At 39.6% G+C, this 127,068-nt stretch overlaps 3 protein-coding genes across 3 annotated transcripts; all 3 read left to right on the top strand.

Annotated features, from left to right (window-relative positions):
• Window positions 1–10,001: 10,001 nt before the first annotated feature.
• On the top strand, window positions 10,002–61,973 carry LOC121526401 (uncharacterized protein C14orf132). The gene is made up of 2 exons (XM_041812977.1): window positions 10,002–10,293; window positions 58,024–61,973. The coding sequence occupies exons 1-2, from the start codon at window positions 10,267–10,269 to the stop codon at window positions 58,258–58,260; spliced, it is 264 nt and encodes an 87-aa protein (XP_041668911.1). The 5' UTR covers window positions 10,002–10,266; the 3' UTR covers window positions 58,261–61,973.
• A 21,943-nt stretch (window positions 61,974–83,916) lies between these two features.
• On the top strand, window positions 83,917–94,845 carry LOC121526562 (B2 bradykinin receptor-like). Its single transcript, XM_041813210.1, has 3 exons — window positions 83,917–84,130; window positions 90,913–91,087; window positions 93,798–94,845. Exons 1-3 carry the CDS (start codon window positions 83,917–83,919, stop codon window positions 94,843–94,845), a joined length of 1,437 nt encoding a protein of 478 aa, XP_041669144.1.
• Window positions 94,846–106,583: 11,738 nt separating this feature from the next.
• On the top strand, window positions 106,584–107,662 carry bdkrb1 (bradykinin receptor B1). Its single transcript, XM_041813211.1, has one exon. The coding sequence runs from the start codon at window positions 106,595–106,597 to the stop codon at window positions 107,660–107,662; it is 1,068 nt and encodes a 355-aa protein (XP_041669145.1). The 5' UTR covers window positions 106,584–106,594.
• The last annotated feature ends 19,406 nt before the right edge of the window (window positions 107,663–127,068 follow it).

The raw sequence follows: 127,068 nt of genomic DNA on the forward strand, positions 1-127,068 counted from the left end.
TGTAAAGCGTGCTGAGGGAACGCCAGGGGAGGTGCAGAGGGAGAAAATAAAAAACAGAAAAAAGTGATCTACTTAGCTGACTTAAGTGACAAAATGGGAGATTTTTTTAGTTACTGTGGAAGCCAATTTCTGCCACTTAAAAAAGAAAATCTGAAATTAAGGCAATTCTCAAAAAAAAAAAAAAAAAAAAAAATCAAACAAAAGAATCCCTAGTCATAACTATGAGATAAAAAGTCAAAGTCATAAGATGAAAAAGCCTTAATATGAGCTAAAATTTTATTTCACAGTTTTGCCTTTGATCTCATAATTATAACTTAGGATTCTTTTTTTCAGAATTGCCTAACTTTCACATTTTTCCTTTTTTAAGTGGCTGAAATGGACTTCCATAAGTCACTGCTTGAGTAAGCAGAAAAAAGGGGAAATGCGATTATGACTATTTAAAGTATGGATTTTTGTGCATGACTTCTGACGATGATGCTCCATGCTACGGTGCGTAATTTACAATGAGGTGCTTGCTAAGGACAGCGTGAGGCCATATTAACTGCAGGTCATATTTTGACAAAGCGCCCAAGTTTGGTGACCAAGTCATGGAAGATTTTCTTGAAGCAACAGAACAGTGGTCACAGAGAGAAGCAAACAAAACACTAAGCTCTGTAAATACCACAGCAACAGAAGCCTCATATTAAGTGGTGTGACGCATTGCAAAGACAGGAAAACCCCACAACATTACTTCACCCTGCTGCTAAAGACATGTATTCAATAATGATGGGAGAATCTGCTGCTTAGCTGGATGTGATCCTACAGTTGGACAACACCAACAAGGACTGTGCCTCAGATATGGCCTCTGATGTGAAGCAACATGTACTGGGAATTGTTCATGAAAGCCCTTTTCTTCTCCGTTCAGCCCCAAAGCTGCATCAACTGCAGCAACAACTGCATTGTTCCCAGTCAATCAGAGGTGGGTATAGTAATAAGGTAATAATGATGTAAAGGCCATGGGTTTGTCGCCGGAAGCAGTAAAGAAAATAATTTATGCACGACTTTCAGAGAGAAATAAAAAGCTGTGTGCATAGTGTGCAGTAATATGTGGTGTGTGTCTGACCAACTTCGTTATTTTTTTTTCTAAATAAATGATTAAGCTGAAGTTAAACTGCTGAAATAGGACGTAACATGTATGATAAAGCCAGTTACTTTTTTGGGCTATATATGTTAACATCTCAAAGAAATATGCAAAAGAATATGTCTAAATATGCAAGAAAATGCAGAAAAACATTTTAAAATTGCTTAAGGATGAGATAAAGGTGATTATCTATAGGCCTGTGTACAACTCTCAGTTTTGTTTGGGCCTAAAATTGGGGCTAAGGTAGGCTGCCTGAGAGCATCATCGGGCAGAAAGGAGGACTGACACAACCTCGGTCATGCTCTGGATATCCTCGTGTATTACTAGGGGCATGGAAAAGTCATCTGTTGAAAATATAACAATGTTCACAGATTAAGGATAAGTAAGGGCTGGATGTGGTGAGTAAGCATGGCCTAGGATGACAGTAGTAGGGTTGCCACGAGCCCGTGATTGTGCTGTAGATGTCCCAAGGGGCCGAACACTGCTGCCGGTCTCCAGGCGTACTATAAGAGGTAAAAAGAACCAGACAAAAGAGATGCTAGCTAGCTTAGTGAGATCCTCAATGCCCATATTCCCTCTCTTTTCAGCTGTCCTATCAATTAAAGGCAAAAATGCCCCCCCCAAAAAAAAAATCATAAAAAAGGGATGCCATCGAGCTTGACCCTGGCTGACCTCCCTCCTCTTCAGCCCCAGGTTGTGGCACATCGGGCCCTGTGATGAATCCTTATTGCCCTCCATGTAAACAAAATGTTGTATATTATACCTTTGTCAAACTTTTCTAGTTGTTTTCTATTTGTATCTTTTTACATAGTCCTTAAAAAAAATTAATGTTCACACTCAAATCAAACAGGGGGAAGTATGAACAGCTGACCTTGTTTCTGAAGATGTAACTAACAAAACACTGTGCCTACTGTAAAGATATTTGACTTTTGTGGACAAATAAACGGCCTACAGCACCAAATACCACACAGATATGTTAAAAGAAGTTAAAATCCTATCACAAATTCTTCACACTCTAGCTCCGGGTCAAATTCATTAAGAACATTACCCATGAATACTGCAGAAATATCTCTTGGCCTGTGGTCACATGCAGTATATATATGTACAAGCGTATGATGTAAACACACTCCTCTATTTCACCTGTGGGCGTTGAAATGTTCTGCTATGGACTGGGCTATTTTTTTTATCTAGAGCAATGGTGCTCACTGTACATCTGGTGCCAAAGTGCTTTATCATATCTGACTGCTCAATAACAGCCACAGTCAGAGACACAAAGCCAGAGAGGCCATTGCAATTTTGGACTGTGATATGGTTGAAATGCATTAATTTAGCCGGAGCAGATGTGGCGCGCAGATGCACAGAAGAGCTTATCACAATGGCTTCTTTGTCCGAATTGTCGGCTGATGAAAAGCAAAGTGACTCGGCCAAGTGGAAACTAAAAAAATAAGCCACCTTGATGATATATGACTCTGCTCACACAAAGCAGAAGAAACAACTTCTCAGTTTCAAAAGCGAGGCAGAAACTTGCCTGAATGTTTGAACTTGCAGGCGACTCATGAGAAAAGTATGTAAAGCAATGCTGCATCCCTGTGGGGTAGCTATGGTCAAACACATGATGAATTTCAATATATTCCTCGAAGCATTAATTATGAATCACCTGCCTTGTTGGCTATGCATCAGTTGAGGAGGCAAACTAAGACGTAGTGCATGCTGGGTGCATGAAGCCGAGAAAAGCGCTTATACAGCACATGAAAAGTGTGAGGGTGGCATGTTGTGTTTGAGTGGGAGGAGGAGCGAATTTACTCCATCCTCTTTGAAAAATAATAAACCAGAGAGTGTGTGGGAGGAATGTAGAGGGGTGTTCTCATTATGTATTGTTTCCCTTGTGGTTTAGGCACAAAATCCCCCCTATTTGATGCCTGATAAATTGCTTTTTGATTGATTAGGCATCGGCTTTCAACAGCAGTAATGGTATTCATAGGTTCTGACATACACCTGTCACAGCTGGAATTACAACAAAAGTCCACAAAGATGAAGAATATTTAGGAATAATCAAAAAGCATGACCAATCCCCACATACAGGTACACATAAATGCATAAATCCACATACACACAGTCAGGGCAGTGTAGGCCTGGGTGACAGAGCACATCACTCACACCACAGGCATTCATAAATGTTGAGCAGGCCAGCCCAGTAGGTGGTATGACATTATTCCAACTCATTACCATCAACCTGGAGTATTTTAACATGACATGACACAACTCCATGCTTGTTAATAATCTATTTTTATGGAGGTAATCCTGCTGTGGAACTGGGTCGGTGGATGTCCAGTGGTGCTTCCATAACAACATGACAGACACTAGACAGTGAGAGGACTGCAGAGGAACACATCACGCTAAAACTAAATGTTATCATAGCTGGGGACTTCATAGGCATTCAGTTTTGCATTGAAGGAACAACAAGGTAAAATATTCACACAGATGAAACCAACCTTCTGTGCTGAAAGTTAAATTTCCATAAATTCCAGATTCATCAATACTAAGTTAAACTTGCAAAGGTTTCCTGAGCCCTCATTCTCTCACTCTGGTTTAATACACACAACCACAATCATGGGGAAGACTGCTGACTTGATTGTTGTCCAGATGACAATCATTGAAACCCTTCACAAGGAGGGTAAGCCACAAAGGGTCACTGCTGAAAGGACATGCTGTTCTCAGAGGCTGAATCAAAGCATATTCATGGACTGGTGGGGGTATAAAAAGGAGCACAAGCAACAGGGATAAGCTCAGCCTTCAGAGGATTGTCAAACAAAATCCACAGAATCCAAGGTGCTTGAAGTTCACTCTGCTGAGAAACTTTATGGAGATACTGATTTTCTTTTCCAGCAGGACTTGGCACCAGTCCACAGTGAAGCCAAACTACCAGAAACTGGTTTACTATGGCGGTATTACTGAGTTTGACTGGCCAGCCAACTGGCCTGACCTAAACCCCAAAGATAACCTCTGGGGAAAGGTCAAGGTCAGGAAGATGAGACACCAAATTCAAAACGCTGAAGGCTGCTAGCCATTCCATCAACGCTATCCATGCCTCAGAATCTTGTACAGAAGTTTTCCTAGCAAGCCAACTTTCCAGGGTCTTAAGCCCGCACCATTAAATCCAATATTAAACATCTTTTCATCCCTTTTTAACAAATTTTTCGATTATTTCTGCCGCTGTCCACTTACAATAACTTCCATTTTGCTTTCCTAGAATGCTTTATGATGGGCTGTGACAACCAATCTGTGTCACTGCAGACAGGAACTGCTTTCAGACATTACACAAATAAAGCTAACACAAAGAAGTGCAAGAACTTTTTCTTAAAGATGTGAATAATTTGAAGACTTTTTGTACCAGAATGTTGATTTTTAGACTTTGTGGTCTCCAAGAGATGGGCGAATAGGTCATTATTGTTCACTATGTGTCACACACATAAATTTCATATAATTTCCATTAATTTTTTTCATTTGTCTTTAAAGTCTAATAACTTAAAAAAAAATAAAGTTACATTACTGCAGCATACTTAAGCTTAAAGCCCAGGTTGTCCTGAAAAAAATATATGTTTAGAGCTTGACTGAGCACCACAGGATTGCTGTTTTACAAGCTTTTTAGGACAAAAAGTCCAGGTGAGACAAAACAGTTTTAAAATAGCTTGGGGCTCGCAGGGTTAGAATACATACCTATGTTTTTTGTGGTTCTCGGGTGATGTAAACATGCATCGGTTTGAAGGCTTTGGAGAATTAAGCCCAGTGCTGCAGCTCCACATAGTGGTCAATGGTAGCTGCCAAACTGTACTCAGCATTCTACTATCAAGGCAATGATGTGACCACAAGCTATGATCAAGTAAGACCTGTGCCCTCAGATAATTCATGGCGTTATTTCATGGATTAATCTTTTCACAAAATGATTCAATGCTTCTAAATTTTGGACTGCCTGAACAGTGCCCCTTAAGCATAAAAAGCATGTAGCATTAAAGAGTACAAAGAAATATGGAGGTCTTTAAAGTGACACAATCTCTGTAAAGCTGCAGAGTTAAGCATTATATTGTTTGCATAAAAAACAAACTTTAACTTGATGCTAAGGTTTCAGCAGAGGTAGGTTTTTATCAAACAGTTTTTCCTTAACTGTCAAAGTGCAAAGCATAAAATGAATTTAGTTTGGAGGAGTGAACGTCTCAGATGCAGCTGTAATAAATCTTATTTCCAAACATGCTCAGTCACACAGCCAGATCTGTTTTTCCATTAAAGAGGATCATATACTCTACTTTCATGAATTTTATCACTCAAAATTAATTTTGCACCACTTGCTATTTCCGCTGCAGATACAGATGATAAAACACGACACACACTCCTCTAATTGGTGTGACATACAGGCACGTCCGAAAACTCCTGTTTCAGCCTTGTTGCAGCAGGTGAGATCACTCTTACTGGCTATAAAAATTCTCTTTTTAACAGTTTAAACTTAATGAAAACCTTTCCAAAGGCCTATGTTTATAAAGGCCTTAATAAACCTAATAATGAAGATAAGAAACAATAATTCAGTAAAATTGAAAACAGCAAGCTTAAAGGGTTTACTAATCCTTAATATGTGCTTAAAGCCAAGTATTGATTGTTAAGATGTAGCCTCTAGTTTTGAGTCATTGGACCACTCCTCAAGAGAGCTGGAGAGATTTTGGTCCATTTTTCAAATGTCAAGTTAGGGTCTAACTCCTGTTCTATTATTGCCAATGCTTATCATCAATTGTATAACAACTGTGGATCCCGAAAGGCCTGTTGAATACAAAGGCATGCTTAAATGCTATGTGAATGACCTATGTGTTGATGAGTTGGACTTATCTAATAAAACAAGGTGAAAAATCAAAACATGTACAGAGAAAATTGGAGTTGATAGGGAGAGATGAATACCATCTTCATTTAGGTGGAAAGGAAGCTTAAAGCTCCAAGGAGTTTTCAACTAGAACGTCAATGACAAGACTATTTCTCAAGAGTTCCTCTATAAAGCCGTTGACCCCGCTGAGGTGGCTAAGGTATCTGATCATGATGCCTCCTGGTCGCCTCCCTTTGCAGGTCTTCAGGACACGTTCGACAGGGAAGAAAACCCTTGGGCAGACCCTGTCTTTTTTTATATGATGCAACAAGCTTTGCATACCTGGGTTGGGGGATTTGCTGCCATTCTTCTTTGCAAATCCTCTCAAGCTCAGTCAGGTTGGTCTGGAACTGTCAGTGGACAGCCGTTTTCAGGTCTCCAGAAATGTTTGATAGGGTTCAAGTCAGTGCTCTGGCTGGGCCACTCTAGGACATTCACAGAGTTGTCCCTAAGCCACTCCTGTGCTGTCTTGGCTGTGTGCTTAGGGTCATTGTCATGTTGGAAGGTGAACCTTCAGCCCAGTCCGAGGTCCTTATCGCTGTGGAGCCGGTTTTCATTCAGCTTCCCCTCAACCCTGGGCTGTCTCCCATTCCCCGCTGCGGAAAAGCACCCCCACAGCATAGTGCTGTCACTGACATGCTTCACTGTTTGGGCAGGTGATGGGTGACGCCTGGTTTCCTCCAGACATAACATTTCATCGGACCAGATATCTTGTTTTCTTGGAGTCCTTCAGGTGCTTTTTTGCAAAATCAAAGCGTGCTTCCATGAGTCCTCTAACAAGGAGAAGCATCCAGCCACTCTGCCATGTGCAAAAACTTCTCCCATGTGACTCCAATTAAGGTGTGGAAACATCTCAGCAATGATCAAGAGAAATAGGAGATACCCAAGATAAATTCTAAGTGTTGTTGCAAAGGGTCTGAATACTTATGATGAAGAAAAAAATGTACAAAATTGTAGCATCAGGCTGCAACATAACAAAATTAAAAAAATTTAAAAAATAAAAAAAAGTGAAGGAGGTCTGAATGCACCGGGAACACTCAGAATCTCCCAGGGGGAATTGGTGGGGGCGGGGGTGCCTATAGTCTGACTTGCTGAGACTCCAGTCACTCTGACTTGGTCCTGGATAAGCAGAAGAAGATGGATGGATGTATTTGTAGCCATAGAAACCTAATATATGACATTATTTTGTGAAGATCAATGTGATGGACTGATCCCTGAAAATTCAACAAGTCCTTGTCTTTCCCATCTTTTTAGCATCCTAGGGAAAAAGGTTAACATTGCACATAACAGACGCACAAGTGGTTTCAGCTACGACAGGAATCGCAAGTGAAGAGAAATCCCCAAGACAGAGGATGGGACTGGATATTGTGTATGCCTGCTCAGCAGAAAAGCGGACAGGAGGATGGGGTCTTATCTGCTGATCTAGGAGATCTGCTTTATCCCCTCCATGGCAGAGGTTACAGGTAAAGTATCAGGAAACAAGATGGGATGAGGCCGAGGTTGTCAACATGAGCGAGGAAATATCAATGTTTCCCACAGCTCCAAGGACAAACACTAAAGCTGTAATGTTTCTTTAACTGCAAGTCATTTTTCTGAAAGGATAAAGAATATGATTTAAGTATAATCTATTAGATGTGAAAATCTGAGTACAAGTTATCCGACCACAGTGACTGAGCTCTTTGAAACTGATTTGTGTGAAGGCTCCAGTGTTACTCAACCAATGTATTTCAGTATTCATAGTAGAGGCAGGGTCACCATTAAATGAATCACTCCTCACACTGTAAGCAGAGCTTGTTAATTGGCTTTTTGAAGAGACTCTCCAGTGAATTATAGCACAATCTTTCATTTCGCAGGCATAGTTAATTCAAAAATGTGTCATTAATTTGGGTCACCAGTTTTCAATGAACGCTTGTAAGGGCTGTATGAAGAGTCAAGTGTCCATGCTCACATGTGTTCATGCATAGATTATAAATTATTTCTTGACTCGCATGTAGGCATGAAAACATGACACCAATTTGTGAAGATTAAAAAATGCCACTGGTCTGCTGTAAACACTTCCTTGATGAGATCTTTTGCAACCTACAGTGCTGAAAAAACACATGCAAAAGCATCTCAATCAGATTTAAGTCCAGACTTGACAAGGCAACTCCAAAACTTTCATTTTGTTTATTTAAGCCATTCAGAGGTGGACTTGTAAGTGTGTTTCATACCATCCTCCTGGTGATTAACCCAAGTGTGCATGAGCTTGAGATCACCAACTGATGGCTGGACATTCTCCTTCAGGATTTTCTGATACACAGCAGCATTCAATTACAGCAAGTAGTCCAGGTCCTGAAGCAGCAAAGCAGCCCCGGATCATCACACTGCCACCACCATGTTTGACTGATGATATGATGTTCATTTAATGAAATACTGTGATAGTTACTCCAGATGTGACTTTTAAAAAAGTTCAACTTTTGTCTCATCAGTCCACAGGATATTTTTCCCATAAGTCTTGGGAATGATCAAGATCTGTTTTGGCAAATACAAGACGATCCTTTGTGTTCTTTTTGGTCAGCAGAACTCTTGGTCTTAAAACTTTTTGAGATCTAGTAGACTACTCCACTTTGTCAGACAAGTTCTATTTAAGAGAGGATGAACGATTTGGAAAAATAAATCTAAATGCAATTTTTTTCCCCCAATATTGCGATTGCAATTTGATGTGCAATTATTTCTTAAGTTGCTCTACTCATGTCTTTACAAGAAAAAAAAACAAGCAATAAATCATTCTATATTTAAACCAACAAGATTAAACTAGGGCTGAACAATTTTGAAAAAAAAATCTAATTGTGATGATTTTGACTTGTATTGCAAATTGAATATGAATTGTTGTATTGAAGGCAGTTATCTTCTTTTTATGTAATTCTCATATTTAATAAGAGAAATGTACAAAAATAAAGAAAGTAGGATTTTTTTTGTAGCCTATTCAAAAACATGGCATGCATGGCATGTAATGCACAACATATCTACAGCAAAAAAAAATAATTACAGCACAAATTCAGGTTAAAGAAATATTGCACCTTCTGCTATTGTAAAAAAATTGCATTATGCAATATCGTTATTTAATCTAAATGAACTCAACTCAACTAGGGGTGGATGGGTGGGGTGTCATTAAAATTATTGTAATGTAATCGCTGTGCTTGTTAAGCCAAAAATGCTGGTATTTTTCATCTACTTGTATTTCCTTACGTGGCCGACTTTCCTATATCAACATAGCGGTGACACATGGAAAAAACACAGAAGGAGACGTGCAGTTCAAGTGACTACTGGTATTAGAAGACAAGATATGCTGGTGATTTTCCGACTTCCAATGTGCAGTGGAGGTCCTCGGCTGCATCCAGGTACTCTTGGATTACTTTGTTTATACACATAAGATTGTATGGCATTAACTGTTAAAACGTTTCATTATTTTTAGTTTTATTTTTTACTCCTTTATATATGTGACTGTTACAAAATGGGCAGAACAATGGATGTGGAGGGCCCCATGCCTGGGTTTGCCCTGGACCCCAAAGTTTCTAGGTTCGGCAGTGAAAATATGGATAACAGGTTGTTTTATTTTTATTTTCTTTTTTTTTCAAATGTGAAGGAAAAATATCCCCTTATAAATGTCCTTTGTTTATTGGTAAATTGCATTTCAGGACAAAACTAGACATGAAGAGCAGCTTGAAATTAAAAAAAAAAAATACATGCTATATTTGTGTGTCTCAATAATAAAGGGTTCGTCTAGTGTGAAAATGAATCACATTAATACGAGGAGAGAGAGGCACAAAGGAAGAAGATGGAAAAAGAGCAAAGAAGGAAATGAGGGCAGGGAACAGAGAGAGAGAGAGAGAGAGAGAGAGTTGCACCTCCTTCGTTATATGTGACAGTCCTCCTCCACAGCTTCCTCCTCCTCCTCCTCTTCTCTCACTCTCGTCTCTCGCTAGTACATTTCTTCATCCCTCCGTCTGCTCGGCTTCTTTTCTTTCTCCCTCTGTAGATCTCTTTTCGTCCCCAGCTCGTTTACTTTATTTAGACTCCTCTTCTTCGACATGCTGCTCACGTGAAGCCCGCCAACTTGCCGACCCAGTGGATAGCCCTTCGCGTGCAAAACAAACAAAAGCAGAAACAAAAAAAAGGCAAATGCAACAACCGGGGAATAAGAGGGGAAACTACGCACGTTAGCATCTTTCATTGAGTGCCTTGGCCTGAACGGAGCAACAGTATGGATCTGTCTTTCATGGCTGCGCAGGTGAGACTGTTAAAATACCTTAAACGGGAACTTTTCTTACCTTTTCCTTTAATTTGATGGGCGTGGCTACTCAACAAGTCGTTTCAACAATTACATTTTTAATACACTGTGACACTTTTAATGAAAGGCAATTACTTTCACCTCTATTTAGTTTTGCTGTTTTATTTTATTGTTTTTAAGCCATCACTTACCTGTCAATAAGTTGGCAGTTGGTCTTCCAGGCTTGGACATGCTGTACTTTCACTCAGTATAGTGTCAGAAAGCAGGGCAAAAATAACTTTAAAATGCCCAGTATAATTTTATTCTCCATGACACCATTTCTTCATTTGCACCAGTTTCAATGTCATATTTTTCATTTAGATGACACACCACTTTAATTAGGAAATGTGAATATGTGAATAGATTTGATTTCATTCAGCCATCTATTGCGCATCTGTTTTGGACACATGATTTGTTTTCATTAGGAGCTGATCTGCTTTCCTCTCTCTCCTCTCCCAGTGTCAGGCTGCTCATACTGTTTGTCAGGTGTCACCTACTTTGCCATTTTCTGTGCAACAGCTATTAAATGGTCCAGAGCGTTATCTGTGCTGCCAATGGCTATTCAACTGCAGGCCAGACTTAGCCAAATGCTCCCAAATCTTTTTAAATCAAGGATCTCTAAATAGAAAAAGCATCCAAGCATGGACCTGCCCGGGAATACATTTTTACTCAATATGACCTGATTGAAATAGAGGGGTTAGTTTTAACAATAGCCTCAGTATTATTCAGGCTATTACTGTGCAAAGTGTTGGTGGGGGAATAATCATAACATCATAATCACAAATATGTCACAAATAATGCAACACCATCCAAGTCCTAATTACACTATTGTTACCAATGTAGATTCAGTATTCAGCCGCCTGACCATTACACCCACCAGGACTGTTATTACTTTGTATTCATATGCATGTACTTATATGTGGAGATGGCCTGCCTGTTCTAGTCAAAACAGCATCTTCTCATCTTGGAAGGCTTTCCACAAGATTTTGTGTTTCTGTAGGAATTTGTGCTCGTTTAGTCTATAAAACATTTATGAGGTCAGACATTGATGCTCGATGAGAAGGCCTGGCTCGCAATCTCTGTTCGAGTTCATCTGAAGTGTTCTTAATGGGGTTGAGGTCAGTGCTTTGTGTCATCCACATGATACACATCAAGCCATGTCCTTGCTTTGTGCACTGGGGTGAAGTCATGTTGGAATCAAAAAAGGCCTTCCACAAACTGTTGCCACAAAGTTGGAAGCATTAACCTTGCAAAGCAGATGGATACGCCAGTTTCCTTGTTTTTCACAGGTGAATCCATCTTGCAAAGCTCCCATCTGAACCATTTGGGCCCAGTTAGAAAGTGACAGGACCAATCAGCAACAAGGGGCAGTACTTTCAGGCGCAGCAGAGTCGTGACGTAAGCAAGCAGCAACAAGAGCTGGTGCAGTTATGGAAGAAGAGATTAGCGTGGATGCTGCTAAAGCGCCAGTTTTATCAGAACTTGACAACATTTCTTCGTTTAAAGAAGAACAAAGAACAGCAGTGAGTTGTTTTCTTTTCAAAAACCACAATAGTTGAGTACTTGCATGTCTAAAGTCGCCATGTTTTGCGTTATTCCTCAGTAGCTGCGCGCGCGCGCAGCTCGATAGCAACTATGTCACGTGTTTTGTTGCTCTGATTGGCCCGTAGGGATGTGACAGACGGAAAGTTCACCCAATTGCACTCTGAGGTTTTTTCAAAGCCTCTGCCTTTTCTCAAACGTTTTCTAGATGGATGTGTGAAACAAATCCATCTGGCGTGTCAGGTTTGGAAGCATAGCATTGTCCAAAATGTCTTGTTATGCTGATGCATTAAGATTGGCCTTCACTGGAGAAAAGGGGCCTAAAACAGCCCCATACCATTACCCCTCCTCCACCAAACTTCACAGTTGGCACAATGCATCTGCCAAGCTCAGACTCACCCATCTGACTGCCAAACAGAGGGACATTAACCTTGCAAAGCAGATGGATTCATCCGTTTTTGTGTTTCTCATTGGAATCCATCTAAGTGACAGGACCAATCAGTGTCGAGGGGCAGTACTTTCGGGCACAGCAGAGTCGTGACGTAAGCAAGCAGCAACAAGTGGCCGGAGGACTTACGGTGGAAGAGATTAGCTTGGATGCTGCTAAAGTGCCAGTTTTATCAGAACTTGACAACATTTCTTCGTTAAAAGATCAAAGAACAGCAGTGAGTTTTTTTCTTTTCAAAAACGACAAAAGTCGTGCACTGACATGTCTACAGTCGCCATGGTTCGTGTTATGCAGTTCTGTATGGAGTTTACTCCTTGGTAGCGGCTATGTCACGTGTTTTGTTGCTCTAATTGGCCCGTAAAGATGTGACAGACAGAACATTCATCCAATCACCCTCCGAGTTTTTTTAAAGGCTCTGCCCTTCCCCGACCTCTGTGTATTAGAGGTTTACTAGATGGATGTGTGAAACAAATCCATTGTTGACCACAGTCTGGGATTTTATGTGGTCTTCTGCTTCATGGCAACACTTCCACTTTGTAATAATATCACTTACAGTTAACTGTGGAATATCCAGCAGGGATGAAATTTTACAAACCATCATATTGCAAAGAGAGCATCCATCACAGTTTCACACTTGTAGGCACTGGGCTCTTCAGCACGACCCATTTTATGTCACAAATGTTTGACTGCATGGCTAGGTGCTTGATTCAATGCACCATATGAATATTGATCTTTCTTGAACACCTGATATGATGCCCATACTCCCATTGTACAAAAAGGATTTCAGTTTGAGTTGCTCATATTTTTATTTTGTTGTTTGAAACAGCATTTCCATTATAGAGACCATCATAGTTTTCCTTAAAAAGTCCACTTAAGAAACAACTATTTAAAAGTTGCCTTCTGAGTAGCTTGTTGCATGAATCAGGAAAGCCACTTTTAACAGCTTTTCCCCTCATTATGTGAAATTCATCCATGAAATGAAAACTGTAGTTTGCCTGTAATAAATACATCTTATTAAGAGCAGTTTTTAATGAACAGAGTCGTCAGTTGTTATTGTTTTAATTGAGACTTTATATATTGTAGGTCTAAAAATGTCCTGCTATTTCACCAGCGTAAATGCAGAATAGTAAAGAAAATATGTCAGGCCTCTTTATTTAGCCCTCTCTGTAAAAATGTTTCATTCTTGTTGGTGAAAAACTGAAAACATTTGAGCCACTCCAACTGTTCCCTTTTTTAACTTGGCACTATTGAACACAACAATGCATAATCATTTCTTTCAGTACTCCACATTTTCAGGACTTCTTTGTGCATGACATTATAACCTGACATAAAAGGCTCTGATTCGCTCCCACTTCCCTATGACCCCATTACCACATATATATTCCCTGCTACTCTCCCCCTATTTTCACTGCACCCATATACTCTCTCCTCAACGATGCAGCCTTTTCAGACAGGTAATGGCTAATTTTACTGATGTGAAATTTATTCCAATACTCTGAGTTTGCACTGTAATGGTGACTCTGAATGAAGTCAGGCAAATGTCCCTAGAGTTTCCAAAGATTGACTCCTCAATGGATGATTTTTTGCCCATCCATCTCTGGGTAGCTCTGCTGCCTGTGAATCATTGGACCGTTGCCATCGCTCTGTCTGTAAAACATGACGGATGCTAACACAAGCGTCCTCTTCTGCAGACAGAGAAAGTTTGAGAAGTCAGAGAAGGTGGATTCTGTTTTCTACCTTTTAACGAACCGTTTGGAGGCTGTATTGACAATTGTTTAAGTGTCTGATTTACTTAATAAATCTCATTTCCAGACACCTAAAAAATCTCTCCTGAGATTGGCGGATGCTTTTATGCATCTTTGACGGTTGAGGCTGAAGGCATTATTTTTTGGGTTGTCAATTCATTTGTCAATACATGTGTCTGGGCCGTTCTTATGAATGCATGAGGGATCTTCTTCAAACTTTGGACACATGCCCACTCTGACTCAAGGATGAACTGATTAGGTTTTTGGAATTACAGGTCAAAGGTCAGTGTCATTGGATCTCATATTCATCCCTTGCTTGTGAGTGTGATATGCCAAGACCACATTGATGGATTTTCTGCATACATTGCACAAACGTCCACTTTAATTGATGAGAAACCAAAAAAAATAGCGTAAAAAGGTTGCCAAATTTTAGTGCTTGTGAGTCTCCTTAAAAAGAAAAATCCTGGAAAGGGCAAAACATTACAGCTGTCTGCACATTTAGAATAAAGACAGCGAGACATTTAAGACAGGTGGAATAAGTGGAGCAAAATAGATAAAGGACTCAAGATTTCATCTTTAAACTTAGAGATGATGCACTGACTGCAAAGCATTTTTCCCCTGAAGAAATACTTGATAAAAGCTGTGATGTTTTTGAATTTCTGGTTAATTTGGATGTAACGCCATAGGCTTTAAGGTAATTAGGGAGAAATGCTGTTTAAACTGAATTACTGGCATGGCAAAAACTTTAAAAGATACTAGAAGTTCTTCAGACATACTGTCATGTTTCTAAGTTTTAGGCATATTGGGCTCTAAAAATTAATCACAGGGCCTGATGTGTCACAGCTGCACCACTTGGCAGCCAAAGTCAAGCTGGACTGATTTTTTTTGTCCAGGCTTTTTCCTTCCTTACAATGTGCCCAGAGACCACCGTGGGACATCCACAGCAGGGTCACGGGTTTGTTGCAACCCAACTGCCCACCTGGATGGTATCCTAGGCCAGTGGTTTCCAACCTTTTTTCCTTCAGGCCCCCCTACTTGTATCTAAGAAAACTTGAGCCCCCCAGGACTGACACAAAAAAAAAAAAAATAGTGATACTTTGTGGCCAAATTTAACATAAATTTGTATTATTTTTTGTGTAAATCCAAATAAAGTAGCTCTAAACACAAATTCTTTTAGCCCAAAACTATTGTATGAATTATGTATAAGTGTTATACCCTGATTTCTGTTAATATGTGCAAATCTAATTCTTGTCAACCTCAAGGCAGACAGATCCCCTGAGATTTCTGGCGCCTAGACCCCAGGATGGGAACCAAGGCCCTAGGCCATGCTTACTCATCCCATCCACCGCTTTCTCCACCCTGAAGGTTTGGGCTTTGTCATTTTTTCAATAGACTATTTTCCCATGCCCCTGGTAATATGCAAGGACATCCAGAGCACAGCCAGAGTTGTGTCGATCCTCTTTCCTGCCTGATGGTGGCTTACTCACCACATCTTTACCTTACTTCAGCCTCAATTTTTGTTCCAAACATGCCTCAAAGTTCTGTGCAGTGCTGTACTTTTTGGCAATTAACAACAGAGATGTAGCTCTAGTCATGCATCACAACAATTCTGGCCTCAATCTTTTATTTTATACAGGTGCATCTCAAAAAATTAGAATATCATAAAAAAGTTCATTTTTTCCAGTCTTTTACTTCAGAAAGTTACATTTCCATACATTCTAGATTCATCTCATACAAAGTGAAACATTTCAAGACTTGTTTGTTTTAATCTTGGAGGACCAGAGTGAGAGAAGGACCACCAAGAAACCTTTGCAAATTGGACCTTTCCAACATATTCTCATATTTTGAGATAGTGGAGTTGGGAGTTTGTGAGCTGTAAGCTGTAATCATCAACATTAAAACAAGCAAAGTAATGAAATGTTTCACATGGTGTGAGATGAATCTAGAATAGATGGAAGTTTTGGTGAATGTGGCTTATTTGGAGTGTTATGAGAAAATGTGTGGAGACATTAGAGGGATAAACTTGATTGGATTTAAGTTTTTTGCTGTGCAGGATTTAATTTTTGAGTTACCTCAGCATTCAGGTAAAATAAAGCCTCCCAGACTAGAACATCAAATGTGCTTTATAATTGTAAAGCATTCCAGTTCAGATCGTTCACATAATTGGCCATTTCTTTGCTGCATTTGTCACAGCCTTGTTTGTTAAAATGGATTTGTATGATATCACAGAAACACGCTGAATAACACTCTGCAAAACATAATGTGTGCTTTTGTGTCTAGTGAGCGATTAACATTTGGCAGCGATGCTTCACTGGTTTGAAATGAAAAGGCACAAACTTCATTAGGCTGAGAGTGGTGGCATCCTCAAGCATCGAAAAACACGGATTAATAGGTGGCAGTCACAATGAAGCTTTTGAATACTAATCTGGGGCTAATGAAGCGAGTTGTTCTTTATCTTTTAAGAAAAACAAAATCAAGGATTTTACAAAGAACCTCTTCGCTGCTTAAATATGCAAGTGAGGATTTCGCTTCCTTTTTTTCCAGTCCAAGAATGCAGATTGGTAATCACAGCATGCTCATCTGTGCACCTTGTGCAGGCTGTCACTGTCACTGCTATTAAAATGGAAGATGTTAAGGCATAAAATATGAGCCAATCTGTTTCCAGCTGATGTTTGGGTCAAGTTTGACGTCTTGTAGACGGGCTCCAGAGCCTTCCCGGGCATGTTGCCAGTCCTGGACTTGCTTCAGCTGACAGATTAGCCACACATGGCAGGGAAAGCCCTTAAGGCTTTGTCTATCCAGTACAAAGTGACCCACTGGCCTTGGCCTTTACTAATTTTTGCACCTACACGTACTCACTTCATAGACATTTAAATATGAGGGGGGAAAAAATCAACATTTGAACTCAGTGAGTAAGAAAATAACACAGAGAAGGAATGTAACCCAGACAATTCATCTCTGTACTGCCACTTTTGATGTATTTTTCTGCTTTTGACAGCACATCAGCTTTTTTTTGTTTCTTTTGCATTCATCGCTCAGTCGTTCTACCTGACAGGGTGGTCCATCTCTGTGCATAGTAAAGGGATAGATGCGAGTGAATGGATGAGGATGATGGGAGTATTGGACAGCCTAAACACAAACAAAGCCATCTGTATTTACCCACAGCACCGGGAACCCCAGACAGGCAAATTGGTGCCAAATGATGCAACAAAACAATACGAGAGCCAGAGAGTCAATACAGTCAGATGAGATGATTTTGACTTTGATTATAAGGTCATAAACTGACAAACTTTGACAAAAGTTGCCTATGATTTGAAAGCAACTCCTCCTGATATGAATCCAGATATAAATATAAAAGTTTAAAAGTTCGTAGATTGGATTATTTTCCAATTATACACTTTTAAGAAAGTCTAGCTGCCCCAAGGCTTAAGCCACGACCAACTTTGCTCTCAATTTCATAAAAAATTAAATTACATAATCATATAATCCACTGTGGATTCTTCACACCCAGATAGTCATTTTAAAAATAAATCCCCCCGTCTTTATAAAGGAGGCTTATTTGAAGAGTGTAATAATGGCACACCAGGCTTTTCATCTGTAGGAGTTCATTTCCCCTCTGGTCTTTTGTCTGCTTTTTCAGAAATTGGTTTCATATAAAAGCTGTAGTCTGGAGATAGTGTAGACTTGCAGAGGACCCCAATTTTCAGTCTTTTTTTCACTTTTAAAGACTCTGGAGTGTTGTAAACAGGGACAGAAAGTGAGAATCATCTCAAACCAATTACTAGGAGCTGTATCGACAGGAAAAATCAATGCTCTGAATAAAGGGAAATCAGGTGACTCTGCCTTTGTCAGGCCTTTTTCCCAGAAGAGTTGTTGAAGGATTTAGAGCCTTTTTATATCATACTTTAGATCTGTACTATCTAATTGCTTGGAAACATCAAACAGGAACTGGCACAATAATGTAAGAGATTAAGAGTGCAAGAAATACAATGAATTTAATTTTAAAAACAGGGAGATAGACCACATATGATAAGGAGACAGCATCTGGTTTTATTGTGGAGCTAAATCTAAAGAGCCTTACACAAGCACTCCTTAAAAGGTCAGCACTCCACTTCTTGTCAAATTGTATGAAAGCAGAAGGATAAATGAGCTGACTTCAAGGGTGGTACTGTGATGGATGCCGCCTTTGCAATAAGAAGGTTCAGGAAATTTGATCCCTTCAGGATATTCAACAGTCAACTTAAATATTATTTGAAGCATTTAGGAAGAACAGCAACTCTGCCATGAAGTGAAAGACCACGTAAAATCACAGAGTGGGATCAACGACTGCTAAGCTTCATGGTGCGTAGAAGCCGTAGATGCTCTGCTGGTTCCATAGCTGAAGAGTTCTGAACTTCCACTGGCATTAATGTAAGCACAAGAACAGTTTCATGGAATTGGTTTCCAAGGCCAAGCAGCTGCATGCAAGCCTCACATCACTAAGTCAATGTCAAGCATTGGATGGAGCGGTGTAAAGCACACAGACACTCGACTTTGGGATAGTGTAAACATAATCTGTGGAGTGACGGCAGTCAGACGGGTGAGTCTGGGTTGGTGGATCCAGGGAGATTGGATTAATACTTTTAGCTATAAAGTGTAAGCTCAACTCATGTTAACACACGTGTGTCATTCAGCCAAGGTCAAGCTCAACAGCTTTTCTTTTGCCCTTTGAACCCTGGATTCTCAGTGGTATTTAGGCCCTTGGGACATCTACAGTTCAAACAGGGGCTCTTGGCAACCCATCAACCCACTCAGAAGGTCCACCCCTTTATCAGTCCTAAGGTGTAGACTCTGGTATTTTTTCAGTAGATTATTTTGTCATGCCCCTGGTAATATGCAGGGACATCCAGAGCTCGGCCCTGGGTTGTGTCTATCCTTCTTTCCACTTGATGGCGCCCTAAGTGATACTCGCATTACATGCCTTACATCAGACTCAATTCTTGTCTGAAATGTACCTAAAAGTTCTGCACAATTTTAGTCAAATTTCTGTCCAGGCCATCTATTGTGTTATCACTCTCAAAGTCAGCTAATGTCAGCAGCTTAGCATTGTTTGGGAGCATTCATGCCAGCTGAACTTATTCATGTTTGCTTCATATCCACAAAATAAACAGGGTGTTCATCCTCATTAAAGTTTCTTGAAATATTAAAAGTGTTACAGTAAGGTAATTAGGGAAAGATGCATCTTTTTTTTTAGGACCTGTTGGCCTTTTCTCTATTTTTAGGGCAGTGCAATGTTCAGTACTCAGCCAACAAGTGCATAATTGAGACCTTTATCTCATGGTTCTTCTTTTAAAATGAGCCAACTAAGACATTAAAAAGTCAGAGGAGGACAATGCTTTCAACTCCCTAAGAAATGGTTGAATACTTAATTTTCTGCCTAGCTTTAGCTGATTAAATCTTCAAAGCCCCATTTCAGTAGGAAAATGTCATGGTTGTTACCTGGTTGAGAGAAGCCTTAAAGCCTGCCTGAAATGAAGTACTGATATTCTTAAAGGCAACACTATAATGAGAGGTTTATCTGTGATCATTGCCATTATAAAAGGTGTTCAACAGGAAATGGTATTTTGTCAGATGTCCTATAGCAGTTGTACCCCAATCAAACAATCATAAAGAGTGCAGCAGTTGTCAGCATACAGTGATTGATGAAATTAATGTTTACTGAGCATAAATTCCCAGTGTCTCCATGCTATCTTATCCTCCGTGTTTGCACTACAGGCACAAACATGCTCCAGCTGTTTTGCACCTGAGATGAGTGATTGCATATTGAAAGAAGACCTGGGGAGAATAAAGGGAGACTTAATGGACTGTGACAACCAAGTATGAAGTAATAACATCGTTCCCTGATAGAACTTACTCCCTAACTGCATGACGCTTCCTATATAACTGTCTCTGATATTCAGCAGGTATGAATTATGTAGTCTTACATAAATAATCTATTCCTCACCCACCCTGAGATCACTTCAGAGCAGCTTTATCACCACTTTTGAAATGTTTCTGAATAAAAATGAGCCATGATTTGGGTTGGACCTTTGATGCCTCAGCCTGTTTATGTTGAAATAATAATAACCTCCATGCTGATATTTTCACCTTTAAGCACCAATAAAATTTAAATCTGAATACAGCTCATGAGCACTTCTTCTGATGGAAAGGAAGCATGGATATAAATTATGAGAGCTTAACCGTGGGTGGCTGCTTCGCTTTAGTGAAAGCTGCCAAAATGCTGAATGGCAGCAGCTGATTATACACCATTAAGAAGGAAGCAGATATTAATTATGATTATAGTCAAACTTCACCATGGCCGCTGTAATGTATTGGATTCAGTCTGCTTTTCAGAGTCATTAGCATGCTTAACATAACGCTGTAAAACTTTAAATGTGGTTTATTTTGTGAGACTCCAGCAGAGCATCTCTGATTTGCCAAAAGATGTCGAATAAAATGCTTTTATCCCTGGGTGCAATTTCAATAAATTACACTGTGAGGACAAACTAAAAGCAAAGCTGCTTGTGAATACCTGCCTTTCAGACATAAAATTAAAACGGGGTTAAAGGAGGGAACAGAATTTGTGATGCAACCTCCATAAAACGTTTTTTAGCTATTAAAACCTGGGTAACTTTAATTCCCTTCTTATAATACCATCAGGAATACTTGCTTTTGGTTTCATCTGTTTCACTGGGCCTAGCTCTTTGAGTCTGACCTTGAGTTTGTTCAAAGAAGCCCGTCCTGAAACTAATGGCAAAATGCACAGACATGCCGTCTTCCATTTCGCTGCTGCACAGCCACCTCTTGTTCAATCTGCAGAGAAGCGGAGGTGATATTGTACATGATGCAGCTCCACTCCCTCACAAAAAACCACTGATTTTTCTGCCTTGGGAGAAAAATCTTTACTTACTTAGGAGGATCTATGGTTATAGTGTCAGTCTGAGCCTGCTGCCATGGCTGAAGAACCATCTGCAGTGTGTCATTATCATGGATTTTACGACATTCCTCCCATAAGAGCTTGATTTTATTCTCATTTATGTCTTATGTGCTGGATTATTTAGGCTACAAATGGCCTGGTTTTCAATTTTCTACCAATTTGATTAACTCTAAAGCTAAATGACACTCTTCCTCTGAGCTACAATACGGTATACAGCCTCTGCAGCTGCTGATCTTAGGCTACAATGTATTTACTAAAGCTATTTTTGTCATACATGACAAGCAAAGCGCGGGTTAATGCGCCATGGCTCTTATGGTGTCTCATACAAAGCATAATCTGACTGGGACCTTCTCATTTCGGATGCATGCAACTTTAATGCCCGTGTGATGAATCAGGCACTTAGAATACAGTCAGTTGTATTACTTATGGAAATCATTTGGAATGCCTACTGGTATGCATGAGTGGTAGAGAAGTACACCAGCTCAGATTTTTCTTGAAATGTTGAATTTTTAAAGGCGTTTACGAGGAGTTATGAATCAATTCACAGCTTGGGTTTCAAGCTTTTCTTTGCTGATGATGTGAAGTGTTTGATTTGAACACTAAGATAATTTTTGTTCACCAATTTCAGAGGCTCATACAGTTCTACCCAGAGTTTTAAAGGGTTTTAGACAATCTGCACAAACTGAATTTATGGAAGCCTAAAGGCGACTTTTTAAAAGGGACTATTGGATTAACAAGCTACCTTAAAGGCATAATATGCAGCATTTTATGTGGAGACACAGTATTATCTACATTGTATTAATACTGGATGATAAAAGTTTTAAAAAGGCAATATCCTTATCTCAATATTACAGCCAGCACTGCAATTTTACTCCATTCTTATTTGCAAAACTGTTCAAGCTCTATCAGGTTGCGCAGGGATCAGGTGTGAACAAGCCTTTTCAAGTCCTGCCTTAAATTCTCTATTTGACTGAGGTCTGGGCTTTGACTTGGCCACTCCAGAACATTCACTTTCTTTGGGAGCAGTCACACTAGGCCATCTGTACCGTGCTGCATTCTAATCGTGCTGAAGCCCATTCGACCCCCTCCTCTGTCCCCCCTTTGGCCTGCACTCACACTGCTTAATGCATCCAGGCCTGGGCACGGATACGTCACGAGCTGACGTCATCCCACAAAGCATCCACTGTTGATGAGCTTATACATGTTGATGACTCAGTAAACATAAGTGTTGTTTTTTAGGCTGTAAAATAGCAACAGATTTATATGATACCTGATCTGACATTGGGGTTATTTCACCTGACCTGGGATCAGTAGGCTACGTTAACTATACAGAGCCCAGTGAAGACAGAGAGAAAGCTGTTTATAGCGGAGAGTTATCGCTAACAGCATATAATCTGGAGCCTGATCAGAGTTCCAGGCACTTCTGCTGAATGAAACACGAATTTTTATCTCGTATGAGCCCCTACTGTCATTCCTCTGCGTGTCTGTGTACTATCTGAATCCCCCTGGCATTCCTTTATGCACCATTTCTTTGTGCTATTTCTCTGCGCAAATTTTGGATGCCTTTCAGTGCTGCACCAAACAAGCTCTCATGTCACAGGATAGCCTGTGTCCAGAGCAGGATTAAATGTTCAGTTAAGAGATTTTTTTTACTGCGACGAGAGCATTTTGAACCATCTGACAAGAGCTGGAAGTGAAAACACCACAGGATTGATAAACGATGTTCCATTCAAACGTCAGCCATCAAGATCACGATTTCACTTATTGATAACATGAAATAGAAATAAAGGTAAATTAATTCAGTAGATGATAGTATGGCATTATAGTTTTATAATAAGAGAGGTTAAATCAGTTGTGAGATTAACCCTGGCACAGACTTGTCTGCGTATTTGGCAGACTCTGCTTTACGCACAGAGGATGAAAGGTGTTTGTTATCCTCTGGAGATTGTGTGTTTGTGGTGATGTGCAGTGTTTGGTGTTTGCCAAACATAGCATCTTGTCTGATGGCCAGAGAGCAACATTTTGGTCTCATCAACCAAATAACATCCACTTGACCTTGGAGTTGCCCACATCCTTCACAACAGGGGCTTTCTCTTTGCCACTCTCCCATAAAGCCTTGACTGTTGAAGAACCTGGGTAAGGCTGCAACAATGAATCGATAAAATCAATAAAAATTGATAATTTACAAAGTTGGCTACGAATTTATGTGTCGATTTGTTGTGTCGCGCAATTATGGCATCACTTGGCATGACGCGGAGCTGTTTACATCAAACTCAGACGGCTGATAAACTTTACTTTGGCTTGGTTTAGTACTTCTCTGATTATAATCCGGTGATTAGTGGAAAAATTAAGTAGATATATTCATCATCAACTATGTCTCATGCCGGAGATGAGACGCTAACGATCTAAAAATAGCTTGTTGTCATAAAAACTCTGGCGGAACTTAAGTTTAGTTTCTGTTACGGTATGAGACGGAATAAAAAACAATTGCGCTGGACTGTCAGGTGTTCATGTAATCCATGATATTTGCCTCACTTTGTGTTCTAAATGTTTGCTAAAACAGGAGATAGGAAGGAAAAGCTTTAGTCGCAGTCACATGGCTGTTGGGTGTGTTTGTCTGTGTATGTGTGACAGAGATAGTTTGTGTGTCAGTCTGTGAGTGCGGGTCGGTCTGACAACAGGCATCAACGAACTAACGTTAGCTTGTTGAATACGCGAGCGATAAATGTTTTTAAGTTATCATAATAACAGTAACTCTAAGAGGCTGAGGCTTACCTGTGGCTCCTCTGGGATAAGATAATTGCAAGAGGACATAATAAAAGCAGAATCTCTCTAAAAGTATCTGCCATTCAAATCATATCCTCAGGCTGTTGTCATTAGTATGATCTTAAAGTGTTTATGTATGTTTGTAAAGAGGGAGGCAAAGTAATAACAGAGAAAACATTATTTTAATTTTTAAAAATAATTTATTATATTTTTTGTGTTTATTCTGTGTAATGTTCAAGTTATTTAATTGAACAGAACTCAAAAATGTTTTGTTTTAGTTTTAGAATAAAGACATTTAAACTCTAACATTATTTCGGCAGCTTTGGAATATCCATGTTAAATTTTTAAATAAGGGACCCCACCCCGCCGGGAAACATCCGATTCATTGATTAATCGAGAAAATAATCATCCGATTCATCAATGATTGAAACAGTTTGTTGCAGCCCTAAACCTGGGCAACAGTTGTTGTATGTGGAGTCTCTCCCATCTAGGCTACTGAAGCTTGTATCTCCTTCAGGGCAGTCCTGGGTGTCTTGGTGGCCTCTCTCACTAGTCTCCTTCGTGCACAGTCACTCAGTTTGTGAGGATGGCCTGATCCAGGCAGATTTACACATGCGCCATATTCCTTCCATTTCTTGATGATGGATTTAACTGAACTACGGGGGATGCTCAGTGGAATTGTTTTTCTATCCATCCCCTGACTTATACTTTTGAATAACCTTTTCTCTGCGCATGTCTAAACAAAACATAAAGGATAGAAATTACAACAGCTTGCTTTTAATAACACGTTTTTTTTCCACGTTTACATTTTCATTTGAATTTATGCCCTGTAGGCATTCATACAAAATAAAGGAATACGAATATTGCAACTATAAATGCAATACAGCAGTGTGCTGTGCAAACACAACATGCATTTGGGATGACAGCTTTATTGTAAGCATTACAGTTCACACAAGGTTGATGCTGGGCAGAATTTTATTTCCCCACCACTGTATGACAAAAAAACATTAAACCTTCAGCTGGTGTAAAAGAAAATGATACACTCAGGTTGTAAGTGGCCAAAAATGGCAGCATACATAAACACCCATAAAAATTTATATACATTATTTTTTCCCAAACAACTGCATTAATTTTTGAAATTAAGATCAGACCTAATGGGAAAAAATAAATACTGATTAATTTTTAGGAATTTAACCCTTTCACCGCCAGTTTAAGTGAAAATCCTGATGCAAATTGAATTTCCTTGAAGGGGATTATTGCAACCTTAAATATGTTAACAATGAGCAACAGCTTTGATTTGTGTGCATCTTTATTCAGATTGTAATAAATTATTATACTCAGGATGCAAGTGACAAAAAAGGTGGTCTTACATAAATAGCAATAAATATATTACAAAAAATGTTCACTCTTTTTGCAACAAGTTTTTAAAATCAGGATCAGACCTGATCATAAATGTCAAATATTGATTGATTGGTCTTGGGGAATTTAACCCCTTCAGTACCAATACCTTTCAATATAGGTGCAAAACCTGAAGTTTGTAAAAACGCAAAAATGATTTATTTGTATACTACATGGGATCTGAATTGTTAATGTTAAATATTTATTGATTTTTAGGAATTCCACTCTTTCTATGCTACTTTAAATCCAAAACTTCCAGATTTTTGTAATGTAAAACAAAACAAAACAAAATAAAAAATACTATTTTAAATGCTACATGCAAATTTGACTTCCTTGAAGGGTATTATCACATCCTTTACTATGTTAATAATGAGCAACAACTTTGATTTTTTAAAATTATTACCTCTGCCAAGGAGGTTATGTGATCAGCATGGTTTGTTACTTAGTTTGTTGGTTTGTTAGCAACATAACTCAAAAAGTTATGGATGAATTTTGATGAAATTTTCAGGAAATGTCAGAAATGGCATAAGGAAGACCTGATTAGATTTTGGGAGTGATCCAGATCACTGTCTGGATCCAGGAATTTTTTAAAGAATTCTTTACTATTCGGAGATAGCGCTAATGGCGGAGGTCTGCACTCTCCGAGTGCTTTTCTAGTTTTTTTATGTTATTGTAAGATTTTGATAAATGGTGACAAAAGTGCACACTAGGAAAAAAACATGCAATTTACCCCTGTGCCAGTTATAGGAAAATGGCTGACATTTGCTGACAAACAGTAGAACTTGCAAATTTGGAGTAATGACTCCAGAATGAAAACCTAATGTCATAAAATGCATATTTCCCACTGTGATGGCTGGGTGAGCAAAAATTGTGATTTTAATGGCTTTCAGTGGGACATTTTTGGCCATGAACATGCTGTTTACAAAAAGTGTATGGAGCTTATTATTGACCTTTTACAACAAAGGTGTCAAAACTATGAGACAAACAACGAGCAAAATGCAGCCCACAGTCCATTTTTGATTGGCTCTCAGCAAATTCATGATGTAAAATGAAACGTGGCCCACATTTGAACATGAACATTGTGCTTGACTGTATTGAACTTTGTAGTTTCAGCACATGCTGGTGCTACCATGTTAACTCTGTAAACAACCATTTTGACAAGAATGTATTTATGCTTTCTTTGTAACTAAATTGAGCCACCACTGTAAATAGTGTAATCAATTTCAACCAGAATAATAACAGTATCTTGATTTATAACTCCCTGATGGATAACAGTAGCAAAAAGCAATAGCAGTAACATTTACGGGCGGAGCCAGTGGTAGCCAGGGCTGAACAGGACCCCCCAAAATCTTATTGGCCTCCCCAAAATCCTGAAAATGATTTTCCTTGTCAGCTGTTAACTAGCCATTTATACATACTCAGTCACTTTGCATATCTTAACCTACATTAGATTGGTTTTAAATATCCTCAAGGCAAGGAACATGAAATTGGCCCCACCATCCTTATATATTGCTGTATGTAGAAATTATATGTGTAAAGTTTGGACACCCCTGTGTTACAGGTTCTGAAAGACAAACACATCTTTTAAAGTGGTATTTCTCTGCAAGCAGAGATTCCCACCTGATTAGACTGTTGTATTTTTCCACTGTATTTGCCCATACTTTAAACAAACATGTCTGTATTGAAGCTTCACACTCCGTGAGCAGACTGACATAAAGGCATTGACATTCACATACAGTAAAAGTCATTTTCATTCAAGACTTAGGGCATGAACTGTGAGGGAGCACTGCTCTACTGTATCTGACAACACTTTAACTAGGCCAACATGGAACTTCCGTGACAAATCCATAATGGCCTCCATCCACCTCCTGGTCCCACAGGAGAAATATGTACAGTACCCATTCATAAGTGCAGATGCCAACCTGCAGCCGTATAAAACCAGTGGACTCAGCAACATGCTAAAGTCATTTTACAGCAGTTGGGTTGTCATGCTGATGGCAATTTACACTCTGTAGATACATGAACATTATTTATGACTGCAAGGCATTAGACCTCTTGAATGAACATTTCTTAATTGTTATCCTGCAGCTGTAGCTGAGAGCAATATGTGTCAGGATGTTTATTTATTTATGTGTTCTTTAGTTTGGATTCTCGGAAACTTAATCTCACTGACTGTGTTCGTCCCATTTCCATGAACACAACAGTTCAGGATTGCTTAGAGGGGATTTGTACCATTTGGAAACACATGGCCAAAAGCTGAAGGTCATGAGTATGAGTTTGTACTCTAATTCTGACAAAGTTTCTCTTTAATATCTTATAAAATTGTGAAGTAATGACATTTTACACCTGAACGGTCAAAGACAGATTGTGACCTTTCTACACGGTAGATTTTAAAGGTCTTTTCAACTGGAAACAGTAATATAAGGTGACAGCCATGAAGCTGTGGTGATTGTAAAGATTTGTTGTGCTGATTGTGTCCTGAAAACACATGTGGAGCAGCAGCACTTTGTCTGACCCTACCCTCACACATCAAGAGAGGAAATTCTACTAAATAAATGTCAAACAGATATTAATTTGATAAAATGGTGCACCTCATTGTCAGCAAGCATCAAGAATAGTCTTAGAATCATACTGCACTATTTCTACAGACAAATAGAAGTGAATGTAAGGTCTTGAGCTTTTGCCAGTCAGCTGATGGAAGATTTTCTTTTATGGGCTTGTCTCAAGTTTTCCACAGGTTGCAGCCCTTTGAGAGCAAATTGGTATTATTCCAGATTTTTTTCACATGTGATTGGACAACTGACACCATCAGTCATGTTCACATCAGGCTTTTTCCAATAAACATCTAAAACTTTATCTTACACACTGCTGTTTAACTAAAGACACAAAACCATTACTCCTACCCTTTAGCCTTCCTTCCTTTCTTTTTTCAGATGACCTTATTGGCATAGAAATCAATTGGTTCCATTGAATTTATAATTTCCACTTGCTGTTGGCTGCAGTGGGTGCACAGTCGTTCCTCTTTTGGGACCCAGCTTTGTCTATGGCGTCCTCTCTGGATGGCATGGTTGTATTCACTGAGTCTGTACACGGTCAAACATTTCCTAAGCCGTGGCTGAGCCACATTGCTCAAGAAGTCTGCAGCTGTCTATTCCTTTTTAAGGGACAGATAGCAGTCCAGCTTGCTCTGTTTTTGGTTGATTCTTGCCCATGAGTTAAATAATACATTTTTGTTGTTGAATAATTTGAATTGATATAATCTAGGATTAAATTATGTATAGAGCCATTTTAGAGGTAGTTGCATAAACAATGGCTAGCTTTAGCTTTGTTAGCTTTAGCTAAATAACATAGCTAAATAAACATAGCTAGATAGATAGAGAGATAGTAGTTTATTGTCATTGCATAGTAAAAATGCAACGAAATTACGTTTGGCAGTCTCCTCTGTAGCAGCAAACACAGTGGTCCAAGCGGTGGTTACAAATCAGCAGCCTCGCGTCATCCATCCTGCTGGTGAGGGAGCGGGCATCTGAGAGAAAGATGCTTGGTAGGGCAGGTTTGTGTGGGGCGGCTCTTAGCCTAGCCTGCAGTCGGCTTACATAGCTAGCTATGTAATTAACGTTACAACATAAGCCATTGTAGCTAGGTTAGCTTTAGCAAATGTAGCTAAAGCTAATGTAGCTACATAGATAACATAGCTACATAACTTTGTGAGCTTAGCTTTAGCTATGTTAGCTACGTAGCTAACATCTAGTTTGCCAAAAAAACATCTTGATGATCCCTAAGACTTCTGGAAAAATATTCTGTAGAATGACTACACAAATGTTGAACTTTGAACTCAAACATGGTTGCTGTGTGATGGTCTGATTTGCTGCTTCAGGACCTGGACCACTTGCCCTAATTAAAGGGACCACTAATTCTGGAAAATCCTAAAGAAGAATGTTTTTTGACCTCAAGCTCAAATGCACTTGGGTTATAAAGCAGGAAACTTGTGAGTCCACCTCTGAATAGCTTAAAAATACAAGCAAACTAGGGTTTTGGAGTGGCCCGGTCAAAGTCCAGATTCTGATTGAAATGTGCAGGCATGACCTAAACCAGCCATTCATGCTAGACAACCCTCCAATGTGGCTGAATGAAAACAATTCTGCAAAAAAGGGTGGCCTTAAATTCCTCCAGTGATGTGAAAGACCACCTCAGTTTTCACAAACGTGTTTCTGCAGTTGTTGCTGCCGAGGGTTGACCAACCAGTTATAAGGTTAAGGGGGCAATTACAAGATTAAGGTGTTATGATTCAAGTTTATTTTCCCATGCTGACTAATTGAACTGGTCTTTTGAAATGACAGATTTATCAAGGCTAAATCTGTTCTTATGAGTACTCCTGCGTGAGGCCCATTGCTTTTTGTTAAAAGTTTGATGTTGTGTTATTTCCTCTGTGAGTGAATCCAGCTCACGTAGTTTTAGTTTGAGTCTGGATGCTGTTTTTAGTATGCATAGTATCCTTTGAGCATAAATGTGGCTCCTCCTGTGTGTGAACGTAGAACATTCTCAGAAATCTGCTCAGAATTAGTATGAAAGTGGGACAGAGCTTTTTGGACTCATTCTAAACTCCAACACGAGGGACAATTAATCGTGTTTCTGCCAGAGATTGACAGTTCGAGACTGCCGCAAAAAGGCAATTACACAAGAGAGGAATAAAACAAGGAGGGAGTAATTGTAAGGGTGCTTTTATACGTAAAAATAGAGCAGGAAACAACAATCGATGTAGGGGCAAAGGCTCACAGGAATAGAAATGTTTTATGCTTAATTTATATTTGACAGCAAGTGTTGGTTCTGAGTGCTCGGCACAGCAGCTGAGGGCTGCTGCACACCGAGCACAACAAGAAAGGCTGCTGTTTGGCTGATTAGAAGAGTGATTTTTTATTAATAACATAGCAACAATGCATCTATTCTGGGGATATATTCCACACACGTGGGAGTATGATGGTATAAAGAGCAGTAAATAGAAATATTATGCTCCTATTTTTTTCAAGTTTCCATTCCTGTTGAAGAAAAGGTGTTATACTTCAGCTTTTCAGTGTTCATGTTTTAAACCGTGAGCACACATGACCACTCTAAAACAGATTTCAACACAGAAATATCATCTAAACAAAAATATTAAGTGACTGTATCAACAGTCAACCCCTAATATGGGGACTAGTTAATCAGTATTCCTGGCTACCATTACATCATGAAAACAAAATTCCACTCCAAGCAACTCAAAGAAAATGTTATCGAGAAGTATAAGTCAGGGGATGGATACAAACATGCCCTGAAATTCAGTTAAGTTCATCATCAAGAAATGGAGGGAATATGTCACATGTGTAAATCTGTCTAGTTCAGGCTGTCCTCATAAACTGAGTGACCGTGCAAAAAGGAGACTAGTGAGAGAGGCCATCAAGACACCTATGACTACTCTGAAGGAGTTACAAGCTTCAACAGCAGAGATGGGAGAGACTGCATACAAGAGCTGTTGCCCAGGTTCTTTACCAGCCAAAGCTTTATGGGAGAGTGGCAAAGAGAAAGCTACTGTTGAAGAAAACCCAGATTATATCCAGACTTGAGTTCACCACAAGGCATGTGGGAGACTCCATGGTCAAGAGAGAGAAGGTTATTTGGTCTGATGAGACCAAAATATTGCTTTTTGGCCGTCAGACAAGATGGAAAGACACCACAACTGTAAAACATGTTGGTGGCAGCATCATGCTGTGGGGATGCTTTTTGGCAGCCGGCCTTGAAAGGCTTGCAAAGATAGAGGGTTGAATAAAGCAGAAAAATACAGGAAAATCCTGGAGGACAATCTTAGAGAACTACGGCTTGGGAGGAGATTTATTTTCCAGCAAGGCAGTAACCTGAAGCATATTGAAAGCTAAACAGAAATGGTCCAAAGACAGCAAGGTGAGTGTTCTGGAGCGGCCTCAGTCCAATAGGGAATTTGGGGTTGGACTTGAAAAGGGCTGTCCACCCCTCAAACATGTGCAACCTGACAGTTTGAGCAGTTTTACAAAGAAGAATGGAGTAAACTTGCAGTGTCCAGATGTGCAGGACTGACTGAGACCTATCCACACAGACTCAGTGCTGTGATTGTAGCCAAAGATGCATCTACTAAATACTGAATGAAGGAGGTGAATATTTATGCTGTCACTTTTTTTTACATTACATTTGTAATCTTTGTAATCGTTTTAGTCAGTGGGTCAAACTATATTGACCATGATTGATTCATAAAATCAATAAAAGAGGGTGTCACTTTTCATAGACACTGTGCTTGTTCTGTCTTTACAAGTGAGAGAAAATCCTTCCATATGGCTGTTGTTTCTGAATTACTCCTACTGCCGCTCCCACACATTTCCCAGTAGAGTAAGACGCAGCACTCCAGAGCAAGTCATGAATAAGAGCATCTGCCAATTGCTACAAATATAAATATATCATGATATACTGGGTCATGGAGAGCACTGTAACTCTGGAGTACAGACATTAATTTGACAGAATATTAACAGCAACTCTACATGGGTATAATATTAGAAATAGAAAGCAGGATTTAACATAGATTTATCACTGTTTTCATATTAAATGTAATTTGAGCCATAACATCAAGTTGAGAAAACATAAGGGTTGTGAATAGATTTGATACCAGATATGTTTCAGAAAATGGAGCGTGACATGTGGTGGTATACCTCTGGAGGAGACGTTTTCTCAGCCTATATGAGATGAGGAGAGGTGACGCTTCTGTTCTGAAGTCATTGTAGCCTCAGGGAGCCGCAGGGGGAAAAGATTTGAGACCAGCGATAACAAGGTCAGAGAGGAGGGGAGCTAAAAGAGATGGAGGAGCTATCCAGGACTGAAACGTACCCAGAGGCTTAGTTGTGGATGGAAAGGGAGAACAGCAGCTCTGGTTTGGGTCTTGTAAGGTTTTAAATGAAGAAGATGTATGAGGTGATTTTGAGAAGGTTGAGCTGATATGGAGACTGAAGAAAATCTTTGTTTTAAATTTAACTTTGTGTTTAACCTTGGATTTTTTTACACCTTCAGATGGTGGCTATGTCTCTACAAATACTAAACCAAATGGAGTGCAAATAGCAAGTTTATATGTCTAATTTCTTGTCCAAAATACAACCCAAATTCCAAAAAACTTGGGGCACGGGTAAATAAAAACAATTCAATGATTTACAGGTCTCATAAACACATATTTTATTCATAATAGAACATTAACAACATTTCAGAATTTGAAGCCCATTTTGAATTTGATGGCAGCAACACATCTCATTAAAGTAGGGACAGGGCCTTTCCAGATGTGTAAGCTCTCCGTGCCATTGGCACTAATGCATCCACATCATCAGATATGCAGGATTTTGAACTGTGCGCTGACAACAAGCTTGATGGTCCCTCTCCTCTTTAGTTCACAGGACACGATGTCCATGGTTTCCAAAAGAAGTTCCAATTTTGATTCACCTGCCCACAGAACAGTTTTCCATTTTTCCTCAGTCCATTGTAAATGAGCTTTGGTCCAGAGAAGATGGCAGAATTTCTGGATTGTATTCACATATTGCTTCTTTGCCTGATACAGCTTTAACTTGCATGTTGGATGGCACAGCTACTGTGTTTACAGTGATTTCTTGAAGTTTGAGGCCATCTAGTGATTTCCAGTACAGAATCATGCCTGGTTTTAATACAGTGCCACCAAAGGCCCAAAAATCATGAACATCCAGTATGGACCTTCAGCCTGGTCCCTTGTTTACAAAGATTTCTCCAGATTCTCTGAATCTTTTGATGATATAATATACTGTAGATGGCGAGACATTATTTACATTTCCACAGCACCCCAAGTTTTATGGCAATAATGAGGGTTAAAAGCTTTGTTTTACATTATAATAAGGGTTTTGTTTTGAAATTATATAAGTCTCAAAACTGATCTTGTTAGTTTAAAAGTAAAAACCAACAGATTTGATCAATAGAGAGTAAAATGATAGGTTCTTATCTCTGGAGTTCAAAGTGGAAGACCATGGGAGTGTTTAGCGCAACATGCCATTTTGTCATGCCCATTATCTCTGCTAGTCTTTATGAATGGCAGGATTTTAAGGATGTGGCAGGTCAAAGTGAGAGCTGTAGCTGGTATCAGGGAAAAATCCTCATCTTGTACCAGGTGGTTGTTAAAGTCTTTTCTTCGTTTTCCCTCACTCTTCAGAGATCAAAGTGGATCGAGGTGCTTCTGCCTTTTCTGTATATTAAGAGTGGGAGCAAAGCAGGGCCACCCCTGCTGCTCCTCGCTCTGAACCCAGTCTTGCATGAGTGGAGATTCAATTAAGGGCTTCCACGTCTTTGCTGGAGATTTCTCAGTATTGCACAGAGACAGAGCAGGCATGGATGGAGCCGTAGGGGCGGCTGACGCTAGCACTAGAAACAGAGGGCATTGGTAATGCTTTTTTCTGTCGCTCAGGCAGCTTTTACTTGAAAAACAACCAGTGAGCGGCTCCTCTGATATGCTGCACCTTCCTCTGAGGTTTAATACCATTACATAACCCATCATCTGCTATTGAAGGGGCATGATTATTCTGTTTGTTATATCAAGGCTCTCCACATTCTTGGAAACAGAGGAAAGATTCAGTTTGACCAAGTCTACCCTCATTCATTTCAATGCATCAAAAATCTGATTCAAAGCAGTTGTTATGATATTTACCTTTGGTATGACATTCAGTTGGGAAACCTCCCATATAAAGTGTTTGGGAAGGGCAGGACTTCTTAAAAGTTGAAGGTGATTGGACAGACATTCATTATTGGCTAATCGGAGTGACAAGACAAAATGATGTAGTTCTTAGTTGGACAGTAAGACTCTTGTAGTAACCTGAGCTCGACAGCCAGGTGCTGTCATAATGTATGAACGGTGGCGCTTGTTTGTGGATAAAACTCATGCAGAGGCCGGTCAGGAGAAGAGTAGAAGTGTCTTCGCCAAGAGAAGCTTTCAGTGTGACTTCTGGCTCTTGTTTTAATAAAGAAATGTGGACAAGTTCTGACAAAACTGCTCTCAGACTATGTGTTACGACCTTTTTGTAATCTAGGGGTAACCAGAGGCCGCAACACTATGGCTACAACTGAGCTCACACTACATCGGCAGCAGCCGTTGTGTTTACGGGCCTACAGGACACCTAAACCTCACTTGTAACTATTGTAAACACATACTGAACCAGGTTTTGGCAAGAGGGGAAAGATCTTTTCTCTCATGAAAAGCTTCCAGTACTGTTCTTTGCTCTATTTTGATGAAGAAATGTGGCCTAGTTCTTATAAAAGTGGCACTCTTGATAACCACATCGCAGCTAATCACTACACTGGTGGCAGCCATTGCTATCAACAGTAACTAGGGGGGGAGCACAAGTAAACCCCACCTGTAGCTACCGCCTCATTCTCCTTAAATGACGCTTATTGGTCAGGTCCATTTTCATACCTGGCACAGAGGTTTCAGTAAGTAGCTTTGAAAGACGGATTTATCTGATGATAGACATGGAATTTGGGCAATCCATCTGCTTTGCAAGGTTATAAAGCTAAACATGACACAACAATGACAATGATAACACTTCAGCCTAAAATGACATTGAAATTTGAATATCTTCAAAGATGTACTCTCTGCCATTAGATTGTTACTGCCCCTTTAGCCATGAGACGAATCATAATTCCTACTTGCTGGCTGAAGTTATACCAATTTACATCTGTCTAATAGCAACACAGTAAGCCTGCTCAGGTTTGCCTGAACCAGACTATTACCAGAAGCCCACCTGGTAATAGGATTCCAAATAGTTGAGCTATTAGATCGACTTTGAAACTGCTATGCCACTGTAGAAAACATGGATATTATTTACCATTACAAACTCCTTTATTTATGAACTTAGCCTAACAATGCAGCTTGCAGCTTTAATGTTATTTTTCCTACATTTGCTGCACAGGCCATTGGGTTCACTGCTTCCTTGCAGCTTAACAGGTCCGCCTGCCACACTCTCATCTTATTATTATATAAGTGCATGTCTCTCTGCTTGTTAGCAAAGGCGTTCAAAGTCAAGTGCTCATACATGACTCTAAGCGCTTTTAAGCCCATATTATGGTTCAGTCAGGAACACTCGTCATACATTTTACCATTTTATTGGAAAATGGATATACAGTTTTACTTCTCAGAGGAGGCTCTGCTCAAAAGATTCTCCCTGGGTTAGTCAAGCAGCATTATACTTTGACTTTCCAGGGACTGCATGATTTGAAACCCCCACATGGGTAGATACATTTATGACAAGAATATTGAATACAGTAAAATCAGTTCCAAAGCAATAAATCCATAGTGGCATGAATCTGGATATGAGGATGCAACAAGCTTGTGTTACCAAGGAGGCAGCTGGGGTGGAGAAGGTTAAGCTTTGCCTGCATTAATGCAAGCAGGGATTAGTGAGAAGTACGCCATATTTAAATGCACCACTGATTGGCTGGGAGGCGATAATTGGAATCACGCTGAGTGTATGACTACTGTGTCCTGCATTTACTAATGCATGGCTTCATTTAACAGTACAAATAAAATGGAATAATATCTTTAGTTTCTCAATAGGGTCACTTTAATACATATCCATAAATCAGTTTTAGGCAAGCAAATTTAGCATATTGTTATCACTCAGCCTTATGCAAGTTTCTTTCCAAAAGAGTCAAGGGGAGATACACTGAGATTTTGTTTTAAGTTGCCCTTGAATTCCTGAAAATTTGGGATAAAATTCACATCACGATTCCACCATTCCTCATTCCGACTCAGCACCCAGTCACTCCTCCGCACAGAAGACGCAGACATTGCTCCAAAAAATGTCATGATTAAAAATACAGCTCCCTTTTTCATCCTTATCATCTGATCACGACTGCTTGTTGAAATTGCACTTCAAACTGATAAGTAATTCCATAAATGCAGACTTCAGTGGCTTTACAGCTCTGTGGGGATTTATGATGGTTTGGAGTTTGTATTTGAGAGCAAGACGTGCTGTTCAGATAAAAAAAAAGGGTGCTCAATAACTACAATAGGAGAATTAAAGGAGAATTACAGCTGTGCTACACCTTAAAAATACTTTACCCTGTGTTGTGATACAGCATATTGTTTGCTTACATGGCTGTGTTTTTCTTAGCACAAGTGGGAGCCACTAAACAACCCTCCACTGGGGCCTGTCATAGCTAGCAGCTGCCACTGTCGTTCAACATGAAGGTGCTAACATGTGACTCTGCTGGGTGTGTTATAAGTGAAATTGCTCACAATGTAAAATAGATGAGAGATCTCTGTATGGAGACTCTGAAGTGGTGTGTGCGACATTGCACATGTAGGAAATCTGTGATGCTGTAGCATGACGTGTTCTTTGGTGTAAACTGCATCATGAAAACACATGCTGCACATCATCCTCTTTATGCATATTTAAAATGTATGCTTATGTGAATAATAAATGCACCCATTCAGTCTGTGTTGGTCCCAAAATGAAGGTGTGAAATCTTCATCAATCAAGTTTAAATATGGCAAAATAAAAATGTGTGTTAGTGCAGAAATTGGCATGCCAAAAGAAGAGTTTGTGCAATTAATCAATCTGTGAGCTGAGTAATAATGCAGACTCTCCTTAGAATTGAACTGACACTCTCTTAATTTATGTACATTTCTGTTGTAGACCTGTGTTAGAAAGCTGAAATGATTGTCTCCCACAAGCACCCTGGATAAATACCTCTAAACAAAAGCCACCCAGGTGGGTAAACTCACACAGCAGCTATTAATCTACAATACCAGTTCAAAAAAAAGTTGGGGCGCTGCATAAAATGTCAGAAAAAAACAGAATGCAATGATTTGCAAATCTCATAAACCTATATTATATTCATAGCAAAGCATAAACAAAAATGAGGTGTTTAAACTGAGACATTTTACCTTCCATGAAAAGTACACATCTCAAAAAAGTAGGGACAGGGTCGTGTATACCATTAAGCAGCATCCCTTCATCTTCCAACAGTCTGTGGACATCTGGGAAGTGAGGGGAGCTGCTGGAGTTTTACACAAGGAATGTTGTCCCATTCTTGTCTAATGTAGTATTCTAGCCCCTGGGTCTTCTTGGCCAGAATTTGTACTTTATAATGCACCAAATGAAAGTTCTGGACTGCAGGCAAGACGGTTAAGCACCTACACTTCTCTACTGTGAAGCCATGCTTTTGTGATGGGTGTGGTATGTGGTTTAGAATTATCTTGCTGCAATATACAAGGCCTTCCCTGAAAGAGACGTCTGGATGGGAGCATATGTTACTCTGAAACCTTTATCTACATTTCAGCATTGTTGGTGACTGTCTAGATGTGTAAACTGCCCACGCCACAGGCACTAATCCAACCCTATACCATCAGAGATACTGGCTGTTGAACTGTGCAGTGATAGCAAGCTGGGTGGTCCCTCTCCTCTTAAGCCATGAGGTGGAGATGTGACCTCAGAACAGTTTTCCATTTTGCCTCGGTTAACTTTTAAATGAGCTTTAGCCCAGAGAAGACAGCAGTATTTCGGGATTATGTTCACAAATGGCTGCTTGTTTGCATAATAAAGCTTTGGCTTGCATTTGTGTATGTATAGTAGAGGTAAACTGTGCTAACAGACATTGATTTCAAGAAGTGTTCCTGAGCCCATGCAGTGATTTCCCAACCTTGCAAAGCAGATAGATATGCCCATTTCCTTGTTTTTCACTGGAAAATCCATCCTGTTACGCTCCCATCTGAACCATTTGGGCCCAGTTAGAAAGTGACAGGACCAATCGGCAATGAGAGACAGTACTTTCAGGCAGGGCGAGGTCGTGACGTAAACAAGCAGCAGCAAGAGGCCGGTGCAATTATGGCAGAAGAGCTTAGCGTGGATGCTGCTAAAGTGTACGTTTTATCAGAACTTGACAACAATTCTTGGTAAAAGAAGAACAAAGAACAGCAGTGAGTTGTTTTCTTTTCAAAAACGACAAAATTTGAGTACTTACATGTCTATAGTCGCCATGTTTCACGTTATTCCTCGTAGCTGCACACTCGCAGCTTGATAGCTGCTACATCACGTGTTTTTTTGCTCTTATGGGCCCCTGGAGATGTGACAGACAGAACGTTCATCCAATCACACTCCGAGTTTTTTTCAAAGCCTCTGCCTTTTCTCAAACGTTTCCTATTGAAGCTTTCCCAGATGGATGTGTGAAACACATCCATCTGGTGTGTCAGGTTAGTGATTTCCAGTACAGGATCATGCCTGTTTTTAATGCAGTAACGCCTGAGGAGCTGAAGATTGTATTGACCTTCAGCCTTGTCTCTTTTACACAAAGATTCTCTGAATCTTTTGATAATTTTATGTACTGTAGATGGTGGGACATTAAAAGTCTTTACAATTTTATGTCAAGGGACATTTTCTGAAATTGCTCCACAGTTTTGAAAATCATTGCATTTTGTTTTTAGGAACATTTTACACAGAGCCCCAACTTTTTATATATATGACTAATGAGGGTGAAAACTTGTTAAAATGAGTCTAACTGTTACGCACTATGGCCATTTTTAATAGCTTTTGTCCATCATCAAGTTGAGGAACAATTTGAAACTGAACCGGGTTCAAACAGTTCTAAACTTAAAATATGTAACTTCTTAGAGACAAATACAATGGAAAAGAGAGAAATCAGCCTCAACTGTCTTATTGTAGAGTTGACACCTATAGTACCATGCTTGAAGTCACTAAACTCTTCAGAACAACCTGTTAAGAATCACAAACATTTGCAAATAAAGGCTGCATGGCTAGAAGCTTGATACCTGTTGCTATGGATCTGATTAAAACACTTGAATTCAATAATTATCAGGTGTGGCCAAATACTCTTGTTCATATAGTGTATGTACCCTAAAAATAGTTAATAATCAACAGTAGCTAAATTAAAAATGTGTGCTCAAACCTTTCACAAAGAAACTGAAACAATTTAATTTCAAGGTCTAAATTTTGCTGCACCAGTGATAAAGTATAGGGGAATTTCTCTTGTAGCCTATGGTGTTAAACATCCCAATTATCACCGAGAAAATTAAAAAGATCCCAGCTTTTTATTCTACAACTTTTTGGGAGACATTTCTTTGTAGTCAGCGCATCATCTAGAAGATTAAAGATGAAATCTCCGGTCTTTTTATGCTCCACTTATTCCTCCCCCTCTGTCTTAGATGTCTCTCTGTCTTTATTTCAAATGTGTTGACAGCTGTAATGCGTAGCCTTTTCCAGGATTTTTTTTCATGGAGACTCACAGGAGCACTCAAATTTGGCATCCGTTTTCGTCTATTTTTTATTTCTCGTCACTTAAATTTCTTGTCTCACTTCCTATCTGGCAGCACTGAGAAATCCCACTTTGTTTGTGGATTTTAATGTTTCATAGCTGCCTGGTTTACTTTCATCTCAAATTTCCAGTCATCACGCAACTGCTAATTAGCAGCCTACATGAGTGGAAACAAATCCAGATCACTCGATTCCTCCCTGCATTTGTCGTGTTTTACTGAAATATAAGTGCAGATGACATACATTGAAAAACATCAAGGTCGTGTATAAAAGTAAGAAACATGAAGGTGATGCATTTATCATTCATGACATAAAAAAAGCTCTCTCCTGTGCAGCACAATTTCCAACATACTGACAGACTGACTGGGGTGTCAAGCGAAGATCACTTTTGCTTCACTTGTTCTGCTGAGATCTGAGATTTATTAAAAAATGCTGCCGGGCTCCTGAGACGGGGGAAAATCAATGAAAGCACAGCTGTAAATCTGACCAGCAGGAACCAGGCCTGAAACAAGAGATGTCACCGCTTCTGTGCGGGTGAACAAGCCTCCTTAAAACCTCTGGAAATCTCACCCAAGATTAATGGCAAGACAAGGTCAAGATGCTACAGTATGGCATGGTTCAGATTATACCCATTGTTTTTCACTAAGTGGCTGCTATTCTATAAAAGAAGGGGCTATTTTATTCTGCAGATGACTCCCTTACATGATAGAAGCTTATCCCATGTTATTTATTTCCTTAAACTGTGATGCTAAATATGAGCGAGTAATAGGTTATACATAACACCCCCTCTATAGCTGACGTTTTTGTGACAGCGTTTTTTTTTTTTTATTTTAATGGAGTAAAAGACTACTAATCATACATTTTGTTATGTTTTCTTTAACCCTCTGAGGTCTAAGCACTCGCCAGCTTGTTTTTTCACTGTTTTTATTAATATCTTTGTCATTTTACATTGTAGAAATGCAGCTCAAACACTTTAGTGAATGGAAGAATCTCATCTTTTTTTTCCATCCTCATTTGCCATCCCACATGATTCAGAGCCAGAGTTACAGGGCCAGTAAGTGGGCATGGGCACATGTTGTCACCTGTGTCATTGGATGAATCGTTTCTCCGTCAACCTTTACCTACCAGTTGACACTCTGGAATCCCTAGGGCCCTCCCTGTTACAGATTTTGCAGGAAAGGTTAGGCGAGGAACAGGAGCTAGTAAAGAGAAAATTAGACCTGTTGGTCTCTGATGATGGTGAAGCATTCGAATGTTGCAGAAGCCTTGGAATTAATTCTGAGAAGCACAGATAAAGATGACACAGCTTCATTTTGGTGAAAACGGAATTACAGACATTTATGCTCAAAAAATGATATGACAAAATTTCATCTTAGACATGCTTTCTGAGCTTTGGGAAACCTATTTCAAGCACCAAACAATTTGTCCACATGAGTGAAAGTGTGCTTTCACAAACATTTTCAAAGATCAGATTTCAAAATTCAGCATTTGGGCTAAAATAACTTGTTACACAGTACTCTCGTACAAAAATGGGCATCAGTATACATAAAGCCGAGATTGTCCTGAAAATGTTGATATAAAACACTTAGGTATTGTGTTATTTCTCACCTTGTGAGCTGAGTGCCTCAATCCACCCCCGCTGTTATCTCAAGATAATCAGATAAATAAGCAGAAATCCTGAGAAAACAACCAAATAATGCTTATCACAGGAAAATTTAGTTGGAAATTTTAGGCAGACGCACTGCTCCTCTCCTCTACTCCTCTGCAATTTTGCATGGTTTCCACATCATGGCTGGGGAGCTGTTGTTCCTAAACGCTTCCACTTTCTAATTATATCATTTACAGTTGCCTGTGGAATATCCTGCAGGTATGAAATTTCACCAACCGTCTTATTGCAAAGGTGCCATCTAGCACAACACCACGCTGGATCACAGTTGTTTGCAAATGGAGACTGCATGGCTAGGTGATTTAATACACCTGTGACAACAGGTTCGATTGGAACACCTGGTTATAACAATAAACAGGTGTGGCCAAATACTTTTGTCCATATTGTGTATGTTCACTCAGAGTTTCTGTAGTGCTGCCACAGTAAGATTTTTTAAAATACGTCAAAAGGACCAGTAGTCAATTCCAATGTTTTCAGCCAAATATCTGAGCTTCTTTTCACAGCATCATTGTGAAAAATGAAGTACAGAAGCAACAGCATGACTGGCTATCCATTTTAAAAGAGTCTCAAAACAACCTGTGACTGTTTGTGTGTGTCAGAGGTTTCATGTGAAATTAACTGTGAAGGTCTTCTGCTCTCTGACAAAGACAAGGTGATCAAAACTGGTTTAAAAGACAGAATTTAAGTTTCCAGTGGTCACAGGATGTCAGGATGGTCTTCGTGTATTCTCATGGAGGCTTATTGGACCGTAATTAAGTTTATATGGACACAGATAATCAGAATAAAAGCCTGATAGAATCAAAATACTGTTTGTCATGTAAACATGCTAGTTAGAATTTTCTGATCCTTTTTCAGGTCTCTTAAAAGGAAACAAAAGGGATAGTTTGTGTCGATGGTTATCCAGATCATGTCCATTCAGCTTACACTTGTTTACTCTTAAACGGTGCATATTTAAAGCTCCTCCTGTACACCTGCACCATCCCAGTGTTTATCGACCGCAGGAGAAGTTTACACCGCTGAGCTTTCAGTTTAATTTAGGAGAAAGGCAGCAGAAAGATCGCTTGCAGCACATGATGTTGGTTCATTTTGCAATAAAGACAAAAAAACCCCCCGACATCCAAAGTCACAGATGGGAGAGATGAGGAGAATTAAATCTCCGCTGCACAGCAAGAGGACGAGTGGAGGAGGCATGCAGCAGTGTTTGTTTGTAACACAGGCTGAGTCAGGGGCTCTGACATGTTTCCAAAAAACTCGACTGAAAATAAAAACGTAGGAATAAACACACAGCGGGGCATCAGTTCTTATTAAACTGGATCTAACAGAAAAACATGCTTGACCTACTTAAACCAGAGCACATCACACTGCTACGTCCACTTTGATGAGTTAATCACAGATCAATTTCTTACAAGTATTTTCATTCATTTTAATAGGAAGGAACAGTTTCTTCTGCTGCTGTTTCTGACAGATTAAGCTGCAGAGACATCTCTGTGCATTTGTAGATATTTTCATTGTGATTAAAGACTGGACAAATATTGCACATGTAATATTTCTTTTTAAAGTTCTTTTGTGTTCTGTGTTACATGCCTGTTACTTGGAGACAAGTTTCTATCGGGGTCATCTTCACCACCTCTCCAAAACAGACAGGTGTTATGAAGACAGGTAAACCTTTAAAAGCAATTAAAAGTAAAGATAGTATTTTGAGGGTCAGCTAAGGTGCAAACCAACTATTGCTTAGCTTACCTCATAAGGTGCTTTAAGTTGTGTGCCTATAGCACATTGATACAAGAAGGCAATGTAACTTCAATCATAAATACAACCCCAATTCCAAAAAAGTTGGGGCACTGTAAAATGTAAATAAAAACAGAAAGCAATGATCCACAGACATTGTCTGGATGGGAGCGTCTGTTGCTCTGAAACCTCTTTCTACTTATTAGCATTGATAGTGGCTGTCCGGATGTGTAAGCTGCCCACACCGTAGGAACGAATGCAACCCCATACCATCAGAGATGCAGCCTTTTCAAATTCTGATCCATCTGACCACAGAACAGTTTTCCATTTTGCTTCAGTCAATTTTAAATGAGCTTTGGCCCAGAGAAGCTGGTGATGTTTCTCGATTGTGTACACATATGGCTTCTACTTTGTATGACTGTAACTTACATTTGTAGATGTTACAGTGGACTGTGTTGACAGTGATATCTGTGCCCATGCAGTGATTACCAGCACAGAATTATGCCTGCTTTTAATAAAGTGTCGCCTGAGGGTCTGAAGATCATGTGTATCCAATATTGAATGTCCTCCTTGTCTTTTATCATCAGAGGTTCCTCCAGATTCTCTGAATCTTTTGTGATATTATGTACTGTAGATGGCATGGTTTAAATTCTATGCAGCTTTACATTGAGGAACATCTGCCCAGCTTTACTGTTGAGAGACTCTGCCTCTCTAAAATGCTCACTTTATACCCAGACATGTTACTGACCTCTTGCCAATTAACCTAATTAGTTGAAAAATGCTCCTCCTGTTGTTTTTATTTTCCCAGCGTTTCGTTGCCCTGTCCCTACTTTTTTGAGATGTGTTACAGCCATTGAATTCAAAGTGAGCTACTATGCCTTTTCAACATCTGATATGTGGTTTATGTTCTATTGTGAATAAAATATGAGTTCATTAGATTTGCAAATCATTGCATTTTGCTTTTATTTGAATTCTACACAGCGCCCCAACTTTTTTGGAATCTGGGTTGTACAAACATAAGGATATGTTTTAGCTGATATTTAAAAATCAGTGTATCGTTCGTTCATTTAATAGTTGAATATTTGATTTAATATTTGATTTCCTGTTTATTTGATTTTGTTTCAGAAATGAAAACTAGAACATGAACATTATTTTTATTAATTGCTTTGGTTTTTAAAACAGAAAAGTGAACAATGAGCCATTTTTCATTTATTTGTTATTCAATTATCAATCAAATATTAAATGAACGAATGATACACGGATTTTTAAAGCTTTTCTTGAAGCTGTTAATATAGTAATTTTTTGTTTTTTGCTCAAAAAGCTCTGCTATACGTTGCATATGTACAGCTGTGTCTTAATCTGCTTTCAGCTTAATATAAAGGCATAAATATCATGATATAGGCATATACGTTACTTATGTTACTATGTTTAATAGTATTTAATTCTTTAAGTGAAAAGTACTCCTTTTGTAGCATCTGTAATGCAAATTTTCAACAACTGCTGTCTGCTTGCAGTGCCAAAATAAAGCACATCTAGACATGAGTATTAGTCACTTGAGTGAGACTGTTTATTTTTATAATAGTTCAAATGTTTATTGCGGAACAATTTGGTGATTTGGCTCTGACCTCATCACTCCTTTCAGATTTATTTTACATGCAGGATTTAGGGAATGATGTGACAGTGTCTTATTCTCTGTTCTCAGGAGCTTACAGGTGGATGCTGGGATGGTGGTTGGGTGTGCTGATTCATACAGAGCTGCAGAAGGAGAAACCATAAATCTTGCAGTTTAAACAGACCGCCCATTGGGAGTATGTTTGTCAGGTGATTGGGTAAAGATGCATGTCAAGTGTAAAATCGTCGCAGCTTGAGTTTCTTGCCGCTCCATTTAATTCTGTCGGTAACGGTTCAAAACCTAACATTTAGAAATGTCTTATCTTAATAAAGTGTAGTCACAAATCAAAGAGTAGTCATCTACACCAGGCAAGCATCACCCTCTGAGCCCTGTATGCATCTATTTTTTAAAAAGGAGTTATTTTCTGACTGACAAGCCCACACATGAATTAAATATAATATTTCAGATAGGATATTTTGTTTAGTGTGTCTCTTATGATACTGCTGTGGTATCCCAGCACTGTGGAGAAAAACAGAGGTTGTAGCTCATCATTCCTATCCACAATTAGGCTACATGTGACTAACTTCCTATATGTACAGCTATCACTGACACATGGATGTCTTATTTAGACATCTTCAAAACTTATTTTACAGGCTGGCCAGTGGTTTTAAGCTTATTTTGCCCAAGACACACTTACGATCAAGCCAAAATTTTAAGGCACACCATATTTATATCCATGCAAAATAACCTCTTTAACATGTGTTACAGTATCTGTAGTCAGTGTACAGTTGTAATAATAAGGTTTGGTTGTACAAATTTCCATGTTATCCCAGACTTGCCCCAAGGCACACCAGCTAGCTCCAGGACATCATTTGGGAACCACTGCACTAGACAATCAAAAGCCTGATTTGAGGCCTTATTTGCCACCCCAGTGATCTGAATGTGTATGCTTATTTGTCCAAATAATCATCAAGGGTGTGATGTCAATTCCATTACAAAACAGAGAGGTGTCTGGGATGAATACCCGCAATAGCCAATGCACGTCAAATTGCAAATGCCCAAAAGAAGCAAGAGGGGAGGGGCTTCCTTCTCCCACATCCAGCATTTCAGTCAGTTGTCAACAAACATGGCTGATCTGGACTACTCTGAGATAGCCAAGTGCTAACAACTGGGCTAACTTAGTAGTTGATGGCTGCAATCTGAGCTGCTTTTCAAAACTCATGAACACACAAAGCAAAAGAAGTCTCAATGGAGAACTTTTAAGGTGTAGTGAGAGGACTTAACCATCTTTTCATTCTTCAGAGCATAGAGCTACAGATTTCATCTCAAACCATTTTTTTCTTCATATATAAAGGGGACCCACAGTCCAATAATGCTTTTTACCTTATATTATGATACTCTACAGAGCTCATTCACTGCTTCACTCACACACACCAGCCTCTGCTGCTCTGCCTCCTTCTCCTCCTCCTCATGATAGCTGTATATTTACCAGCGTCAGATCATCTTATATAGGGACTGCAGAGTCTTTGACACTTTTGCAGCATGTTTATTGACTTTTTTTTTTATTTGGCGTTTATTTACAGTCCCAGTCGATCGTTTTAGCACCTTTGGTTTGTTTTCTCGGAATACTTTCACTTTCAAGCAGAAGCTGAGTGGGGATGGGAGAGGGGGTAAACGGACCTTTAGGAGACGTGATCAGACAAGTCAAAATCAATCAATAAATCAAATCAAATTTATTTATAAAGCACATTTAAAACAGCAACAGCTGACCAAAGTGCTTTACAAGACAGGGAGTCAAACAGAAAAGTCAAGATGCACACACGTTAAACTAAAAACAGTGAGGATAATTATTACAATGACGAAAGAAACAAAACAAAAAATAAAAATGAATAAAAAATAAGAAGTTGTTGGAACTATGTTAAATATTAAGACCAGGTTACTGGGCTTCGGACTCAAAAGCCAAACTATAGAGATACGTTTTGAGACGGGACTTAAAACAGTCAACGGAGGGAGCAGACTTGATTGAGGGTGGGAGGCTGTTCCATAGTTTAGGGGCTTTTACTGCAAAAGCTCGGTCACCTCTAAGTTTATGATTGGAACAAGGGACAGCCAGAAGTCAATATGAAGGAAAAGTACAACTATGGAGCCGGTACATAATGGAAATAGATAATGAATAAATCACACTGGCCCAAAAGTGCGTCGACCCACCAGGAAATGCCTGGTATGCCAGAATGCAAGTCCATCCCTGCTTGCAGACTTGTCTGAGCGTCTCCCTTTGTAAACAGTCCAGCATGGCTAGGGGCCGGCTCTCTGCACTGGTGGTGTGCTCGGCCAGCGAGTGGTACGGGGTATTTAAGACTCCACAAACTCCTGGTAACTCAGTTCATGTTGACAGTAAGAGAAAAAAACTTCAGTCTTGTCTGGTATCTCTGTCCTGTATCCATTTCTGCTCGCTTGCGCTGCATCACCACGACTCCACTTCCTAATCTGGCAAACTACGGGATGGGTCGAGGGTCACACAGAACATGCATGCATTGATCATGCGACAAAAAAATTTGTGGCTTTAAAAAAGATATTTGAGTTAATGAGATATTAACGTGTTAACTTTGACAGTCCTAGTTAGACTATGTGTGTGATCTCCAACATTTGGGAAATAAGTTAAAATTTAAAAATCATCTTGTTTGTATCCATCTGTAGCCATTCTGAAGCCCTTTCACTACACATTGAAGTAGAGATGTTGAATTAGTGTGTTGAGACAACACCTGTGGCAGCGGGGTGGTGACTGAGCGTGAAGCAGATGAGAAACATCTGTGTGTGATTACATCTGTATATGGGATCATTGGCTGCTACTGCTTCTGCCTGACAAAGACTTGCATCATCTGACACTTTTAGGAGGGACGTTTTGACATGTGATTTTTTTTTAAAAGCGTGATATGAATGATGAAATTATGATGGCTGAATGTGGTTTCAGTCTAAAGTTCCTGCTGTCATTCATTTTGGCTCACTTTCACTTTGAAGACCTACTAGTTCACTGGAAAGGAGGTAAACAACTTGTAAGCTGTGCTTCTCCAATGATGACGAGTCAAAGCATCTGTAAATATTTATAAATCAGTGTATCAGAGAGTGAAAGCTTGATTTGATGAAAAAAATGAGACTGTTTTGATGTGGAATCAAAAACAGTTAAAGGTATAAAACAGAAAACACTCCTGACAGCACTACATAGGGAGAAAATAGTTCTAAAACTTTAGCACTGAAATATGCATGCAAATAGGGATGTGTGTACTGAAAATAAATTCATTTGAATAATTTAAACAATTCCAAAACATTTTTAAAAAAACATGTTGAAGTCTAGTGAGGAAAAAAAAGCTCAAGGGGTATGGATTTTCTGAGAACTGTAGCAGGAATCAAACACGTAATCCAATATAAATGAGTTGCAGTTGATTTCCCAAAAGTCTCTGCAAGCACTGATATCTTAGCTAGACTCTAGAGAAGTTTGGACATCACTGGCAATGAAACAGATACAGCCAGGCTGTAAGGCATAAAGACTCCTCTGGAGTGCTTTGAAAAGTTTCAGACCAGGCCAGCAGCAAGAACTGAACACTTAACAGGGCCTGTGATAACTATAAAATGATTTTAAAAAGAGCTTGGAGTGGGGAAGGTGCCGTCATGATGCAGTATCGCTGTGTTCAAATTTGGCAAAGTCTGTTAATGTAGAGTTTCTGAAAAAAATCCTTTGCTACCTCTCACTGATCAGCAACCAAACAGACAATGGCTGATGACAGTGGCTTCATAATCTACAGGACACTGTAGGACAGGGCTTACAGAGGCATTCAGATACTTCTATCCTAGTATTCTGACTGATAATGTCACACAATGAGGAAGGAAAGGAGTTGGGTATTTTAGCCAATAATAATGTCAAGTTTGGCATACACAAAAACTCATGTCAAAAATGTGAGAAGCCTTACACATGATAATAATCTGGCAGATTTTCAGTCTTGTTCTGCTAGTGTGTGGAGTGCGATGATATATCAAAGCTAAATTACTTAATGTGGCTAGCTGTAAGCTATGGGCTACATCAATTGTTGAATAAACGGGCTATTGTGGCTAGCTGTTAGCTACCTACTCCATCCATAGATGAGCAAATTATTTAATGTGGCTAGCTATTAGCTATGTGCTACATCAGTGTTGGTTAAACAAGCTATGTATGGCTAGCTGTTAGCAACCTGCTACATCAATTGATTGGTAAACAAGCAATTTGTGGCTAGCTGTTAACTACTTGCTATATCCATTGATGGATACACAAGCTAAAAATGAATAACTGTTAGCTTCCAGCTACATCCATCCACATCAGCGTATTTACTCTGAATCAGAACCAGCTATATTCATTGATGAGTAAACAAGCTTAATGTGGCTACCTGTTAGCTACTTGCTATATCAACTGATGAGTAAACAAGCTAAATGTGGCTAGCTGTTAGTTACCTGCTATATCCACTGATAAGTAATTAACCTTATTGTGGCAAGCAATTAATTGCTGCCTGATAAATCCATTGTTGGGTAAATAAGCTTAATGATGCTAGCTGTTAGCTACCTGCTAAATCCGATGGCAGGTAAACAAGCTAATGTAGCTTTGTGTTAGTTACCTGCTACCTATTATGATGAGTAAACAAACTTAATGTGGCTAGCTGTATGCTATCTACTACATTCATTGATGAGTAAATAAGCTAAATGTACCTGACTCTTAGCTATTTGTTGCTACAAATCAACTAGTTGGTCCTACATTTCTGAGGTCTATCTGACTTTATGCTTATGTTTACTATCTTGGCTATGGCTGTGTTTGTTGTACTTCCTCCTTCTTGCCAGCTTGCTTTCTGATTTGCTGTCGTGATAACCCATACAGTACATTCTCAACTGTCCTCTGCTTCCCCTCCACAACAGGATTTCTGATCCTGAACATATTAAATGTTTGAAATTGGAGCAGCTCAGATAGTCTTCTGAACAAATCAGTGAGAATAAAATCACTCTCAACCTAAAATCTGGAAAGATAATCTGTAGAACCATCAGATAATCAGGCCTTTGCTGACTTTGGTCAGAAAGGAGGAAATGGGCCCATTTGTCTTGCAGTATGTACCTCCCCTATGACAGCTAATGTTTGCTGTTATGAACTAGCTGCCCATGGCCAGTGGTTCAGATATGTTCTATAACTTGAGATCTTTGTTCTTATATATCTCCTATCATTTGGCTTTTAGGTTGCTGTAAAATGATATTGCCTGTGTTTTATTTTATATACAAACCACGAAACAGCAGAATAACACCACACTTTTAAAGATTGCTGTCCTGAGTTTGACACCCAGGGAAAACACAAAAGGACAACAGGGACAAGTGTAAAGCCCAGAATGACACCCATCTGAGCAGTACTTTAGTAAATGTAGCAGAGAAAATCATGACAGTTAGAAAAATCAACAGTGTTGGGTTTTCATCGATTGTCCATGTAATGTCAAACACAGAGTCCATTCTTAACTCAGCAGGGGTCCACCGCTCTGCCTGTTTTTTCTTTTGGCAGTTTGTTCGACAGCACCTTGAGGCTTTTTCACCACAAGGACACATATCGACTCAGATTTAAGACAAGCCTTATATTGTTTTGCTTTCCCTGAGTGCAGAAAACCAACTTGTTCTGTCTAATTTTGTTTCATCAGCCGTGCTCGGGTGCTTCTGTGGTCAGGTTTATATTTTGGTTTTCTAACAATCTGAAGACATCGATTCGGGTTCTGCTTGTTTGTTCCAAAGTCGTTTCATGAAGCTCTTACTGGTGGAGACATCCCACAGGAGGCAATTACAGCCTATTCTATTTCACAATTACTGTGATCATCCGTGTAGATGGCACAGTGCTAGGAACAGCTGGGGCAAATAAATCAAAGCCGTGGGAACAGAGCAGGTGGAATACAGTGAAAGGAAACTTCGCTGTATCGTCTGCTGTAGAGTGGGCTTTTCTGTATGGAGTATTGAACAGGTGTAGACATCAATCAAAACCAACAAGGTGTGAAATTCTCAAGTCAGGAGGTTTATCAGGTTCTGGTTTAAAGAGAGAAATAGATTTTTAGATATCACAATTAAATGAAACTGTATTTACCTTTTTAATCCTGCACACACCACTCATATTTCACATCATAAAATATTAAAACATAGACATGAAAGATACTAAATAGGATAATCCATTGCAAATATTATTGTGTTGAAAGTGTATAGACAAAAATATTCAGCAGCATGAATGTGAAACCAACCAGGACAGTTATGACACTGAATTCAAGTGCATGTATGTTAATACGAGGTCAGCACTATTTCATTTCTTTGAAGAAGGTTTTCCACAAGGTTTTGGAGTGTTTCTTTGGGAATTTGTGCCCATTCATTCTGTGGAGCATTTATTAGGTCAGGCACTGATGTTAGATGAGAAGGCCTGGCTTGTAACCGCCATTCCAGTTTATCCCAAAGGTGCTTGATGGGGTTGAGGTCAGGGCTCTGTGTGGGCCAGTCAAGTTCTTCCACATCAAACCTTGCTTTGTGCACTGGGGCACAGTCATGTACGGATAGGAAAGAGCCTTCACCAAACTGTTGCCACAAAGTTGGAAGCATTGCATTTTCCAAAATGTCTTAGTATGCCGAAGCATTGAGACTGTCCTTCACTGGAGGTAAAGCGCCTAGGCCAAACACTGAAAAACAGCCCATACCATTAACCCTCCTTGCAGTCAGGCAGGTAACGTGCTTTTCACCAGCCTTTCTCAACAGGGATGCCATGGCACCTTGGGGTGCCTTCTGGTATCATCAAGGGTCCCTTGAAAATGCTTATATGTGCCCAAAAAGCATCAGGAATATGGAGATCATTAGCTATTTCTGCACAACTAGTCAAAACTAACTAGGGCACTTTAGACATGTTTATATGTTATACAAATGACACATTATATAGCCTTAAAACAGACTAACGAGACAGACTACTCAAGCTAGTTTGTAGTTAGGATCAGCATCCACAAGAACTGTGTAATTCAACGTTGGACTGTAAAGAGCACACAAAATAAATAAATAAATCCCTAGGGGGACTGGGGGTCTTCCCCCAGAACATTTTCAATGAAGTAGATGCCATTTCCTGTATTCTAGTGCATTTTAACACCATATTAGCACCAGATAATCCAAACGTCTTCTGAAGTTTAGTGTGTTTTCTTCACCCAAGAGGGCAGTTTATTGTGTTTTGCCAATGGGGAGGGTACTTAAACATGCCTTTTTGCCACCCAAGTGGGCAATTTATCATGTTTTAACCAGCCAAGGGGGCAGTTTAGTGTGTTTTTTCCAGCCAAGGGGGCAGTTCAGTGTGTTTTGCCAACCAGGAGGGGACTTTAGCACACGTTTTGGCTCCCAAGAGGGCACTTAAGTGTGTGTTTAGGCTTCAAAGAGGGCACTTTAGCACGCGTTTTGGCTCTCGAGGGCACTTTAACACGCTTTTTGGCTCCCAAGAGGGCAACCCCGCACACTACTGCTCCTGAAATGACATCAATATCATGGTCACAAATTTTTTTCAGTTTGGGCAGATGTTCATGGAGTAAGAAATGCATTACAGTGTGTTTTTAAGGTCTACACGGCAACTGTGCATTTCATTCAATGCATTTAGATTCACAAGAGTTCTTTAGAGATGTATCTTATTGACTCCTTTACTGCTTAAATCCCTAGGCAGTCATAGGGATGACAAAGGTTTATTTTCATATTTCTTTTTGGGGTAACTTTAAAGCACCATGCACCATGGTCTTCTACTTAGTGGCTGAGTTGCTGTTGTTTCTAAATGCCTCCACTTTCTAATAATATCATTTACAGGTGAGTGTGGAATATCCATCAGGGGTGAAATTTCACAAACTGTCTTACTGCAAAGCTGGCATCCATCACAGTACCACGCTTGAAGTCACTGAGCTCTTCAGAACGGCCCATTTAGTATCACAAATATTTGTAAATAGAGACTGCATAGCTAGGTGCTTGATTTTATACACCTGTGCCAACGGATCTGATTGAAACACCTGAATTCAGTAATTAGCAGCTGTGGCCAAACACTTTTGTCCATGTATTGCATGCAGCCAGGAGTACTCAAATGCTGCAAAGGTGAGCTTGGCTAACTGCAAACTTTTTTTTGTGTAACTACATTATAGGGAAGGCTCATCCATATACGTCAACAAGCATATGTGTGCTGTCAGTTATACTCGGGGGGTGACCTTCACTGCCCACATAAGTGCTCTGATGCTTTTGGACGCTTCTTTTCAAGGTCTCTATTTCCTTCCTATCCATTAGAGCTTAACCACATGCTGTTCCTTCCTCATGTTCTTGATCCTCATGGGAGTTGTGGGCTAGAATGAAGGGATAGAGGAGAAGTCCTTTGAAGAAATGTCATGATATACTCCTGACATGTTATTGAAACACATATCTACATGCACATACAAGAACATGATCCCGGTCCAAAACAATAAACCTGGGCAATGAAATATTTAGACCAGGACTTAAACCTGGAATGTTTTTGCACATATTCCCTGAATTCACTCATTTTATCCGGTACACTTCCCCATTTATGCAAATGGATCACTTCTGTGAACAATGACTTACTTATAAATAAAACATAAATATAAAGAATGCAGACAGGGTTGAGAGCTTTAGTTATCATCCGACCGAGCCTCAGATTAGCTGGATGCAGCGGTGAATGCAGGATAGGTTTCTGGGCGATGTGGTGTCAAGGGATTGGTGTGCTTGGTTTAAAAAAAGAGAAAGAGAGAAATAAAATCTGCAGCTCAGTGATGAGAGGTCAAATGAGTTTCTCAGTGCAACAGGTAGCCCTAAACTTAACCCTGAATGAATGATTTTTGCATTTTAACACAGGAGGAGAGAAAAATAAAAGTTTTACTTTGAGCAGGAGTTAGTTTATGAAGTAAGGACGCCCTCATTTGTAACACACCAAGGATTTCAGTGTGCATCTTCTTAGAGAGCTGTTTGTTTCAATGCCTGAATTTTCCTCAACAAAATGACAAAGAAGGCAACTTCTCTAAATGTTAAGTCTAGTGACTTGTGTCAAATGAAATGAGGTATTTTTGACAATTTATTAGACAAATACACTTGGTTAGATTGAAGGCTTTTATTATGATAGCCATATCAGTAGATGAGTTGTTATGGGTACTAGTCAGCATGCCAATATAGGCCTCACATTGGTTTTGTGTGGGCTGCAAATATAGGTCCCATGTGGGTTTGCCATGATGGCCCCACCTGTGATTGCCCATGTGGACTTCAAGTGAGATCACCCTGAGGTTCAGATGGGGCCTATATGGGCATTTTAGATGCGACCCATATATGCCCCATCTCTCATCCCAGGTAGATCCCACGTAAAGTCCTCATGGGTCATCACAGGTGGGGTCACCATAACCTTGCAAAGCAGATGGATTTACCAGACTCCATGTCTGTCATCAGGCAGATCCATCTTGAAAAGCTCCAACCCACAACGATTGTGCTGAACCAGTCGGCATCATTTGAGGAGAACAAGGCGGTAGCTGTGGGAGAGGTTTAGTTGTACTCAAAGCTTTTTGCAATGGCTGCCTTCACTGCTGCGATTAGCTCTAATGTAGCTTTAGTACAGCGTCAGTTTTACCAAAACTGGACTTAGTTTCTGTAAGATATAAAGTGTGAGTGGGCATTCACAATGACTGCTAGTGGAGTAATTAGCTTGGACTTAGCCACAGCGACAGTTTTGTCAGAACTCGGCAACAGTTCTTCATTAAAACAAGGGCAGAGAACAACCCTAAAAGCTTTTCCTGTCAGAAAAGACATTTTCACTCTTCTGCCGGTCTGCTTTGGCATGGGTTTACAATCTTTATGTGGACCAAATGGACCAAATTTCTTCTCAGAACAAGAGAAAAGAGACACACCAAAGCTTTACTTGACAGACAAGATGTTTTTGGCCTTGGCATCAGTTTTTTCACTTAGAAGCTCTGCCACTAACCGTCTAAGGCAGCGGTAGCCTGTTGGATTAGGAATCGTGTGTGTACGGGGGTTCGAATCCAGCCTGTGGCCTTTTGCCGCATGTCTCTCCCCACTCTCTCGTCCCATTTCCAACTCTATCCACCGTCCTCTGTCAAATAAAAGTACTAAAAAAAACAAATCTTAAAAATAAAAAATAAAAAAAATTAGCATGCATACAACCTTATTTTGTCTTACTGCTCTAATTGGCCCATCATGAACAGACAGAACAGTTGTCCAATCACATTCCAAGAATTTTTTCAAAAGTTCAGCCCTTCCCAAACGCTTTCTATGGGAGCTTTCCCAGTTGAATTTGAAATGTATCTATGCAGTGGAGATATGAAACACTTGATCTGGCATGTCAAGTAAGGGCCACCATTGCACGTGCAGACAAACCTAAATAGGACTCATATTTGAAACACACCTGTAACGCATATGGGGCCAACATGGGCATGCTGGATGGGAATGTACTGAGGACTGAATATATATGAAGACTTATCAAAGTATGTTCCTCTGATTTTATGGACAGACTTGTGTTGCATATTGAATCAAGGCTTGTTATTGGAGGATAAGGTGAGTTGTGGCACTCAAACATGAGTTTTAATGATCAATTTTTATTTTGGAATGCCACAATGTAAAACCAATACAGCTAAGAGGGAAATAATTCCATGGTATTAATTTAAAGTCATATGGCCCAAGTGTATAGTATTAAATGCATAGTATGTAAAATTACACCACCAGGGGGCTCTCAACCAAAACAAAAAGTATGAAGAGTACAACCGGCACACGTCATTAAGTGTATTTACTAAAAAGAAGACTGACATTTTGTTTTCATTCATACATTTCTCATAAGGAGGGAGAAATGCATTAAAAAAGGAACTAAATGTTCCTGAAGCGACGCCAGAGTGCATGTGCGTTCACCGTGACCGGGAAGTGCTTTTTGAAGTGCATTTCTCCCTCGTTATGGGAAATTTATGAATGAAAACAAAACGTAGGTTTTCTGTTAAGTAAATATGCCTTATGAGTCCTTAATTCAAAACGAGAAGTATTAAGAAGGAGACCGCAGAGGTGGAGGGTTTTGAGCAGTGTGGTTGTAACTCTGAAATATGGCAAGTTTGGGCGGCCTGTGGCAGCCACCATGACAAGACACGTCCATTACAATTAAAAAAATTAAAAAATTCTTTGTCTTGGAATATTTCAGATACTTTAACACCTCAATTTTAAAACATATTTAAATATGTATATATAAAACATAACACAATGGAATGTGCAAATTTTAAATTAATATATATTTTTCAGTGCAGAAAAGCCTTAGCTTGTATCTTCAAATGCATGTTTACAATTTTCAACCACTATTTTCTTTATTGCTGATGCACGACCTGCCTACTTTAATGCTAAAAATGCTGATCTGAATTTGAAGTACATGCAGTGAAAGCACCAGGAGGAATGAGGACATACATTGACTGTGTGGGGGGCAGGGAGATCAAGGTTTCTGGACTTCATGCATGCCTGTCTGCCTCTATCATGTTCATGTGAACAGCAGGCGTTCCACAGGATGTGTCATGTCATTATTTACCACCAGGGGCCAATGAACGGAGAGCAGCACTGTGCTCTAAACATTTTTTTATGGTGCGAGGGAAGACCTGAAGTGTGTGCGTACATGCATGTGTAAGTCTGTGTGAGAGAGAGAGAGAGATGGAGAGAGAGAGGTGAGCAAATGAGCAAGCGAGAGAGAATTTCATTGTATGCGAGTGTTCAGCCTCCCTGCGAGGTATTTTTAGCATTGTTTTTTTCAGCAGTGTGTTTCCCATACTGAACTTGTTTCTCATGCATTCCTTTATCATCTTCCCCGTTATAGAGTCACACACATGTTAAATACTCTCGCACAAACACACACGAGAGTGTTCAGTTTCTTCTGCTCTAACGGCAAACCTTCACAGGCCTCTCATTGTCCCAAGCAATAAATCATATTCACTTGCCACATCTGAAATATTTATTCCATGATAATCAAGCACTGCCACCTCAACACACTCAGGCAGTGTGTGACAGTGGGACCCGGCATGCCTGTGTGGGAAACCTCGTAACATTTACTAATGATGTCGTGATGAAGTATATCTTTTAATATATGTAGCACTCAGACTTACTAATGTTGAAACAAAGCTGGCGTGCTGATTGTCAGGAAGGGCAAGAATTGTTAGGTTTGATGCTCTGTTCAAGCAAAATAGAATGAATTGTTGTTATTGAGCTTAAATGACAATTCCATTTGGAGAAAACAAACACCTTAAAATGCAAAGTCATGGAAACCATTATCAGACTGCCAGCGGCTCTTTGAGGCTGTACTGAAGCTGAGTGGGGTAGGATGTTAATATTCATAATGATGAAAGAAAGTCAGTGATTTTCCTTCTGCACTTGTATTAAAAACAGTCATTGTCAGCAGCCCTGTGTGTTGACTTTTTATCTGTTTGTTTGGAGAACTGACTGAGAAGAGCTTTCTTTTTGAACTGAGGAAATAGAAAGTAAATTTGCATCTATGGTCAAAGTGACTTGACAATTTTTCCCTCTTCCTATAAAGACTTAAATGGGCTATACATGGGCTGCAAATGCGGGTGCAATACGGGTTTGTCTGCAGGTTCTATGGTGACGTGCCTGGACATTTTATATGAAACCCATGTAGGTTCTACTTCTAGAGATCCCAGGTAAATCCCACTTAAAGTCCACATGGGCAACAGGTGGGGCTAGCATGGGAGTGGCAGGCTTGTTGTAGGGGAGAAGGTTAGTTGAAGCACTCACATTTACATTTCAATGCACAATCCCTTTTTATTTTGTACTGCCACAATATAAAACCAATACTGCTGGGAGTGAAATCATTTGATTATATCAATTTAAAGTCACATGACTAAGCTTTACTGTATTAAATGCTCAGTTTGTAAAATTAGGCCACTAGGGGGCTCTCAACCGACACTATTGATGAGTACAGGCCCCACGGCCCATCTCCACTTTTGACTTCATGTTTTGAATTGAGGAAGCTTCAATAAAAACAGCACCTTATAAGGCATATTTACTGAACAGAAAACCAAAGTTTTGTTTTCATTCATGGCTCCTTGCTTTTGTTGTATTGCATATACAACTCACGGTACAACTAACCTCCCCTCTAACTATCGCAAACTCATGCTGAAGCAAGTCGAAATAAAAAAAAAACGTGGTCTAGTTCTGATAAAATTGTTGCTATGCTATAGCTACATCCAAGCTAAATGCTACACCGTTGCTATTGGCTTCCAGTAAAACTAAACGCCACCCACTCCTGTCGCTTCGCTCTCGTCAAATGATGCTGATTGGTTAAGTCGATTTTCAGATCTGGCAGGACCCTTACAGACTGGAGCTTTGCCTGATGACAGACATGGAGTCTGGCCAATCCATCTTATAAATGTCTTAAAAACTGATGAAAACTTTTATCTTCTGTGGTTTTTCCCTCTCTTAGATCCCGGTAATGACGGGAGCCTTCATGGACTCCTCGCCAAATGACGACTACAGCGGTGAGCACTCACTCTTCAACTCATCAGCCAGCGTCCACGCTGCTGCCTCGGCCGCATCAGTACACGGACAACCAGACGAGTCGCAGTCCATGTCCAGCGATGCCATCTGGCTCTGGATTGCCATAATTGCCACCATTGGAAACATTGTTGTGGTTGGAGTTGTCTACGCCTGCACTTTCTGATGTATGGTTGCTAACTAAGACGGATGCACACCTACACATTCTGGACACAGAAGTGGTGCCAGTTTTTGGAGACAAACTATCTCCGTGTCTCTCTCTCTTTCTCTCTCTCCCTCTCACCTGGCTTTTAGATCAGTTTTGGCCCCTGAGGGTGTGGAAGTAGAGGAACTAGACAATGACACATAGACTTCTATACTTCTTCATCACAGGGAGGGACTGGGACTTGGCTGCAGTCGTTGGCATCAGATGCTACAAATGGAAGCTCGAGAGGAGATTTTTGTTTATAACATCTCTTTAGTTAAAAACAGAAACCTGCGCCTTCAAGCAAGAAATAAATGAACTTTGTTCTTTTTTTTCCCCTCCTAAGTTTGTTTCCATGTTTCTCCTCAGACAACACCCTCACTTGTGATGCAGAGATGAGAACAAGGATTAAATGGGGCTTAAGATTCGGGTTGATCCAGGCCATCTCAAAAACTTCCACCAGATAGTTTCAAAGCAATTTAGGGCAGAGCTGTTTAATTATGCGGCTGAACAGAGATGGTGAATGTTAAAACATTTAGAAAGTACTGGGATTACTTACAAGAGAGGCAGCCCAGAGCTGCACCATGTTGGAGCTCATTTCAGGACTAATCTGTGAATCAAACACAAGTTGGACACTGACCCTGGAGGTAGATACTGTGTTTTTAAACAACTTACCAACAGGAAAGCATTGACTATCATTAAATTCCCTGAAGTATACATATAAAGTCCAACAAAGGCTGTTTCTCTGATGTTTACTTCATCATACATAATGGATGATGACTTTATTATTAGATATGTAGAGGAAAAACTAAGGCAAACAGATAAAATCAGTGGTTTTATTCTTACCTGGAAACTCAAACCGTATTGTCATGATCTGTTTAGTTATGTTTGGATATAATCTACACATGCCAACATTATACAATTAAAGCACAAATTTAAAAGCAGCCTACTTAACTAACTGCACCTTGTTAATGTTTGTAGTTTTTTTTCAAAGAGCAACTAAACCCCAGAGTTTCAGCTGAGGTGCACCCTAGAATAAAGAAAATCAGCCACAACATCCATACAGTCTATCCTGCTTTTGTGGGATTGATTATGAGACATGATGTCATAACTATCTAAGGTAGTCTTAACTGCAGTTTCAGACTGGATGTGTGTAATCCTGCTTGCAGCTGCCATGCGTCTGCATCACAACTACACCCGGCTCCAACAGAAGATAGAATCTGAATATTTTTCAACCAAATATACAAACCCCAGTCCAAAAAGTTGGGATATTATATAGAATATGGATTAAAAACAGAATACAGTGATTTACAAATTCTTCTTATTTTCCATTACGAAACCAAGACAAGATATTTCATGTTTAAAGAGGGGAACTTTATTGTTGTAATGGAAGTTTACACATTATCTGAATGCTTGCAGCATGTTCCAAAAAAGTTGGGACAGAAGCATGAAAAGGCTAGGAAAGTTGTGGGATGTCAAAAACAGAGGAAAAGCCAACATCTCTGATGGTGTGTGGATGTATTGGTGCACATGCTATGGGCCACTAACTTGCACATCTGTGAAGGCAACATTTATACCAAGAGGGATATAAGGAGTTCAGAGCAAGATATGCTTCCATCCAGATTCATCAAGACCATGCCAAGCCACACCAGGTACAACAGCATGGCTTCACAGTAAAAGAGTGGGGTAGATCGGCCTACATGCAGTCCAGACCTATCTCCCATTAAAAATGTGCGGTGCATTATGAAGCATGACAACATAAACCCTGCACAATTTAGCGACATAAGATGTCCAGTACTATGCAGAACTTTTGGGCATGTGTGAGCCAAAAATTGCACGTTGAAGTAAAGTGTGAATGGTGAGTAAGCTCTCCCTAAGGCACTGTCAGGTGGGAAGGAGGATTGACACACCAATGAGCATGGGAAAATAATCTGTTGAGAACAATAACATGCCCAAGCCTTTAGGGTGAAGTAAGGCACGCGTTTCCACAATCTTGGACACAGATTTTTTTTCAGGTTGCTAAACAAGTTGGGACATTTATGTCTGCAGTACACATTATAACCACATGAGAAAGCTCCCCCCCATAACACTCACCCTCTTCAGTATTATAAAACACAAAACAAGGCTCTACCAGCCAATGGATGGCAAAAGAGCTAAAGTCAAAGTCGTGGATGCTTTGGCTAATAAAAGAGAAACTCATAAATCCAGACCAGATGGCTAGAGAGCAGGCAAAGAAAGCCTATGTGACAGTGGTTAAGTGGCCTTTTCCAGGCTCATATAATGGAAAGTGCCAGATCAGGACCAGATTGAGTCCAGAATTAATGTCCAAGCTAGCACCAGTCCTCAGTTTAACCAACCAGCCGAGGATGGTGCAGAAAGTTGACTTGATAAGCAATAACGTTCAGCGAATGAAGTTGGTGGGTCACAATGGCTTTTACTTTTTAAAAAGTGTGTCACTGGTAAAAAGTTTGGGAAAAACTGGAGTAAGAGATGGATATGGAGAGTAAGCATGGACTAGGGTACCGTCCGGGCAGGTTATTGAGTTGCCATGAGCCCCTGGTCGTGCTGTAGATGTCCCAAAACCTTAAAACTTGTATTACCAGGGGTGAAAAAAGGCCTGGACAAAAGAGTTGCAGTCAAACTTGACTTTGGGTGCCAAGCAACACATGTTAGTCTGCATTTCACAAAGCTGACTCTGGCAACACCCACCAGACCTCAAGCCCCAAATTTGGCACATCAGGCCATTTGATGAATCCTTAACACCCTTCATGTCTAAAACGTATGCACATGACTGTACATGAAGTAGGAATGGGAAAAAAATCCACTTTTGATACTTCAACAATTACTGTCTTCAGTGTCTAGATGCTTACAGAGCGTGAGAAAAGGTGATGTAAGATATAAGCTGCTGTCCCAGGTTTTTTGGAACATGTTTGCAGGCATTCAAATTTTACACAACATCCTGGAACTGGAATTGATCAACAACAGTGATAAATACCCGATTCATAAGTTTTCAGCTGAAGTGGCTTTGGAGTTTAGTTTCTCTTTAAAGACGGTATTTCTCACTCTAAGATCCTGATGCTACAGAAATGTAAAGGCAGACATGGCAGACCTCCAGAGAACAAACTAATGTGTATACTAATGTGAGAGCAGAAAGGATGCCTTACTTTAAATGAGATTTTGTTTGAAGCTGTCCCCCTTAATTTGTCTCCGTTTGGTAAATTAACTTCCTGTTACCGTGGAATCTGGAGGCAGTTGTCTCCATGGCAACTAATCCTCCACCTAATTGGGAGCAACGACTTTTACTCTGAGACTCAGCATTAACCTGCAGTCACACGGCTCTTTATTCTGAGCATTTAAATCACAGAAAAACACCACACTGCATTTACACAAGTGTTGCTTCTGGTAGCCTTTGAATGTGGTTTGTGCTTTGCTTACACTGTTTGATTTAGAAAGCAGCAAACATAGGAGAGTTAATAAAAATGTTAATGCCTTTTTGAAGATGAATATAAAGTCAATATGTTTAGTTCTGACTATTTTATATAGTAATACAGAAGAGATAAAAAGGAAGCTTTACTATCAGTAATGACCTGATGGGATTTAAAAGGTATACTATCAATGTACTTTAGGATGAATATATAAAGCTTTTCTGTAAACACTCTACATATTTAAACACTGTGAGCTACAATATGAGCTCACTATCTGCTGTACCCATATAAAAAGCAACTGAGAGATATTTCTCTTCATTGATTTCAATGTTTAAAGTACTTTTCAAGTCTGTTATTTTTTATGTAGAAATACTGTAGACATGTTGTATTCCACATACACACTGCTCCTTTTGTAAAGATGTATACTATTAAAATTTCTGTATGACGCCCAAAGAAGCAAAATGTCTGCCCATGAATGATTCACTGGACACATTCTTGGCTTAACACAAACTTTTGGTTCCTGTACACAGTGTTTGATCGTGCAAGAAGGTGTTTTAGCTCCATCTTTTCTCTGCCTGAATCACCTGGCGTTGCTCCTGGTGAAGCCAGCCCACTGACAGACAACAACACTCGCTGCTGAGCATTCAGGTAAGATTGATGCTGAGCTGAAACAGCGCCATTTGTCACTTTGACACAGGCACAAGTTGTTCTGAAACCATCTGGATTCACTCCTGTGTGGATCCAGGCACTCCTCCTCCTCTCTGTTTTTAACCTTTTCATCTAAAATAGAGCTGAGGCAAGTTTAAAACTTGGGGTTTGTTGTTAAAGCGTTGACTTGTTAAATTTTACAGTGTTGTTTAATAGTCTGCTCTGCTTTTAGACACTAGAGATAAGGAACGACTTCTGGATGTCAATCAGGAGAGACCTCATACTGTAATTTATTTTACAGATCTTAAAGTAAGAGAAAAGTGCAAAGTTTTTGGCGATTAGACTCAATTGTGATGGCTTCATGTATTTAAAGGGGCAGTGAGGCAAACAGCAGGAATAGGAAACCCCCCTATGGAGTCTACTCAGATAACAGCTGACTCTGAGCCAGATCCGGCCTCAACTCACCAAATTCACCTAGCCATCACAACCACTGGTCCAAAGCTGACACATCCGTCTCAAATCTGGTTCAATGACGGCACAGGCTGTGCCAGACTTGTGCTGGATCTGGACCATATGTCTTTGCCATCAGAGACATAGCAAAGGCATCAGGACCAAATCAGGCCCAAAGCTAGCACAATTTGGCCCAGATCCAGCTAAAAGCGAACACATTTTTTCCCAGATCTGGCTCAACGCCGGCACAGGCTGTGCCAGTCGTCAGCTAGATCTGGGCCAGATGTCTTTGCCATCAGAGATATAGCTGAGACATCTGGCCCAGATCTTGTCCAAAGCTGATACAATGTCCCCAGTCCGGCCCAAAGACAGCACAGGCTGGGCCAGTTTTGCACCAGATTTGGGCCAAAAATTAACTTGGTTTCCATTTATCTCAGCCTGTTCTGGTCCAAAACTGTTTCAGAGCCATCATATGACTCCCCACCAGGTTATTCCCATTGTGCCAAAAGACACTGGGGCAGACCTGTTTTCCCAGGTTGGACTAAAAATTGGACTACATCCAGCCCATGTCTGGTCTAGTCACATTTTGCTATGTGGGTAGGCACTGATGGCGGCGTTGATGAGGGGTGCAGGATCAGAAGAAGAGCAGACCTCTGAGAAGCTGGATCAGGCACCAATGGCTGGTGGCTTGGAGGAGGAGACTGAGGTATTCAGGATGAGATGAGCAGAAGACCTGTGAGAATCTGAACTAGATGCTGATGAACTGAAAGGAGGTGGCTGGGGTGGAGGAGGGTTGCAGCGTCCACACTGAAATGACATGCTGACTGTGAAAGTGAAAATGACAGATTTGAAATATGACAGGTACATGATGATTGGTCAAACAAGATTATGGCAGAATTTGATTAGTTGAGTACTTAAGAGAGTGAACTCCCATAATAAACAGAATGGGAAGAGAGAAGGAATGGAAGAAGGGAGAGATATGAAAGAGTCGTCCTGCTCTGACCAAACTGCATATATTACTCTTAATGAATGAAGTGAGGTCAACCTTTAACCTTTAACATCTTACTTTACTTACTGCTGTAATGCTTTAAATGCTTAAAATGTGAAGCTGCTGGGTGAAAAGAGCAAGAGTTAGAGCACTGTATGGATTCATTCTCTGAAGGCCTGACTTAAATTCTACCTTGAAGCTGTGATTCTTGCATGTTTAACCAATGTCACCTTTCACTTTAAAAAGTACAATCCCAATTCCAAAAACATTGGGGCACAAATAAAAACAATGTAAATCTCATGAGCCCATACTTATATTCACAATAAAACAAAAAAAAAAAATAGATGTTAAAAGTGAGACATACCATTTCATGAAAAAAAAAATTGTATGAATTTGATGGCAGCAGTACGTCTCAAAAAAGTAGGGACAGAGCAACAAAAGGCAGGAAAGGAAAGTGGTTAAGTGGAACAGGTCAGTGACATGACTGGGTATAAAAAGAACATTTTAAAGAGGCAGAGTCTCTCAGAAATAAATATCAGCATCCATTCACAAATCTTCAAAAGTCTGAATCCAACATTAGATGAGGATGGGACAATATTCCTCTCCCAAAACTCCAAAAAAACCAGTCTCCTCACTTTCCAGACATTTAAAGACTGTTGTTAGAAGAATAGGGGGTGCTTCACCATGGTAAACATGGCCCTGTCCCTACTTTTTTAAGATGTGTTGCTGCCATCAAATTCAAAATGAGCTAATATTTACATGAAATGGTAAAATGTCTCAGTTTCAGCATCTGATATGTTGTTTATGCTCTATTGTGAATAAAATATGGGTGCTATAAAGAAGAGCTTGTCATGAAGTCTGCATTAAATAATCATCATGCATCTATCAAATTGTCTCTGCTACTAATTAAGGCTGTACTGTGTGTCGAATGAAGAAACTAAATCATAGTAATGAAAGTCCCCTGGGTTTCCATGGCAGCTAAATCATACTGACAATGGAGTCTTTCTCAGAGGAAGGCAGATAAAATGGATAACCCTTGACCTTGCCAATGCTAATCTATGCTAATCCATGCTAATTTAGATTTTCAGGTAATGCTTTGCAAGAAATCGACCGTGTCTAAGACATAATTTAAACAAGCCTGCGTATGATTAGGCTGGGTTTGCCTGTGAATAATAGATAATGTCAGAAATTTTAAGATAAATCAGTGTAAAGGTCTGAAAAGAGGAGTTGAGAGGAGGAGGCGTAGGCTGTCAGATGTTCCCTCCGCTGCCCCGGGGTCTCACAAGATGTAACACTTTAGCCAAACCTGGCCTGACCCGTCCTGGCCAGGAAAGAGTGACAGCCGGGTGATGGGGTGCTGATATGTGCGAGTGAGACACGTCCTTGAAAACTGTGCATTTATACTCATCCCCAGCATTAAGAAAAGCTGTACATTTACAACATTTACACAACAAGGTTCATAAATGGTGTGCTGAGGCAAGTCTAACCAAATTGTGGAAGACAGTACAACCTAAGCACCCTAGTGCAAGCATACAAAAGTCTAAGGACATACCAGGCTATCTAAGGTGGGTTAAGGTGTGAATTGTTGTCCTTCTCTGTGTCAGCAACCTGTCCACATGTACTCCATCTCCAGCTAAACGTCAGCTGTGATTAGCTCAAGCCTCTTGTACCTGTAAGGATACACAATGCCTATAAAAAGTAACCCCCCCGGATATTTTGCCCTTTTATTGATTTTATAAATCAGTCATTGTCAAAGTAATTTGGCTTTTTAAAATTGGGATGGCACTCTAGAGGTCACTTTAGCATTTAGAAGGACAACCTGAAGAGCACTCTATCACGTTTTTTGCATGGAAGGCCACTACAGATGGCCTTCCATGCAACACACTCAAGCTCACTTTATCATTGTGCTCACTGGAATGGCACCCTGGAGGACATTACCACATTTTGTGCACTGGATGGGCAATAATAAAAGTCTGTAGCTGTTTATACTTATTGAGGGCTTTAATTGTGATCGCCCCAAAAGGAAAATAAGGTGTAGTCAATTGCAGCTTGACTCACCTCAGCATTACAGAAGGAAAACCTAAAACTATATGAGCAGTAACATACGGAAGAGTATTAGGGCCACTGAAAAAATAAATTTTGAGACAATTTTTTTTTTCAATTGTGAGAAAAAAGTCAGAATTCTGACTTTTTTCTCACAATTGAAAAAAAAAAATTGTCTCAAATTTTTTTTTTTCAGTGGCCCTAATACTCTTCCGTAGTAACACAATAGTGAACATACAGAAATAAAAAATCAACAACATTGTTTTCATGTTATGCTCAGACATGAATGCTCTTACCCAAGAGTAAAAATTCTGTTACATGTAATTCATAAAATAAAAGACAAACATGCCTTTCCTTTTTTGGGTCATGTGTGTGTTTTTTAAACAAGGATAAGAAAAAAATGTTTAGAATCGTAAATCGAATTTTTTTAGAATGTGCATAATATATGTACGCGTTGCTTCTGATGTGCATAGAAGGGTGAGACAAAATTCACCTCTGAATTATAGGCATTTTTGTGCAGTTTATTCACATTTCCCTTAATCTGTAAAGGCCTGTAAAGGGGTTTTATTATCTTTTAGTTCTTTAAAAGTATTTTGCATGGATACAATTTTTTAAATAGCCATAAATTCTAAAATCTTATGTACCCCCTTGAGTGCCTTCATGTACCCCCAGGGGTACGCATACCCCTATTTGAGAATCACTGCTCTAGAGGGCACCTTATCATGTTTTGTGCACTGGAATGGACACACTGGAGAAGACCTTATCACGTTCTCTTAGAAGGCATGTTTTCATGTTTTTTGCACCACTCGTGCACTGACTGTGTGGGCATTTTATTATATTCTGTGCATAGGGTCAACACCTTGGACTACATTTTATCACATTCTGTGCACTGGAGGAGAACCACATAGGGCACTTTACCATATTTTGTACAATTAATGGATACCCTAGAGGGCACTTGACCCAGTTTTGTCCTCTGTAAGGACCCCTGAAGAGCACTTTATCATGGTTTGTGCCCTAGAGGGGCACCCTGGAGGAGAGTTTTTCACATTTTGTCAGTTGGAAAGCAACTTTAGAGGGCATATTTCACTTCCTGTGCACTGAAAGAGCACTCTAGATGGCACTTTATCACATGCTGGGCACTGCATGGGCATGCTGGGGGGCATTTTATCACATTCTGTGCACATTGTGGGCACCTTGGAGTAGAGTTCATCACACTTTGTGCACTGGAAGGGCACCAAAGAGGGAGATTTACCATGTTTTGTGCACCAAAAGGGTACCCTCGAGTGCACCTTACCACATTGTGTCCATTGGAATTGCACTCTAGAGGGCTCTTTATCACTTTTTATGCCAAGGAGGGGGCCCCCTGGAGTGGACTTGATCACACTGTCTATTTGAAAGCCAAACTATTAGCTTTGTGCATTGGAAGGGTGCTAATGAGGGCACTTTTTCAAATTCTATGCCAAGGATGTGCACCCTGGAGGGCACTTTTTCAAATTTGCTTCACTTGAATGGCACTCGAGAGGACACATTATTATGTTTTGTCCACCGGTGGGCACGCTGGAGGACATGCTATCTAATTTTAACTACCAAAGGGGCATTCAAAAGGGTACTCTATTCATGGATAAACCAATAATTTCTAATTTGAATTTAAGGATGGTAAAAGTTAACCAAAAATGTCCTCCCTAATACAAATCACTACAAGATATATTTTAGATAAAACTAACACAAATACCTCAAAAGTCTGCCCTAACTACTTATCCCTAAGTCGAGCATATTTAGGTCCTGGAATGGTAAAAGAGTCATTAAAGTGCTTTAACTAGAGGTCGGTATATGAAGGCTGATGCTAGAAAAAGCTTAGGTCAAACGTTTAATGGATATCCAAAAGTGAGAGATCTCTTTGTGGCAGACTGAAGCGGGGAGAGGATAATGGAAATGCATGACTTTTCCTCAGGTTGATGTACTCTGCCTCAGAGGATTAGGTTATTATTGGGGTCAATAATGAGCTTTTGATCACACCATTTCCTGCCTGAGGTCACTTTCAGAGAAAACAAGAGCTTGTTCTCTAAAGATCACCAGCACTGCCCCCTCTCAATAACACTCGTTAAACTCTGATTTAAAACAGGCGTTGATGTGGCACGAGGTATCGGAGCATAACATAAACGATGCTGTCTGGGCGTCATCTGTAATCAGCTTTGACGTTAGAATGATGGATGTTTTCTATTGTTGCTGCCTCACTTCACAAACAGGGTGGAGTTATATTCTCTGGTCTGATGGCTTTAACTGATAGCTGTCAACACGCTAACAGAGACTTCACTCTCTGGCACTGTGATTGCCTCTTAATAACACATTAGACGACTAAGAAAAGTTGGTGGTGGGAAAGAAAATGGATTTAAGATGGGCTGCTACCATGGCAACGAGAGGGTGTAATAGATTTAGTACCACCTTTGGCTTCTGGCATCCATTTCTGGAGCTCAATTTTGCTTGCTTTTTACTTTTGTGTCTCTCAACAAAAACACCCACAAACGGAAGCAGCTCATTACAGACCTGTGCCGGATTTAGACATCAAATATCTGCTTATCTGAATCTAATATCCTGTAATGAGGATCTCACGGAGTATCAACAGCTACTCTGACTAATCAGGATAATTAAACAAGATGATTAAGTCATTTTTTATTCCTCTAAAATGTCACACGTCACATTTAAGACACAAGAGTTAAGGAAAATGCTTTTGAAAGATCTCCTGTGTATTCCATTTCTGCATTAAACTCTCTTTTCTACCTCCAATCAGGAGAGATCGTAAACAGAGTGTCAAAAGTGACAGTGAACAGAGAGTCTTTAATGCGATCCCTGGAGCTCCACCACCCCCTGATGCTGCTGCCGCCTCTCTGAAAATGCTTCATTACTGGAGCTCCATGATGGGAGCTCAGCTTCAGCCGTCATCCATGAGGCAGTAGCCCTATTCTTTTGATTTAGTAATGCTGTTGAGCGGATGACTAGTCCCTCACTCGCACTCACAGAGATGCTTTTCCATGAGGCAGGAGGACGGATAAAGTACCCGTCTCTGGTTGTCATCTCTCATAGAAAACATCCTTACAAAGAGATAATTCATGAGGGAGACAGCCTTTGAACATGATGGATGTAGCCCTGCCATCCTAAACTAGACCAAACATAGAGGGCTGATTACTTTTATCCACTAATCTATATTAAAGTATAACCTCAATCCCAAAAATATTTTATTTACAAAGGAACATAAACAATATACCATTTGATAAAAATTATTACATCATTTTAAATTTGATGGCAGCAACACATCTCAAAAAAGTAGGGACAAGGCCATGCTTACGATGTGTAGCATCCCCTCTTCTTTTAACAACGTCTGGGAAGTGAGGAGACAACTTGCTGGAGTTTTGGGAGAGGAATGTTGTCCCATTCTTGTCTGTTTCGGATTCTAGCTGCTCAACAGTCCTGAGTCGTCTTATTTTCTGTTTTATGATGAAGCAAATTTTTTCTATTGGTGAAAGGTCTGGACTGCAGGCAGGCCAGCTCAGCACCTGGACTCCTCTATTGTGAAGCCATGCTGTTGTGATGAATGTGGTTTAGCATTGTCTTGAAATATGCAAGGCCTTCCCTTAAAGTGATGTTGTCTGGATGGCAGCATATGTTGCTCTAAAGCCTCTATTTACTTTTTAGCATTGATAGCACCTTTCCAGATATGTAAGCTGCCCAAGCCATAGGCACTAATGCACCCTCATACCATCAGAGATGCAGGCTTTTGAACAGATAACAAGGTGGATGGTCCCTCTCCTCTTCAGTCTGCACGACACGGCATTCAAGGTTTCCAAAAAGAATTTAAATTTTGATTAATGTGACCACAGAACACTTTTCCATTTTGCCTTAGTCCATTTTAAATGAGCTTTTGCCTAGAGAATATAGCTACGTTTCTGGATAGTGTTACATATACAGCTTTAACTTGCATTTGTGGATTGCACGATAAACTGTGTTGATAGACAATGATTTCTGGAAGTGTTCCTGAGTCTGTGCAGTGATTTCCAGTACAGAATTATGCCTGTTTTTAATGCAGTACCACCTACTTTTCCGACCTTTGTCTTGCCCATCCCAACTTTTGGGACAGAAGGAATGGTGTTATGTAAAAGGGATGATCAAATATGGCTTTGTTTCACTTTTCCTCTCCCTCTCTTTCAAAATCAATAATCCTTATCAGGCAGGATCTGATAATGTGATGTAATGTTTTGTGTGCTTTAATTCAGATAAAGTTGTAAAAATGTATTGTTTGCAGTTTGATCCCAGTGGCAATACATTAGTATCTGTTAGCTTAAGAGAGGAGGTCTACATTTTTTTTAAATAGTGTATAACCATACATGGAATTTAAACATTTGCATTTGATCATACCTACCAGGTTCCTGCTGCTGCTAATCCTCCTCCACACCTGAGCCTCATCTCATCAATCAAGCCTGGGAACTATTTAGCCTCGGTTCATCCTCCCGGTGTCTGCCATCTGCAGGCCTAACACACACACAGTCTGGTTTGGAAGATTTTAAGCTTTAAGCTATGAATAAAAGATCCTTTTTTTGAAACAATTCCTCCCCCATCTTTTTTTATTATTTGTGCATGCATTGTGGCTCCGTATTCACAAGTAGACCAATCTCAGGACGTAGATCTGAGCGAGAAGTGGTTGGTTTTGGAGGCTTCATGCAAATTACTCTGGGCCATCCAGCTGGAAAGGTTCTGTTTCATGTCAGTGTTTACAGTCCAACTTTAAAATCTCCAATAAATTCACACTTTTGATTTCAGCAGATCATCACATCATGAATCTGACGTACCGCTTCAATTCCAAAAAAGTTGGGGCGCTGTGTAAAATGTAAGTAAAAACTGCAATTAATTACAAATCTCATAAACCCATAAATTATTTACAATGTTGAAATTGAGACTTTTTACAGTTACATGAAACATATTAGCTCATTTTGAATTTGATGGCAGCAACACATCTCAAAAACAGTAGGGACAGGGCAAAAAAAAAAAAGGAGGTGGTGCTAATTTAAAAAACAGCCGGAGAAGCATTTTGCAACTAATTAGGTTAACTAACAACAGGTCAGTCACATGACTGGGTAAAAAAAGAGCATTTTAGAGAGGCAGAGTCTCTCAGAAGTAAAGAAGTAAAGGTTCACTGATCTGTAAAAAACTGTCAAAACCTAGTGGAATCATTTCAGAAAAATGTTCCTTAATGTAAAATGGCAAAGACTTTGAATATCCCACCATCTACAGCACATAATATCATCAAGAGATCAGGAGAATCTGGAGAATCTCTGCATAAGGGAGGAGGCCAAAGGTCATTACTGGATGCTCATGATCTTGGGAACATTAAGCAGCATTGCTTTAAAAAACAGGTATGATTCTGTACTGGAAATCACTGCATGGGCTCAGGAACACTGGAGTTGAAGCTGCATCATACATGAACATAATCCACAAACACCGCTGTTTTCTAGTCTAGGCCAGTGGTTCCCAACTTTTTTTTTCACTGAGCTCCCCCTTCACATACCTACACGGACAAAAGTGACATATTACTGTCAAAAATATACATAAATTTGAATCGTTTTCATCGAGCCAAATACAACCACCTAAACCACAAGTGTTACTAGGATTAGCATATGGACGTGGTTTTTAGGTAGCATGAGTGAACCTAATTTTAACTAACTCAGAGCAGACAGGTCATCCCCCCCAAAATCAATGGCGCCCCCCCAAGAGGGTCCCGGACCCAATGTTGGGAATGAAGGCTGTAGGCCAAAGCTTATTTAAAATTAAGAGAGACCAAATGGAAAACTGTTTCTGTACCTACTTTTCTGAGATGTGTTTCCACCATCAAATTCAAAATGAGCCAGTATCTTTCATGAAATGGTAAAATGTCTCAGAATCTAATATGCTGCAGATGTTCTGTTGTGAGTAAAATATGGTTTTATTAGATTTGTGCTTTGTTTTTATTTACATTTTACAGTACAAGTGTCCCAGCTTTTTTGGAATCGTGGATGTAGATTTTTCCATATATTTACTTTCATACATTTTTGTGGCTTGCAAGGCTATCAAGCCTCACTGTAGTCCCTTTTTTAAATGAAAAAAAAAAGCATCAAAAGATGTGCAAAATGCAGGGATTGATAGCTTTGTCTTATTGTATAAGTCTGATTATTCAAAGCAGGAATCATAAAAAACAAGGTGAGCCTCAGATCAGTCAGGCTCCATTTAGACACAGCATGGGAGCACTAATAGCATCATAGAGTCATCCTCTGAGGTTCATGAATGTCTGTATAAATTTACAGGCTACTGATTCTAGCATCAGTCTCTCCATCCTTAAGAAGGCACGATGCTGGATCTACAGGCAGGAACCTGGTCTGTGTAGCAGCATTAAGTCCTGGAAATAAACCCCCCATCCCTCAGTGGACCACTGTCACAGCTCTGTCACTACAAGGCACATGATTGGATATCAGCATGCAGAACATGCAGCCTGTCACCATGGAGACTGACATGTATCACATCGGTTGCACCAATTGGTCGTCTCACTTCCCCAGTCGGCGGCCAAAATTAAAGTTGAAACTCCTCCGAGGGGCTAATGGAGGAGTCGCTGAACAAAGAGGGAGATGGGGAGAGAGAGTGATGCGGCAGCTGACGGAAGACGACAGGATGATTGAGAAGAGAAGAAATGTGAGAGAATGGGAAGGAAAAGGATCAGAATTAACAGTGGAAACTCTGTCCATTTCTCCATGTGGTGATGAATGTGTGACAGGTGTACTCTCAAAGCGGAGCACAGATTGATTGATGCTGATGTCTGTCAGACTGCCTGAGAGACTGTTTGTTTTGCCAATTTCTGTACCAACCAAGTTATCTAGGATTCATGCGCCTGAAAGGTCATTTGTGGGTGATTTAATGAGAATCAATCGTTTTTGTATTTAAAATAGTGATTTCACAGAGTATGATCATCAATGAAATTTTTCTGTCTTTTCCTGTATAGGAAACATATCCTGAGTTAAAATCTTTAAAAACGATTTGTATAGAGCACATTAGTCCTGCACAAAAACAAAGCCTGTACAAAAGGTTACAACAAAGTAGCAGATGCTTCAGCTGTCCACTCCAGCCTGTCGTCCAACTGCAGCTCCAGGTAGGGCTTTTGGTCCTGACCACTTCCATGTTGACACCCTTGATGCAGGTAGTAGATGTGGCTTGTTTCTTTGAAAATCCACCACCATGTCTTTGGCCTTTTAGGTGTTCAGCTGCAGGTGGTTCAACCTGCACCATATCACAAAGTCCTAAGCCAGGCTCTAGTATTCCTCATCCCCAACACAACCCACAATCACAGTGTCATCTGCATGTGGCAGAACTCAGAGTCGCACTGGGAGTCAGAGCTGTACAGAGTGAAGACCGGGGGAGCACAGTCCCCTGTGGGGCTCCAGTTCTGCTGACCAAAGTGTCAGATGTGCCGTCCTTCAGCCTGACAGACCGCACATCAGACACTGTGATCAGCAAAACCATACGGTATAAATACATGCAATCTATAACATAGTATCTATTTTTTAAATTGTTTCGATATTTCAGCATAAAAAGTCCACATACTTGTACCTTTAAATCCTCAGAACTGAAAGATAATTAATGTGATTCATGGCCTATCACAGTACGACACAGTTAGGTGGGAAATTCGGCATTTTAAAAGATTTTCTTTGAATTCATGTGGTCTAATATTGCTAAAATAACAATAAAATGAGGTAAATTTGTCTTTTAAGAGGATGGATTAAATACAAATATCTCAGTGAGGTCAAATAAGGGCAACAAAAGCACTACTTTAGCATAAATGGATAATTATTCGATCTGATGACAGCAGGTGTAATTTAAGACACATTTCCTCAGTTCAGAACATTCTATCATTCCTCCAGCAGAGGGCTCCATAGTAAACATTTTCAATTCAAATATTTAGTCCGTGATGATCAGTATAAATTCATACAGAGTATCTATTTCATCCTGTGCGTCTGCTGTAGAGCCAAATAAACCTCATTGGTAATATACTAACATGACAGTATGACTTAATTTTAGCAGTTCTAGCAGTTTTAAAAAAATTTATCTGTAATCAAATTTGCTTGAGGAAGACACTGTTAATGTAGAATGAATAAATAAGTATAGAGTGTTTCATTGAAAAAGATCTGCTGTATATTTACAGCTGTGTGTATAAGTACATGAGAACTTCTTCAGAGGAGGTTCTGTCATGTTATGTGATTGGCTGAATTAAACTGTTGATGACTTCACTGGTATGTGAACAGAGACTGTACCGTGTCTATTGATATGCAGAGAGTGGAGTGCATGAACGGTTTAAAGGTACGCATCACGTATTTAATTTATCACGTTATAATAAAAGATCATGTAATATAATTAAGAAGCATTCTGACTCCTTCACTGAGGACTGGAACAGTGAAATTCACCTGTCAAATCGTTCGTTCACCTATCAATTTATTAGGTACACCTACGATCAATGGCACATACAGATTAAATGCTGATAGAATGTGCTTTTTTTCATGATAAAACCTCCAAAAATGCATACAATGTAGAAATGTTGAAAAATTCTGATGGAAATTTCAGGATTAGTTTAAATCTTTGGTGAATTTCCTTAATTTTCATGGAATTTTGAGGAATGGTTTTGTACATTTTGGGGAATATGATAAGAAATTTTAGGGGAATTTGCTAGAACATTTTCAGGAATTTAAATGAAACTTTTTGAAGGAATTTTATATTGGAATGTTTAGCCTTCATGATCAAGTTTCCCTGAAATATTTGGGGAATATTTGAAGACAAGTTTGGGTGCTTTTATGGGACACAATAAAAAAATGTTTCAGAAACTTCACAGAAATTTTATGTAAGATTTCTTTTCAATTTTAAGGAATTTTTTTTTCAGGTATTATCAGGAATTTGCTTGGAAATTGTCCAGTATTTTCATAAAGGTTATTTGAATATGCTTGTATGTTTTGGAGAATTTTATTGGAGATTTCAGGGGAAATTTGTTTTGGAATTTTCCTGGCATTGGGATGAATTTTGTCATTGTGGAAATTTTGAAAAAAAAAAAGCTCCACATTTTTAAGTGTACAACGTTAAACTTAAGGACTTTTAAACAGGTTAATAGTTTTTTTTCCCCCTTAAATGAAACTGTTGAAGGTACAGTGTGTATTATTTGTCCTAGTAGCATTTAGTGGCACAAACTTGCAACATAATAAACATAATATTTACCAGCAGGTCCGTCTAAATTTGTTTTTTTCACCTGAATACAATTTTTTTTATTTATTCATTTATTTTTTTTGTCAACTCAGAAAAAGCCTTTTATTCATACATAGGGAGGGTCCCCTCCACAGATGCCATCATTTTAGATTTTTTATTTTGCATGTTTCTGTGGTACCACAGATAAAAACAAATACCAGATACAGATTTTCTTGTAATTCCACTGGTTGCCACAGTTTCCACCAGACAGTAGAGCAACACTGGGATCTGTTGGGAAAAAAATTAACAGACATTTTTTCTCTTTCTTTTTTTTTTAAATTTCTTCTTGCCTTAACGTTTTAAATCTGTCAGCTTTCAGTTAAAAGTAAAAAAAATGAAAGAAACCTACACGGTCAAACCAACCAAATAATTCTGAGAATACTTGTCATAATTGATTTCATAAAATTTTGTGGAAAGTTGTGAAATATAGTTGAAATATATAATTAACATGTTCCTCATCCACTTTAAATTGCCCTTAGATCTTTCACTTACCTTTAATTTCAAACCCCTTCCCACCCAAAGTGAGGTATTTTGACTACACATAACAAAGACTGAAAAATGCAATTTGTCCCAGAAGGTGCTCTACCACAGAGTTCTGTATATCATCCTCGCTTTGTTGAAGTTAGTCACCAAAGGAGGGACTTCTTTAACTCAGAGGGTAACTTCACTCATGGTGCAAATGTGTCAAACATCGACGGGTATTCTGTGGAAACTATGCAGATTGAAGGATGATTGTCAAACACTTTAAGCACAATGAAAAAAAATACTTACTGTGATTGGGTACTGTTTTCTTAAAACTATAACGTGTTCTATCAACTGAGAAAAAGGGCTGAAAAGGCATTTTGGATTTTTAAGTTCACACATCTAATTTTTTAACAACCTCTTACTGTTCAGTGTTACTCTGTAGAATTATAAACTGGGGACTCTGTTGCATTTTGTCCTGTTGAACTCAACCGTAACGCCGAAACTAAGGTGCGAATTTGACTGTGACCTCTGGGAACTGTTAAAACCCTTCTTGTATACATCACCCTTTTCAGCTTCTGATCTCCTTGTTAAATGGAGGAGATGTTTTATGGAACTAGAGGAGTTAGTAACACGCAGTCACTCAGTTTTCTGTTCATCGCACTCAGCTGTCACAGGCCATTCGGTAAACAAGCTCTTGTCTCTTTTGCCCCACAGAGGCTTGCTTCAGTGATGCAGTGTGTCATTTGTTATCAGTGTAAACCGACAATATAGGAAACCTGGGTAAATGTTTTTGCAGGGATGATTCACTCTTGCTGAAATTGAGCTGATTCATAGCACTTAGGGAAGTTTCTCAATCTTGAAATTGATTGTTTTTCTTCCTGCAGATGTTGACTTTAAAGTTGTGCAAAATAATTTTGAGTCATAACCGCACTTTCCATGTTTTTACAGTATAAACAGCTGAATAATCCAACATCCATCCCTTATTAGAGGCTTCCTCCCACATAAATGACCTCTTTTATTCTAAACTATCACCACCCACGACCTAAAAGTGACGATTTTAAGTTTGGTCGTCACACATAAACATGTTTTTTTTTCACCATAAATGGCAGGGGCAGAGATGTTTGACTGTGTCGTTTTAGTGACGCTGCTTTTGTTTAAGAGTGTGTTTTACTCGTTTTGACTTTGAAATCACAGAATTCAGACTACAGACGTTTGGCTTGCGGCCGCTGCCATGTGTTGCATAACATCTTGTGATGGCTGGTTTATAAATAAGAGAAAAGGGATGTGAAATTCAATCCTATATTTATTCTCTCTCTGTTTGGCTCAGGGAAGATAAAAATGAGACATCAGAAATCCAGAACAAGCCCCACACACCAAGTGATTTCACAGTCTCTGTCTCACAGCAAATACAGTAATATTCATGTGTTCTCTGCCAGGAACATCTGGGAAGTCAGACCTCAAGTTAAATTTCATTTTACTCTGATTTCATAAGAAATTGTTCCACTGTTGGCAGTAGAAGTGTTGCCAAAGCTGCATTAGTGGTTCAGAGCTGACGCCTGAGGCCTCCACAGTTTTTCGACTCCATCTCACTCACTCACACTCTTCTCTCCAACGCCTTAATTGTCCTGTACAGCTGTGAAAACACAATGTCAACTTTACTAGAGTGGCTGTGCCCTGTTATGGCGAGTCTGCGAGGAGTTATGAAGTGAGGCAGCGCAGGCGGGACCAGCACAGAGCTCACAGCCTGGAAAAACCCTGAAGAGACAGGCAGAAGGAGACAGGAAATGAGCTGAGTGTTTTCAAAGAGGAGCATGAGCTTCACCGCCCCCTCGTCCAGACATTATCTTACATAGCTCATTACACACCACCCAGACATAACTAATGACAGCAGACAGAGTTGTAGTCTGGTAAGGGCCGGAGGATATGCACCAAAAGTCACAACACGATATTTTTTTAGCTGAATGGTGATGCCTGATGTTAATCTGTATCTTTTTCTGTTAAGATTTAAAGCTGCAGTGCCAAAATGCACATAAAAAGTGACACAAAATACACTACCTGGTTGTGGGGAAACTAGAATTACACATTAATGCTCCTTAAATCAGTATAACTAACAAACTATATGGACAAAAGTATTTGGCTACCTGAGTTAGTCCCCTTGTGCAGCTGTAACAGCCTCCACTCTTTTTTGAAAGCTTTCCACAAGATTCTGGAGTTTTTCTGCTGGATTTTTTGCCCAATCATTCTGCAGAGCATTGATGAGGCATGGCACTGATGTTGGACTAGAAGGCCTGACCCGCAATCTCCATTCCATTTCATCCCAAAAGTGCTCAGTGGGGTTGAAGTCAGGGCTCTGTGCTGGCCAGTCAAGTTCTTCCACACCAAACTCATCAAACCATGTCCTTAGTCCTTGCTTTGTGTGCTAGGGGACAGCCATGTTGAAATAGAAAAGAGCCTTCCCCAAACTGTTGCCACAAAGTTGGAAGCATAGCATTGTCCGAAATGTCTTGGTGTGCTGAAGTACTAAGATTGGCCTTCACTGGAGATAAGCAACCTAGCCCAAACCCTGTAAAAATCCTTATACCTTTATCCTTCCACCACCAAACTTCCCAGTTGACACAGTGCAGTCAGGAAGGTAATGTTCTCCAAGCATCGGCCAAACCCAGACTAACCAAGTGGAAGTTCAGAACTCTGGAGCTATGGAATCAGCAGAGCATTGGTGACTTTTACCATGAGCCTTAGCAGTCGTTTACCCAGTCGTTCCTAAATGCTTCCACTTTCTAATAATATCACTTGCAGTTGACTGATGAAATTCCCTGAAATGTCTCCGTCACAGTATTCCCTCGTAGTCCACAAGTATTCCCAGGTCCACGTCATTATATCATCACAAAATGGTGCCAGACTTTTAATGCAGTGCTGACATTGAAGGTCGAAGGTCAGGGACATTCATGTTGGTTTTTTGGCCTTGCAGAGACTCCTCCAGATTTCCAGAATCTTTTGCTTATATAAGGGACTATCCCTCCAAATATTTGTGTGTTGGGCCCATGTGGGGCCAAAATGGGAAAAAGAGAGGGTCCCATATGGGAATGTTAAGTGGGTTCTATGTGGGATTGTCCGCAAGTTCCACAATGGCCCCATGCCAACTACCAATATGGGTTTTACACATTATTACACTGGGTGGTGGATGGGGCTCTATTGGGCGAAATAACCAAGAATCACCTTGGTCTCAGTTTAAAGTTCAATGTGGGAACTACGTGGGGACAACATAAGATTGCAAAACTGGTTCTGTAGATTGTCCATGGGTTTCATAATGGCATCATGCCATCTTCCCATATTGGTCACGGACAGGATTACACTGGGTGTTGGTTAGGGTACATTTGGGCAAAATACACAAGACCCATCTTGGTCTCAGTTAAAGTTTCATGTGGGGAGTACATGGGGATGACCTGGGATTGCAAAACTGGTTCTATATGGGATTTTCAATAGGTTTGATAATGGCCCAGTGCCAACTACCAGTATGGTTTCAAACAAGATTATGCTGGGTTTTGGGTGGGACCAATTAGGTAAGACACACAAGACCATCTTGGTCCTATTTCAAGTTCTATGTGGGTACTATATGGGGACTGAGTCATAAACTGCTGGACATTTTGCCCACACAGTATTTTCACAAAGTAGTTTGTGAAAGACAAAACCTTTCAGAGGTGCTCCTTTTATGCCCAGTCATGATGCTTTTACCTGTAACCAACTGGCCCACCTACCCTGGAATGTTCCAGGTGTTTCTTGGACATTCAGCCACATTCCAAATCTTTTCATGCCATTGTAACATTTTTTTGTAATATGTTGCAAGTCATTGTTTTCTGTTTTTACTCACATTTTACACAACGTCCCATCTTTTACGGAATTAGTGGTTATGCTTCTGTTGGCGAACTTTTTGGGCAAATTCCCAGAAAAATACTTATTTCCACATAGCTCATCTGGCTAGTTTATTTAATTTGCTGAAGTTTCGACCTTTACTGCTGTCCAGAAAAACAGAGAAGAATCAAATCTGTTCAAGGTTCTCATGTTATTGGAAAAATCTAATTTGGAAAAACCCGACCACAGCTCATCTTTCCAAAAATAATGCACTGTTTTGACATGATAATCCACAAAGCTGTCAACAGTAGTTTTGGTCCTAAACAATTAACAATTAAACAGAGATGAGATACACCACTGTACTTTAAATTTAGTTTTTGAGCAGTCCATATGATACTGCAGCCAAACACAAATATGCACAAACCGCTCTACATTGGTGGAGCCTTTTTTTTCCTTTTTTGTGAAACTCTTGCGGGCATAAGACAGAGGTTATTACAGGGCTGCAAACCATAAAAAAAACATCCCAACAAAACAACAAACATACATAAACAGTCTGATTTTACAACAAGATTTACAGTTGCATACAGTGCATTTTTCAGTAACGCTTAGAGAGTTAATTTTAACACTGTATCCAAGTGTATTTGGTCTGAGTCAGAAAAGGCATTAAATGAACTCTTTTCCTAGTCTTAAAATTTTCAATTATTCTAATTACAGTAAAAATCTAACCCTTGTATAGTGTCACTGAAACTTAACACTACTGCTTAATAAACTCTGAAGATTGTTAAAATTACTCACAGTAGTGTTGATAATTTACTCTTCTGTTTAAACTCTGCACAGCAAAAGTCATCAGTGTTAATTCAGCCTCCATCGTGTCAAATGTAATACTCTCACCAAATTTCTATATATCAAGTTCTCTTATAGCGTTATAAAACTCACGGTATTGTGTGCTCCTCACACTACATTATCATAACCTTCTCACTGAAAGTGATAAGTTTAAGCATGGGCCAACTGCAGCCTAAGGCCTGTTTTTTATTGGCCTGCGGCACATTCTAAAAATAAAGCAAAATATGGCCCGCATGAGAACATGAGGCTTGTGCTTGACTGTATTGTACTTCCTAGTTTCGACACTAGGTGGAGCAGCTTTGTTGAAGAGGCAGCTTATTCATTTCAAAAGACAGGCGCCATCACTCAAAGAAGAGTTGATGGGTGATGAAACATGGCAGCAGCAAAGAAACACAAGATAGAAAGTGAGTGCAGAATGCTTCTATCATGGCTTCCACATGGGGCGAGGCCACACTTCCCCTTGACTGAAGTCAAGGGGAAGTGTGTCTGTTTAATCTGTAATGAAACCGTTGCAGTGATGAAAGATTATAACGTTCGATGACACTATGAAACAAGCATCAGTCTTACACCTTATATACTGGTGCCAGCTTCCTAGCTCAGCAAAAGCATTTTTCTGTGCACACAAAACTCAAGAAAATACCACAACCACCAGCTACAAGATAGCTCATCTTATTGCCCGTCATGGAAAGCCTTTCTCTGAGGGAGACTTCATAAAACAGTGCCTAACTAAAGTCGCAGAAATAATATGTCCAGAGAAAATGCAGGACTACAACAATGTTAGTATGTCCAGGAACACCGTTAACTGGCGAATCGAAGACTTGTCAGCTAACTTAAAACAACAAGTTTCAGACAAAGCCTGTGCTTTTGAATTTTACACCATCGCATGTGACGAGAGCACCGATGCCACAGACATCACACAGCCCCTAACCTTTGTACGAGGAGTTGATGACAACTTTTGCATTACAGAGGAGCTGCTTCATCTGATAATTAACTTTAAGTACCATCACTACTATAAAGTTACACAGCTTCCTACAGTTTGCTCTTGTTTTGAGTCTGAATGTGGAGATGAGCTGTCACCGTGAAATGTGCGTCTTTTCATCATAAGCAGGGGTGGATCTACACTGTAAATCCGGATTTTGTTTCTACTTAAACTTTTAAGTAATCATTACTTAAACTTCTGTGTTTTGTCAAAAAACATTGACATTACTAAATCAGATTAGTTGTTTGTACTATTCAGCTGAAAGATGCAATGCAATGGTCATGTTAAGCTAAGATAACTTAACATGTTTAGTTCTTTAAGGGGAGGGACTTTTCAAAATTTTCAAAAAACCATGGGTGAGACTGTCAGTGCATCTGTCTGCATTGGCAGGCAATGCTTCTATCATGGCTTCCACATGGGGCGAAGCCAGTTTCTCACCTTGTCTCCATCCCACCAGGGATGGAGTGATCAGTTGATCCGGAGCACTGTCTGCATGCAGGAATATTTTTAAAGGACTCTTCACTATTGGGAGATAGGCCTAATGGTGGAAGTCTGCGTCTCATGAATGCATTTTAGTTTTTTCATTGTGGCAAGCAGTGATGAGGAATGGCTCCCGGACGAGTTGAATGACTTTGACAAGCTCTCGCACAGAAAATATAAGCAGCTAGTATTTATTCCGAACCACAGATACAGTCACATACAGACAGGGTGGTCTGCAATATTGACCCCCTCACTCATGGTGTCACACTTCAAAGAATACTTCTCACTAAAAACACGAACTAATAAACTAAATGCAATGAACATGAACATTATAAAAACAGTAGAAGAAAAAATTCGTACACACAACGCACTCCCAGAAGTCCCTGCTCCAGGTGACTTCTTCGTGGATCGCCACAATATAATTTTATGTAAGTTAAACTTAGCATTGTTTTTTCATACAATTTAGACTTCATTTATGTAAACTAATGATTTTTAGTAAAGACTACTGCTATACACTTAATATGCCTACTGCATAAAATTAAGGTTCTGTGTTAACACAACTTACTGTAACTTCTTTAGTTTTAGCTTGTGTAAAAACTAAAGTGGTATAAGGTAATCGGTTTACTTGTGCTTATTAGTAATATCAACTAATTCGGGTTTAGAGTTTAGAGAGGAAGGCCCCCTGAATTCTGATTGGCAATCCCAAAATCCTTAATAGTTATGAGCTTTTTATTTTAAAAAGCCATTAATGGAAAGCTGTGATGTAGGATATTTTTCTATAATTTTAAACATTTTAATATTCGATTCACTGTCTTTTTTAAGATTTATTTTTGGGCCTTTTCTTGATAGAGTAAGGACAGTGGATAGACTCGGAAACAGTGAAGAGAGTGGGGGAGAGACATGCAGTAAAGGGCCACAGGCCGGATTCGAACCCAGGCCGCCTGCGTACATGGGTAGCGCCTTAAACCACTCGACAATCTGCGCTCCTGGATTCTCTGTCTTTTGACACATTTTAAGTAAGCTTTCTCAATGTGGCCCAGCCAGCCTCGAGTATTAGTAATTGATGCATTTCAATGCACCTTTTCCACAATCTTGGTTTAACCTCACAAATCACATTACACAGTAAAAAAAAATGTATCTCAGTATTAAACAATTTAGAGTTGATTTAACCTCGGTTGAGACAGCGATTGAAGCCCCTGCGGATTGACTTTAGAAGCTGTTTGAGTCTGCCTGTTGTAATTGAATGGCTGATGCCATACAAGCTATGTCCAATTTTTTTACAGTCTAAGGTTTAGATGTGTTTTGGATGTGTTTAAATGAGAGACATTTAGATGTTGCCTGTTACCTATGCTCATGTTTCTGATTGAATATTGTTTTTCTATTAGACACTTCTGCACCATGAGTGAAATTACCCACTGAATTCGTCACTTCCAGCCTGTGCCAAGGGCTAGGCTACAGTCCAGGGGGGTTGTGCTGATTTTCAGTAAATTTTTTTTCCAGCTCTGCAGTTGCCTCTTCATGCCAACTTTGTCAGAAGACACCTGACTTTGCCACAGGTTTAGAATACAAAACTTCAATCTTTATGAAGTATGAACAGTGCAATGCCATGTGCCAATAATGAAAACTGTAAATACTTTCAATTCAAACTTGAGAAGGAAGAAAGAAAATAATACAATTTTGTGTTGAAAGTACGCTTTAATGTGTAAAAAACAGCATTATGTTAAAAATTAGCCTGAGAGAATTTTTTAAACTCAGAAAAAGTGCTAAATTTAAGACTATGGGAGTGAAACTAACACTGATGATTTAGCTGTGCAGTAAAACAGGCCTTGAAGTCTTTCTGTGAGGATGAGGCGTTAGACTCATTGCCAGATAGCACTCGTTTATACAGACTGACTTACTGTCTTTTCGAATCAACCTTTTCCGCTCTACAGGTGTAACATGTTGAACTCTGTGAACAACTTCACTCATGGTGCAGAAGTTGTTAACATCAAAAACAACAATTTACCAGAAACATGATGAAAGGAATCCCAGCCGTGTACAAAAGCGCCATCTAAATATATCTTAACACATTTAAATGCACATAAACACTCCAACCGAAGGGCATCATGGGAAATTTTGCCTCCTCTTCACCATCTACATGCTTCCCCTTGGACAGATTATTCACAAACATGGTCTCAGCTTCCCAACTCTTCCTCAGCACCACACCATCCACTCAGCTCCCTCCCCACTCCCTGGTAAACTGCCTCCATGACATCAAAGCTTGGATGACATCTAACCAACTCAAACTCAACAGCAATAAAACAGAGCTCATGGTTGTGGCCCCCAAAGCACTGCTGTGGAAGGTTGGAGATCTCGTGCTCGATGTGGACAGGACCTCCATCTGTCCGTCCTCCGAGGTCTGAAACCTGGGCGTCATCCTGAACTCCACCCTCTCCTTCCAGTCCCAAATAAAATCTGTAACCAAATCAGCTTTCTATCACCTCAAGAACATCTCCAGACTCTGACCATCACTTCCAGACCCTGTGGCAGAAACCCTTGTTCACACCTTCATAACCTCCCGCCTAGACTAATGCAATGGAGTGCTGTCTGGGGTACCCAACAAAACCCTGGACAGGCTCCAGTTTGTCCAATATTCTGCTGCTAGACTTCTCACCCTCACTAGGCCCTGGCAACATATCACTCCGACCCTCATCCACCTTCACTGGCTCCCTATCAGGTCCCGCATCAACTACAAAACCCTTCTCCTCACATACAAATCTCTCCACACCCTGGCTCCTCGGTACGTTTCTGATCTCCATCCATACACACCATCCCGCAACCTTCAGTCTTCAGACACTGGCCTACTTTCCATTCCCACAACCAAACTCTTAACCTATGGAGACAGAGCCTTCAGTGCTGCAGCCCCCACCCTCTGGAACACTCTGCCTGCAGACATCCATAGCACTCCATCTTTGGACATTTTCAAAAAACTTCTCAAGCACCACCTGTTCACCACAGCCTACAGTCTTCACTAAACCACCCCTTACACTCATCCTATCACTCACATAGTTTGTCCATGTCTTATGTGTTCTTGTAAAGCGTCCTTGGGTTTCTTGAAAGGCGCTATATAAATTCAAAATGTTATTATTATTATTATTACATATAGTCAGAGAGATACAGATATAGTTAACCTAACACTGGTAGATCAACACTGTCAAATAAGTCCAAAACTGAAGGTCATTTCCCTCAGAATTTAGTAAGAATTTTTATTTGGGAGTTAAATCTGAATTTTAACATTGTCCTAAAAACTTCCAATATGCATGTACTTCAGGTTTATAAAGAAAAGTCACCTCTTAGTATTCAGATGCTCTTGAGAGGTTCTCCATCTATCTATCCCTCAGTTAGCTACACCGTTTACCAGTTGCTGATTCCAGCTGTCATTTGGGGGAGACACAGGCTGCAATCTGGACTGGAAGGCAGTTTGTTACAGGGCTGACATCCAGAGAAAAACAACTGGTTACTCTCACGGTCACACCTATGAGCTATTTAGAGTCTCACAAGCATGTCTGGTCTGTGGATGGGAGTCTGAGTGCCCAGAGAGCTATCTCTAAAAGCAAACACAGAAGAAAGGATTCATATCTTTATTACTTTGTCACAGATCAAGAAAATGATCCATCAGCAAATTTGGAAAGCCACCAGTTGAAAAAAAAAAAAAAAGAAACAGAATAAGGTGAAAAGATATACAAAAGGGTTTAAGGGCATGCAAATGTTGGTAGGCTGTTGCAGGAATGATATTTTCTTTGTTAAACAGCACAAAAAAATCAGGAAGGAAACATGCTGTATCTTTGAATCACAGCTAAGAGCTGTATACTCTTAAATAAACCCTGGAAACAGACTCCTGACAATGTGTTGTATAAGAACTTCTTACTTTTTGTCGATAAACTTCCTCCTGTGGTTGTAACGCCCCACCCCAGGAAACAAAGAGTCAATATAAGGAAGTAAACTGGACATTATAGCCAGATACATAGATGAATTATTCTTCCAAATGAATTAAATCATCCATCAGATATGAAAACTGTTTCTGATTCTTATCACACAGGAACAAAGAAGCATCATTAACAATGACTGCAACTCCAGGAAGCCCCATTAGGCCACTACCTGACTATGAATGCTAACTGTTCCTGTCTAAGCATTCTGCTAGAGTTTACAACCAAACACCCAAATAATTCCTTTAAATGATGAACAGCAGTTTATGAAGATATAGAGAATTTTAAAAATTTGTAGTTTAACAAAACTCTGAGGGACATAGAAGTCCTGAAGAACCTTTCTAAGGAAAATCATACAAGTATTACGTTTTAACTGAAGGGTAGCTTGCCTTATATTAGCCATTAGAAGAATAAAGCGACAGCCATAAACTCACCTGGATGACAAATTTCCATCCAGCTATTCTGGTCAGGGTCAGTTTCTCAGATTTATCTCTTGAAAAAGGTCCATAAAACACCAACGTTCAGTCAGGCAGGGAACTCTCGATGGGCGGTGATGCAGCCTGCAAGAGTATGAGAAATACTCTGATCCTTGATCAGAAATGTCCTGACGTAGAATTGGAACTACTCGTCCCACTCGTGACAACAGTTACTTTTCACACGTTTAACTGAGCCAACGTTGTTTTTTTGTCCCATTTTTCCCCATTTCCCATCACAAATATGCGGCATTCCTTTGACTTCATGTTGTTTTGTATGTAAAATAATTTCCAATTTTAATGAACACATATATCTTAAAAGTAGAAGTATAGTTGAGCTGAAAAACTTTGAAAACTTGTTAGCTGCTCAAAAGCCATGGGCTGAGACTCTGGCTGTGTCCAAAACATCATACGACATACAAATACATCATACCCAAACATGATACTACATACTGCATGCTAAGCTAGCAGTTATGCTGTTTCACCATAGCTACTTAAAATACTGTCATCTCCATATCATGCAACTTTATTGTTTGTGTATTCCCAGTCTTCACTTCTTTGGCTAAGCTAGCAATAAACTAGTGCCATCATGGGTATTGGCCGATTACTCTCATGCTGCCTTATTGAAACTGCTCCATTCTGGCCACACTCTGTTACTCTCTCTGTTAGCTGCTGTTGCAACATCAGTGATCATCAATAATCCAGGTACATAGTTATTTGGTACATAGTAGCTGTATTGTAATAAATTGAGGGTTTCAAAGGGTGTGGCAGGAATTTACTGCCACTGAGTCAGAGCCGTCAAATAAGCACAGGATGCAATTTACAAAACGTAGTGAGCAATCTTTATTAACACGTTAAAAAAATAACTCAATTCATAAAAATAGGCAAGCAACTGTAATGGGGGACTTCCTCAGTCTGATGAGACACCCCCAAAAGGGCTTTTACAGTTACCCACTGCAAACAGTTCAACACAGGGCCAGACTCCTGGTTTAAGGCACACCAATGAACACGGCACGCTGTCACCCTCTACTGGAGGCACTGCAATTTACACACATGGCTTGTTCATACAGCAACTCACACGTGACATTACCATTCAAGGTAAAAACCCCCCGGCTGCTCTGCACAGGTCACAGTGTATTCCCCCATTAGACTTTTAACCTACCTATGATCAATAGCATTTTACCCCACACACACATAAAGCTACAATATAAAATGTTTAGAAATACCTAGCTCGCCCAGTCGGCAAGACCCCCCCCCCCGGGGTCTTCGCTTAGAACGCCGTCCAACTCCCCGGGGAAACGGCTTCGCTGGACGGCGTGGATGGAGCCCAGCTGGCGTGTGGCAGGGCTCAAGGTGAGGAGCGATGGCGGCCACAGCACTCTCTACACCCGGCCCTGACTATCTACAGGAGGCATCAAACCTCCCCTCCTCACACTGGAACAGCTACCCCCTGCTCTAACTGTCTTCATCGCCGGCAGCCCTAAACAGCTACAAACGACACCCTCCCGTCCGTACAGTGCCGAACCGCCGTGACGGGTGCTCCAGCAACGAATGACTGGACACACTAGCCTTTTCTCTACAACCCAGAGTCTCTCCTCCTCCCTGAAATCAGGCACACCTGTGCCAGCTCAGTCAATCAGTCCCAGTGTTCATTCACATCACAGTATTACAATACAGCTACTTTTAGTTTTATGCAACTTGTTGGTTGGCAAATGAGCTTTGCTCGTGGTTACTGGGAGGGAAACCTAAAGCCAATACTGAATTTGGATTTTTGAATCTGGATCATCATTACAGGACTGTGCAGAATTTGTTGGCATGTTTGGGCCAAAAATTGAGGCTGAAGTAAGATGTGTAATGGCTAGTAAGCCCACCTGAGGGCAGCATGGGTGTGAAGGAGGATTGACACAACCCAGGCTATGCTCTGGATGTCCTTGTTTCTTACCAGGGGCATGGGAAAATCTGTTGAAAAGTAAGTCCACACCTCTGGGATGGAGTAAGAGGTGGATGTGGCAGATTAGCACAGCCTAGCGTACCGTCCGGGCGGGTAGTAGGGTTGTCATGAGCCCCTGGTCATACTGTGGATGTCCCAAGGGCCTGAAAACCGCCAGCAGTCTCAAAGTGTATCACCACAGGTGAAAAGGCCTTGACATTTGAAATCATGGGGTGACCTGTGGCTTAGTAAGTAGAGTCAGTCGTTTCATAACATAAGGTTGTGGGTTTGATCCCCAGCTCCTGCAGTCACAGGTCGAAGTGTCCTTTGGTTGCTCCCACTGCTTTTGCGCTGGTGAGTAAATGCGAATAGATACATTTGAATAGGATTAGTTTATACTGATGGCAACTCAGTGTGTGAATGCAGAGTGAATGGTGTGAAAGGTTATGAATGGGTAGGTGTGACCTGCAGTGAGATGACTAGAAATGTGCCATACAAGCTCAAGTCCATTTGTAGTGTCATATATACCCAAATATTATGCATATGACTGAACTCAATGTGACATTTATATAGTATGAGTATTATGGCACTATTTAGTATTTTCATTATAGTTTGCTTAGGCTGATGTAATTTCAAAATGTTTTATTATCTATTTATCACTGCTGCAGATAATTTTCTTACCATCTCATAAGGACTATCGTGCAGGTCTTGTTGCTGTCATTTTAAGCCCATAAAGAAAACTCCATTCTTTACACAGCAAATCCTTTACAGTTTGACTCACAAAATCTCTGAAATTGATAAGAAATTAGTTTTTAATGTGGACTAAAATCGATTTCTAGATTTCTTATTTCTTTATTCGTAAAGGGTTGAAACTGAATGCATGACAAGTACAGAAATCATCTCTACCCTGAAGAAGTGGCATGTACAAAAAAATGAATACAAAGATGGGAAGTGATGAGACAGAATTTCATCATAGCAGCATTATTTAAACAGATCACATGTGTGCCATGTGTTTATCACATTAACCTTGTGAATGTGACAAACCAGATCAGTTTTCACTAAGTGAGTGCTGTTAGAAGCTCTTAGTCTCTTCTAATCAATGCTAACTTGAAAAGGGTTTTAGGTTTTAACAATGTTCTCCCCATTAAACTGCACTGTGAGACCTTAATGGTTATCGATCTGCCTCGTTATTCAAACAATTTCTATTCCTGAGATGAACGAGAATCTTAACGCTGATGTACAAACTGGAAAAGGGGTTTGAATATTGAGCCACCAGACCCCTCGCAAATGTCATTTGTGCACACTATAGAAACGCTAATTGTATAATTTGTAATTGTGTCATTAATCTGAGTTTGGTGTATTAGAGGTCAGCTTATTGTCAGTTTTGACATCAGGGAGGGGGCAAGCATCAGGGTCTTATCTGCAACACAGAAAAGCAACAGAGCAACAACATAGAGTCAATGCTGCATCAACGTGAGGAAAACGGAAAGCTCTGGTGCCACATATTCAATCAGCTATCAAGCACATGCTTCATTAAAATTTTGAATTGAGTATGCAAAACTTCCTCTAAAGTTTAACAACAGTTGGATGATGCATGGCATCAGTGTGGTGATGAAGCAATCACACTTGTAAGACAGTTCCAGTGTGAAGTAACAGAGCCTAGATCTATTAGAAGAAAGAAACTGCTAGAAACTATTAGAGCGTAATTCTTCTGATTCAGGGCTTTAACTGAGTTTTCCTAAAGTCCAGTGTGCTTAGTCCAGTCCCTCTCTTCTTTAGTCTACAGGACACTTATCCTTGGTTTCCAAAAAAAGTTTCACATTTTGATTCATGTGACCACAGAGCAGTTTTCCATTTTGCTTTAACCCATTTTAAACAAGCTTTGGCTCAGAGATGACAGCAGCGTTTCTGGATGGTGTTCACTATGGCTTTTTTCTCTGCATGATACAGCTTTAACTTGAATTTGTGGATGGCAGAGCCAAACTGTGTTAACAGACAATGATTTCTGGAAGTGTTCCTGAGCCCATGCAGTACAGAATCATGCCTGTTTCAATGCAATCCCGCCTCTGGGCCCCAGGATCATTAACATTCTTATTATTTTGTATACTTACCTTGTGCCTCTTTTTGGACCACTCCTTCCTGCCCATCCCTACCTGCTCCCTGCATCTATGATACCTCATGTGTTTTACCTGTGTGTAATTGTCTTCTTTCCCTCAGCGTATTTAGTCTCCCCTGTCCTTTCCTTCACTGCCAGATTGTCTCATCCTTTGTGTCAGCGTTCCAGCATCTCCTTGTGTTTCCAGGTAGTTTTTGACCAGCTTTTCTAGTTTGTTGACCTTGTCTTTGCCTGCTGTTTTTGGATACTTCTGCATTTGTTTATTGGATTTTTGTGTACTGACCTCGGAGTGATTAAACTAACTTTGAACATGGCCTTAGTGTTTTTGAGTCTTGCATTTGGGTTCATGAGATTTGTAAATCATTGTATTATATTTTGACTGACATTGTAAAGCATCCCAACTTTTTTGGAATTGGGCTTGTAAAATCCTAACATTTGACTGTGGGTTTTTATTAGGACAAAATCAGTCCACCTTTAAGCTTCGACCTTTTGCATACTAAGACTAACAGTTTCCAAGCAAACTCGGAAACTATTTTACTTTAGTTTTAGATTCTGGAGATAAATTCTTCATTTCCTCCAAAGTAAACTGACATATTAATAGATGAAACATCAAGGAGGTAAACGTAAACAAAACAAGCTGACTAACATATGCATGCTGTTTGTGATCTTTGTGAGGACAGGCAGGAGAGGCAGAAACCGGCCCTTTGCTCACATCACTGTAATTATAGTTTCCTTTAAGAGAGCGAGTCAGACACAGACTCAGAAGAGTGAGGGACAGCACTCAGGCAGGATAGCATCTCACAGCTGGACTAACATCTGGACTAAGACAGGAGGAATGACTCTTCAACCTACAAGGTATGTAAAAGAATTATATGGTTTCATATTCTCTTTAATCTTCAACTTAATTTCTTCTTTTAAACTTCAAGAACAGACAACTTAGAGGAGTTTGGAGCTTTGTTAAGATTATAATTATGAACCAATGGAAAAAGACTTTGTTGGGAAAGCATGATGGGTAAGCATTAAATAAAAACCTCAGACTGTAATCTTTATCCTACTGTACAGTGAAGTTGTGTACCTCTAATTTTCAGCCTATGTAATGCAGAAAGCTGTAGACTGAGGGATATTTTTAATACATATCTGTATTTAATTTGAGTATGATTTTGTTGGGTGAAACATTTCTTTATTTAACTACATTTAAAAGTCAATTATCTTACTCCTGACTCCACTATATTTTTGTGAATTGGCAAGAATCTGGTGATATGATATGTATTGCGATACAGGGGTGCCGATACGATATATTGCTGGACATTAGGTAATGATATACAAACAGATATTATGTGAAATATAAAAGATTGGAGTATATTTGTACTGTTTGATATCACAATATATCGTATCGGCATCCCTGTCTCACGATACGTATCGTATTGTCAGACACCTGCCGATTACACAGCCCTAGTATTACAGAAGCCGTCATTTTAAACAACACTAAGACAGCGCAGGTCCTTACAAATAAAACAGAGTATTGACCATGTAAATACGGATGTACGAGTAGAGACCAGCAATAGCTTCAATAGGCTCGTTCCAGAGGAGCGAGAGGCATCCACTCATTTCACGTTAGCTGTTATGCTATTTTAATGCTATTGGAATGATGTGAAGCTGTGAGCTTGTAGTTTGTTGTGTTGCCCAAGTATGACATAACTTGTGAACAATTTACTTATTTTTTTTTTTCACATAAAAGAGTAAGGTATTTAATTTGGAATGATGAACCTGAAATCTATTGAGAGGAGAAAACATAAACTCAGAAGAGTCTAAATATAAAATGACTTAAGTCATACAACAGGATGAGAAAGGTAAATCATATTGTGCAGTTCAAAAATAATCACCCCGAGGGAAATTAAGAGTAAGCAGAGCCCAGCCTGTTTCTCATTACTGTTACATGATAAGCAGTGCACACCTGATAAAGCTATACATCTACGGGGTAAGGCATTTTCAGGTTTAAGGTTCAAAGCTCTTCACCGACACATGCATCTGCAACAGGTACAACACAATGACATCACATCTGGTAGCGGTGCTAATACAAGAGGAAGAACCCAAGAAGAAAAATACCTGCATGTACATGTGAAAGAAGTAATTTGTTTGTACTGTTGGGGGAAACTTGCTTAAAATTAGCAGGAATTTTGTGAAATTTGTGAAGCTGTGATTGTATATTTTTGGTGTGTTGATGTGAACTTTTAGGCACTTTTTTAGTACTGCTATGGGGAATTTGGTCAGGGTACCAAAGTATAATTTATTTTGAAAGGGCATTTGTTCGTATGGAAGTCAAGAAAACAGCAAGCTTTATTCGTTTTCAGTTTCTGGACAGAAACCATAAAACCAATAATCTGCTCCATTTTTCCTCTTTTTTGTTTTTTTGAATTAAACGGTTAAACAAGGAAATGAACTTTGAATAAAGCTTTTTGTTTAATTTTGTTTAATGTCCTTTTCCTTTTGTTGCGCTCGCTTTAATAAAGAAATGCTGTCCTTTTCTGACAAAAGTACTGCTTTGGCAAAGTCCAAGCTAACTTCTTCATTTGCAGCCATTGTATACAAGCATTCACACAACAAGTTAAGCTAGGTATACACTGTGTGATTTCAAGCCAACCATATGATGGTTGTGGCAGAATGTCATCTTATACTGTGCGACGGTGCACGACCATTAAGCATGACTTGAGTGCTCACGCTGTGCAAGTGATGTCGGGATGGACTGTGACAGAAACCCAAAGTTTCCTTCTTAAAAGTTTCACACACTGAGAGTGAAATGTTTCCAGTCATATTCTCTCTCTCCCCCCTTTCTCCCGCTTTCTCTCTCTCACTCCTTTGCTCTCTTTTTCCCTCTCCTGCTACCTCTCTCTATCCCACACACACACACAAAAATCATCACCCTCTGTGTCAGCTGCAGGTCTGCGGATAGGAATATTTCTTGCTCGTTTATTTCCTTTATCAGAGAGGGGGTGCATCAGAAAGTCATTCTCTCTGTTGTCATGGTAATTTTGGACGTTGTCTGACAGTTTACAAAGGAAAACAATCCCCCAAAGTTGTTTATTCTGCTCGTGTTTCTGCTCTCACTATGAAGTGTCTGGAGTTGTACGACCAAAATATCAAACGTGCCAGAAATGCTCCCAACCAGTTGGGAGCAGGTTGTCATGTTGTAGTCGGGCCGTAGTCGGCCATCGTACCCCACTGTACACAGCATGACAAATGACGGAAAGTCAGCCTGACTTCAAAGTGAGTCATGCCAGTCAAAATTCCGGGCTGAATCGGAGGAAAATTGCACAGTGTACACCCAGCTTAACCCTTTCCCCCTTAACGTAATTAGAGCAGTGGAGGCAGCCATTATTAGTAGTCATTATTACCTCAGGACAGTAAAAAAAGCACAATGTGAAAAAAGTTTTATTTTTATGCATAAGAAAAGACATAAGAAAAGAGATTATCACAATTAGTTGTTGTATTCAGCATTGAACAAGAGTATGTTAAAAAAAAAAAAAAACACACACATTTTTAATCTGTCTTTGTTTTGTTCCAACAGCTTCCCTGCTGACCTCAGCACACCAGCTCCGCATGGAGGCCTAAACAGCACCAACGACACTGGATGTGCAGACACAGATGTCTGGGAGTGGCTCTACAGCTGGCAGCCAGTGTACATAGCACTCATCACTGTGCTGGGAATTATTTTTAATGTCTTCGTCCTCATGGTTTTCTGTTTGCACAAGAAGGCCTGCACCGTGGCCGAAATCTATTTGAGCAACCTGGCTGCCGCTGACCTCATCCTGATGTGCTGTTTGCCTTTCTGGGCTGTAAACATATCCAACGGTTTCCACTGGCCCTTTGGGCTGTTTCTGTGCAAAGTCGTCAGTCTTGGAATCAAAATGAACGCCTACTGCAGCATCTACTTTCTTGTTCTTGTAGGCATAGATCGCTATGTCGCACTGGTGCACACGATGTCCCATGGCAGGATGCGTAGGCCCAAATATGCCAAGCTGAGCTGTCTGCTGGTGTGGGGTTTTGGGTTACTGCTCTGCGTCCCTACTCTTGTCTTTAGGAGAGTGCAACATTTCCCAGAGTACAATGTGCATGCATGCTTCCTGGACTACCCAAAACATATCCCCTACCTACAGCTGCTCTTTGATGTGATGCTTGTTATTTTTGGCTTCATCATCCCCATCTCCATCATCACATACTGCACTGTACGAATTATTCATGCTCTGAAGATGCAGTCAATCGAGAGATTTAATGCTGAGAAAACAGAGCAAAAAGCCACCACGCTGGTGTTGGCGGTCCTTCTGGCTTTCCTTATCTGTTGGGTGCCCTTCCACATCGTCGCCACTGTGGACGTGCTTGCACGCGCTATTGGCCTGGTAGGGTGCTTTCTAGAGACAGTGCTGGACATCTGCAACCAAATCTTCACCTACTTAGCCTTTTCCAACAGTGTTCTCAATCCCATCCTCTACGTCATTGTCGGAAAGAACTTCAGGAAAAAAGTCAGAGAGCTCTTGAAACAGTGGAACATTAAGAAACCAGTAACCTCTGACTCCACAAGGTCAAACCAATCCTCTACTCTGAAGACTCTGGCATGAAATACCATCCAGAAAGGCAAAGATGGACTTCTGATGCTATCAGCTTTGTGCAGCATTGAGCTAATGTAATTAATAAGGTAAATTCACAATTAATTATGCAGAATGAGTCAGCATTTGATTGGAGACATTCCTCAGATCATCTTTAAGTGTCATCTCTATTCTAGTCTATGTGCTTTTGAATGACTTTGACCTCCTGGAAAAGGTGTTACAGGGTGCTTATGAAAGTGTAACTTTGCCTTAAGCTGGCTAAAACACTAGACAGTTCAAATTCCAATGTACTTACCCCCCACAACAATCTGAGTGGCATTGCAACCAATTTTTGCCAAATAATTCTCAAGTGTGTGCTGTATATATGATGATGAAATCCAGGACAGCCAGCTGATGTTAACCATCCTCCAGATGTAAATTCTTTTCTGAAGTAACATTTGATCACACTAGTTTCTGTGAGATCTCATGTCTCTAGAATCATCATGGTAAAGTTGATTTTACAAATGGCAGGTGTGCAATCTTGTCCTTGTTCACATACTCTTCCATGATGGCAGGTAGCAGTAGGTAGCACAATAATAATGACCTCATTGATCTTGTTGAAAAAGCTCTGGGAAACAGAGCTATTTGAATATTTCCCTTATTTTCCGAAACTGTACTGCGTGAGCTTAGCTTTCAAGCCTGACTGCCATAAAGACTAAAAACAAAGAGACAAAACAAATGAGATGCTAAAGTGGCATCATATGTATTGTAACAGGCTGCATTTTTGGTTGGTGGTGTCCTGGAAATTTTCAATGTAAAAAATGCCTGAGAGTATACCCACTTCTAAGTCCTCAACAATGCACATCATTCACTAGTATGCCAAATGTTCTTTCCCAAGACAGCAAAGGCATGACTTGCTTTACTCTGATGCCAGTTGGCCCGGACTTGTTGTTGCCTTTATACTTGGTTGGGTAAGAATATCATAGTCAGCAAAGGAGGCAGACATGGGCGAGTCAAACTTTTGTGGTTCTCTGGGATATCTTGCAATGCCAACAAAACATGCAGCACAACTTTCTAAGCAAAATTCAAGAGGGACTTTATTGTTTCACAAATCAAGAAATCTGTCTGTATCTCTTCACCCATGCTGCAGCCATAAGAAAGACAAACATTGAGTGTTAATAGATATCAGCTTAGAAAACGCAGCTACATAAAATGCAAATACAAAACGTATTTTTTAAGGTGATCTAAATACACAAAACATCACTGTATGCCTTCTTGATGGTGCCACAACTCACCATGGTCTAACATGTCCTATAAAAGAACCCATGTGTCATTTATTTGTGTCTGCACACATCAAACTGGACGTTGTATGACATTCGTGTTGCACAGTGCAAAATGCCAGAATCTTCATATCTGCAGAACCGGGAAAATTCCCAGTGGGCTGGGCTGGTTTTAGGGCAGGGTGGGCCAGTGTACAGTGGCATTAAACAGGCTGTACTCACGAGGGATGAACATGGGCGGGATTCCTAATTGCATGAGTTGGGTTCCCTGTCTCTTTATCTCTTCCCCTCTCTCTGCAATTGGTCGGAGAGGGAGGGCCGTCCGTGTCCATCTTAGCTGAAACACAACCGTTACATTGGTTCCGCATGGAGGCCTACCTTGTCTGTGGTTATTCCCCACGACCCAAGACAGTTAAGATGATAATCAAGACAGAAAGATGGATAATACCTCGAGCAAAGTTAGTGAAAAAGTTAGACTAAAAACCAGAAAAGATTTAGATGCTTATGCTGCCTATTGTGCAAATTTATTTTCTTATTACAAGCTCACAGCTTGATGTAAATGCACTTGCTAGCTGACACGTGCAGCACACAACACAACATCAAACCACCGTCAAAGTTTATGAATCAAATCAATGAATTGTGTCATGTTACAGCCTATATAATAACTTGTAAATATATTCTACATATTAGCTGTTGGCAGGTAGTAGCTGTTTTAGAACAAAAGCTAAGTCTGAAACACCGCCTCTGCTGCAGCTGCAGCTCTTCAACCAATTTGCTGCTGACTGAGTGAGTGAAGAGCCATCACCAATAACAAGCACAAGCCATGAGAGTGGGCATGTAGGATTAGGTCAATGTTACTGTTAAAAATAATAAGGTCTAGACCTCTCATTAAATGTGCCTGGAAAAACCTAATGATTCAGGGATACGTGAATAAAACTGACTTGACTTACAAGATTATCATACTGACACCACACACTTTAGGGTTATTAAGTAATTGGTTGCGACTAGCTTCAAAGAGGGTCACCTTACACCATTGTTAAGGGCAGAAATGTGTGCCTAAAGCCAGGCTGAAAATTGTCTAGTGTTTTTTACCAGTCTAACCATGTAAAATAATCATGTATTTATTTTCAGCTGAAGAAAATCAGCATTGCTTTATTGAATGTACAGAATTCTATGGATGCCATTCTCTGTCTCCTCTTGCTAATGTAACTGCCGGTGTTCTTTCTGTGTACATAACTGTCAAATAAAACATACGTATGGTCTAAACGGATGCCTCATTGAATCTTCATAATGCATTTAATAATGCAGGTTGAGCACAAACCCCAGAACTGTAAGAAAGCCCCGACAACTGCTTGCTAAGTGTTTTCTGGTGTTTCTGACTCATTGTCTGCAGAGTTAAAAACAGGATCCTGTCAAAGACTTTCCAGCGGTGACACACAAACATGCTCCTTTTTGTTGGCTGCATGGACATCAGTTGTCTCATTATACAGTTCTACCCACACCACCATAATTTAACAGCCCTGTGTTGACTCATTGTGGGTTGTGGGCGAGGGTACACCCCTAGTCGTCCCGAAAATGAGGCCTGTCGAGCCAAACAGGAAATCTTTGTTAGGAGTCATGCTCTACCACCATTGCAAGGGCTGAAAATTGTTGTGGAACAAAAAAACATGCAGGCAGACAGCGACACATCAAAATGGTGAAATGCATTCCCAAGATACATAATTTAGCCTCATGCTTTATGTTTGCATTTCAGATTTTTGCTACATGTATTCCACTGTGTCCAAGTTTTTAAAGGTTGTTTTGTTCCCTTTTCGCTCCAGCTTTCTCTGCTTGTTTTGTTCAGGTACAGGCTGGTCTTCTTTGAGCTGTTTCACTTATAGGTTCAAGCAGACTCCCTCTAGAATCTCTCGAGTTGCTTGTTCACAGATACACCTCACAATGAGAGACTTTCCCAGTGTAATGAGGTAAGTCTTGACGTGAAACGAACCAAGCAGTAAAATTAAAACTTTTGCGTCTATGTCAAATCCACAGGAAGTCTGACATGATGACAGTTTCGCCAAAAGATCTGAGAACTACATACTATAGAACAAAAAACAAAGTGAAGCTGTCTCATTCCATGCATGTAGATGACATCACATTGTTCGTTCATGTGGTCATGTACTGGTCACAGGATACAGCCATCACACCCCCCTTGAATATTACCTGCTGCAATGTCAAATCAACTCACACTGACTCTAAAGGGGAAATTTTACCCAATAGTTAGCAGGAAAAATTCAGGTGTAAAGTTGGAGGGACAAAATTTTCTTTTCATGTTCACATATTGCAGCTCAACCCACTTCATTCCAACGTTTCGGTAGTTAACAGGTGTTTTTATAAACAGGGCTTTTGTTTGGAACTATGGCACAGAGAAGTTAAGTAAGAAGGCATTTTTCTGCTTTAGCCTCATTTTTATAACACTGCCTCTGTCAGGACAGAAGTACCTGCAAGAACTTTCCAAATAAAAACCAACTTTTGCAAATTTTCCATGCAAAAACATCAAAAACCTAACCTTGCAAAGCAGATGGATACGCCTGCCATCTGAACTGTTTGGGCCTGGTTAGAAAGTGACAGGACCAATCAGCGATGAGGGGCAGTACTTTCAGGCACAGTAGAATCGTGACGTAAACAAGCAGCAGCAAGAGCTGGTGCAGTTATGGAGGAAGAGATTAGCGTGGATGCTGCTAAAGTGCCAGTTTTATCAGAACTTGGCAACATTTCTTCGTTAAAAGAAGAACAAAGAACAGCAGTGAGTTGTTTTCTTTTCAAAAACTTGTACTTACATGTCTATAGCCACCATGTTTTCCTCAGTAGCTGCGCAGCTCGGTAGCAGCTACGTTACGTGTTTTGTTGCTCTGATTGGCCCGTAGAGATGTGATAGACAGAACGTTTATCCAATCACACTGAGTTTTTTTTCAAAGCCTCTGCCTTTTCTCAAACGTTTCCTATTGAAGCTTTTTTTGCTTCAATAGGCGTGTCAGGTTATCAAAAACCAGCAACACAGCCAGAAAAACAGACTGAAGTGTAAGTGTCTCCTCTGACAGAGCACATAGGGTTTCTGGGGTAGCCATGGCCACCCCTGGATACACCCTTGCAGTATGCAGTGTGTTTGTACATCTGATCCATTTTTGTGAACAGGATATATCAAGATAACCTTACAGACATGTCCACTCTGACAAGAATGAACAGATGAGATGTTAGAGGTCAAAGGTCATCAGACCACCGTGCTTTCCCTTGCATGTAAGATTTCTACTAATCATACTACCTTAAGATTGATGTTTTTGCAAACTATTGTAAAAATGTAACTCCAAATGACATTGAAATAACAGCTTAAATTAGTCTAGAAATGATAACCTTCTCTTTAAATTTGCCATTAATTTTGTTTTGCCTCCATGCAATATTTAACTGTGAGCAAATGTGTCATAAAAAGTCGTTCTAATTCTGTTTTGGCTACAGAAGCTTGAGGTAAGCTGTCTGACTGAGGCTCATTGTTTCTGTCTCATTGTTCTTTTATGAGCCTGCTGTGTTTCGATTTATGAGCAACTACAGCAATGACAGTTTGGCTATTCTTGCTTTTTTTCCCTTTGTTCGCCAGTGCCAGGGTTTACTTTTAAAATAACACATGTTGTCATTAAACTACTTAAAATTATTAAACTGATGAATCCTTCATGTTTGTGTATTGGGCTACCACTGTATTGAGTGAGATATAAATAACCTCTGAATGATAAATACAAACACAAATCCCATCACTTCCTCTAAACATCAATGGTGGAAAAGTTCATTTTAACTTCATTTTAAATAACCTTTGACCAGTAGACCTACATGTAAAGCTCATTTTAACATCATCTCAGACCTTATATGGCAGTGTACGATTTGGAAACTTTTGATATTTTGTTGTTTTTTTTGGCAGGAATTTGTTTTGAATTTTGCAGGTGAATTTTTTTTATTTTTTATTTTTTTGTATTTCCATTGGAATTTGGGAAATTTGTTTGGATGTTTGCAGAGGGGACATTTTTTTTTCTCCTGTGTGAGAATAATTTTCGTTGATATTTTTGGTATTTTCATGAACATTTTGGGCAGATGTGAAATTTTCAAGAACTTTATGGAACTTTTAGGGAATGTGTTTGAATGTTTTGGGGAATTTTCATTTCTGTGGAGTTTCTAGGAATGTATTTGTAATTTATGGAGAATCTGATAAGACATTTTTGGGGGATTTGCTTTGAAATGATGTAGAATATGCTTACATTTTTTGAGGAATTTACATGAAGTTTTGGGGGAGTTTTATTGAAATGTTTGGGCTTTATGATAAAGTTTCACTTTTAATGGGATATTTTACAAATAAATCTAAGAATTTTTGCAGAAATCCGAGGGTTGTTTTGTTTTTTTTTTTTTGTTTTTTTTAATTTTTAGAGAATTGACTGAAGACCCCCAACAACTGACCAACACTTAGCCAAACATCTGCTCTGAAACGGATCCAGTGCTTAATTTTCTGCAGCGACAGGATTTTTAGGAGATTTGTGAACATAATTTTTGGTTACAGAAGAGAATGAACTGTTCTAAGGCTTCATATTCACAAAACTTAAGCATTAATTTAGTTTCACATCCATCATGGATAGACCAGCTTGATGTGAGCCTTATTTCCACTTTTATTTATTTATTTAGATTTAATTTTTGAATCTTATTTTTAATTTTTGTATTTTTTTAACTTTTATTTATTATATATATATATTACTTTTGTATTTATTTCCATTTATATATATATATTTGTGTTTAATTTTTGAATTTTATTATTCTTATTATTTTTTATTATTATTTACTTTTATTTATTTATTTATTTATTTTTTATTTTGTTAGGTTTGTCCTCATAGTTATGAGGCTGGATGAATTTTGAAAACATTAGGAGGACAAAAACAAGACATGGAACTGTTACATTTCATTTCTATTCGGTCAACCAGATTAACTTCAGCTCAACAGTTAAATGTTTCTCAGTTTATGAGTGATGACTAAACGCTCATCAGAGCAGAGGAACTTATATGTTAACTGGAACTAGCCTGGGTGTGTACCACAGTCATATAAACAAGCACTGCGTTCACCTTCAGCCTTAGAGGAATGTTGTTATGATGACAAGAACAGCACTTATACATCACAGTTTCACTTTGTATGTGCATGCTCCGAACTTTGACACTTTGATAAACAAGATGATACACTGAACTCCTCGGACATGGGTGTGGAAGAATGTAACTGTATACAAAAAGGCTCCTTCTACTTCACCTTTCCTCTTTCCTTATTTCATTAGCAGTTTGACCATTTATGAGGAACATTTACACCAAACACAAGGTAAGAACTTTTCATCAGATGTCCTGATTTTTAATTCCAGTGTGAGTCTGTGCTTTAGAAATACATTAGAGGTTTGCATTGTGTAATCTTATCGCCAGGGCCTGGTAGATGTCCTACAGCATTAAAGGTGTATGATATGTGGTAGTTGGAAAGGGAAAAAAGGTTATTTTGGTGGATAGATCACAGAATCCAGATGAAACCTACAGTTTGTGCTGTTCTAAACTTCTGTGTGGGATTGTGATTATTAAACCCATTAAATCAGCATCATCTGGATCCCAGCTAACATCTGGATTTGAACAATGTAACTTTTTTCTTTTACGAGGAAGCTGATATTTGTCTTTAATTCTCTTTCCCTCATGTCAGTGTAATTAAGGTACACATGAAAATTGTGAAAATGAATAATTTTGTCTTATTGAGTATTAAATCAAAAGCATCAGTATCAAACATGCAGTATCTAATGTGAAGGAGCTGGAGGATCTTTCAGTTTGTGTGGAGTCTGGTGCCATCCTGTGGACAAAGAATGTAATTGGAAGTCCCTTTCCTTTTTGATACTCCAGATGTGGTAACCATCAGAAGTTTTTTTTTTTTAACACCAGGGGCAGCTCTAGAGGGTGGTCAGAGGTGGCCATGCCCCCCAGGACTTATGTTAAAATCACATTTCCTTGAATCAACTGGCTGCTAGTAGCACTCATTGAAATACATGAAAATTCAAAATTTTAACCGTTGAATATTTCATATTAATATTTTTGTTTTTTTGTGCAAGGTAAAATGAGGTAAGCATCCAAAAATAAATAGGAAGATGTGTTTAAAATCCTTTCTCTGTTTGAAGCGCTGGGGAAGTTCTTTAAAATGACGTAAAACTTTCATAGGGGGCTTATAATTTTGTACAAGTTCTACTCTGTTGCAGAGAGTTTGGGGGAGACCACGAGGGAAGTCAACCAAAGTGACCATTTTCCTTGCTCCATAAAAGGAGAAAAAACTTTAAAAGATTTACATGTGTTTGATGGTAAACTGACTTGAGCTTGTATAGTGTTAACTGTCTGATTACTCAAAGCACTTTTACAGCAGTGTTTATGAATTATACATGGCCTTTTTCTGGGGTGAGGGGCATTTCGGGATGTGAACCACAGTGTTCTAAGTCCCATGCATGTAGAGCAGATCAATCCAAACAGCTGGAACAGCATGCAAAGTATCCAGTGAATGTCAAAATACAACATAATGCTCTGACTTCTATCAGAAAATCATCACTGTAACAAAATAAGAGCAACAGAGGTCCGTGGGACACAGAGCTAATACACTGATACTGATCCAAACCTCTTACTCTAAAAATGTGCTCACCCACAGTAGCAAAAGAAAACATGAAATTGCGTCCAAATGAATGGCAAATAAAGGAATCAAGGCAGGAAAAATAATTCGCTCTGGATATACTTTTCTTGGTGAATTTGCTGTTCCCACGCCCCCCCCCCCATCTCAAGCTGCTCAGGGCTGTCCAGCACAGCAGGGTGGGGTCCCATAGACATAGACTGTGCTCCACACACCCATCCAGTGTGAGAGGGCGCAGGCCCTTGGTCAGAGCAAAACTGTTGCACTGCGCGGACATTGTGTGTGTTCAGGTTCTGATATAATTCTGGGCTTTATCTCAGTGCAGCGTTGCCACACATGAATGATCACAGCAGGAATAGATGCAGAATTCTGTTGATTTGTCCAGAAGGTTGGTTGAAATTTTGTATTTCGTATGTAATGAACAACTAAACAAAGAACAGATAAACCGTGAGATATTTAAACTTTTGGGTTTAAATTTCAGAAAACTTGATGTACATGAAATAAAACAGCAAACTAACCTACTTGTGGACAATTATTTAGAGCTCCCCCTAAACGTCTCATTTGAAGCTTTCAGGGGAGCTCCCCTAGCTCCAAATTAAGCCGAGATGTCAGCACTCAGAAATGTCCTTTCAAGGGCCTAGTGTCTTTCTCAAGGACACTTCGAGATGTGACTGAGAGCCCCCTCATAAGTCAGAAACAGTGGCTCCTCCACATGAACAATCAAGATGAAAGTGACCTGGATTATGTGATCCTTGGTAGAAAAAAATGGATTTCCAAATCAGTCCGTTTTATCTGGACATGCTTAAGTTATCACTAAGCACTCTTGCTCCTTCATGGCTGCCTCATTATTTTCTATTAGCTTGGCAGTTCTCTTAGCCTGGCCTCTTTTTTCTCTCTCTCCCTACTTGGTGTGGGAATTCCTCATCCTCCTTTTACCAAACTGGTATATGAGTCAAGTGTTTATTTCCAGTGTTGGAGACGAGGGTTTCTCAGTAACCATGGTAATAAGTGATAAAGAAGCCTTGTTTTTAATTTTTATTATTATGTTTACGTGCTAATACATAACTCTAACATTGACATCAGTGGTTCCCAACCTTTTCCCTTAGGACCCCTCATACTTGTAAAAAAGAAGAGTTGATCTGACCACAACCCACTTTTAAAAGCTAAATATTGCTGTTAATGTTTTTCATTGAAAAGATCCCAACAGAACTGGCCTACTTACTCTGCATAAACAAACCAAACTAATACATTTAAAATTAGATGATTGTGTGAAAGAAAACAATTCCAGATAATTTTTTTTTTAATCTACAGCTGATACTTCTCGCTGGAACTGACCAGGAAGGAAATCCTGGGAATTTTACCCCAGAATCATCTCATCATTATTATCTCAATATCATCTGGACTTAAATAGACATTTCTGTAAAGTGGGAATATCACTATATTTAAGTTTGGTTTCTTGTAAATGTTTGACTTAATGTAAGATTTTTGAGTTTATAGTCAAAGTGTAGAATTGTTTTAAACATGGAAATTTGGAGTTTTATCTCGTAAACGTATAACTTTTCAAACTCAGACATTCTCAGTCTGGTTTCTTGTAAAGCTATGGCTTTATAATCTCAAAAATCAATGGATGTCCTTTATTAAATTTGACTTTTTAGGGTGGCCCTAATCAGGCCTGCTTACAGATTTGACTGTGCCTCTGTCAAACCCAGAGAATGGGCCTTCCCCAGTAGTGATTTATTGCCCTCTTTTAACCTTTTCTTTGCCACCTGTTTCTCATTTTTTGCCACTTTTAACATATACCTGTGCTATGTTTCAACACCTTTTTACTACTATAGCTGCCCAGTTTTGCCACTTTTTTTTCCTTTAACCAATTTAACCAAATTTTTTATATTATTCCACTCATTTTTTAAACCTTTCTCTGCATTTCTTAACCAATTTGTGTTCCTTTTATTCCATTTTTGCCTCCTTGAACCAATTCTTGCCACTTGTTGCATGTTTCTGCCACCTTTAATATAAATTATTTTTTCTAGTTCTAACTCCTTTCAGTCCATGTTCTGTCCATTTTTTCCACCATTCATCAATTTATGAAGCATTTTCACCAATTTCCCCTCTTTCAATGATTTTATAACACATTTAAGCATTTTAAAAACTGTTTTTGCCACTTTAAACACATTGTTGCCACATTTAAAGGTGACATATTTTACCCTTTTAAGACAAGTTTATATTGTTTTCAGAGGTCCCCAAAACATGCCTGTGAAGTTTATTGCTGAAAAAACAGTATAGGATTTTTCTATGTCTAAAAACCACTCTGCTTCAGCCCTTCTCAGAACGAGCCGTTTCTGTCTTTAAATAGTAATTAGCTCTCTGACTCCACCCCTGACCACACCTCTCTCTGGAAATGGATGCAGCACTCATGATATTACAGATGCTTTTTTTGTTCCAAAGTTTAGACTGGGATTCAAACCATCAATCTCATGGACCAAAGTCAGCAGGGTAACCCACTGAGCTATCCAGCATTTCAACTGGTGGCTGAGAGAATTAGTAGAGGAGGGCCAACCAAACCTGGGGGCAGGTGCTCAGGGCCCCTGGTGAGGTCACTAGATGTAAAAACTGAGAATGGCTTGTTTTAGCACACATTTTCTGAAAGGTGGAGAAAGAGAGGGAGGAAGGGAATTGATTTTTCTGGTACTTGAGGGGATTGTGGACAGGCCAGGGACACATATTTGTGTTTGAAAAGCCTGAAAAGTGATTTTTGCATTATATGTCCCCTATAACCGATGTTGCTACTTTTAAAACACCATTTCACCACCTTTCCAATCCATTTTAGCTACTTTTCAATCCCATTTCAACAAATTTTTTGAACATTTCTGCAACTTTTAAACTCAACACAGCTTTCTCTGCCTGCTTTTTCCACTTCTGAATATTGCTCCCATTGTTGGCCGATTTTTTTTTTTTTTTTCTGTTTTGCCACTTGTATCCCCTTTTAAACACTTCTGGCCATTTCTTACAATTTCAACTGCATTTCACTACTTGTCATACCAATTAATGCCACTTTAGATTCCTTTCAACATTTTCCTGCTTTCTTTTGCCACTTTGAACCAATTTCACCACTTTCTGCCTAGTTTTGTACACATTTTTGCACCCTTTCTGCATCTTTTCCTGCCAGACTTTGCGACTTTCCACCTGTTGTTGCTCTGTTGACCTATTTTTGCCACCATTAACCCCTTTTCAACACTTTTTACTTATTTTTGCCAATTTTCTCCACATTTCACTGGTAACTCACTGAGGATGAGTCAATCAGTGCAGTGCCAGGTGTATCTGATTTCCACTGATTGGGGCCAGGTGTGGCAAACTTATGTATGCTCTTATGCATTTTAGAAGTGAAAGTTATTTCTTTAGATTACATCTACATTATATGGCCCACATTTCAAAAAAGTTGGGGCGCTGTGTAAAATGCAAATTGAAACAGAATGCATGAGTTTTAAATCTCCTATACACCCATATTTTATTTACAATAAAATATGAACAACATCAGATGTTGAACCTGAGACATTTTACCTTTTCATGAAAAATATGAGCTCATTATGAGTTTTGTTGTTCATGTCATATTGTGAATAAAATATGGGTATATGAAATTTGCAAACAGCACCCCAGCTTTGGCTGCTTTGGCATTGGGTTTGTATCTAAATGTAAATGTTATTAACTGAACCTATTGACTTGTAAATCATCATTAACCACAAACTGAAATCCTAACTTATGTGGATTTTTTTGTTTTGAGGCCCGTGGAGAGAGTCAAGCTCGCACCCATGGCGACCACGTGGCTTGAGAACATCAGCACGCCTCTGCTGCCCAATGCATCAGAGTCCATGATCACCGATGACTGGGACATGGTCCACACCATCATCCCTCCATACATCTTCACCCTGTGTGTGCTCGGCCTCCTCTTAAACAGCTTCGTCCTGGTGGTTTTCCTTCTCCACAAGGACCGGCTGACTGTCGCAGAGATCTACCTCAGCAACCTGGCTCTGGCTGACTTCATCCTCCTGTGTGGCCTCCCCTTCTGGGCTATGAGCATCCAAAACAACTACAACTGGTCTTATGGAGAATTCTTATGTAAAATGGTCAACTCTTCCATCATTATAAATTTCTACACAAGCATTTACACCCTGGTGATGATCAGTGTGGACCGCTACCTTGCAATCGTTAAAACAATGAGGGCGCGATGGCTGAGACGGAGACGCTACGCCAAAGCCATCAGCCTCAACTTGTGGATGTTTGGGCTCGTACTAAGCACTCCAGTCATGGTTTACAGGAAAGTACTTGTCTTTGAGGAGTATGAGTCCACAGCCTGTGCCTTGGATTACAATCACAGCAGCTCCGGGAAGCTGAGCCATCAGATTCTGCTGAATGTGGCTGGCTTCGCCCTCCCTGTTCTGGTAATTGTTTTCTGCAGCGGGAGCATCATCAAACAGTTGGCTCAGAGGAGGGAGCGTGTAGCTTTTCACGACATCAAAGACTCAAAGGCTATACTATTGATGTACGCCGTCACACTACTATTCTTGATTTGTTGGGGCCCCTTCCAGATTTTCACCTTCCTTGACACATTGTGCGACTTCCATGTGTTGGATGAGAATCTGTGGTTCCACACGCTGGATATAGGAGGCCAGGTTTCAGTTTACTTGGCCTTTCTCAACAGCACCCTAAATCCACTGCTGTACGTCATCTCAGGGCAGTACTTCAGGAGGAAAGTTAGCGCCATCTACAGGAGGACCAGGCAAACTCGCAGAGGATCAGATATGACAACTTTTCAGCGCTCCTTTGTGTCCACGTACATCAACAGACCGGAGCAGATTAAACCCGTGGTGATTTTATAATGCCATGGATTAAGATTGTTCTCATCTTCTGCTGCTCATTGTGGACATGATGGACACAACAGAGATAAGGCTATTTAAAGGAGGGGGGCTTTCTCCAAATGTGGGGCCAAAGGAAGTCTGGGAAATCATGATCCATAGTAAAGTTAAGCTGTGATAACCATATTTATCTTTACCCTGGATAATAACCACTCTTATCAAGGAACAAGTAGTGTAGTGCAATTAAGCTTAATAAAAATGTAACCCCTTTTCTTAAACTGAGATATGAAAAATAATGAAATGATTAGAAAAACATGGCAAAAATGGACTAAATTAGGCAATAATGGGTCAAGTAAGGTAAAAAATGGTTGGAAAATGGTGTAAAGCAATAAAATTAACATAGCAAAAATTGATTAAAAAAGACAAGCATGGATGGTAAAATGGTGAGAAGTGGAAGAAATGGTTAAAATATACAAAAATGTGTCAAGTAAGGCAAAAAAGGGGTAAACATGGGTGAGAAAATGGTGGAACGTGGTCATAAAGTGTCTAAAATGGGTTAAAAAGGAAAATAATGGGTCAAGAAAGGCAAAAAACATGCCAAAAATGGGTTGAAAGAGGCAAATAGTAAGCCAAGGAAGGGAAAAAGGGGCAAAAAAATTGGTGGTGAATATGATGAAAAGCAGTTAAAAAGCAGAAAAAATGGATAGAAGAGGCACAAATGGGTCAGAAAAAGGGAGAAAAAGGGGCAACAAAGGAAAGGGAAATTGTGAAAAGTGGTTAAAAGGTGGCAATATAGATTAAAAGAGGCAAAATGGATCAAGAAAGGCAAAAAGGGGCAAAAATGGATGGGAAAACAGTTTTAAAAAAGGCATGCTCTGGTTAAAAGAGGCAAAAATGGGTCAGGAAAGGCAAAATGGGTGGAAAAATGGTGGAAAGTGGTAAGAGGGGCTAATGGGTTGAAAGAAGCAAAAATGGGTCAAGAAAGGAAAAAAGAGGCAAAATGGGTGGGGAAATGGTAGAAATTGGTTAGAAAGTGGCAAAATGTGTCAAGTCAGGGAAAAGGGGTTCAATAATTGGAGTAAAATTAGTGAAAAGCCATTGAAAAGTGGCAAAAATCAGCCAAGAAAGCCAAAAAGGGCAAAATTCAGAGGGATAATGTTGAAAAGCAGTTTAAAAAGTGGAAAAAATGGGTTAAAAGAGGCAAAAATAGGTCAAGAGACGCAAAATGGGCGGGGAAATTGGTGAAAAGTGGTTAAAAAGTTGCTACCATGGGATGAAAGTGGAAAGAAAACATTAGGAAAAAATGGGCAGAAACAAGTGATGAAAAGGGGTTAGAGAATGGAGAGAATAAGTAATTTCAACAACAAAACCCATCAATAGTCAACACATTTTTCTGCTCCAAAATGAAGTAACTGTTAGCCAGGACGCTAGCATCAATGCTACTGATCTGACACATGCATTGATATATCAATAATCTCCATTGGGAAGGGCCCATTCTCTTGGGATTTCAGGGCCCACACAAATCTTTGGGTGGGCCTGAAGATAATGGACATGATTACTAAGTAGATCTACAGTAACTGTCACTTGTTAAACTGTTTCTTGCTCTTACCTGTTAGCGTCTTTTAACTGTACATTCTTGTTCTTTTTTCAGATATGCTAAACAGTTTACTATTTACAGGCTAATATGAGCGGATAGCCGTTCATTTATTCTGTGTATATTACACAGCCTTCAGTATCATTAAAGACAGTCTGGCTACACACCGTTGATCTCAGACGCCCCGTCTAAGGGAGTTTTGCAGCCCCCTGTGGCTATAATCTGTACTGCAGACATAAATATCACATTATACAAGGCAGAGAAATTCTGAAAGCTCATTTGGTAGCCAAATAAAAAAAAACTTTTGCGATGCAACTGTTGGTTCCGGCCTAGACTTTGATAATGAGTGATTTATTCTATTTCACATATCCACTGCATTATTTTCACATTCATCTGAGGAACAGTCAGCTACAGTCCACTGTGTTCAGGAAGGGCTGAACCTTTTAAAAATATCTTGCAGGATGTTTGTGTAGCTGGAGAGGCGCTTCCACTTCAGATACGCATTTCCACAGGAAACAAGGAGACATCATGGAGCTCGACTTCAACCTTCTGAGACCCTGTATACACATGAGGATGTTCTATTTTGACTTTCCTACAACAGAATAAGAACTTTTAGAATTTTTGAGATAATTGTTCAGAATGTCCACTTAAGTTAAAATCATTTGCTTTAAATGTTGGGAGAATTTGCTATGAATTTTCAAGAATGTTCTTGGAAATTTAAGGGAGTTCTGATATTTCAAGTATTTTCGATTTACCATTTACAATGTCATTTAGCAGACGCTTTGATCCAAAGCAACTTACATTTGGGGCAGGTGCTCCTGGTGTTAAGGACCTTGCCCAAGGACCCACACCGGACACTTGTGCTCTTACTGGGATTTGAACCCTTAATCTCCCATAGCACAGTCAGTGACTGAGCTATTTAGCCAAGCATATGAAATGATATGTTTGTGCCTTTCAGACGATTTTAGTGTGAAATTTTGGGGCAACTTTGCTTTGACTTTTTTTGGGCATTTTTAAAAAGTATTTTTTAGATGTTTGGGGGAATTTGCCATCATTTTTATGTAACCTGGGGCAACATATTTATGCATTTTTGGGCATTTGGTAAAAGGATTTTTTTTGGACATTTTAGGGGATTTGTTTGGATATTTCAGGGGAATTTGCTTAAAATTTGTATATTTTAGACCAATTCATTTGACATTTTATGGGAAATCTGCTATTATTTTTTGTTTGAAAATTTAGGACAGATACATATGTGTAAATTGTGAGTGTGTGTGTGTGTGTGTGTGGGGGGGGCTCTTTGAAGCTTTTATGGAAATTTCAAGGAATTCAGATGTTTGGGGAGTTTTCCATCATTTTCATGGATATCTCGGGAAACAAAATCTTTTAATTTTTTGAGAATTTGCTTGCTTTAAAATTTTAACAGGAATTTGCTTGAAATTTCCCTAGGATTTTTGGGGGATGTTTTAATAGGAATTTTTTTGTCTTTATGATGATGTGTCACTGAAACAACTGGGAAATATTTTAAGGAACTTTTTATTGGATATTTTAAAAATCTGTTTATGGAATTTCACAGAATTTTAAAGGAATTTCTTTGAAATTTGAGAGAATTTGTGTGGATTTTGGAAAGGAACCTTTCCATAAATTTCAAAACTTTTAGATAACTATGTTCATGCTTGGCCTTAGCAAGTCCTTTTAGTCTATCATTAAAATGCCACCCCCATCCCCCTCTCAATGTCTGACTCCAACTCTGACTAACTGAAGACCTCCAACAACTATCACACAGCCAAAACTTCTGCTCTTTAACCGTCCTAGTGCTGTATTTTCTGCAAAAACAAAACCTCAGGAGATTTGTGGACATCCTTTTTGGTTGACAATAATCTCTGTTCAAAGACAAGGCTTAACTTTTAAACTTATCAGGTCTGACCGATCCTAAATTAGTGGGAGAACCTCAACGTGCACTCAGCATTAAAGCTCAGGTCTCAAGATGATAAAGTGAATAAATTCAGCGAAAGCAAAATTCTGTCAACAAGAGTTCAATCTTCACAACATGCCTAACATGAAGGGAAAATGCTCCAAACATATCCCATAGAACAATGGTTCTCAACTGGGGGGTCAGGACCCAAAAGTGGGTCATGGAGCTCTTTTTGGTGGGTCACAAAGGTCCTATTTTAGGACCAATTGTGTTTATTTTCACCAAATCAGCATGTGTGATGACAATCCCCCTGTCATCCATATGCATTTTAAAGGAATAATCCAAGAAAACAAAACTCTAGAGAAGCTTCCACCCCATGCTCCTGTTCTGTCTGACAGCATCATTAAATATTCTGAAGTGTTGTTTTGATGGAAATCCAAACATTCCATGCAGCGTCGAGTCGTTTCATTGTACAGAAGCATAAACAGACAGACAGCCCTGGCAAACAGACCAATTATATCACAAACAGATGAACTTCCTCCAAGGACAGTGTAAAGAGGTGAGCCTGTCTGTGTTATTTTACTTTGAGTTGATGTCTTTAAAGGTGTCCACTATTAACATGTGCTGCTTGACTTGTGACCTCATACTGTAAACTATTAAAGGACATTTCAATCCCACCACTGCTCCTCTAATACTACAGCTCACTTTATGTCTGATTAGTTTATTTAGTTTTTGAAAAAAAAACAAAAAAAAACTTCTTTCTAATAAGATATGAAAGGCACACAGGGCAACAGAGTAACATATTTGGCTAGCAACATTTAATTTTTAAACTTTTATCTTAAGGTGACTCATGCTGAGTTTCTATTGGTCCCACAGTGCATTGGTGTAAAAACAACAGTAACTAAACGTCAGTACTGCATCGTGCATCTGCATGGGCTCATATCTGTACAACACTAACAACGCGGACATAACGGCCATGAGCTAGGCAGCCAACATGGTAAGCTAGTTAGCGTTAGCTCGGCAAGTAAACAGAGCAGCTCATGAATAAAGTTACTATTTCTACACATAAGCGCCTGTAGCTGTCATATTATGTTCTCATCATTTTTACAGTCCAAATACATATTGGTAGAAGTCTCTAGAACAGTTTTAAAACATTAAACAAGTTAACATCCATCTCAGAATTAAACACACACCCACCTTCAGCATAGGAGCAGTTTCCTTTGCTGAGGTGTGTTTGGTGGCCTTGGAGCACCACTGCAGTAGTACGATTAACCCCACCAGGTGGCAACGGAGTGACATAAATATAGCAGGCACATTAATTTGGGGGAAATTCAACAAGTCATTTCTAACTGTTACACATGTTAAATAGTTTCCAGCTGTAGCTATTGGGGTGTGATGAGATAGATCAAAACGCCATGAGATTTTTCGTCGAGGAAGAATCCATCTCGCTAGATCAATTTTGCACAAACACTTAGAGCTGCAGCTTTCCTGAAAGAAAACAACACCAAACTGGAAATAATAAAAGTTCCCTAAGATGCCCTGGATACTTTAAAACTGTTGGTGAGAGAACTAATGAAGAAACAGAGCTGATCCGTGACCCATTAAGATCACCGCTCCAACCCCCACCCCCTCCTTCACGTGTGATGCTTTGGGCCGCACGTGATCCACCAATGCATAAAAAGTTCACCATAATGGGGCAAAATGATGAAATGCTGCAGCTGGAAACCTGTGCAGTCTCAGTGAGGAGAAAACAGTGTTTATTTAGTTTGTGTATGCGTGCGGACTCACTCATAGTGTTGGTATCTGGGACTTTGTAACTTCGATTCAGTTGCTGCTTTGTCATGTCTTCTCATCTCACCATCTGTCGGTCAAACATCCATCAGCTGTTGGCTGTGCGTATCATCAATCAGAAACTTAACATGTTTTGCACATGTTTGATTTGAAAAGCATTAAAATGTACAGTTTGAGTCAGAGAGTTAGATGAGACAAACTGTGTGTAAGTACTGATAGCCTATTCAGTACAAGAGGATTAGTTTAAACATTTCTGAATAGAGTGCTTTACAATTCTGACTTTCAGCTGTATAAATGACATACTATCCAACCATGTTTTTTTTTCCATAATTAAAAAACAAAATCTTTCATCTCTTGGGCCCAAATCTTGTCTTGTCTCATGAGATAAAAGTCTCATTCCAGCCTTTGTTATGCATATGTGAACATCTATGTATGCATGTATTTGCACATTTCCAGGTTATTCTCTAGATAAATGGAAATGATCAGAATGTTATTAATGCAAATTTTCATGATGATGATGTTTTCATGTACTGCTCAGCACCCACCCCAGCCCTTACTCAGTAGAATTGTTATGATGTCAAACTGGTGTTGAATGCTGACAAAACTAAGGTTATGCAGTTCTTGAATGCTAAATCTAAGCCTCTTAACCTGCAGTCTTCACTTCTCTGGAACTCAGTTCGTTTTGGTTTATGGATACAGTGCCTATAAAAAGTATTCAACCCTTTAAATGTTTTACATAAAGCAATCATGATCAGTATAATTTGGTTTTGTTGACAACAAAAAAATCACAACGAATCCTCTATGATGTCAAAGTGAAAACAAATTTCTACAAAGTACTGACAATAAATTAAAAAATATATATATAGTGCTGTGAAAAAGTATTTGCCCCCTTTCTGATTCCTGATTTTTTTGCACATTTATTACACTTAAATGGTTAGGATCATCAACCCACTTTTAATATGTCACAAAGACAACCCAAGTAAATACAAAATGCAGTGTTTGAATAATTATTTAATTTCTTAAGGGGGGAAAAATCATGAGTTAACTGTGATTAACTTGGAGAGCTAAGTTCAATTTCACTGGTCACACCCAGGCCTGATTACTGCCAGATTTGTTGAATCAAAAAATCACTTAAATAGAAGCTGTCACACAAAGTGAAGTAGGCTACAGGATCTCAGAAAGAAACGCATCATGCCATGGTCCAAAGAAATTCAAGAACCAATGAGAGAAAGGTTACAAAGCTATTTCCAAGGCTTTGGGACTCCAGCAAACCACAGTCAGAGCCAATATCCACAAATGGAGAAAACTGGGAACAGTGGTGAACCTTCCCAGGAGTGGTGGGCCAACCAAAATTACTCCAAGAGTGCAACGTCAACTCATCCAGGAGGTCCCAAAAGAACGCAGAACAACATCTAAAGATCTGCAGGCCTCACTGGCCTCAGTTAAGGTCAGTGTTCATGACTCAACAATAAGGAAGACACTGGGCAAAAATGGCATCATGGGAGAGTTCCAAGGCCAAAACCACTGCTGACAAAAAAGAACACAAAGGATCATCTCACGTTTGCCAAAAAGTAAAAAAAGGAGTAAAGAAAACCCACAGCATTTGATAAAAAGAACATCATAACAACAGTCAAACATGGTGGTGGCAGTGTGATGCTCCGGGGCTGCTATGCTGCTTCAGGACCTGGACCACTTGCTGTGATTGATAGAACAATGAATTCTGCTGTCTACCAGAAGGCAAACATCTGGCCATCAGTTTGGGCCCTCAAGCTCAACCACTCTAAGGTTATGCAGCAGGACAATGAAATATACCAGCAAGTCCACCTCTGAATGGCTCAAAATAAACAAAATTAAAATTAAGACATCAAGGTAAGTTGAGTGGCCAAGTCAAAGCCTAGACCTCAATCCAATAGAGAATTTGTGACAGGACTTAAAAAGGGCTATTCACATCTGATCCCTGTGCAACCTGACAGAGCTTGAGCAGTTTTGCAAAGGAGAACAGAGTAAAATTGTCCAGACGAAAGGGTAAAACATCCAAGGGAGTGAATACTCATCTTACCCTTTTACTCTCCAAATTCAGCGGCTGGTCAAAAGTCTAAAACTGAAACTGGGTTTCCATTTTATAATTGAGCCCTTCCTTTCTTTTGAATCTAAGAGACTGGTTCCTGTCACTGTTATGTCACTGTTGCATTATGGTGATGTTCTGTTCATGCATGCTTTGTCTCAGTGTTTACATGCTTTAAACTCTGTTTATCACGGAGCTACGTGGTTCATCACTAACTCACTCATCACTGTTTGTTTTATGAACGTGTGGGATGGTCTTCTCTGTCGACATGAAGACTAAAACACTGTGGAGCTGTTATCTAGAAGGGTATTCTTGGTTTTCTCTTTAAACATCAGTCAAAGTTGTTGTCCTCATTCCCAGGGTCTTTACTTGCTGTCTCTTCCAAGGGTCAGAACTGAACTGGGAAAAAAAAAGGGTTCATATCTGCTGCATCCTACGCTTGGAATGATTTACAAAAAAAGTTGAACCTCAATGAACTGATCTCATCAGACATTTTTAAGAGGAAGCTGAGAGACTTGGAGGCAGACTCATCTGCTGCAGATTCATTGATTATTAACAAATGAGGTTGATTTTGGTAGATATTAGCTTTTGAGATTGTGTCTGTGGATGCATTTAGACTACATGTCTTGTGTTATGTTTGCTGTGTATGACTGCTCTTTGTTTGTCTGAAACTCTATTTGCTGCTGCTGTCAGGACCATCTTGAGAGGGCCTCAGTGAGGTTTACCTGGTTAAATAATTGAATAGAACAAAATAATTTTTTAAGAGAGATCTGCCTGATGACAGACATAGAATCTGACCAATCTACTGATTTTGTTAGGTGCCAGGGGAGTCTCATATACTCGTAGGAAAATCAAGGCAAAATATTATTAAAAAAACACTACTGTAATCGGCATCGTGTCTGTCTGTCTTCATTTGCATGCCACACCATTGCTCCAATTGTCCTTGATCCCTCTCAGAAGACTTCTTGGGTGTGCTGGTTTGAAACTGATGCCATAACAAAATCAAAGATATGCACATAATTTCAATTAAATCCCAAATTGTTGCTCCTTTCCCTTCAGTTTGCGCCCCTCCCAGTCACTGATTACATCACTTCCCCTGTATAACACATTCACTCAGACGGAGTGCACTTTCAAACACTCGAAAAGACTGAAACTACTCCAGGTTTTCTTTATAACTGATAAAGAAAGTGACAGAGCTGGAAAACAACTGGACTTTGTTGAAGCACGCCTACAAGGAAACGTATTTGGCACACCTGGATGTGATGATACACCTGCTCCACGATCCCTGATTAACGTCAGGCCTCTTTAGAGCACTTCTCTATGTTCATATCAAACAGATACTTTGTTAGAGCTCCACAATAAAGTGTGCTCTTTAACACTTTGTAAATAAGTCAAAAGACACAGTTCTAATGCTCCCCTTAATGTGCCATTGGCCTATCACTGTAAATATGCACCGGCATGCAGAGATGCTGAGCGATTATGCACTTATGTGGGGGAAAACACCTCTTTCCTTACAAATTGCATTAAGCATCTATTGATCAGTCAATCATACTTTATTTTTATAGCACTTTTCATACAAGAAAATGTAGCATAAAGTGCTTTACACACTGATTAATTAAAAGAAGATAAAAGGAGGTATGACCCAAACCCACTCTGCCCGACCCCCCCCCCCCGGCTGCCTGCAAACCATACACAGAATTGGCAAAATCCATCATAAATAAAAGACACTTGTAGAAGAGGAAAATGTATGCTCCAACAGAACAAAACAAAAACATTAAGGCCAGCCACACACTAGATGATTTTTTAATCTAAAACGATTTTGAAACTGTGGGAGACCACAGACTTCAAGACAATTTCCAAAGATTTTTTTATCTTTAATCCTCTGAACACACACACTAGACCACTCAGCCAGATTGTCAGATCACAGAGACCACACACCTGCCGACCAAACGATTACCTCGCCTGATCACATGACTTCAGAACAAAAAACATGTCAACATGTCATTACCGTCTTGCTGTCTCTCCACTACAGCATGTCGTGGCATGTGTTACAGGTGCAGCAACAATCATAAAACATGGGAAAGACTCAGAACGAAATCCTGGCTGGAATTAAGGTACCGATGTGTTTATGGTTGTGAGCGGTCAAAGTAGGTATGATTCGTCTGGTGACGCTACCCGGTGTGCTCGCTCTCATTGGTTGTTGTGGGTACTCTGTCAGTGGCACTACGACCTAGAATCATAAATAACATGTTTGATATTTACAATTCAGGGTTTGGGAGGCTACAACAGGATTTGGAGCGGTTGACACCACACGCATGCAGGCTACTCAGACAAATAATAGTTTGCGACGAGGCTCCAGTCGGTATACGTCCCCACGATCATCGGGGGAGGCAAATCTTGCCCCAAATCGGGTTTAAAATCCTGTAGTGTGTGGCTGGCCTTATATTAGGCGCAGACCTCAGGTCTTCAGGTAGGCTGTTCCATAGACAGGGGCCGTAGTGATTAAAAGATGTCTCACCATAAGTTTTTGTTCTAACTTTGGGAACCGTTAACAGAGAACTTCCTGAAGAACTGAGGGCTCTACTGGGCTCATAGGGTACATGTAAATAAGATAAATAAGAAGGCACAAGACCAGTAAAAGCTTTAAAAACCTGTAAAAGAACCTTACAATCTATTCTAAAAGAGAAGGGTAGCCAATGCAGCAACCTTGAAATCAACACTAAAAGCCTTTCATGTTGTTAAAATCACGTTTTCACTCTTCTGCTGACTTGGTTTGGCTTGAGATTTTCCAGAGGAACTGCAAAGGTGGAACATTTTGGATTATGCCAAAAAAAGTACACCAAACCACTTGAAAGCAACAATAATGTGTCTGTGGAGAGACAGTAAAAATGTTGAATAATTCAGTTTTGTACAGGGTTTATCTCTTAAGTTGCAAATTAGACTGATTTAAAGTACATATGTTATTTTCAGACACGCCTTAATAAGTACTCATATGTTGATCTTTTCTCCTGGTTATTCTCTGAATCATGATTTACTTGGAGAAAGAAAGGTTAATCTATGCTGACAGTAGACATGGAGCACCTCCATGTAGCTGCAGTAGAATGACCCTTATATCATAAACAGATGTTTCACCAGGAGATTGGCAGTTGAATAAGGCTTTTTCCAACAAATCTGCCAACATTTGACTATTTAGAGCTCCCCCAAGTGATTTATGGTGTACACAAGAGAAATACTTAATAGGCTTTAAATAGAAAGCTTCTGTATTTCAAAAAGGTGCAGTTTCACCTCTGAAAAGCATGCATGTATGAAGTCTTTTACTAAAAACTCATTCAACATTTTAATACGGAGTGTAACAGCAGAAGAGGGGCTAAATACTTGTCCCATGAACTCTGGCCGGCTGGAAAACCTCAAGCTCTACAACTGTCGGCAATTTGATAGCACACTTGTGGTTCAGTGATGTAAATGCTGGAACAATAAAGGAACTATTCACCAAGTCTGACTATCACCTCTTTCTGTGTCTGTCATTGAAAACATTCAGACATAACAAGAAAAAAACATTATATTAATCGCAACTAATAAAGTTTATTTAAACTTTTAATCACAGGCAATGTAATACAGCATACACCATCATTATGGTGAAGAGTAGTGAGCATGTCTGAGCTATCCAAAGACTTGGTTTATAATGCAGTAAAAGAAAATTACAATTCATAACTTTGGTTGTTTGCAGAAGGCTCATTTAGCAGGAAGAATTCCAGATTCTTCTCCTCCCCCCTCTCTTTCTCCACCTTTCAGAAAATGTGTGCCATTTCTGAAAGGCATTCTCAGATTTTCCCCTCATGATGTCATGTAGGGAGTGATGTCATGTGCACCACCCCCAGGTTCGGTTTGCACTCCCTGCTCGGAAGAAAGTTCCGCCACATCAATTAAGCCACATCCATTTCCTGAGAGGGGCGGAGTCAGACAGCTCGGTAACATTTAAAGCCACTGACACAGAAATGGCTTGTTCTGAGCTGGGCTGAAACAGAGGGTTTTTTTTAGACATGCAAAAATCCAATACTTGAGTGTTTTTCAGTAACAGAACACAGACATGTTTTGGGGACCTCTGAGCAGTGGTGGCTGGTCAATAGGGGCGCTAGGGCCCCCCTCCCTCATCACTCTCTCCACAAAGAAAGGACAGATCTTAAGATCACTGAACAGAGTTGCTTTAAATATCAATAAAATTATATGAATATAGATACACTCTATCATGCACTGTATTAATATGATTTATTAAGAGATTAAAATGTGTAATGTGCAATAAATCAGTAGATCACAAATGTTCTACACGTTTGCTTTACTTCCTGTTTACTCATTTCCTCCCTGGGGCGCTTGGCTCCTGCGCCCACAGCCTTCCATAGACTACAGTTGTAAGCTGCACATGCAGACTTATTCCTCTTCAGTACAAGAGATGGGAGCTCTGTGGGTGCAACACAACAGCGCCCCCGAAGGGATAACCACTAACCACTCGCCAGATGCCAACAGGTGGCTGCAGAGAAATACCCTCCGTTATTTGAGACACACAGAGGAAGTCATGCAACGTTGCGGTAAATCCCTGAAGCAACAAAGCTGTGACAAAGGGAGAAAGTCCACTGATGGCATATTAGACTTACAAAAATAAGTAAGTAGATCAATAAATAATAGTTTTGTGTGTTTAAATATTTTTGTTGCTTTCAGGTCTGGCATTTATATTTTTTACTCAACCAGTCACTATCGAAGCAGGGAATATTTGCACCTTATGTCTTTTGTAAATGTCCATATTTAGAATAAATATTCAATTAGCACTTTAACATTGTATTGTCATGTATTGAGTTGATTTGTGATCATGTGTGAGAAGTCAAAATTGAACTTGACTGTTACAAGAGTTAGTTGTTTGTGGCTGCTGATGACCCTTATTATAGCCATCTTATATATTAAATCATATCTTATATAGAACATTATATAATACATACTATTTGTTCACCAACCAAACAAATGCAGATGTAAAAAAGGCATATTAATATGACTTAACTCACGGTGTAGTAACATCTACTTACATACATAACATATCAAATTGGGATTTTGTTGTCGCCCCCCCCCCCCCCCCCCGAAGAAAAATGCATCAGCCGCCACTGCCTCTGAAACTGCTATAAACTCTTCTTGAAAGTGTAAACTATGTCCCCTCTAATATCACCACTTCCTCCACATACTCTAGTCAGATTTGAACAGTTCCACCTTTAGATTATTCTACATGCTGCTGCTTGCTTGGATATTAGAGTATCATAGAATATCGTACCATACATATGCAGATGACACACAGCTGTACATCTCAGTGTCCTCACACGACTATAATCCACCACACTCACCAAGTAAATGTCTCCAGGAACTAAATGAGTGGATGTGCCAGAATTTCTTACAGCTTAATAAAGATAAAACTGAAATACTTGTCTTTGGCCCTAAAGAAGAAAGGTCAAAGGTCAGTGCCTACTGCAACTCCATGACACTGATTCCAAATCAAGCCAGAAATCTTTGTGTAGTCATGGACTCCGATCTGAATTTTTAACAGCCACATAAAGACGGTTACAAAATCAGTCTTTTACCTCCTTAAAAAACATTGCAAGAATTAAAAGGTTCCTGTAAGAAGACACAGGGAAACTTGTTCATGATTTTACTTTTAGGAGGTTAGATTGTTGTAACAGTGTTTTCACAGGTCTGACTGAAAAATCCATCAGACAGCTATAGCAGGAGTCCTCACCGGCCCTGAGAGAATAGATCACATTACACCAGTCCTCAGATCCCACTGGCTCCCTCTAAGTCAATGGAAAGATTTTAAACTCTTACTTCTCCTATAAAAAACACTAAACTGTCTTGGGCCAAAATACCTATCAGACCTCCTCGCCCTTTATGAGCCTTACAATGTGTTTGGGGACGGGTCTACTCACTGTTCCCAGAAACAGACAAAAGCAGAGAGAGGCAGCTTTTAGTTTCTATGCTCCTTGTTCTTTGGAACAAACTACCAGTGAATCTGAGGCTATCTGTAAACACTCTCAAAACAGGATTTAAAACATTCATTACTCACAGCCACAAATAGATAATAAAAATGAAAATTTCTTGATATATTGAACTTACCTACAGTCTCTCAGGAACAAAATAAAACCCTAATTTGTGAAAATACTGACAAGGAAATAAAGCCAGCAAAATCAAGACTTAAGCCACACAAAAGCCCAAGCTCAGATGGCTTCACAGCTGAATGGTCTAAGTGTTTCAGTGAACAAATCATTCCAAAATTGCGTCAGATATACTAGTGGGTTCTCAAAAAGGGAGGGAAGCTATAATTTCTGTAATACCCAAAGGAGGTAGAGACAAACTAGCCTTTAAACAATACCGATCTATTTCTATGTTAATTATTATTATTATTTTGTGGCAGATTCATGAGAACAAGACAGAAGCTATGCTTATGGGATTAGACGCAGAGAAGGCATTTGATTCAGTCAGGTGGACCTTCTTGTATAGGGTGATGGATAAATTTGGCTTTCATAAAACCCTGGTGAATACAAGCTATATACAGTAACTCAACAGCTAAAATTAAAATCAATGGTAGTCTCTAAAATCATTCACATTGGAAAGTTCCTGCAGACAGGGCTGCCCCTGTTCACCATTTCTGTTTGCCCTCTTTATAGAGCCTCTCAGTCAGTCTATACGACAAAATACAGAGATTAGAGGTGTAAGGATAGCAGGAGAGGAGCCCAAACTATCCTTACCCAACCTGACCCAACCTTCAATATCTTTACCAAAGCTGATGTTAACTTTGGACACATTTGGTCAGTTATCAGGCTATAAGCTAAATATCCAAAAAACACAGCTAATGACATTTAATTTTGATCTACCAAAGCACCTTTTTGCTAAATATTGTTTGAGAGGTGATAGTAAGTCTATGAAATATCTAGAAGTTAACCTTACCCAGGATTTAACAAAACTTTTTGAGGCTAACTATGTCCCTTTGAACTCTAATATATAATTTAGATATCTCCAGATGGAATGATCTATCGTTCCTTAGTTTAACATCAAGGATTGAATGTTAAAATGGTTATCGCGCCTCATCTGCTATATTTTTCCACTCTTTACCAATAGAAATTAATGAGCAGCAATTCGTGGAATGGGATAGGCTTATCTCCTGCTTCATTTGGATGGGTAAGAAACCAAGAATAAAGTTTAAGGTTATGCAATTAGCAAAAGAAAAAGGGGGTATGGCATTGCCCAATCTTAAAGGTTGTTACAATGCAGCCCAACTAAGACCTTTGGCTTTGTCTTTGTGATTCACATTTTAGGGTGAGGTGGAAAGAGAAAGAAGAGTTTTCTACATCTTCTACCATACAAGTAGGACCACCATTACAAGCTGTGATAGCAGACAATAAACTGATTGATAACCTTACAGATAAACACAACCCTTGGAAAAGATTAACGTTAAAAATCTGGCACAGAGTGGTTAAAAAACATAATCTGAAGGGAGCAGAGAAAATACTTAGGTGGTGCGCATATGATGTGGACTTTGTTCCGAACAGGATAGATTCCAGATTCAATGTATGGAAGAGTAAAGGTATAACGGCATACTGCTGTCTTATGCATAATGGAGTTCTAAAAAGTTTTGAAACTTTGAAAAGGGAATATGAACTAGACATGAAAACGCGCACTAAAGTACCCTCTTGGGAGCCAAAACATATGCTGAAGTGCCCTCTTGGGAGGCCAAACGTGTGTTAAAGTGCCCTCCTGGTTGGCAAAACACACTAAACTGCCCTCTTGGGTGGACAAAACACACTAAAGTGACCCCTTGGCTGCTTAAAACATGATAAACTGCCCACCTGGGTGGCAAAAAGGCATGTTTAAGTACCATCCTCACTGGCAAAACACACTAAACTGCCCTCTTGGCTGGTAAAAACATGATAAACTGCCCTCTTGGCTGGTTAAAACATGATAAACTGCCTTCTTGGGTGAATTTTAAAAAATGCACAAATCAGCTGTTTTGAAACCAGGTCGCAGGTGAAAACAAATCTGCTTAGGGCCTCACATACAGGTGATAATGATGATTGATGGTGTAACTATTGAAAGAGTATATGAAAACAAATTCCTTGGAGTTATACTTGACCACAAACTGTGCTGGAAAGCTCATGTAAGATACACTTGTTCCAAACTGGCAAGAACGGTTGGAGTTTTGGGTCGGGCTAAGCACATTCTGAACAAGAATGCCCTATTTATTTTGTACTGTTCACTGGTGCTGCCATATTTAATGTATTGTGTTGAGGTGTGGGGGAACATCTATAAAATCACCCTACAGATGATATGCATAATACAAAAGAAAGCAATAAGGGTCGTGCATAAAGTGGGTTACAATGACCACACAAATCAGCTGTTTTTAAAGTCAAATACACTAAAATTTATGGATCTAGTAAAATTTAAAACTGTACAAATAGTTTATAATGCAAGAAAAAAAAATACTACCTGGTAACCTGAATAAATTGTTCTTGAACAGAGAGGGAGGGTATGAATCAAGGAGGGAGCTTAATTTAAAATTACCCAGTGTTCGTACTACTCTTAAAAGTATGTGCATTTCTGTCTGTGGGGTGACACTGTGGAATAGTTTAGAAAAACATATAAAAAAGAGTGAAAATGTCGAACAACTTAAGAAAAAGTTACAAAGAAAGTTATTATTGAGAGTTACAGAATCATAGAAGGAGAGCCAAATGTTGTCTAAGGGCTGTTCATGTAATCCTCAGAAAAAAAAAAAACAAATCTGTTATCGTCAGGATTATTGTATCTACCTTTTTTGGAATTTTATGATTGGGGATTGACACAAGTTGTCTATATTGAATGTGCTACGCTTAAGAATGAAGAATGGATGGAAGGATGGGTGAGTGAGTGAAGGAATGAATGAGGGCGGGGGTGGGTGAGGGGGGGCTTGGGATAAAGAGTGACATGGGAACATCATGATGTTTATAAAAGGACAGTAAGTGGGGGTAGGATTCGAAAAAGCTTCTGCTTCTTCCTACTCCTGTTTCGGACTCATGAAAAACTTTGTGGAATGGACTATGAATTGTTTTATCATTGGTTCACTTTTTTATTGTTTGTTGTCCGAAATAAATAAAGGAAAACTTTGGCCAGGGGCAGCCCTGAGAACAATGACCTGAAACATACCTCAAAATGCACCAAGAAATGGTTGGAGAAAAAGCGCTGGAGAGTTCTGAAGTGGCCAGCAATGAGTCTGGATCTAAATCCCATTGAGCATTGATGGAGAGATCTCAGAATTGCTGTTGCAAGAAGGAACCCTTCAAATCTGAGAGACCTGGAGTAGTTTGCAAAAGAAGAGTGGTCCAAAATTCCAGTTGAGAGGAGTAAGAAGCTTGTTGATGGTTAGAGGAAGAGATTAGTTTCAGGTCTTTTTCCCAAGGGTGCGCGACCAAATATTAAGTTGAGGGTGCCAACAATTTTGTCTGTTGCTGTTCTGTTTTTTTTTTCTTTCTTTTTGTGTATGTGTTGTTCCAGTGCACTTACGTGAAATAAACATATGTATACCAAAAACATTTGTAATTGCAACAATTTCTGGGAGAAATGGTGTATTTTCTGGAAAAAATTCCTGGGGTGCCAATATATTCATCCATGACTGTATGATAAAATAAGACAAGGGGACCTCCATCCTGCTGGACTAGAATGATCTTTATTTCATATGCAGATGTTTCACAATAAGGTATGAAGTCAAATGAGGCTTTTTTCACTAAATCTGCCAAGATTGGACTTTTTAGAGTCACTCTGAGTGATATATTTTATGCACTAGAAAAACAGTAACAGGCTTTATCTGGAAGACTTCTGTGATGAATAGGGATCTAGGATATCTTTATTATCCCTGAGGGGCTATTTGCTTTACAGTCAGCAGGACCAAAAACCATTCCTCAAGCCAAGTTTAAACACATAGAAATGCCCGAACAGACGATAGTAATGACAGAGAAATAAATATATCATAGACAAATTTTACATTGAGCTATTTAGAAGGCTAATGACAGTCAGGATAAAGGAATTTTTTCGTCAGTTTATCTTACATGATGGAAGGACATATCTTTGTCCAGAAAAACTCCTTAAGGGTGAATGGTCTGGTTCATCTGGATAGACTGGGCTTTTTTGAGAGTTCTGAGATAGAATAAATCTGTTAGATCTCTCAGAGTAGTGCCTGTGATTTTTATCCATGTTTTGAGTAAGCCAAGAGCCAGTTCCTGTTTTTTTAAAGGCAGTTTACCCTCTGTAAAGCATGCATCGTTAAGTTTATTACTTATAAGTCTTTATTTAACATTTTAATATGGAGCATAGCGGTGGAAAAGTGCTAAATAGTTCTTGAACTCCGTCTAGCTGGAAACCATCCAGCTCTACAACTGTTGCCAACTTGATTGCCAACAGACTGTGGGATTGTTGCAATTGTGGGAAAATGGTTTCAGTCCAGGGTATTCTTTTTCAATCAAATATGCAGCTTCTGCAAAGTGTTTATTAAAGGCAAAAAATATCAGACATTCTGGAAAACACCCAATCATCAGTTTTCATTCTAGTGGGCTTAGAGGTCTTCTTATTGTCTAAGTTTACTGCTTTCCAGATCATGGCTAGGTTTGAGATAGAGCTGGTGATTCAAGACAAATAGTAATCTGATATTGCTTTTTTTATGGTCAAAGAGCATTTTTCTTAAATTGCTTGACAGAGAGTCTGTCTTGAGGGTTTCTTGAATGTCAAGCATGAGACCAGGCCGTGTTTTGGTCATTGACCAAAGTTGACCGTTCCCTTGAGAACCAAGATAGAGTCAAATCCATGATCTGAAGCCTATTAAGAAGGACATGTTTATAAGTACATGGCATGAAATATTTGTAAAGAATCCCAGGGTGTGCCATATCATCTGGGAAAAGTTGCTGATTAAAAACCCCAAGATTTCTCTCCAAAACAATTAAGCACTTCTCATACTCATTATAGGCAGTGATCACTAACTCCCAGCTCAAAAAATCTATTTTAAAACACAAGATTAATCAGATTTTCGGATTAGGTCTAGTGGGCTCAGTGATGAAAGTATTCACCCCCTGGATGTTTTTCCCTTTTATGGATTTTATAAATGAATCATGGTATATATATATATATATATATATATATATATATATATATACACATACATTTTTTTTTCAAAAAAAAAAAAAAAAAACACTTGAATGTCAAAGTGAAAATTGAGTTCAACAAAGTAATGACAATAAAATTTAAAAAAATGTAACGTAAAATAAGTGACTACATAAATATTCACCCCCTTCAAGTCAGTATTTAGGTCTCAATCAGGCTTGCACATCTGTACGCTGCAATTTTACTCCATTTGTCTTTGCAGAAGTGCAGGTCTGAGGTCTGGGCTTTGATTTAGACACTCCAGAACATTCTCCTTGTCTTTAAATCATTTCTGTGTAGCATTCGCTGTATGCTTTGGGTCACTGTGTTAGGGGAAAATAAATCTTCTCCAGGGCTGTAGTTTTCATTTTATCTTCAACCATAATAAGCCTTCCAGGGCAGGAACTGCTGAGCATCATCTGCACAACATGATGCTGCCACCACCGTGCTTCACAGTAGAGATGGTGTGTTTGTGGTGATACACACTAAAAACAGCTGGGTTATTTCATCTACCCAACCCTGGGGTTATGAAATGTTTGACCTATTATGGGTTATTTATATGGGATATGGGTTATTTTTGTGCAACTCATGCGCCGAGTCAAAATCCATCAACCCAACATACATCGGTTGACTCAGCACCTGGGTTGTTTGTGCTTTGAACGTCATGACGTTATCACATCATCACATTGACTTCTCTTGCCATCCACCTCGAAGCACCAAGCACGATACGAACATCAGCACCTGGAAAACCAGACTGGTCATCCTCTTGGAGAGCCAAGTCAATAATGAAAGGTTTGTGCACACTACATATCTAACTCACATTGTCTGTTTTGCGTTACCTATTAAAATAGTATCTTTTTATTTTCGTTATCATGGAAGCA

The sequence above is a fragment of the Cheilinus undulatus genome, linkage group 18, assembly GCF_018320785.1.
Source record: "Cheilinus undulatus linkage group 18, ASM1832078v1, whole genome shotgun sequence".
Taxonomy (NCBI): Eukaryota; Metazoa; Chordata; class Actinopteri; order Labriformes; family Labridae; genus Cheilinus; species Cheilinus undulatus.

Excerpts from the sequence above, each read along its gene's own strand:
- LOC121526401 (XM_041812977.1), top strand. The coding sequence starts at position 10,267 with ATGGATCTGTCTTTCATGGCTGCGCAG. Across the intron at positions 10,294-58,023 it reads TGTCTTTCATGGCTGCGCAG|ATCCCGGTAATGACGGGAGC; the intron begins GTGAGACTGTTA and ends TCCCTCTCTTAG.
- LOC121526562 (XM_041813210.1), top strand. The coding sequence starts at position 83,917 with ATGGTCTCAGCTTCCCAACTCTTCCTCAGCACCACACCATCCACTCAG. Across the intron at positions 84,131-90,912 it reads TGTGGACAGGACCTCCATCT|GCAGGAGAGGCAGAAACCGG; the intron begins GTCCGTCCTCCG and ends TTGTGAGGACAG. Across the intron at positions 91,088-93,797 it reads ATGACTCTTCAACCTACAAG|CTTCCCTGCTGACCTCAGCA; the intron begins GTATGTAAAAGA and ends TTGTTCCAACAG.
- bdkrb1 (XM_041813211.1), top strand. The coding sequence starts at position 106,595 with ATGGCGACCACGTGGCTTGAGAACATCAGCACGCCTCTGCTGCCCAAT.